This window comes from Durio zibethinus, chromosome 16, assembly GCF_047325235.1.
Source record: "Durio zibethinus cultivar Kanyao isolate XHJ-2024 chromosome 16, ASM4732523v1, whole genome shotgun sequence".
NCBI classification, from domain to species: domain Eukaryota; kingdom Viridiplantae; phylum Streptophyta; class Magnoliopsida; order Malvales; family Malvaceae; genus Durio; species Durio zibethinus.
Window position 1 is genome coordinate 6,386,964 of NC_143177.1, and position 144,179 is coordinate 6,531,142.

At 30.0% G+C, this 144,179-nt stretch overlaps 2 protein-coding genes and 1 pseudogene across 3 annotated transcripts; all 3 read right to left on the minus strand.

The window, feature by feature from the left end:
* Positions 1-14,175: 14,175 nt before the first annotated feature.
* LOC149514249 (uncharacterized) lies at positions 14,176-17,934 on the minus strand. Its single transcript, XM_089745720.1, has 6 exons — positions 17,674-17,934; positions 16,632-17,573; positions 16,545-16,572; positions 16,156-16,244; positions 15,610-15,679; positions 14,176-15,523 (listed from the first exon to the last, which is right to left on the minus strand). The coding sequence occupies exons 1-6, from the start codon at positions 17,932-17,934 to the stop codon at positions 14,535-14,537; spliced, it is 2,379 nt and encodes a 792-aa protein (XP_089601846.1). The 3' UTR covers positions 14,176-14,534.
* A 4,059-nt stretch (positions 17,935-21,993) lies between these two features.
* Positions 21,994-76,020, minus strand: LOC149514250 (binding partner of ACD11 1-like; annotated as a pseudogene). Its single transcript, XR_016328482.1, has 4 exons — positions 75,347-76,020; positions 75,172-75,250; positions 69,596-69,688; positions 21,994-22,546 (listed from the first exon to the last, which is right to left on the minus strand). The product of XR_016328482.1 is annotated as a binding partner of ACD11 1-like (transcript).
* A 14,959-nt stretch (positions 76,021-90,979) lies between these two features.
* On the minus strand, positions 90,980-95,114 carry HAK5 (high affinity K+ transporter 5). Its single transcript, XM_022893183.2, has 9 exons — positions 94,883-95,114; positions 94,540-94,762; positions 93,664-93,912; positions 93,533-93,571; positions 93,190-93,450; positions 93,059-93,111; positions 92,755-92,869; positions 92,429-92,683; positions 90,980-92,220 (listed from the first exon to the last, which is right to left on the minus strand). The coding sequence occupies exons 1-9, from the start codon at positions 95,039-95,041 to the stop codon at positions 91,154-91,156; spliced, it is 2,421 nt and encodes an 806-aa protein (XP_022748918.2). The 5' UTR covers positions 95,042-95,114; the 3' UTR covers positions 90,980-91,153.
* Positions 95,115-144,179: the final 49,065 nt, after the last annotated feature.

Genomic DNA, 144,179 nt, shown 5'->3' on the forward strand with positions numbered 1-144,179 from the left:
TTTAAAACTTTGATAAGCTTAAATCATGTATTGAAACAATCAAATCTATTAAAACATAACAATAAATGTTAATTTCCATATTTACCTTTTGACGGTAGAAAAAGTTCATTCATTGGAATAAGTTAATTATCATAAACTTACAATTTCTTTTTGCTTTCTTGCAAAACTTTTTGATCCACTTGTGTGACTATATTTTTGTTACTTTCTGCTACCAATCCTAATATGTTCTCTTCCCTGTCATAAAAAATAATTGCGTATATGATAGAAATACAAATATTACCAACTGAAACCATCAAACACTTTCATCATTTAATTATATTATACAAAGTTATAAACTAGTACCTTTCCTATTCTTGAGAACCAAAATCTAACCAGTTGTTCATGTTGCCACCAAATCACATTACGGGATAAATTTTGCATAATCTCCTCTATAGTAGTATTTCAATCGAAATACTTATTCTTCAAATTATGCTTATAATCTTTCCATTTCTTTTCCAATGACTTAAGCACAAATGAAGTTGGTATTTGAAGTACAAATCTTGATTGTAATAATACAATAAAAAAAGTTTCAATAAAGTTTAATGCATCGACCTTAACTTTTTCTGGAATATTATGCCATGTTTCATAATGAATAGGCAATTTCATTCAATTACGGGCTAGCATGCCTAGAAATCCAGCCAATAGTTGAGCCTCTTCACCAATTGGTTGCCTATCAGAGTTTACAGACACTACAATACGCTCGTTAGGAGGTAGTGCAAACAATTCCTTCAAAGTTGTCTAGCCTCTGGTCCTCCGTTGACCATTGTTATCAACTGCAACAAATATAAAATATATTTCTAAAATTGCAATACTTTTATCATTATACTTGAATTATAAAATTGGAGTATATCATACCTGCATTCAAAGTTAAAGTATAATCAATTTATGGGGTACTATCTAAACCTGGACCTCCCATATTGCCAGATCCAATATCATTGAAGGGTTAGAAATGACAGAGTTAGATTCGACAATACGTTTATTTACCTCTAAAAGATTCAGTCCATAGCCAACATCTACAGGTGTCGCAGACAGTTTTGAACTAATATCTTTGATATATTTTCCTTTCAACCTACTTCTCCGCATTGTAGCTTACCTACATCATAAAAGCGAATATAGAAAAAATGTTAGTTCAAAAGATATATAAAGACATAAACAATTTAAGAAATCAAAACCTACAATATATAAAGAACATTTTGATTTAATTAAATCAAAATATAGCGTATGATTTAGAAGAAAATAATTATACAATAGCGAATGTGACATTATTTACATACTATTATTTACTACATTATGTCTTAAACACTCGGATTATAGGTGCACGGAATCATGGTTAGTAAATGTCTTCAGTAACACCTTCACGGACCCACTGAGCATAGGTACTAGAGATATTCTCATCCAAGTTTTGTTTAGCAAAAGGATAGCATTCAGTTCCATGTTCAACATCATCTTTGGTATTTAACCCCATATCAAATAAGTTTCTAGGTATGTTTGCAAACAACAAACCAACCTAATTCTTTCGGATCTTCAAAGTAAAATACTTGTTTGACTTGAAATAAAAATGCATAAGGTTTATCGATGAGTTGTTATCTAGTATGAATTAATCAAAAAAAATTCATAAGTGTAAATTCGTACCGATCTTTCTTAAGACCCTTAGCACTTTTCACATATGCCCAATCACACCAAAATAAGATATCTTTTCACTTGCGATAATAATCCAACTCAATGATGTCATTAATCATGCCATAATAGTCAACATTTCCCTCTAAAGGATTTGTGTCCCTAGCACTAGCATAGCTAGTAGTTGATGAAGTTACAACAACTCTTGAATTTTGTGTACTTCTAAATCTCTCACGAGATTTTGTGTGAAATTTAAATCCATTGATAATGAAACCTTTTTATCATTTTACAATCTAGCTCAGACCATGTGAAAGACACTACACCTCTTCACTAACAAGCTTTCCACCCTAAACCTATAAAAGTGGAATAAATATATATATGTTATTAATGTTATAATCACCATAAGCATTCTGTGTAGATAACAAATAATGGGAAGTATGGCATTACTTACAGTTGCTCCTAACCATTCATGAAAGTTTTCAACGAACAACTTATCAACCTCTCGAGGGTTTGATCATCGATAACATATAGAACCTCTCAAATTATTTCTATACTCACTATAAAGCATCATGATAAAGTATTAACACTAAAAACAAACATAATAAATTATGCCTAATGTAATGAATAATTTCCTTGCTAAACAACTTACGTGTGAAATTATTCAATTGAGTCATGATGAATAGAACATATCGATGTGCTTGTGCCCAAGATTTATCATCTAACTCCACCAATTTAGCTTTGCCTATGGGTTGTCCAAAACTGTGAAAAAGATAATTGTAGGCCAAGTCTGTATGCTGCATACCAACATTTCTCGAAGGTCTATTAAATCTCGTTTCAAAATCTTCCAAATAATGAGAACAAAATGTCATACACTTTTGTGCTAAATATCCTTTAGTAATAGAACCTTTCGGATAGCGTTTGTTGTGACAATAAGACTTTAACCTCCCTAAAAACCTATAGCACAAAACATTAGTCATATATTATTTTAAGTAGATTGGCTTGATAATAAAAAAAAATATAATCAATCTATTAATAAATAATACCTTTCAATAGGATACATCTATCGATAATAAATTGGCCCTTCGACATTTGCTTCATATGGAAGGTGGATAACCAAATGCATCACAATAGTGAAGAAGTTTGGAGGAAAAATCTTCTCTAAATGGCATAAAATAATTGTGGCTCAATCTTGAACTTTGTCAAGCTCCTTCAGATTCATACATTTTTGACATAGAGATTTAAATATGTTACTCAATTCAATTACCGCAGAAGTCACTTGCTATGACATTGATGAGCGTAAAGCAATTGAAAGTAAGTCTTGCATCAAAATGTGATAATCATGTGACTTCAATGAAGAAAGTTTTCGCTCCTTCATATTCACATATTGATATATTTGATGCATAGCCATCCGAAACTTTGACATTTTTTAAAACCTTGCAAAACACATCTTTTTCAGCTTTAGAAATCCTAAAACAAGTAGCAGGCAATCGATATTTGTCATTACAAAGCAACATCAGATGAAGGTCTGGACGAATCCCCATATCAACTAGGTCAAGCTAACTCTTTAAGTCATATTTGGATCTTCTATTCATATTGAGAATTGTCCTGATAAAATTTTTGCAAACATTCTTCTCTATGTGTATCAAATCAAGGTTATGGCGTAATAAATTATATTCCCAATAAGGCAACTCAAAAAATATACTTTTTGTTTCACAATTCATACTTATTAGGGTCATCTACTTCATTTTCCTCTTCATCACTTTGAACATCAAGATCACCAACTTTTGTATGACTATCATTGACTTGCGTAATACAAGGCCAGATACCTTCAAAGATTTCCCTCACTCTTTTCTTTGATGGAGTCATTTTTTTCATATATGAAATTGATATCTTTTAACTTTGACAAGATATTAGACCCACTAATGGGTAAAGGCAATCTCTTCAACTCTTTAGTTCCATCAAAGAGATGTTTTTCGAATCTAAATCAATGATTATCATCTAACCATCGATGATGTCCCATATAACAGAACTTCATACCATCACGTAATCACGTTGAACATGTCTGTGTAGCACAACATGGATAAGCATAATGACCTTTTGTACTCCAACCAGATAAATTCATATATGCAAAAAAATCATTGATAGTCCATAATAAAGTAGCACGCATATTGAAGTTCCTTGCTTTTGATGCATCATAGGTCTTAACTCTTTCCTATAATTGCTTTAAATATTTTATAAGAAGTTGTAAGTAGATGTCTATATCATTACCAGGACCTTGTTCTCTCAGGAATTATCATAGACAATATAAATAATTATTGCTTCATAGCAATCCATGGTGGCAAATTATAAGGAATTAATACAACTGACCAAGTACTTTAAGAAGTACTCATTATTTGGAATGGGTTGAATCCATCAGATGCTAGTCCAAGCATAATATTTTAAGGATCAGATATAAAGTCTGGAAACTTAGAATGAAATGACTTTCATGCTAAAAAATCTGTAGGATGCCTCAATGATCTATCATCTGTCCGTTTCTCATGATGCCACCTCATTGAATCTGTAGTTTTAGAAGACATGTAGAGTCGTTAAAGTCTTGGTATTAATGAAAAATAGCATAAAACCTTAACAGGCTTTTTTTTGACACATACCTCATCACCATCATCATTCAACCTTTCATCGAGGTTTTTGTCAACCCAACGAGAAATATCACACAAATGACAAGATTTTTTATTTTTTCTATCCCCCCAATACAACATGCAATCATTGGGACAACTATGAATTTTCTCATATCCGAAACCTAAATCCTTGATCATCTTTTTTGATTCCTTACAAGATTCAGAGATTTTTATAAAAAGAAACATTTCTTTCATAAACTGTAATAATAACGTCAAAAAGTTTTCCATCCATCCACATAAGCATTTCAAGTGAAAAAGATGAACACAGAAAGACAACTTTGAATGCTTCGATCCTTCAAAAAGTTTTTCATTCATCTCTTCAAGCAACCTATAAAACTTAGATGCTTCTCCTCTAGGTTGTTGGTCACGTACACCTATCCCAAGTTTATCAAATTCATGCATTTCAACATTGGACTGATTAAATCTTTCATTTTAGGGAGAAAGATTATGAAAATTTTGGTTATGAATGTTAAAAGTATCTCGCAACATGCCTTCAATGTCATCTGCTATAAAGGGATCATGTTGGTGATGGGGAGTTTTTGATGTTGAAGGAACTGTAGTGAAAGACCTTGAAGGTAAAACTCTCCATGAAAATACCAATTAACATATCCCGATAGAAATCCAATACAAATTAAATGCTCATAAACAACTTTACGCATTTGCCACTCGATATTAGCACATTTCACACATAGGCATAATATCATACTATTTTCACTTGTATTCTCAAATGTAAAATTAAGAAAATTTTCCACTCCATCTCTGTATTCTTGACTTAATCTTAACTTTTGCATCCAACTCTTATCTATTTATTACTTGCTACAATATTAAACCAAATGTATATAAAAAATTAATATGAAAATGAACATGAGAATTGCATAGTTTACTATGTTTTAAACAAAAGATAATAACAAGACCAGTACTTATACAAAATGAAAACTCCTTATTGTGAAGTAATTTATCAATTACCAGATATTATGATTATTAAAACTCTACTACTAATGTAGACAATACCCAATAGTATTTGTACTTAGGGTTGACATAAGACGAAATAAGGTGGGTTTTGTAGAAATTTTTTTTCACCAAAAAGAAAATCGCGAATTGCAAAAGCTGAAGGAATAGTTAAATAAAGTAAAAGCTAAAGTTAATAAGTTATGAATAGTTAAAATAAGGTTCTAAAAGATAATGCTCGAATACTAAAAGCGAAAGGAAAGGGAAAGTAAACTGTACTTGATCTGGAAAGAGAAATAGTATAATAATGAAGATGAAGCTTGAAGTTGATGATTGGTTGCGCTAAGTTTAGGAAGATTTTTATTGGACAAGATTATGAAAGGCATTTACTAACAAAAAATACCAACAATAATTCCCTCATACATATTTTTTGAATATATTATAGGCACCTTGAACATATCACCACACAAATTCTAACACTGTTATTAAAGACGTATATCCAACAAAGATACCTTTAATAATTTATATCACAGTTTGTAGTTAATTACTGAAGGCGATTGCAAAAAATAATGCTTTCAATAATTTCCTTCAAAAATTTTCCTGAATTATTAAAGGTGCCTTTTATTATGACACGCCTTCAATATACCACAATGGTAATGGAAGGCGTTTATTAGAAAAGGCACTTTCAATATACCTTTATACTTAGTAATCCATTAGTGAAGGTGTTTGTTAATAATAGACGCCTTCAAAATTTTTTCACTAAATATTTTGAAAATTATTAAAGGCGTCTTCTACTGTCAAATGCCTTCTATATACTACCACATAAATTTTAACATTGTTATTAAAGACGTACATTTAAGATAAATGCCTTTAATAATTTTTATCACAGTTTGTAGATAATAACTGAAGGCGGTTGCAGAAAACAACACCTTCAATAATTTTCCTCAAAAAATTTCATGGATTTTTAAAGGCGTCTTTTATTATAAACCGCCTTTAATATACCATGATGGTAATGGAAGGCATTTATTAGAAAAAACACCTTCAAAATTTTTTCACTAAATATTTTATGAATTATTAAAGGTGTCTTCTACTGTCAAATACCTTTTATATACCGTCACACAAATTCTAACACTGTTATTAAAGGCGTATATTTAAGATAGATGCCTTTAATAATTTCTATCATAGTTTGTAGATAATAACTAAAGGCAGTTGTAGAAAACAACGCCTTCAATAATTTTTTTCAAAAAATTTTTGTGGATTTTTAAAGGCTTCTTTTATTATAAACCGCCTTCAATATACCACGATGGTAATGGAAGGTGTTTATTAGAAAAGATGCCTTCAATATACCTATAAACTTAGTAATCCATTATTGAAGGCATTTGTTAATAACAGATGTCTTTAAAATTTTTCCACTACATATTTTGGGAATTATTAAAGGCGTCTTCTACTGTAAAATACCTTCTATATACCGCCACACAAATTCTAACACTATTATTGAAGGTGTACATCCATGAAAGACGCCTTTAATAATTTCTATCACAGTTTTATAGATAATAATTGAAGGCGATTGCAAAAAACAACACCTCCAATAATTTTCCTTAAAAAAATTTCGTAGATTATTAAAGACGCCTTTTATTATAAACCGCCTTCAATATACCACGATGGTAATAGAAGGCATTTATTAGAAAAAGAACCTTCAATATACATTTAAACTTAGTAATCCATTACTAAAGGCGTTTGTTAATAACAGACACCTTCAAAATTTTTCCACTAAATATGTTGAGAATTATTAAAGGTATCTTCTATTGTAAAATACCTTCTATATACCGTCACACAAATTCTAACACTGTTATTGAAGGCGTACATCTAAGAAAGATGCCTTTAATAATTCCTATCATAGTTTGTGGATAATAACTGAAGGCGGCTACAGAAAACAACGCCTTCAATAATTTTTCTCAAAAAAATTTCACGGATTATTAAAAGCGTCTTTTATTATAAACTGACTTCAATAAATTGTTATAAGCTTTGGAAATCCATAATTATTAAAGACAGTTTTTTACTGAAAATGCCTTTTATAATTTTTAAGAATTATAAAAGGTTTTTTTTTTATAAAAAATGTCTTTAATAAGTTGGTTGGACAATTTTAAAGGCTTATAATTAAAGGCATATTTTTTTGTAAAAAACGCTTTCAATAATCTCCAATAAAATTTTCAGGTGATTATTGAACGCGTTGTTCCATGGAAATGGCTTTAATAATTAATTTTATATTCATTTCCCTACCTTAAACATAGGAATTTACATAGGCCTAGTACACAGAACGACTAAAAGCTACGTTATTCAACCAAACAACCAAACCCTTAAACACTTTTCTAGCAGACCATTGCTTTCTTTCTCCCATTGCTCGCCACTGACCTTCATAAATCATCACTACAAACCTCTGTTTTAATTGATAAGTCTTTTTTTGTTTATTGTATTATTTACACCTTCAATAGTCAAATTTTTATTTTTTCAGTTCCTTAATATTGACATATGCATTTATATATTTTCATTAACATCACCGTTAGCATAGTCATCCAAGATTCTATTCATATTGCAAGTATACTATTTCTATGTAGTACGTATTAAATATTATGGTTTGTTGAACCTTGTTGACTGATATTGTATTGCTGAATGGTGTTTTATGATATTAGGGGTCTGAATAATATTTCATGTTGAATGGTTTGCTGAACCTTATTCTCTGATATTGTTTTGCTGAATAGGTTTGAATGGGGGTTGAATGATGTTTCTGAGTGGTTTGTTAAAGGGTGTGTATGAGCACATTGTTGAATGGTGTGCTAAATGTCATTTTTGTACATAGTATGGTAGTGGTTGTATTAAATTAAGTACAATGATCAATTTAGAGGGTCATATTATGTAATTCATATAATTATGATCAATATTACAGGTAATATGGACTCCAAACAACATCATTCTCCTTTTAATGAACATGCAGAAGAAAGAAGTGTAGGCCAAAAAAGAAAGGGAAGGGGCCTAAATAAACAAATCAAAATGATAGACACAAAAATTCATGTTGACTTCAATCAAAGTGGGCACCTATGTCAGAAAGAGTTGCCAAGATGGCTACTCATATTAGTGCCATAGTCCATCAAAGGATTTCAATTACGTAAACCGATTGGCGACAAGTTTCTAATGATCTAAAGGATGAGATATGGCAGTTCGTTGTGGTTTGTTTATTTAACTATTTCGTAAAATTGTTATATGATCATTTAATTAAAATTTAATGTGTTAATACTATTTATGTTAACTTATTTCGGAATAGTTCGATGTCTCAATCGAGTGTAAAAAGATTATGTTGCAATCTATTGGGAAAGCTTTTAGAGACTTTAAAACTAGATTGACAACCCAATATATTTTACCACTGGTTGATGAAGGTGATGTTATACCTGTGGCATATGCAGATGTTATAAATGTTGACAACCCAATTAGATTGGTTGTTTCACCTATGGCATATGCAGATGTTATAAGTGTTGAAGATTGGACAAATTTTGTTCAACATCGATTTTCAGAAGATTTCTCGGTACACAAACTCATTACCAAATTAGTCTAAGTTTATAAGTCTTTATGCAATATAGCCTTTGATCTTCATATATGATTGATGTAATTTCTTGATTTTATAGAAAATCAAAGAACAATATCGAGACAATCGGGCCAAATAGTAATATCACCATTGGACAACAAGAAAAGGATATGCAACTATGAAGTATGAGCTTGTATGTATTCGCATAGTTATTTTATACTCATTAATGAATATTTATGAACATTCATTTCATATATTCTGATTCTTTTTTTACGATAATTTAATAGGAATCGATGAGCTTAAACATAAAAGTTTCTAGATAGGATGTCTGAAAACAAGGACATCTACGAAATAATGGATCTTTCGCAGATGAAGTAAACGAGAAAATGGCAAAAAAGATTGTATGTATAACTACTTTTTTGATATAATGTATGATTGGTATTGTGGTTGTATGCATGAGTGTATACTAGCTTGTGTAGATTTGTTCTAACAACCTTGCTTATTATTGTCTTTCAGGATAATTATGCTGCTAAAGTAAAATTTGGTAAACTGGCAACCCAGTACGGTAAAGATCCTTTGTCTTTAGCATTGGGCGCTAAAGGAAGGCTTGGTCAGGTTTGTGGGGTTGGTAAATTTATCTTGGCATTAACGTATTTTGGTAAAAAACCAAAAACCCCACGAATGAGAAATGCACAATATGAAGCAATAATTAAGCAACAACAGCAACAAATTAATGACCAAGAGCAACGCTTCAATGACCAACAGCAAAGACTCGTTACTTTAGAGTCCATGTTTACAGCAATACAGCAGGTTATGCTAGTACCCCAGCCTGATAGCATTATCCCTATACGAGAAGCTTTCGTTGCAAGTAAAGAAGCCATCCCATCATCCATTACCACCCAAGAAGTATGATATTGTTTATAATTTGAATATTAATTTGTTTATTATATTGATTGATTTGGTTTTAATACGTATATTTCATTAAATATTATTGGAAGATGTAAAGACTCAAAGTCTGACCCTTGCCCAGGCTTCCATGGATGAGTTAACGAAATATTCACTAGAGAATTGTACCGGTGAAAACTTCATATCCATTGAGTTTGAGGAAGACTTATTTGATAAACAATCATTTTTTTTCATTGGTGTGGATGAGGTGAAAGAATTTTGTGAAATGAATGAATTATCAGCTGCTGAAATCATTACTTATATGAGGTTAGCTTATAAATACAAATATGCACATTCAATATGTAGTAAGTTAGTATTAGGGTGTAATACTAACTAGCAGTGTTGATTATTATCATGCAACTTCTTGTATTAAAAGCTGAAGGGGAGAAAGTTGATGAACATATTTAGATTCATTGACCCCAACTTCATTAGTGAGTAGAGTGACACAGTCGTGTATCATGCTAATCATGTGATACTAAACATAAAAAGATCGGTTGATTATTATTTACTCCCGTATGTAAGCTATATTCCAACCTTACTTACTCCAACCTACTCCATTCTATGATCTGATGCGTATTCTGAGTATATCATTGTTATTATTTTACAATCGTCATTGGGTGCTTATTGTGATTGACACCAAATCCTTAACGCCATACTTTCTTAATTTAGTTAATCTAACGGTAATGCCTAACCCTAATATTCAAACTTTTATAAAGAGGTATTATAGTACTTTATTATATTATATATGTTATGTTTCTTCATAAGAAATTTTATTTATGTTCTCACTAAACTTTTTTCTTTTCAATTTAGGGTAATATCTACATTCAATAAGAAGATAAAGAAATCGAAATGGGTGTCATTATCGGTAAATGTCAAATTTATTCTTTTAATGCTGAGTTTGTGTAGACAAATATTTTTTAAACTGACTCAATTTAATTTTCAGGTACCTCATCAACCCGATAATACTGAATGTAGATATTATGTCCTTCGTTCTATGCGAGAGATAGTGTTACATGATTTTATGACCACACCATGCAAGGTTAGTATAAATTTCATAAACTCATTATATATTCAAAAAATAAAATGGTACATTATATTCTCATTTTTTAACATTTACTTATGATAATTTTTTTTTAGTAGGAGGGTAAAGAACACGGAAGAGGAGTTGGATGAAGTCCGTAAAGAATGATGTGATTATGTATTGTCATTTATCAATGTTGATAAACCTTCAAGTTAGACATTGTTGATTAAATGTAAATATATATGGAACAAATTATTATAATGATTTTAACATGCCATATTGAATGGAAACTTTAAGTTTGTACATTGGGGGTATTGGTTTAATGTTATTGTTATACTTAATATGAATACACTATGTGTACTTATTAAATTACTGAGTATGATTATTTCAGAAAAGTATATTAATATAGCAGCGTTATCGATTTTAATTTTAGATGTGTGATCAATTTTTTGAAATACAACAATGTTCATTATGCAAATTTCAAAATGTAATTCATAGTATCAGATATATAAACTAAATATTTTTTGGGCATAAATATACAACTGATAACAAACGTTTTTCTGGGCATAAACCTACAACTGACTTCACATATAAATTATCAATTATGTTTTTTTTATGCAATTAATGAAGGCATTTTTAGCAAGAAAACGCCTTTAATCACCCATAACAGAAAACATTGAAGGCATTTTGGGCAAAAAACGCCTTCAATAATACCAACTAAAAATTAATCGAATGGATTATAAAGGGAATTTTCCTATGAGTAATGCCTTCAATAATCCCAACAAAATGTTTATGAAGGCGTTTTGGATATAGCGACCTTCAATAATTCGGCAATTAAAATTTACCGTTGGGAATATTAAAGGCGTTTGGAGCCTAAAATGCCTTCAACCATCCCATCCAAGTTTTGTTTATGGAATATTGAAGGCGTTTCTTATAAAACCGCCTTTAAAATTTTTTTAAAAAAATTATTGATTGGATTATAGAATGCGAGTTTGGCAAAAAACGTCTTCAAGAATTGAGTCCATATTTTTGCTATCGATTATTAAGGGCGTCTCTCCATGAAAAACGCCTTCAATATTCTATGAAATTTTTTTTAAACCAATTGATGAAGGTGTTTTGGCTAAGAAAATGCCTAGACTAATCAATAACAAATAATCTGTGCCTAAACCCAAAAAAAGGCTAAATTAAGGATGGATCGAACCAACAATCTTATGGTAAACATCTGTACGATCCAAACAATATGATAACCTTAATATTGAAGGAATTTTTACAGAAAATAAAAAAAAATTAATAAGCCTGGGAAAATTTTAGTCTAAATATTACAGACATTTCTTGTAGACAACGCCTTCATTAATCTCATACAATTTTTTATGACGTGATTATTGAATACGTTGTCTGCAAAAAATATGCCTTAACTATTCATTGAAACTTTTAATAAAAAATATTCAAGGCATTTTAGTCAAGAAATGCCTCTAATATTAAGTTTTGGGTGGCATTTATAAATAACAATGTCGCTATTTGAATATTTTGTGGTGTTTGGATAATAAATGCCTGAAGTTTTGTAAAAACATAGAAGCTAGCGGCGTTTGTAAGTAAAAGGCCGCTACAAAACTGCCGCTAAAATGCCATTTTGCTGTAGTGAGGAATTAATTAAATTTTACACAAAAAGCATTTTTATCCAAAATTATAAATAGTGCATAATTAATTGATACTAATTTATAGGCGTCGTGGAGTATTAATCCTTCTCCACACGTGACTAACTCTTGAATTCGATATTGTTTTCATAGATAAAAATTATCTTTTTAATAAAGCTTTAAACTCATTTTATCGTTTTATTAAAAAGATAAATTTTTAGGTGACTAATCATATCTTAAAAAATATTAGTGGTGACTTTTCGTATTTTTTATAATTTTTAAACTTTTACGTTTAATAATCGAGTTTTCAAACCGATACGTTATGACAATTCTTTATTGGAAGTATTATCTATACTATCACACCCGTTATTCCCATTTTTATGAGGGACTTCCTCAACACGCACAATGATTTTCTTACCATTTGCTTGATCCTTATTTTTATTACCTTTCTTATTTCTTTTAGCACTTACCACCCCCCCTTTCATGCTGTCCTTAATAAATTATGAACCAGATAATTCTCCTTCACCACGTAAAATTTGCTACTGTTGCATGAATCCCTTATATTATCATGATTTCCTACTTTAATCACGTGACTTTCCATTTTTAGCCTCTTGTTTGTCTTTCTGCTCTCCTCCGCCATAAAGTTTTGATCTGGAATGACATCTTTGTTAGAATCTGCCCTTGGACCATGGCTAGGAATTCTGGAATGTCTGTTAACTGAGGTTGCAGCCAGCACTGATCCCTTTTTGAACGGAAAGGCTTTTAACCAATCACCGAATTGTCTAGCTCTCACCGACCCATCGACTGCTTTCCCATCCTCGTTGCATTCCTCTTCGCTGTGACCAGGCAGCCCGCAAACAAAACAGCATCTTGGTAATCTTTCATATCGTAATCTCCCCATTAATGCATCTCGACCACCAGTTCCAGCTACTGTCACAAATCTTCTTAATGACTTTGTTATATCTATCTCCACCTTTATTATCATGAAGCTTTCGGTACCATGCACCGGAGTCTTTGTGTCTGATCCTTGAAAATATCCAATTGTTTTGTCTTATTTTCTCTGCCATTCCCCGGTTCATCATGTTTAAACTTAAACCATATATCCTCAGCCATAAACTTGCTTTGTTAAAAACAGAATCCACTGTCCTCAGATTTCCATCATAGTTTTGAAGCATCATTAGGTTCTTATTGAATGACCATAGTGAACCTTCCATTATCGTCTGCTTATCCTTTCTGGTTGTAAACTGAAAGAGGAACAGATTTGCATATAAAATTAAGACAAACACTTCCTTAGATGTTTTCCATATCACTTTGAAAGTGTTGATCATTGGGTCTGTGTTAAAGGCTCTGTTCATTAAGAATTGTCCTACCCGAGGATTTAAATAGTGGCGTGGTAGCAGTTTAGCAGCTGCTATTTTACGGTAATGTTGCCATTCGCCACCGCTATTATAGCAAAAATAGATGAGAATGCTGATCACAATGGTCTTGGCTTGTCGCGGATGCGAAAAGCGGTGGTTAATAGCGTCAATAACAATCGATTATTGCTAGGGATTTAAATAGCGATCGCGGTCACGTTTTCGGTCGCGTAGTATTTGTCGCATTTTCGGATATAACGGAGATAATTGCGGTCACTGCGGTCATCACGGTCGTGAAATTTTTTTTTTTGCACAATTTATTATAAAATGTAATAATTATAATTATAATTATAATTATAAAAACTCTTATTCAATGATTTTAAAAATAGTTTATGACACTCTATGTTTTTTATTTTCTAAAAAAATTATTCACAATTTTATTTAGATTATAAAAAGCATTCATATTTGGTTTATCCATAAAATTTTTCTTGGCCAAGTTCATATTCAATATTAATTCTAGACAAATCAAATATTAACAAAACATAATATGTTAAATACCAAGCATTTAATTTAATAAAATTACAAACTTAAAAATATAATAATTTCAAATTCCATCAACTACAATTATTGATACATATTTCAAATTTACCACATGGTAGAATGACGAGGAGGATCAGATTCTCTATCTTCACTTTGAGAGCCAAGTTGACTCCATCTCCATCCCTAAGACCTTTGTTCTTGATACATTTGAGGTGGAGGATATATTTGAGGATGATACATTTGTGGTAGAGGGTACATTTGTGGTAACTGATACATTTGAGGTGGAGGATATATTTGAGGAGGTGGAGGATACATTTGAGGTGGATAATAACCATATGGAGGTGGATAACCATGAGAAGGTTGAAAATTATGTTGTTCTAGTGGATAGTAATGTTTTTGAGTACTAGCAGATGATTCACTATACTCAAAGTTACTAGAATTTGGTCTCTCACCTAAAGATGAAGAACCTCTAAAAATTTCATAGTGGTGCTTCTTTGCTTTTCCTTTTGATCGAGCTGTACGTGCACTTTGACCCTCATTAGATTCAGCAAATGGATTTCCTTCGTATTCTGCCATATTAATAAAAAGTCCACCAGTAGCAGCAAGCCCAAATTCTCCTCCAAGTGGGCTGTAAGATCGATTTGCATCCATATTATCACCAAAATTCGCACCATCACCATCACCATCATCATCTGGACTTAAACCACCACCATCATCACTCTGACTTGGTGTTGGACTTGAACTTGAATGAGACACATTCCTTTCTTGAGATTGACGTGATCGTTCAACATTCATTTCATTATCAGAATTATCTGCAGGCAACCAATCAGAGTTTTGACCATCTATTAGAGGATTTTCTTTCTCTTGCAACCATTCTGTTAGTGGATCATCATCTTCAAAAATATGGTCAAGGCTAATAGGATTAAAACTATTATTTATTTCATCAATGCTCATTCTTTTTTGATGTTTCATCCTCAACCTCATGTTATAATAGGTATATACAAGTTTCTGGAGTCTTGCAAACTTCAATCTGTTTCTTGCTTTGGTGTGAATATAGCTAAATGTGCTCCAATTACGTTCACAATTTGATGCAGATGTTGTTTGACTAAGCACTTTGATTGCTAGTTTTTGTAATTCAGGAACACAAGTGCCATATATCATCCACCACTCAGCTGTATAAAATTATTTAAATTAAATTTCAATGGGCTATACAATTAATTAATATAAATAAATTATAATTATTTAACTTACTATTTACCTGGATTCATTTGCTTCCAAGCTCTTTGTGCTTGTGGACTACCAAATGTTTCATGCTTGTCTCGAAATAATAACAACTACATCGATTGAAAATACAATAATAAATGAATAAATAAAAAACAATTTAATTTTTAATACACAAAACAAATGTTAAAGTTATAAAATGGTATTAAATACTAACCTAATTAATCATTCTGATTTGAGTATCTATCGAAGGTTCTAATATTTCAATAACTGCTTTTATACCTTCTAATGTTTCTTTAAATACATTTGCAGAATGTTCCACTCCAAATTGAAATTGTGGATTTAGATAGTAACCTAAACATAATTTATAACAATATTATATTAAAGTAATAAAAAATAAATATATAAGCAATTTAAGTATAAAAAATAAACATATTTTTTAAATACCATCTATATTCTTAGTTTACTTACCAGCTGAATGCAAGTCAGAGTGCATGAAACTCCATCTATTGTCAATAATTTTTTCATATTCAGTAGAATAATGACAAGTTTGTTGAATTGCTTGTTTAGCTCTATCCACAACCTCGTAAATAAAGCCCATTGTTGGTTTTTCATCACCATCTACAAGGCGTAACACTTTTACTAAAGGCCCATAAACTTTTATTATATCACCTGTTTTTTTCCAAAAATCTTTTCCCAAAATGATTTTTTGACTTTATAAGCAAGTCCTGATTTTTGTTGTCCCCATTTTGAATCTTTATATTCCTATATATTCATCAATAAATTTTTAGAGTAATATATTTTAAATTAATATTTTAAAACAATAATATTATAAAAAGATGCTAGATTTAAATAATTGTACTAATTACTAAGTACTAACCTTTGAATTGAACATCTCTCTCAAACTTTGCTTTTGCCTCATTATTTCTTCTAATTGTATGAAATGAGTGGCAAATCGGGTAAGAGTAGGACAAAGTATTTGCTTCCCTTGTGTATATTTCTTCATCAAATTAACAGTCCAAATGTGATTGTATATAAAACAAGTCACTTTCTTTGCATCATCCAAAACCTTTGCCACATTTTTTTCCTCCCAATATCTTCAAGGCACAAGTCCAAACAATGAGCTGAACATGCTGTCCAATACAAATGTTTTCTCTTCTCCATTAGTCTTTTTCCTGCGGCCTTAAGTGCTGCCTTGTTATCAGTGACTATTTGAACAATGTATTTTTCTCCAATTTCTTCCACAACTTCATCTAATAACCTATAGTAAAAGTTTGTATCTCTACTACGAACACTTGAGACATCTACAGATTTCCAAAAAATAGTCCTTTTACTATAGTAAACAAGAAAATTAATGATATGCATTTGATTCAAACTATTGGTCCAACCATCACACATCAAAGTGACACCCAATTCATTCCAATAAGCTTTTAATTCATTAACCCATTCATGAACTTGTTGATACTCAGACTCTAAATACACATCTGAGACCTCATAAGGTGTTGAAAGTCTTACATGTTGGCCAACTTCTGCTGCCACAGAAATCAAATTATGCAACCATGGGGAATTTGCTAATTGAAAAGGAAGTCGATCATATATAAAAAATTTTGATACTGATTCACCCATTTTTCTTCTTAATGTCTTTAGAAATGAATCATTTACTTTTTGTTGTCTTGAACTTTTACTTCTAACCAATTCAGGAACAGCTCCCCTTAATGAAAATTCAGACTCATTTGGAGTTCTTGTTCTTTTTTCAAAATATTCAGCAACTGAACCATGAGAGCTTCGTCCTTCTTCATATATGTTACTCCAACCACTAGTTCTTTGTCTGAATTCTTGTCTTCTATGCCACTCATGTTGTGATTGGATACTATCTCGCACGGCTTGTCTAGTAGCAATGTCTTCATCAATAAATCCTTCATAATCATCTTCCCCTCTTAATTGTGATAAAAATTCATTTTTTCTTCTTTTGTTGTCAGCCTTTTTTGATTTGCTTTCTTGAAGGAGTTTCATCATACTTTTTCTTACATACCTATTAATAATATAGTTTAAAAAAAAAAGAGAAAATTAGTTGCATATGCTTATGTAATTTTATAATTTTTATTAAAAAATTAACAATAATATTTTCAAAGAAATTAAAAGAACATAACATACCAGTAACGTTGGGGCATGGTGCAACATTGCCAGTTTTATGAGCAATGTGTTCTTTGAAACGTGTTATTCCTCCTTTTACAACTTTACCACAAAGTTTACATGAAACATTTCCTCTTGTATTTGGCACAAGTGTTTCAAAATGCCAACTTATATCATCACTTAGCGCGCCCTCTACTCCTTTACTCGAAAACTCTTCACGTAGTGGCATACTTACTATTTTGTATAAAAACAAAATAAACTTATATTTAGAAATATTAATATTAGTTATTACATCATTAAAAATTGATTTTACGCTAAATTTTTTAATTTTTAGTTTTTAATCTTAAGAATATTATTAAATAACTTAATCTTTTAGATGCATTAATTGATATTAAATTTTTTATCACAAATAACTTCAAATAATTATATAATAAATACAATCTTCAATAATTACACAAAAATAATAAGAGTTAATCTAATATCAAAAGAATTGACAACAATATAAATATCAAAACAACAAAAAAATTATTAAATTTCATATACAAAATTATAAACTAATATCTAACACAATCAAAATATAATATTTAATTTTAATTAATTTTTGTCTAACTTATATAAAAAATTTATCAATAATTTTCATCTACAATCTCTATATATATCATATTAAATTATTAATCTTTTATTTTTTTTAATTATAAATCTTCAATCCCTCTAATTAGATTTTATCTAAAAAAAATTTCAAAAATTAAAAGTTTTCAAACTTATATTTTAATAAAATTTTCAAACCTATATTTTTTATTTTTTAGTTTTTAATCTTAATAAGAGTAATAGATCATAAAATGCTAAATTTGTTAAGTAACTTAATTTTTTTGATACAATAATTGATATAAAAATTTTTTTATCACAAACAACTTTTAATAATTATATAATAAACACAATCTTCAATAATTACACAAAAATAACAAGAATTAATATAATATCAAAAGAATTGACAATAATATAAATATCAAAACAACAAAAAAATTAAAATTCATATACAAAATTATAAATTAATATATAACACAATCAAAATATAATATTTAATTTTAATTATTTTTCATCTAACTTATACAAAAAATTTTATCAAAATTTTCATTTAAAATATCTATATATTATATTAATTATAAATTTTCAAAACCACTAATTAAATTTTATCTAAAAAATTTTTAAAAATTAATTATAGAATTAAATAAAAAAATTCAATCCCACCCTCCATACACCCTACCACACCCAATCCCTCCCCACCTTCCCCCCACGCCCCACCACACCCAATCCTCCCCACCCCATCCAATCTCTCCACGTGCCTAATATATCAAATTGTTTAATTCTTTCTAACAACCCAAGTCGAGACCCTTCTAGAAACATTCCATTCTTATGTTCATCTTTTTCTTCGTCTTACATTTTACTTTCTCTGGCTTTCTAAAATTTTTTTTTTTCATCTCTCATTTTCTCTCACATCCCTTTATCACTATCACTTGCTGACTTACCTAGTATCTACAGATATTTCGTTCGTCTTTCAAACTTTCACAAGACACAACAGATCGATCATTTTACAGAAATTTTACAAAAAAAAAGGTAATTTAACTTTCTTTTTTTACTTGTTTGATCTTGAATGTTGATTGAAAACTTGAGGTTGATTTGAATTTGAAAGCTGAAAATGTCGTTTGAATGGTTGAAACTTGAAACTCTGTTTTCTAGCTCGTTTTAAAATTTCTTTTGATGATAAAGATCTGAGATTGTGAGGCTGTGAGCTTTATTTTTTGATTTGGCTTTTACTTTTACTTTTGCAAGTTTGTTGTTTTATTTTGCAGGCGTAAAATTTTGTTTTTTTGTTAGAACTATTAGATCCGTGAGTAGAAAAACGGAATAGCGACAATAACGGTCCGTTATTACCGCTATTACCCGTTACGCCGTTATTTTGTGGCCGTTACTCTCCGTTTTTGTTGTGAATGAATTTCTCAACCATTTTCTATCTATTAATGGTGACGGAAAGTAACGCTACCGTAATTTTACAACCGCTATTCCGCTATCAATCCGTTTTTTGAATCTCTGATTATTGCCCGTTACTCCAATTTCCATCCAAAAAATATATAGCAAAATGAAAACAAAACCATTATGCCTGAGAAAAATTAAGAGGTTTTCATCTGAGAAAAACTCAAAAAACAAAATAAATACAACCTCCATCAAACTCAAGCATTAAATTAATATAAGCATAACCAACTAATTAAAGGTAAGCATTGCAATTTAACTTAAAATTTCTTTTTTATTTCTGAAAGTTTTGCAAAATCTGTGTTGTAAACTGGTGAGTTATACCGTGAGATCCATCTTGAAAAAATTGAAGCTGGCTGCACTGATACTAGGCCTAAGGTGAGAAGGATGTGACTAGGAGGTTGGAGCCCTCCGTTTCTAGAGCGAGAAAGGGATAGGCGATTGAAGAGTTCAGGTTTCAAGAGAAAAAAAAAAAAGATGAAGGAAAAAGGAGGAGAAGAAAAGAGATTGTGTTTGGAGCTGCGTTAGTAGTGGAGGGAACCTGAAGCCTGGAGCTGGAGTTTCGGGTTTGGAGGGAGGAAGAGAATGGTGCCACTGGTGAGAGAAGAAAGATGAGATGTTTAAGGTATTATGATTTTTTATTCATGAACTAAACGTTAAATTTTGGGATTAAAGGGCAAAAAAAAAAATAAAAATGGAAAGGATTGGATAGATCTTGGCCTTGCATATTAAATTGTGGCCCAATAGTTGTAAAGCTATTTGATTTATTACATGCAAGTTGGTTTTACTATCTTCTCAAGCTGTTTTAAGTGATGCGGTAATAAATAAAAGCAAGGATAAATATTAATAAAAAAAAAAAAGGAAGAAAAAGAAAGTATTTTAAAGGAAAAAAAATATATGTACTCATTGTTTGGACAATTAAAACTAATGAAAAAAAAAATTTAACAATTATTATTTGAATAAAAAATAAAAAAAAGAGAAATGATTTATTATAATAATTTTTTTTAATTATAATATTTTATTATTTATGATTTTAGAATACTCTTGAATATAATAATCTTTTTATAAAAATAAAATTTTTTTAATATTTTTCCTTAACTTTTTATAAAAATTAAGATATTAAAAAAGTAAAAATTACAAGAAAAACTTAAAGTTATTGAATTTCTACTTTTTTTTTCCTCAAATTAAAAGTTTATCTAAACAAAAATTTTTTTTTTTGTTTTCATTACTTTTTTTTATTTTCTTTTTCTTTTCTTCCCTTCTTCTCAATCCAAACATAATGTAAAGGGATTAGCTTTGACCTTAAATTACTTTGCAGGAGCTTGCAGGGACGATTAATATTCATTACTTATCCAAAACTAAAATTCGGATTTATCAATTTTTTAATTTTTAATTTTTAATACAATTATTATAATTTTAACATAAAATGAACAAATAACGTCAATAACCTCAGTTCAACAATATCACTTCATTCTTACTTGGATTAGAACCTATTTGTGCTTATTTTTTAATTCTAATTTATTTGAATTTTTTTGGGAAAAAATTACTTTATTATATGAAAAGTATTTATTTTCATTTAAATTTCATAAAAAATAATAACTTCTTCAGTTCAAGCGCAGGCCCATAAAATAAAAGTTATTTTATGAACTTTTATTGTAGGTTATTGATTATTTAAAATGACAGGTTATATAGATTTTGCAGTTAAAACTATTAAGGACTTCCAGCTAACAATCCACATGAAGTTTTTGTTCTAATTTGTCAGTTATCACAAAGCCCAGAGCAGAGTGCTAGTATCAATAGTCACTGCCTAATTTTTTACAACTTGGGATCCATAATCAAGCTGCATTTGTTCTGGTACTGAAGGAGTAAGGATCCTATGCATTTGCTAATGATTAGGTTGCAGAAAATCGGCTTCCAAGGGAATTATAGTATGTGACTTTTTTTAAGATAGGATGTAGACGAATTAAATATATATATAAATTTTGTTATAAATGCCATTTGTTCATTTAATTAATGAATTTTGAAATGTTGTCTATAATTATTTGTTAAATTTAATAAATAAAAGGAAAAAAAAAAAAAAAAACTTGTCTGTTCATGAAATATTTGCCAAATTTCCGTTTATTTACACCCTTATTGAAGGTTTTTCTTGAAAAGAGGGATCATTTGTCATGGGCCAGTGGCTTTTGAGGAAGGTAAGTGACTCGTATCTGAACTCTAAAGTGCTTGATTGGCAAAACTAACGAGCAGGCAAGGACTTTTAATATCTAAAAACTTCTCTCAAAGTAAAGAGATAGTTTCAAACTCTTGTACCTGGGGGCGCACTAAATTGTTTGCTTTGGTTGGAAAGCATAAAAGAAGCACAATTAACTCTTTATAAACATAGCAAGTACATGGATCTCTGCTGAACATTATGGGAGATTGGTTTATCATCTATCCCTTTCTAATACAGATACAACCTCCAAATTAAGGGTCATATATGGTTCCTAGAGTTGGGATTATAACCCTTCCTAGTGCCAAGCTCTGAGAAAAGCTTGGAGGTTTTCTCGAGCACAACAGACAACCAAGTGGCACCAATTGCAATATAATCAGTGTTCTTTTGCCACGTCTCTTGCTGCCTCCTCAGCTGCAGAAACAGCCTGATTAGCTGCAGAAATTGCTAATCTGGTTTTATTCATCAGCACTCTACTTTTCTCTGATAATTTGTACTTCTGCTCAAGTTCATCTCTTGTATGGTTCAACTTTTCAATGCCTTCTGAAGCCATCACCTGAACTACAGCTTGCACTATAGAAATATTTCCTTGGATCTTGTTGTTCTGCACATAAGCATGCTCATCATGCCTCTCAAAATTTAAGCAATTTACTCGCAAAGAAAACATGCTCATCTATCTCTTGGATGGCAATACTTGATAGATTGCCATAGGCAGTCTGGTCGACTTGTAGCAGGATTTAATACACTCTACTTATCCAAAAAAAAAAAAAAAAACATTTAACTCCCCTTCCCCCAAACTCATTCACACACGTCCGGCCTTATGAATTCTGTTAAGAGTAAATCTGTCATCTAAGTATAAAAGATTTACCAAAACATGAAGCAATTAATTTATATAAAGAATCCAGCACGATTAGAAAGAGTCCTTGAAGCAGTGACTGATCCAAAATTTCTGTCGAAGGTATTTACTTATAATATATAAAACACCATCGACAGATTTATTAATTTTATCTACAAAAAAGGTATCAACAAATTTCTTTTTAAGGTGCTCAACACAAAATTTTCCTTCAAATTTTTTTATTTTTTAATTTTTTGAAATGTCTATGGACACTCCACAGTACCATATAAATTCCCCACTGCCTTGGATTCAACTGATCATCTAACATCCCTCTATGACCAAAAACATATATTCTAGAAATTATGACAAAGCTAAAAGCATTGAATTTCCCAGGAAAACATGGAAACCAATTCCAATTTCCTTGCATGTTAACCAAACTTGGAAACAAATTTATCGGCTTGCATTTGTAATCATTATATTTTTATACATTATATTATCAAAAAATACATTGAAAACACAAATTTAAATTTACAAAAGAGAAAATTGAGTATATTGTCTCATTATTTATATAGAAAATTACTATAATATTGATACAATATTTCATGCCTATGGTCTAATCATTCATGATTAATAGTATAATTTTTTTTTTGTTTCATTTCTTTTTATTTTATATGTATTTTTTACTTCTTATAAGAGCAAAAACTGAAACAAAAGTAAATAGTAATACTGAATAAGTAAAAATATTAAAGATCAAATTTACTAATAGTATATAAAATGCATGATTTATTTTTCATAGAAAATAATTATATTTGAACTAATGTCACATTCTACATTTTAATCAAATATGCTTATTAATCTATGGTCATATTATATTGAAGAAAAAATTTATGGTCATATTTATTATACAAATATAAGACTTTTAAGATATTATTTTTTTAGAATTATACATTGCCCATTATAATTTATTTATTTTGACCAATCTCTTTAGGTTTTTTATTTAATTTTAGTGGGATCCAAAAAAAATTACGAAAAATCTGTACATTTATACATTATATTAAAGTTTTTTTTTTAATTATTTTCAATAAAGTATCAATTAAGGCTCCACTTGACTGCCCTCAATTCTTTTTTTGTTAATTAATCATTTATTTTTAATCTATAGTTAATTCTATGGGGATTATGTGATTGGCTTGTAATTGCTTGACAAGTATCAATCCATCATCGTCTCAAAAAGTGTAATTTTTTTTTCTTTTACTTTTTACTTTATTAAAAGGAAAAAAAATTCAAGGAAAAAAGGAAATGAACGAAAATAATTTTTTTCTAAACTTAAATATTCCTGATTTTTGGACTTATGAGATTAGGTTATACTTTAAAAAATAAAATATTTAATTAATATTAATCACTAATTTTTTTGGCCAATTATATATTAATCATTAATATATGAATGTCATAAATGATTTTAAGACTATTGAATTGGTCTTTGTTAAATATGATAATTTAAAATACGATACGATGACACAACATAAATATGATATAAAGAAAAAGATATGAAAATGACATAATTTAAAATCTTAATAGTAAATATATATGAATAAAACAAACAAAATATATTTTACATTTTTGTATCGACATGAATTATAACATGTAATTTTCATATAAAATATTGTATGAATAAATAAATTTTAATATTTTATATGACATAAATATACGAATCGCTAGATCTAATCTATGTTATATAACTATGTCAATAAAGTTAAATAAATTATGATATAAATTATACTATTTATTAATGATTTGTTTTAATTATTGAATGAATTAAATTTTTAAATGAAATAATTCTATTTGTCATAAAGTCTAGATCCGGGGATCTATTGCTAGACATTGACTTTTAGGAGTCGCCACCAATCTTTTTTATCTAGGTGCGATTGGCCACCTAAAGAATCTGTCCTTTCAGGGGACACCTAAGTTTAAGAGTCCCTAAAAGAATAGGTTCAGGTCTGCTAACCAGAATAAGATTCGAGAGTTCGGTTACGTGTGAGGAAGGTTATAGCACCCTCACAACACCCATCAAAAGATGATACCAACTTAAATTTAAGTTATCCAAAAGCCTTAAAATTTTACCAAGTAATTAATTATTAAAAATTATTCTCAATTGACTCTAATACTTTTAGCAGAAAATTGAGAAAATTTCCTCACCTCAAGAGTATGCAAGAAAAACTACTGTTTCACTTGCAGAGGCTCCGTCATCGGATTATTTAAAGAAAAATCAAAATCAAAATCAAAATAAAAAAGAAGGAAAGAATAATCGTTTTTATGCAGGGAAAATTGATACTTTCAACTTTTCCCCAAAAATCCTTTCTTGAAAATTTATTTTTAAGGAAAATTGATACTTTCAACTTTTCCTCAAAAATTGATTTTTTGAAATTTATTTTTAAAGAAAATTGATACTTTCAACTTTTCCCCAAAAATATATTTTTTTTGAAATTTTGTTTTTTAAGAAAATTGATACTTTCAATTTTTCCCCAAAAACTTTTTTTTTGAAAATTTATTTTTAAGAAAAATTGATACTTTCAACTTTTCCTCAAAAATCCTTTTTTTTTTTTGAAATTTTATTTTTAAGAAAAATTGATACTTTCAACTTTTCCCTAAAAATATTTTTTTTTTGAAATTTTGATTTTCAAAGAAAATTGATACTTTCAATTTTTCCCTAAAAATATTTTTTAGAAATTTTGATTTTCAAGGAAAATTGATATTTTCAAGGAAAATTGATACTTTCAACTTTTCCCTAAAAATATTTTTTTTGGAAACTTTGATTTTCAAGAAAAATTGATACTTTCAACTTTTCCTCAAAAAATTTTTTTTTAAAATTTATTTTCAAGAAAAATTGATACTTTCAACTTTTCCCCAAAAATATTTTTTTATTTTTATTTAAAGAAAATAGAATAATAAAACAAAATAAAAGTGAACATGAATAAAAATAAAAAATAAAGAAAAGTAAAAAATAAAAAATAAAAGTAAAATAAAGATAAAAAGAATATTAAATAAACCTAATCTAATAAATAAAAAAAACAAATAAATAAATAAATAAACAAAAAAAAAATCTGGCTCGGCTCGAAGTACGGCTCGGCTCGGCTCAAGGAAAAGAAACGGCTTGGGGGAGCGGCTTGGAAGCTCGACTCGGCTCGGCTCGGCTCGAAGGTGGACAGACACGCGCGGGTCAGGAAGCGGGTCAACGCTCGGGTCGGGTCGGATCTCTGTAAAACGCGCGGATCCTCTGGATCACTTAAGGCCAAAACGACGTCGTTTTGGGAGGGTATATAAGGCTCTTCCCTCTGTTTTTCGACAGAACGCTCCTCTCTTCTCTCTCTCTTCTTCTTTTTTCCTCTCCCTTCTCTCTAAAAGGCCGAAGAACTCCGGTTGAAGATTCATCGGATTCTGGATTTATCGTCGAAATCTGGGTTTTTTCACCGGAAGTTCACCGGAGGTTAGCCGGAAGTTGGTCGGTTTCTGGGAAAGGTCGTCAAAAACTGGGCAGCTCGTCGAAAACTTCAAAGTTGGTCGAAATTTTTGCCAGAAAATTCAACTTTCGCTGAAAGATTCTCCAGAATCTGGAATTTTCCAAAAATTCTCAGAAAAAAAATCGCCAAAAATCTTCAAAAAAATTCCTACTAACTCCAGAACATTTCTTAGCCTCCTATACTCTTCTATCTCTCAAATCAGTAGCTTTGCTCACTATTTTTTTTGTGTATTGCTTCTGTTCCAGAGGGTCTCTTTTATAGGGATTGATCAGGAGTTTCTGATCAATCCCAATTCCTCTTTGGACGGGGATTCAATCTTTGAATCCAATCTGGACTCTTCTGATTGAATCCCCATTCTCAGCAGGATTCTTTAGCTTTCAATCACAGCCTCAAAAAAAGAAAAATAATAATAATAATAATAATCAGATAAACGAAAAATCAGATAAATGAAAAAAGAAAAAAATTATTAACAGATAATTAAAAATCCGAAAAAAATATTACAAGAAAAAAAATAATACATAAATTATAATATAATAATAAATATATAACTATATAAATAAAATACATATAAATATTAATAAAAAATAAATAAATAAATAAATAAAGATATTAATACATAGTAATAATAAATAAATAAAATACATAAAATACAAAAGAAAAAAAAATAAAATAAAAATAATCCCAAATAAGAACCAAATTGGGCTTATCCATTTAGGCCAAGCCCAATTGATCTGGGCCTGGATCAAATTGGGTGTCTACAGTTGCCCTTCTTTGCACATTTTTTGTGAAACAGAAATTGTGCAAAGACGTAGACACCCAATCAAGACTCAACTCAACTCAACATTTTCATTTTTGTTTTTTTTTTTTTATTATTTTTTGCTTTTGTTTTTTTTTTTTTTGTTTTTACCAAAGCTCCTCTAAACAGAGGCTCAACGACTTTGAACAAAATAAATTGCTCCTCTAAATAGAGGCAACATGACTTTTGAGAAAGTAAATTGCTCCTCTAAACAGAGGCACCATGACTTTGGAAGAGTAAATTGCTCCTCTGAACAGAGGCACCACGACTTTTGAAAAGTAAATTGCTCCTCTGAACAGAGGCACCACGACTTTGAAAAAGTAAATTGCTCCTCTAAACAGAGGCACCACGACTTTTGAAAAGTAAATTGCTCCTCTGAACAGAGGCACCACGACTTTGGAAAAGTAAATTGCTCCTCTAAACAGAGGCACCACGACTTTTGGAAAAAGTAAATTGCTCTTTGACAATCATGTCCAAAGGAGTTGAAAATTGTGTTTGAAGGAATTTCAGGAGATTATGCCCAAAGGTCTTATAAATCAATCATGATACCAAAAGACATCCTATTTCAAGGATTAAGAACTTACCTGACAAGCTTTTTCTTTTTCAATTTTGCAAAATATCTTCATATCTGTCTTCTCTTATGTGGGATGTTAGAACACCCCTGCTTATTGAATTTATACATTATACTTTCTTGAAAGTAGTGTATGCTATACGAATGCATATGAATTTCAATGCATGCTATGCAAATGTTGGCCAATTAATTCCTATTCACTGTATGGTACTCAAGTTTCTCAAGCTTTTTTTTTTCTTGGGCGTCAAGCCTTTTGATTCTTCAAAGATCCAATTACACTGCTCTTATAAGATCGAACAGTGTAGCTCTTAATTGTCTCTTCCACTCACATTCTTCCTGTAACAAAAAATCTCTTCCCAGATTCAATGTCTTAATCAGGAACTGAACATCTCTATTCTGCCTTTATCACTCTTGATTTATTCAATGTAATGTAAAAAATCTTTTCCTATTGTTGTTCATTCATCGATCATTATTTCAAACTCCAAAAGTAAGAATGCATTTGCACATTTCTTCCATGGTGGGGTATTGAGAAGAAAAGAATATGAATGATTGGGAAACAGTCATCAAAAAAAGGCACAAAGAATGAAATAAAACGTTTCTTATTAGCAAAATGTTGGCAAACTTTGGCCAAGAGAGAATTACAAGGATAGGTATGGGGACAAAGCCCAAAATGAACAATCAGATAATCATGATAACACATCTCAAAGTTTTTTCTGAAAACCCAACCCTCTGATGTATTTAACAACTTGGAACTCTTCCAAATTTGCTAGCCTCCATATCAACAGACTTTTAAATTCGATGTTGTATTCTCCTTATCTAATCCGTCTTTTCAGGTTTTTAACTTAGACAAACCCCCTATGACTCAAACCGCCCTTTTAGGGTTTTCGTCTTGAGTCCTCCTTTTTCATTCACTTTTTCTTTTTTCATTTTTCATTTTTTCATTTTTCATTTTTTTATTTTTTATTTTTCATTTTTATTATTTTTTTATTTTTTTTAAGCATAGTATTTCTTTACAGCATCATAATTTATAGGATGGGGTAAATCATTTCCATCCATCTCAGTCAGTATCAGCACTTCACCCGAAAAGGCCCGTCTCACCACATACGATCCTTCCTAATTCGGAGTCTATTTTCCTCTACTATCGTGTTTGATTGGGAGAATTCTTTTCAAGACCAACTCTCCCTCCCGCAAGCAACGGGGCCAAATCTTTTTATCATAAGCCCTCATCATTCTCTTTTGATATAGCTGATCATGGCACAATGCAGTCAATCTCTTCTTTTCTACGAAATTTAACTACTCATAACGTTCTCGAATCCATTCAGCTTCTTTCAACTCGACTTCTTTTAAGACTCTCAAAGAGGGGATCTCTACTTCCACTGGTAGTACAGCTTCCATCCCATAAATCAAAGAAAATGGAGTTGCCCTAGTAGAGGTGCGAACTGACGTTCGATATGCATGCAATGCGATGACAACTTCTCATGCCAATCTTTGTAAGTCTCGATCATTTTCTCCAAAATCCTCTTTATGTTCTTATTGGCTGCCTCAACTGCCCCATTCATTTTCGAACGGTATGGTGTCGAGTTATGATGCTTGATCTTGTACCGAGCACATATTTCTTGCATCATCTTACTATTTTAATTCTTGGCATTATCTGAAATAATTCTCTCCGGTAGTCCATACCTACAGATGATCTCTTTTTTTATGAACTTGTAAACCACGAAACGTGTCACATTTACATACGATGCTACCTCTACCCATTTTGTGAAGTAATCTATCATCACAAATATGAATTTGTGCCTGTTAGAAGCTTTTGGGGTGATTGGACCAATGACATCCATGCCCCACATTAAAAATGGCCATGGTGGTGCCATAACATGTAAAACAGATGACGGAACATGAATCTTATCAGCATATATCTGGCATTTATGGTATTTATGAGCATAATCAATACAATCATTCTCCATCATCAACCAGTAATATTCTGCTCTCATGATCTGTTTTACCATCATATATCCACTAGTATGCACCCCACATATTCCATCGTACACCTCTTTAATGATTTTCTTCGCTTTAGTCTCATTTATGCACCTCAATAATACTTGATCCTTGTTTCTTTTGTACAGGACATCCCCATCCAGGAAAAAGCTCATGGCCAATCTTCGAATGACCCTTTTATCATTTTTTTGTTGCTTGAACTGGATACTGCTGATCCTTGACATACTGTAAGATGTCATAATACCAGGTTTTCCATCTTTTTCTCCCACTACATTAGAATAATAAGCTGGTTTATCTTTAACATCTAACTTGATGGGCTGAATGTCGGTATTATCACTAATTCGAATCATTACAGCCAGAGTAACCAATGCATCAGCAATCAAATTCTCTTTCCGAGGTAAGTGATCAAACTGGACATCTTCAAATTATTTCATCAGCTCTAGAATATACTTATGATATGAAACGAGTTTTGAATCTCTCATCTCCCATTCTCCTTTCAACTGATATATGACTAGAGTTGAGTCTCCAAATACTTTTGGTACTTTTATTCTTCTATCTATAGCAGCTTGCAGGCTCATGACACATGCCTCATACTCAGCAATGTTATTTGTGCAATTGAAATTTAACCTCGCTGTTACAAGATAGTATCGTTCTTCTGGAGAAATCAGAATTACCTCAATTCCATGCCCCAAGGCATTAGCAACTCCATCAAAGTACATTCTCCAACATTTTTCTACATACTCCCCCTCCTCCAGTTGAGAAATAGTCATTAAGTCTTTATCAAGAAATTCTAGCTTCATCGGCTCATACTTTTCAGTAGCATGATCTGTAAGAAATTCTGTTATAGCGCCCTCTTTAATTGCTTTTTGGCTCACGTATATAATATCGTATTTCGAGAGCATTACTTGCCATCTAACGACTCTCCCAGACAAAGAAAGCTTCTCGAAGATATACTTAATGGGATCTAATTTCGCTATGAGTCACGTAATATGATAGAGCATGTACTGTCTGAATCTTTTGGCAGTCCACGTTAATACATAACACATTTTTTTCCAGTGAAGAATACTTGGATTCATATTCCGTGAACTTTTTACTCAGATAATAAATAGTTGTCTCCTTTCGACTAGCCTCGTCTTGTTACCCCAGCACACATCCCATCGAATTTTCACATACAGTTAGGTACAAAATTAAAGGTTTCCCTGGAACAGGTGGAACCAATACTGGAGGGTTCGATAAATATTGCTTAATTTTATCAAACGCCTCTTGACATTCTTCATTCCATTTTCCAGGATTATCTTTACGGAGAAGCTTAAATATGGGATCACATTTGTAAGTAAGCTGAGAGATGAACCGAAAAATGTAGTTCAATCTCCCCAAAAAACCTCGAACTTCTTTTAGTATGCTGGGAGGTGACAGATTTTGAATAGCCCGTATCTTATCGGGATCGACTTCAATTTCTCTTTCACTGACTATGAAGCCTAGTAACTTCTCTGACTTTACCTCAAAGGTGCACTTGGCTGGGTTTAATTTTAGCTGAAATTTTTTCAACCTCTCAAATAACTTTCTGAGGCTGGTGACATGATCTTCATCCTTACAAGACTTTGCAATCATATCGTCTACATACACCTCAATCTCTTTGTGTATCATGTCATGAAAGAGTGTTACCATGGCTCTTTGATAGGTTGCCCTAGCATTCTTTAACCCAAAAGTTATGACTTTGTAACAGAAGGTTCCCCACATGGTCACAAAAGTAGTATTTTTCATATCATCTGCAGTCATCTTTATCTAATTATACCCCGAGAAACTATCCATAAAAGAGAAAATCGAATGCTTAACTGTGTTATCTACCAGTGTGTCAATATGAGGCAAAAAAAAGTTATCCTTTGGGCTGGCCTTATTCAAATCCCAATAGTCCACACACATTCGTACTTTTCTATCTTTCTTAGGAATTGAGACTATATTGGCTACCAATTCTGGATACTTAGCCACTTGTAGAAAACCTGCATCAAATTGTTTATTCACCTCTTTTTTAATTTTTAGTAGCATTTCGGGCTTCATTCGTCTCAGTTTCTGCTGAACTGGCTTATATTCTGACTTTAAGGGTAAGCTGTGCTCCACTATCTTTATGCTCAACCTTGGCATATCCTAGTAAGACCAAGCAAATATATCTATAAATTCTCGAAGTAGTTCTGCCAATCGTTGCCTATCTTCAGATGAAAGTGAAGTGCCCATTCTGACTTCTTTCTTATTTTCTTCATCTCCCAGATTCACTAAGTCCACTACCTCTTGATGAGGCTCCATTGGCTTATTTTCTTGTTCAATCATCCTCATTAGGTTCAGAGGCATAACATATTCTTCAGAATTCTCTTCATTATCAAGTTCATCAGTATTAATTGAATTCTCAAAGCTAACCTCTTGATTGTTATCATGATTATCTTCATGTTCATTTAAAGACCTGAAATTGAATGAAATGGAATGTGTTGGCAAGATGTGCTTGGAAAGATGGAAATAATGAAGGCATAAGAAGAAATGAATGAAAATGCATATTTTTTATTAAAAATAATAAATGATGAATGGCCCAAACAAAAAAAATCACCCCATAACCTTAGGCAAAAGCTATTGAGATGTTACAATTACATTGTATCCAAATCAAAAGTCAAAGGCATTTCGATGGCACTCCAATTGTTCAGCTCATAATCTGATGGACAAAGGCGAACCCATTCCTCTTAATTAAGCTTCACTTCATCTTCAACAGCATTAATGGCTAACTGGGCAAAATCATCTTCCACACTTTTTCTTGCATCTGGGTACATGAATCCTCCAAGTCTGAAGGTTTCATATAAATGTGGGATAAACATCAGTCTTGTTGTCTTTCTTGATGACCTTCTTTTGACTTCCCACTCTGCCATCTCATAGCCTAAGCCCACCCTGTCATTATTGTCTATTATTGTTGGAGGTTCTTTAATTCCTTGCAAGTTTTTACCTAGCCCAAGTCCTGGATACCAGCCCTTGTTGATGACTTGGCTCACCACTATTTTTGAAAAAGGCTGATTTTGAAATCCTTCACATACAGAATTGACCAATTCAAAAGATCGATAGGAGCATTCCAATGCTTCTTCGGTAGCCTCTACGTATGGAATGTTTAATGGTTGGGTCACCAGCATGTCTTCCTCCCTAACTACCACTACCAATTGACCTTCTACATTAAACTTAATCTTTTGGTGCAAAGTGGAAGGCACAGCTCCTGCCATGTGAATCCATGGTCTTCCTAACAGACAGCTGTAGGATGGAGAGATATCCATCACTTGAAATTTTATATTGAAAGTGCATGGCCCAATTTGTAAAGGTATTTCAATATCCCCCAAGACTTTTTTTCTGGTCCCATCAAAGGCTCTCACAATCATCTGACTATCCTTTATATGAGAATAATCAATGGGTAGCCTTGTCAAAGTTGACATAGATATGACGTTGATAGCAGAGCCATTATCGATAAAGACCTTGGCTATAATATGGCTCTTGCACTTGACTGTGATATGTAGAGCCTTGGCATTTCTTTTTTCCTCCAAAGGAATCTCATCATCGCTGAATGAAATGTGATTTGGCATGACTAAATTTCCAGCCAGGTGGTTCACATATTCAACAGATACATTATGTGCCACGTATGCCTGATTCAACACTTTCAGTAAGGCGTTTCGGTGTGGCTCTGAGTTCAGCAATAGTGATAATAATGAGATTCGAGCTGGTATTTTATTCAACTGTTCCACAACTGAATACTCACTATGTTTTACCAGCTTCAGGAATTCACAAACCTCTCTTTCTGATACTGGCTTCGACTGATCTTCTTCAGGTTCTATTTCAGAATTATTTCATTTTTTTCCTTCTTTAGCCTTCTCCCTTCTAGCTTTCTCTAGCATTTCTGGAGTGTAACATCTCCCACTTTGAGTAATGCCTCCTACACCAGTAATGTTGGAAGCATCGACTTTAGAGACCTCTTCTTTTTGTCTCTAAATTACAGTGTCATAGCCATATCTTCAGGGTATAACTTTATCATCTTTGTATGGGAAAGGAGTTGGGACTTTAAAAGTTATCGGCCTGGGGAAGAGTTTGTCTATGACTGACTTTGGTTTGTTCCCACACTGAATTGTCACTGGTTTTGAGAACAACTTTACAGGCTTATCAGTCATGTGCACCTCAGCATTTTTCAGGTCTTCTTTTTCTTCATAGACCTCCATCTGATGTGAATCTAAGAGTTTTTGTACCTCCTGGTGAAACTGCTCACAGGTCTCAATGGAATGGCCCATTACCCCACTATGATACTTACAATTGGTACCAGCTATATATGTTCCATGATAGCTGTGTGGACTTACCAGTTGTATCATGTCTATTTTTCGTAAAACATCAAACAGTTGGTTGAGAGGTGTCTTAATATCTGTCATTTCTTTCTTAACATGGTGTCCCTGTTCTTCACCTATAGCATTCACATTATGATTTGGCAAAGGATTACCACTAACATTCGGCACAGTCATCCCTTCAGTATCAAAGCAAATCATCCCATCTTTGATCAACCGTTGCACTTTGTGTTTCAGGGTAGTGTAATTTTCAGTAAAGTGACCCAGCAATCCCATAATGGTAGTCACAGTGGGTGGTGGGATTATACCACTCGGGGTAACGTGGCTTGAGGGGTTTCAATTTACTTAGAGCAATCAAATGATTGTTGTAGAGCTCCTTATATAATTCCGTATAAGTCATTAGAATTGGGTCAAAAAGAGGTTTCTCACGAGTGGTTCGTTGCTCCCGCGGGCCACCAATAGGGTTAGTTGGGTGATTTTGTGGTCTTGGGGTAGGTTGAATGTTAGGATTGTACATGGTATTTTGGGGTCTATGAGGGGTTTGATATGTTTGGGGCTATAATGGTTGTGTAAATGGTTGGTATGGGTGAAAGGAAGTGTTATTTACAGCGGGGTGATATGGCAAATATTCTGGTGGTGGGTAGGGTGAATAACCTTTAAGTTGCTGTCTATCAAAGCTCACAGCTTGAGCTTCAATTTTTTTTTCTTCAGGACTCTTTTGCTAGATGCTTCATTTCCTTCTAGCTTGCCATTCTTAATAGCACTCTCAATGATTTCTCCCGAGATTACCGTATCAGTAAAATTTTTTATTGCATTTTCTATCATCTTTTCATAATAGAGAGATTTTAAAGTATTAACAAACAGCACTATAGTTTCTTTCTCTGTCAGAAGAGGTTGTACCTGAGAAGCAACATCCCTCCACCTCTGGGCATACTCTTTAAAAGACTCGTTTGCTTTTTTCTCCAAATTCTGTAAAGACAAACGATCAGGGGCCAAATCGATGATATGTCGATATTGACTGATAAAGTCATGTGCCATATCACTCCAAGAGCGAATATGAGTTCTGTCCAGCTGAACATACCATCTGGCTGCAGAGCCAGTAAGATTGTCTTGGAAGACATGCATCAAGAGTTTTTCATCATGTACATGAGCTACCATCTTCCTACAATACATGGTGATGTGGGTTTTGGGGCACTTTGTACCGTCATATTTTTCAAATTTCGATACTTTAAACTTATGGAGAATAACCACATCAAGAACTAGGCAGAGCCCAACAACATCAACTGACCCATAAAAGCTAAATCCTTCCACAGCCCCTAGCCTTTGCTCTAGCATGCTAATCTTGAAACTTTCTTGAACTTCCACTCTCATCTTTTCCTTCTCCTTCTCTTTTAAATCATCTAGATCAGGAATTGGTTCTGCTACTTTTTCAGTGAAGACAGGATTTATATAGCTATTATCTACCTTGGGTTAAAAGCTGATGGCATTCCAGGATATGTTGGATATGCGAAGTATTGTGGCGGGACCTCTTGGGCAGACTGGGCCTGAGGTGGGCTAAAATCTAGAGGGTACAAAGGGTTAGCCACTTCTTATAATGGGAGAATTTGCTGGCTTGTATTTCTTTCAACTCTTTTTCCTTTATTTATGTTATTAAGAGCCTCCAGAATCTTGCTTAGTTCACTTTCAATCTTCTCTTGGGCTTTTTCTATCTTTTCAAATCTATGGAAATTTTTCTGCTCCATTTACCTTGTTCTGGATCTTGTGTTGAACCGATGGGCAGGGTTTTCGTTAGATGAAGCTATCCTGGAACCTTGAGTACCATATCTTAGAATTAGCAAATTTACATGATTATCACATGGTTACTTTGTTAAATGTAATGAATGAGAATGCAATGAATGAAAAATACATGTATGCAGAGAACATTTACCTTAAAACAATATTCAACTAAAAAACTTCATTTATTCCAAAAAACCTTTGATCTACATTGAGTTTATCATCTTAAAATTATAGCCATAAAATTGTTTGATCTGTTCATACTGGGCCTGGCTTCTTCTATGAAGTTTAACAGACGCTATCCATGTTCTCTTACTAGGGCCACCACTTGTCTTAATGCTTCTACCTCTTCCACCATCTCTCTTGCCTTACATACCCCTTTATGGATTTGGGTTGTTAAGTGCTCAATGTATTTCTGCCTTCCTAAGTTCTCTTTTTTACCACACCAGACTTGGTATGATAATTCTTTATGTTCTCTAACCAATGCAGTGATGTGGTCTCCTTGTTCATCCAACATTTGACTTAGGCTGCTCAAATAACTGTTTAGCATGTTAATTTTTGCCTATGCTTCGGTACTTTCTTCTTCCAATTCGGCATACTCTTGCTTCAGTCTTGTATTTTCCTCAGTAAGCTCGACAATGGTTATCTCTTTGGCTCTTTCTCTTACACATAGCCTCTTATGCTCTTGGTGTAACTTTGCTAGATCTTCAATAGCTGTATCACATTCTCTAGCAATCTTGTGAACTTAACTTCATAACTTTCGGCTCTACCTTTCCACTGGGCTTTTTCTTCTTAAAGTTCTTGAATCTCTTTCTTTAACTTGATCTTCTCAAACTCAAATTCTTTTGTTGCCAGCTCTAACTCTGATGGTGTCTCTTCAAGTTTTTCTTCTGTTGGTGGTTGAGAGAATTCATAAGTGAATACCATTTCTTGTCTTCTCTTTGTTCTCCAAACCAAATAACCTGGGGTGACTTTTTCAGTGAATGGTCCAGGACTCACTCTTTGGGGATTTTTTCATGCTTTGATCATCTCATTCATCCTTTGAAATGCTTTAGGCTCACTGTAAGAGAAATCTAATTGGTGAAGCCCATAAGTCATAGGAATGAACTGTTCTCCCCCCAATTGCCTTCTCACTAGGAGTGGTGCATAATTCGTCACTCCCCATAAACTCAGAAGCGGAACCACTGTACTATCCCTACATTGGTATAACATAGGCTCACGATTCATCCATGGGGCCAACCATCTCACCCTGGCACTTTTTAATTTTTGTAAGAAAGTTATCCATTCTTATTTAGACTTACGCTTTGACCACCCACTTTCTCAGAATTCCTTAATTGGAAAATGATTACGGATGTAAAGCTTCGAGAAAGTGCCATTTCCTTATTCAAAATGACTTTTCATCCATAAGTATAATAACTGTATGCATCCTATGAAGTGCCCTTCATTCCGACGACAATAACTCAAAGATCTGATAGTCTCTGCTAATATCACCGTTGAAGGATTACAGCCATTGATCACACTTTTGAAGAAATCAACCACCGCTATCTCAATATGTCCCAAAACCTTTGGAAAGATTACCAGTCCGTATATAGCCAAGGCAAATATGTCTAACCCCCGTTCTTCATTGGCATGTTGCATCAGAAACTCATGAAAGAACTTTCAAGATAGGCAAACCTGTTTCTATTTCTTCTTTGTATGAGAATCCACAACTTCTTTGTCTATCCCCATGAGTTGAGCTAGACTTTTATGAAATCCTGACTTATGTTTTTTGACATATATCTTGTCAGGAGTCTTGAGATGCAAACCTATCGAGACCGAATATTCTTCGATGGTAGGAGTCATATCAGCTTCATTAAAAATGAAATACTTGTATGCAGGATCCCAGAATTATGTTACAGCTCTGATTAGCTGATCATCAACAGCCACTGCTAGAAGGTGTGCTATATGCCTATGTTTCTGGCAAAACTGCTCTTGTCTTGACGGACTCATCTTCTTCCAGATATCAATCAAATCCTCTAAATTGTTCTGTTTGAGGAGGATAGATGTTTCTTGAGATAGAGTAGAATCATACCCAATTGGCAAGCAATCTCTCATCTTCAGTTGAGTCTTTTCTGACTGGGCCCTTACTTCATTGGGTGTCCCACAGGGTGCTAATATTGATGAAGAACAAACTAAGCGTTCATTGGCGTCCATGAAAAAATTTGTTGAAGACCATTTTTCAAGCAAATGTTTTTTATGCAACTTTATGATATGCGTATGAACCAATGCAAAAGAAATAAAAAAGGTTAGTATACCTAGAAAAAGAACAAATAACTAAGTAAATTTAAACATCACACAAAGTAAAAGGGATGAATCCTATGCTTATGGTCAATTCTAAAAGGAAAGAGTGATGGCTCTATCTATAGGTTAGGCACTCTTAAGGTTCACTATATGCGATTTTAAGGTCAAAGTCTAAAGGTTCCCAAATTGCTCCTTACATCTTTGTCCATCACAGACTAGTAAGGCACCCTAATCCTCACCCATTACAGGCTACAAGCGGAAAAGGTTCAATTTGAGTAAGAGTATTTTGCTAGCCACTGCGGAGGTATTAGACCTCACGAAAGCAATAGGTACTTTACTCCCTCCTAGAGGGATGGAGCTCGGGTATAGAGCTCATGTTATGCACATGCACATGAATGACATAATTAATAAAGTAAATAAACATGAATGAATAATAATACATATATACAAAAGGGTTCAATTTTATTAGGCTTTTGGATAACACAAATTATTTGCTAGCCTGACTTTCAAAGTCCCCAGTGGAGTCGCCAAGCTGTTATAACGTCTAGATCCGGGGATCTATCGCTAGACATTGACTTTTAGGAGTCGCCACCAATCTTTTTTATCTAGGTGCGATTGGCCACGTAAGGAATCTGTCCTTTCAAGGGACACCTAAGTTTAAAGGTCCCTAAAAGAATAGGTTCAGGTCTGCTAACCAGAACAGGGTTTTGGAGTTTCGTTACGTGTGAGGAAGGTTATAGCACCCTCACAACGCCCATCAAAAGATGGTACCAGCTTAAATTTGTGTTATCCAAAAGCCTTAAAATTTTACCAAGTAATTAATTATTGAAAATTATTCTCAATTGACTCTAATACTTTCAGCAAAAAATTGAAAAAATTCCCTCACCTCAAGAGTATGCAAGAAAAACTACTGTTTCACTTGTAGAGGCTCCGTCGTCGGATTATTTAAAAAAAATCAAAATCAAAATCAAAATAAAAAAGAAGGAAAGAATAATTGTTTTTGTGCAGGGAAAATTGATACTTTCAACTTTTCCCCAAAAACCCTTTTTTGAAAATTTATTTTTAAGGAAAATTAATACTTTCAACTTTTCCTCAAAAATTGATTTTTTTGAAATTTATTTTTTAAAAAAAATTGATACTTTCAACTTTTCTCCAAAAATATTTTTTTTTTTGAAAATTTGTTTTTAAGGAAAATTGATACTTTCAATTTTTCCCCAAATTTTTTTTTTAAAATTGATACTTTCAAGGAAAATTGATACTTTCAACTTTTTCCTAAAATATTTTTTTTGGAAATTTTGATTTTCAAGGAAAATTGATACTTTCAACTTTTCCTCAAAAATCCTTTTTTTTGAAATTTTATTTTTAAGGAAAATTGATACTTTCAACTTTTCCCTAAAAATATTTTTTTTTTTGAAATTTTGATTTTCAAGAAAATTTGATACTTTCAACTTTTCTTTCAACTTTTCTCTAAAAATATTTTTTGGAAATTTTGATTTTCAAGGAAAATTGATACTTTCAATTTTTCCTCAAAAACCCTTTTTTTGAAATTTTATTTTTAAGGAAAATTGATACTTTCAACTTTTTCCCAAAAATATTTTTTTTGAAAACTTTGATTTTCAAGGAAAATTGATACTTTCAACTTTTGCTCAAAAACCTTTTTTTGAAAATTTATTTTCAAGAAAAATTGATATTTTCAACTTTTCCCCAAAAATATTTTTTTTATTTTTATTTAAAGAAAATAGAATAATAAAACAAAATAAAAGTGAACATGAATAAAAATAAAAAATAAAGAAAAGTAAAAAATAAAAAATAAAAGTAAAATAAAGATAAAAAGAATATTAAATAAACCTAATCTAATAAAAAAAACAAATAAATAAATAAATAAACAAACAAAAAAAACCTGGCTCGGCTCGAAGTACGGCTCGGCTCGGCTCGACTCAAGGAAAAGAAACGGCTAGGGAGAGCGGCTTGGAAGCTCGGCTCGGCTCGAAGGGGGACAGACACGCGCGGGTCAGGAAGTGGGTCGACGCTCGGGTCGGGTCGGATCTCGGTAAACCGCGCGGATGCTCTGGGTCACTTAAGGTCAAAACGACATCGTTTTGGGAGGGTATATAAGGCTCTTCCCCTTGTTTTTTTACAGAACGCTCCTTCCCTCTCTCTCTTCTTCTTTTTTCCTTTCCCTTCTCTCTAAAAGGCCGAAGAACTCCGGTTGAAGATTCACCGGATTCTGGGATTTGTCACCGGAATCTGAGTTTTTTCGTCGGAAGTTCGTCGGAGGTTGGCCGAAAGTTGGTCAATTTCTGGGAAAGGTCACCGAAAACTGGGCAGCTCGTCGAAAACTTCAAAGTTGGCCAGAATTTTTGTCCAAAAATTCAACTTTCGTTGGAAAATTCACCGAAATCTGAAATTTTCCAGAAATTCCCAGAAAAAAAATCACCAAAAATCTTCAAAAAAATTCCTACTAACTCCAGAACACTTTTTAGCCTCCTATACTATTCTATCTCTCAAATCAGTAGCTTTGCTCACTATTTTTTTCTGTGTATTGCTTTTGTTCCAGAGGGTCCCTTTTATAGGGATTGATCAGGAGTTTCTGATCAATCCCAATTCCTCTTTGGACGGAGATTCAATCTTTGAATCCAATCTGGACTTTTCTGATTGAATCTCCATTCTCAGCAGGATTCTTCAGCTTTCAATCACAGCCCCAGAAAAAGAAAAAAAAAATAATAATAATCAGATAAACGAAAAATCAGATAAACGAAAAAAGAAAAAAAATTATTAACAGATAATTAAAAATCTGAAAAAAATATTACAAGAAAAAAAATAATACATAAATTATAATATAATAATAAATATATAACTATATAAATAAAAAACATATAAATATTAATAAATAAATAAATAAATAAATAAAGATATTAAGACATAGTAATAATAAATAAATAAAATACATAAAATACAAAAGAAAAATAAAATAAAATAAAAATAATCCCAAATAAGAACCAAATTAGGCTTATCCATTTGGGCCAAGTCCAATTGATCTGGGCCTGGATTAAATTGGGTGTCTACACTATTTATAATATTATGTTTAGAATGATAATTTTTTTAGAACTTACAATTATAATCAAGTATTACATTTATATAATCAATTGAATAATCAACTATTACTAAAGCTACAAAACTAAAAAAAATGAAAAATCAACTTGAATCGGAAGGTTCGAATTGATTTGATTCAGATTTTAAAAAGTTCAATTCAAATCAGTTCAATTTATTTTAATTAGATTTGAAAAAATTTGATCAATCCCAATTAGAAAAGCTCAAAAATTCTAATTTTAAATTGTTTGACATATGAAGCACAAATCCAAATATACCATTAAATTTTAAATACTTTAAATCAATACCAATTGTTATTTTTTAAAATTAAAAAATAACTAAAATTTATTTTGACATTTGACATTTTAATTTGCCAACATGTCACTTTCACGGTTGACTTTAAAACTTTAGAACCTTTAATGAACTAACGTTACTCATCCTCTTTTACTCTCTTCTCTATCTCTCTTGCCATTTACCACCCTTTTCAATCTCATTGATAGTCTTCAAACTTCTCTACCATTGCTCAACATATGCTTTCTAAGTTTTCTTTGTTTAGTTTAAACTTCATATTGATATTTCATTTTGTCCAGGAGTTTTTCTAGGCTTAAAAATGGGTCTTTGACTGTAAATTGGACCCAATTGAGAAGTTTTTGGTACAATAAGAGAAATTTTTAATTTTAACTTTAATTTGATTTAATTTTTTATTTAATTATACTTTTTTTAAATAAATAAATAAAAAGTCCAAAAGTCCAGAAAAAAATCAAAGGTTAAAAAAGAAAAAGGAAAAATCATAAATGAGGATTGTAAGACCATAGATTCATCAAATTCTAAGAATTATATTATAATCAAATCAAATCACAATAAAATCACATAGTTAAATTGATTTCAAATCTCAAGTTATGTGGAATTTTTTCAAAATTAAAGAGGTTTTGCTCTTTATAAAATAAAAAATAAATCACACGCAAAGAGGAAGAATAGATTGGGTTCTCGATTTTGGAATTGAGTGATTGTAATTTTTAGGTTTGCTCTAGGACTTCGAGGTTAAAAGTTTGGGTTTGTTTTTTGTTCTAAGAATTCACTGTGGGAAAATCTCAATTTTTAGGTTTTGGGATTGAATCCAATTTTTGGAATTTTTGGATTTGTTTAAAACTTTAATTTTTGGGTTATTGGTTTATTAATTTGATTTTTTTGTTTGGAACTAGGTTTTGATCTTTGGATTTGATTTAATCTATTGGAGTATGGGTTTGCTAGAATTTATCTGGTTTGGTTTTTTTTTTGTTTACTAGAAAATTTTTAGGGATTTCTGGATTTTTGTTTAAATGTTTGAATTTCTAGATTTTGTTAAATTTTTCAATTAAACGTTTGGTTTTCTGGCAGCCCTCATGATGGCTGGAAGGGTCTACGGTGACTGGTTTTTGGATTTTATTGATTTTTTGGAGAAGTTTGCAGTTGTCAATGGTCAATTGAATTTCCTAGCATCGAAACTTGGGTTTCTTGGTCGAATTTTGTGTACGGTTGAATTTCCTAATAAGACTTCTAGAGAAAAGTCAGAGAAAGTTTAAACTAGAGAGAGAAAAGAAAAAGGCCTTCTAAAGAAAATACCAAAACTTTCACTTTTATATGTGAGTGAAACGATATCATTTTAGAGAAGCTTTGCCCCATGTGCGATTTGGTTACCCGCAACCTAGATTTGACTCGATTGCAAGTTTTTTCTTTTCTATTTTTTATATTTGTTTTTTTTATTTCCATTTCTTGATTTGTTTGTGTGTTTTATTCTTACTATTATTATATTTTTAATTATTAATTAAATTTAAAAAGAATGAAGAAAAGAAAAAAAGAAACTTGGTAATATTATTTATGATGTGTTTTATTATTATCTTTTTGGTATGATTATTAATTAATTGCATGATATTTTTATTAATTGCATGATATTTTATATATTATATTATTGCATAATTATATTATTTTTGTTTGGCTATATTGTAATTGCATGATATATTATTATTGCATGATAATTTTTGTTTTTTTTTTAAATTAAAAAAAAAGGGTAAAAAATGTTTTTCAGTCTTACCAAACTATAGGAGGACTTAATTAATTTTCTTAAAAAATATTTTTTAAAAATCCTACTAACAGATTGGAAAATAATTTTTGATGGAAAATCTTACAAACATATTAGAAGATATTTCTAAGAATAAATTGTTTTCACAAGTAAAAGTTTTTTTTCAACAAAAAGATTAAATAAATTCGACGACAAAACCTCTTCAAAGTGGAACACTAGTCTCTATAAATACTCCTAAGGTGAAAAAATTATCTTAATTTGCTACTAAACTATTAGAGTAATTTTAAGATCAATTTTTACTAATAAATTATTTGGTAAATTTACAAAAAAAATTTATGACTTGGATAATTTGAAATCAAACTGGTACCATCTTTTAGATAGGTGTTGTGAGGGTGCTATAACTTTCATCATACATAATCGCACTCTTGAACCTAAATCTAGTTTAGTAAGCTAGAATCTACTACTTAAAGATACCTAAGTTAATTGTAAGATTTCTCTTTAAATAGGACAGATTCAATTAGGTGACCAATCATACCTTAACAAAAAATATTGGTGGTGACTCCTAAAGTCTATGTCTAGTGATAGGTCTATAAATCTATACATTATGACAGTTTGGTGACTGCATTAGGAATATCGAGAGTCAGGCTAGTATGTGATTTCTTGTTATCCAAGCCTATCTTAATTTAAGAATTTTTTCCCTTGCTTGTATTTTATTTATTTATTTTTTTCATATTTGTAATTCATATGCACATGTATAACATGAGCTCTATACCCGAGTTCTATCCCTTAAGAGAAAGTAAAGTACCTATGCCTTTATGAGATTTCATGTCTCTACATGAGCTAGCGAAAAACTCCCACTCCAATTAAACCCTTTTCGCTTGTAGCTATAATAAGTGAGGATTGAGGTGCCTTACTAGTTTAGAATGGATAATGATGTAAGAAACAATTTGGGAACCTTTAAATTGTCAAATCTTTGAACCTAGCATGTAAATAAATCCTAAGGGTCCAAGCCTAAGTTAAAGCCATGCTTCCCTTGTGTTAGAAAATCCTAAATAAAACATATGATGGAATGTTTATTTTGCTTGTAAATTTATGTATTGTTTTTTTTTTTTTTTTTTTTGCATACTAATCCTTTATGTTGTTTTTTGTATTAATATATTGTTCTTTATATATATATTATGTGATACTAACCTTTTTCTTTTACTATGCATGCATTTACATCATTAGATTTATCATAATGAGTAATTGTCACAAAATAATTTTAATAAAGAGAGTCTTAGTTACATGCATAAAAAGCCTAGCAAATTCCTTTACTAGCTTGAAAAAAGAGTTCAAAGAGTTGAACTTGCAAACAAAAGGCTAAAAAGGAAAGTTCAAGCACTTGAACAAGAAAATGATGAATGAAAGAGTTTGTTTGCTAACCTTAACACAACACGATCTTCCATAACTCCAGAGCTGGCCTAATTTAAAAAAAAATAAACAATTGGAAGCAAAGCTATAAGAAAAGAAGAAAGCACTCTCTGAAACACAAAAGCACATCCAAATGTTGAATGAAGTGTTAGTTGAAATTGGAACACAAAAAAGGGCTGTGAATAAATAATGTAAGCAAGTAAACGAGGCATATGTGAAAAACATCACTAGTTGGAATCCCTACTTAACCAAATCACTGAGGCTATTTACAAAGCAAAAGATATGGTAGAAAAGGTTGAAAAATGAAAGACAAGGGTGCCATCAGTGGGAGCACATAGCTAAGAATTACTAGATTTCCTTAATGAAGTGCAAAGCCAATATTGATAAATTAAGGATTTCCTTTCTTAATAAATTCTAGACTTTTCATAGATGTAATATTGGATTTGGTTAGAAATAACTTTTAATTCAATAATGATTTTTTTTGTTAACAATTGTTATGTTTTCCTTGTTGCATTCCTGCATTTATTCTCATGCATAATTGGATGGTCTTATGAACATCGTTCTAAACATACACCTTAATTGTGGTAAATCAAGGTTTAAGGATAGCTCGAAAAACTTATCATAAGTATAACACTTGAGCCCATGCCAAAAGAATGGACCAAGATAATGCAAGCCACGTTGAGAAGTTGGATAGGGCTAAGAAGAAATCCAGGAAAATTGAGTAAAATCCTTGAAGCATTGGGTAAGTTGAGTAAAGGAAAGACAGTAGAAAAAAATGCTTAACATGATGTTGCTGATCCTTTATATCCTTCAAATTATGGCCCATATCAGGCCTAATCCACTCAAAGCTTTTCATCATAATAGTTTACATTTTTGACAAACTATATTTACTTAAAAATGCCTCTTACACCTAGCAAAGGAAATGTCCAAAGCTACAACAACCTTGGCCTTATTGAAAAGGCAGCTGAATCGATCCAAGTTCCTAATTTAGACATCTCAAAATAGAAATTAAAAATGGTTGAGGGTTTAGAAAATTCAAAAGCTAATTACAATATGAACATTTTCAAGGAAAGGTTGCAAACAATTGAAGGGATAGACTTTTATGACTTCATGGATGCTGTCAGCCTTTATTTGGTCTTAGATGTTATGATTCCTCTGAAATTTAAAGTTTCGCAGTTCAAGTATAATGGTACGAATGTTCAATAACTTATATCACTATGTATTGTCAAAAAATGGTTGCCTACACTAGTGATAAAAAGCTATTGATACATGTATTCCAAATAACTTTACTGGCTCAACTATAATGTGGTATGTTTAGCTAGATCAAACTTGCATTCGCTTTTGTAATAGGCTCATTCAAGCATTTATCAACCAATATCACCACATCATTGACTTGGCCCCTAATCACTTTGCTTTGTAAAACATGGAAAAGAAGGCAATAGAATCTTTCAAAAGATATGCTTAATGATGGAGGGATATGGCTATTCATGTTCAACTTCCTCTAACTGAGAAAAAAATGATAGTGTTGCTTGTTAGTACCTTGAAAGCACTGTATTATGACAAGATGATAGAAAACGTAACAATAAACTTTGCTGACATGGTAATCTTAGGGGAAATTATTGAAAATGACATCAAGAGTGGTAAACTTAAGGAAAAAGAGGCCAACAATGTCAAAAAAATGGGATAGCTAAGAAGAAAGAAGCTAAAGCCCAAGTGGTGAGTTTTAAGGGGAAAGAATTTAGAAGTTATGCTCTATATCCATCACATATTTATTTTGCTTACTACCCTACCATCAATAATATTGCACAAGTCCCTTACTAACCTCATTACCTAATCATGAATAACATTTATCCAAGCCCTCATCAACCAGCCTTTTAAGCATATATATATGGGCCTAATCTTATCACCACACCAGTTTCAAAGCCTAATAGTCAAATGAATGCTTTGGAAAAATCTAGGGGCAACCAAAAGAGAGCTCATATTGATCCTATCCCTATAACCTATGCTGAGCTATTTTCAAAGTTAGTCAAGAATGACCCAGTGTCCCCAATCCTTTTGGAACCATTGAAGCTACCTTATCTTAAATGGTACAATGTTTATGCCACATATGATTATCATTTATAAAAACTTGCCCTGCTTTCAAGCATAAGGTGCAAAGTTTGATTCAAATAAGCTCGGTGAGCTTCAATGAATCAAAAGAGTTGAATGCTTACAAAAACCCTTTACCCAATCTCCCAATGACATAATTTAAGGAAGGTTGATTGGAACTGCTTATCATTTTAAGAGTTTTTTAGAATATAGATATCTTTTATGTACTTGAATTTTATTTTATTTTATTTTTTATCATTTTAATAAAAGTGGTAGATATGTTGCATTTTCATAACATTTTCTCTTTAATGTGAATCACCATTATATACTTTTACCTTTTCATATCTTTTTTCATATCTATTCTTTGATTCCAAATAATGAATATTCAGATAGTCATGACAATAATTCAAGATTTGATTTTGAAAATATCATTCATGATGATATGATTAATAAATTGAGATTGTTGATTCATTTGGACTACTGAATAAAAAAAGATAAATTTGCTAAAACATTTTGCTTATTGAAAGGTAAAAGTGATGCAATATATAATCTTTACAATTGTTCATTCATAAATTTGTTCATAGTCAATAAATGCTCTTCATTGAGAGTATTCATACTTGAAATAATACATGGCCATCTTTCTTCTATCATTTCACAAAAAGAGTAAAAGTATCATTTGCTACCCTATTTAAGCCTTGTTAGCCTTGAATTGATTAAAAGTTTTGATTTGACAAAATAAAAATTTGCCTAACTTGAATCAAACTCTCATAATATTAAATTGAACATTTTTTTCAGCTTTCTATCTTATCGGAATTCATTTAGGAACTAAAACAAAGCAAATTCTCGAAACAAAATTGATGAAGGCATGTTTTGGATAGAAGGGATCGATCCCCTCCTTTACCTGATCGATCCCTTGGACAAAAAGATCGATCCATTTTTCTTTCAAAAGCTAAACTCATGAAATTTTAGCAAGAACCAATCGATCCTATCCCTGTAGGGATCGATTGGTTGGGGTTTTAAGCCATCTGATTAAGCCTTCCCTTAAAAGAATCGATCTGTTTTTAATACCGAATGCAAAATCGATTGAAAATTCATAAAAAGGATCGATTCCCCCATATAGAGGATCAATCACCTAAGCATAAGATCGATTATTCCCTTAAAAGGATTAATCTATTTTTTATACAAAAAGCTAAATGGGTTTGAAAATCAATAAAAATGATTGATCTTCCCACATAGAGGATCGATCACCTAAGGACTGGATCGATTAGGTATACTACCTGATTGATCGGGTAAGATTTTGATCACATAAAATTGGGCCTTTCTATAACTGACCCATTCGATTCCTTACATGAAGGGATCAATCCCCCGATGCCTATAAAGCCCCAACAACTTTTTTTTGTCTGATATTTTACAAGTTTGAAGCATTAAATGCAAGGCAACGACTATCAACTCCTTCTTACATATAAATAAATGCTTCCACTACAAATTAAGAGCATGCATAGTTAAAAAAACTTATTAGCTTCACCAACCATCTTATTCAAGTATTCAAATCAGCTCAAAAGAGAGAAAAGTTTAAAAAATCCTTATTGTATTAGTTTTTCTCTAAATTCTCTTATCAATATTGCTTTGTACTTTAAGCTAGCAAATACCCAACCTTAGAGAGGTTTTTTAAGCTTGCATAACACTTCAAAAATTTTGTATTATGAGATTGTGAGCTTAAAGGGGAAGATAACCCTTAAGAGTTTGTAGTGTTGATTGTGTAAAGCTTTGAGAAGCTAGGCTGTATTTTTTAACACATAGTGGATTGAACTCTTTAGCAAGTAAGGCTAAGAGAGAGGACATAAGTACCTAAAAAAAAAAAAAAAATCAAACCTCTATAAATCTTGGTGTCTAATTCTCTATATGTATCTCATATTTACTTTCATTTATTGTGCTCATTTGCTTACATAAATTGTTTTACAGAATTTGTGCTTATTAAGTATTGATTTTTGAAAATTTTATTATCAATCAATTACTACTTTTTTAGTTTATTTCAAGTCTTTAAGTTAACAATTAGTATCAAAGCTAGTACTTTTTTTTATAGGTTTAACCACCTAAGAGTGATCTTGAAAATGGCTTAAAGAAATGGTGATTAATGTGAAACAACCATCCTCATGCAACAACAAATACAATGGGTAACAAGAAGTGTGTCTCATGACAAATGAAATAGTTGCTATATCTTTTGAAAGTAAAGGCCATTCAATTATAAGACCCCCTCTCTTTGTTGGTGACAATTACTTCTATTAAAAGACTAGGATGAGGCTATTTATTTAAGCTAATGACTATAAAGTTTAGATAGTTATTGTAAATGATCCTCAAATTCCAATAAAAATGGTGCATGGTAGGGAGGTGATCAAGTAAGAGAGTGAATGGGATATCAATGATATAAAGATAGCTCAACTCAATTCTAAAGCAATGCATGCATTCTTTTGTGTATTGGGACCTAATGAGTGCAATAGAGTTTTTTTGTGTAAAAATACAAAAAAAAATTGAGATAAGTTAGCTATCACTCATGAAGGTACAAATCAAGTGAAAAAGATAAAAATTGGCATGCTTACTCATGATTATGAATTATTTAAGATGAAAATAGATGAAACCATTAGTGAAATGTCAAATTGCTTCATTAAGATCATTAATGGTTTAAAGGCTTTTGGGAAGATTTATTCAAATGTGGAGATGGTGAAAAAAATTCTTAATAGTCTACCAAAAAGCTGAAAAGCTAAAGTGATAGCCATTGAAGAGTCCAAAGATCCTCACACACTCTCTTTAGATGAACTAATGTGTTCTTTCCTTACCTATGAGATGAAGCTCAAAAAAGGATAAGAACTAATAAAGAAAAGTGGCATTGCTTTCAAATCAACCTTTAAATAAAGAAAATCTTGGACAAGAATAAGATGATGAAGATGAAAAGATGGTTATGTTTACAAAAAGATTCAAGAAGTTCATAAGGATAAACAAGTCTTCAAGTAGAAGAAGACCACAAAGGGAAATGATTAAAAGAAAATCAAGTAAAAGAGAAAAGAAGCAGATTATTTTCTATGAATGTAACAAACCGGATCATATTAAATTTGATTGTCTTTTGTGGAAGAAGCAAAACATGACAAAGCCAAAAAAAAAAGTAATGGTTGCAATATGGAGTGATAGTGACTTTTTCGAAGATGAATCAAATAGGGAAAAAGTAACCAATCTATGTCTCATGGCTCTTGATGAGCCCAAGGTAACTTCTAACCTATATGATTTAAATTCATTCATATTTAATGAATAGCAAGATGCTTATGATGAATTAGCCATAGAATTTGAGAACGTAAACAGGAAATATAGGAAAATGATCTCTAAGTTGAAATAAAAAATGAACTCTTGACTAAAGCAAATGATGACTTAGAAAAAAAAATTGAGCTCTTAAAGTTGAATGTTAATGATTTGACTAAGAAAAATGAAAATTCACATAACTCAATTTCCATATTTTATATAGGACATCAAAAGCTTAATGACATGCTTGAAACATAAAGAGCATTCTTTGATAAAGATGGATTAGGCTATAATGGTGGCAACAAAAAGACTCATTTAAAAAAGTTTCTTGTTAAGCCAAATGATTCATCTAGCACATGTACATATTGTCATAAATTGGGTCATTCTATACAATATTATTCCTTAAAGAAAGTCACTTATAAAGGTAAGCTCATTAGGAGAGTGTGGATTCCAAAAGGAGTTAGCACATCTTAAGATAAGATTACTAAAATGATGTGGATTCCAAAAGGCACAAAAATTATTAGTACTAACACTTAAAGACCTAAGAAAGTTTAAGTACCCAAAACAAAAATTTAATTGTGTTTTTGTATGTGGATGAGCATTGCTACAAAACAAATTTAAGCAAGAACAATCTATGGTACCTTGATAGTCGATGCTCAAAACACATGACCGGAGATAAAACTCTTTTTAAGGATTTAAAAGCTAAAAGTAGAGGAGATGTTACATTTGGTGGCAACTCTAAAGGCCAAATTAAAAAGATTAGCTCCATTGGTAACAATTCTTCTACTACTATTGAAATTATTTTATTTGTAAAAGGACTCAAGCATAACTTACTTAGTATTAGTCAATTATGTGACAAAGAACTTAGAGTTTTGTTTGAATCCATATGCTATCAAGTGATTGATATCAAAATTAACAAACTTGTTTTTGTTAGATATTGTCAAGGAAACATTTACGTAGTGCATCTAGATGATCTTTCTTCTAAAAATGTTTGTTTTATGGCTCAAAAATAAAATGAAAGTTGGATTTGGCATAAAAGACTTAGACATGCAAGTATGCATGTAATTTCAAAACTTTTTCAAAATGATTTGGTTGTTGGTTTACCATAATTAAAATATGAAAATGACAAAGTTTGTGATGCATGTGCTCAAGGAAAACATAAAAAAATTTCTTTCAAACTTACAAATTGTATTTCAATTACTAGACCTTTTCAACTACTAGACCTTTTCAACTACTTCATATTGACTTTTTTTGTCTTACTAGGACAATGAGTCATGGTGGAAAACAATATGGGTTTGTTATTGTTGATGACTTTACTAGATTGACATGGGTTTTCTTTTTGCATTCACAGAATGAAGCTTTGGAAAAATTCATCACTTTTAGCAAACAAATACAAAATGAAAAAGGTTATTCAATTTCTAGTATTAGAAGTGATCATGAAAAGAATTTAAAAATCTTGGCTTTAATGTGTTTTGTAGTAAAAATAATATTAGCCATAATTTTTTTGCTCTTAGAACTCCTCAACAAAATGGGATAGTAGAAAGGAGAAATAGGATTTTAAAAGAAATGGCTAGAACCATGCTTTATGAAAATAATTTACCTAGATATTTTTAGACGAAAGTCATAAATACCTCTTATTATATTATAAATAGAGTTATGATTAGGCCAATTTTGAAGAAAACTCCTTATGAACTTTTTAAAGGAAAAAGGCCTAACATAAGTTATATTTATCCTTTTGGTTGCAAATGTTTTATTTTGAACAATGAAAAAGATGATCTTGGAAAATTTGATGTAAAAAGTGATGAAGGGATTTTCCTAGGATATTCTTTGAATTCAAAAGCCTATAGAGTCTTTAATAAAAGAACTTTAGTTGTTGAAGTGTCTATACATGTTATTTTTTATAAATCTAATACACCTCCAAGAAAAGTGCCTATTGATGATGATGATGTAGGTATACTTCAAGAAAGTATCAATGATGCATCACATAACATTGAGGAGAACATACAAAAGGAAGATGATGAGTTTCTAGAGGAACCACAACATATAGAGAAAGAATCAAATCATCATAGAGAAAGGAGATATGTTAAAGATAGTGAGATTATTGGTGATCCAACTCAAGGGGTAAAACTAAATCTTCTTATAATGTGTGTAATTATGTTACTTTTTTATCTCATTTTGAACCTAAGAATATAGATGAAGCTTTAGGAGATAATCATTGGATATTGGCCATGCAAGAGGAATTGAAACAATTTGAAAAAAACCAAGTGTGAAATCTTGTACTTAAGCCTAGTGATCATCATACTATAGGCACCAAATGGGTTTTTAGGAATAAAATGGATGAGCATGGCAATGTTGTTAGAAACAAAGCTAGGTTGGTAGCCTAAGGGTATAGTCAAGAAGAAAGAATTGATTATGATGAAACCTATGCCCCAGTTGCAAGGTTAGAAGTCATTAGAATGCTGCTTGCATTTGCATGTTTCAAAAATTTCAAGCTTTTTCAAATGGATGTCAATAGTGTATTTCTAAATGGTTTTATAGATAAAGAGGTGTATGTAGAATAACCTCTCAGTTTTGAAAATCCTAAATTTCCAAATCATGTTTATAAATTGATAAAAGCTTTATATGGTTTAAAACAAGCTCCTAGCGCTTGGTATGAAAGACTGTCAAAATTTTTAATTGAAAATAGTTTTAATAGAGAAAAAGTTGATACTACACTTTTTATTAAAACAAAAGGAAAGGACATTCTCATAGTGTAAGTTTATGTTGATGATATCATATTTGGTGCTACTAATGAAGTTTTTTATCAAAAATTTGCTAAAACTATGAAAGGTGAATTTGAAATGAGCATGATAAGAAAACTTACATTCTTTTTGGGATTACAAGTAAAGCAAACAAAAGATGGTACCTTCATCAATCAAGCTAAATACATCAAAGATTTGTTCATAAGGTTTGGATTAGAAGAATCAAAGCCTTTCTTAACACCTATGAGTACTTTAATAAAACTTGACAAAGATGAAAGAGATAAATGTGTTGACTCTAAATTATATAAGTTTATGATTGTTTTATTGTTATATCTTACTATAAGTAGATCGGATATAATGTTTAACGTATGTTTGTGTGCTAGATTTCAATCATCACCTAAAGAATCACATTTATCTGCTGTCAAAAAAATTTTTAGATACCTTAAGGACACCTCTAATTTAGGACTATGGTATCCAAAAGGTTCATCATTTGCTTTATATGCCTATTCTGATGCAGATTTTGGTGGTTTCAAAATTGATAGAAAGAGCACTTCTAGTACTTGTCAATTGTTTAAAAATATGCTCATATCATGATTCTCCAAGAAACAAAATAGTGATGCTCAATCCATAATTGAAGTTGAATATATAGCGGTTAGTAGTTGTTATGCTCAAGTTTTGTGGATTAAGCAACAATTGGAAGATTTTGGAATTACCATGGATCATATTCCCATTAAATGTGATAATACTAGTGCCATCAATCTCACCAAAAATCTAATTCAACATTCTAGAACCAAGCATATTGAAATTAGGCACCACTTTATTAAAGATCACGTTAAAAAATGTGATATTGTACTTGAATATGTTGATACCTTGCATCAATTAGCTGATATTTTCATAAAACCTCTTGATAAGGATAGATTTTATGTAATTAGAGGTGAACTTGGTATGATGAATGCTCTTTGAAATGAATTTCTTGATGGTATGATGAATGTTGCTATCTTGATTGATCAAATGTATGTTTAGCTCAATAATTTTTTAATCTTGTGTATGATTGTATGATGCATATTTGATTGTTCATGTTGCATGGTTTTTAAATTATTTTTAAAAAATGCTACAGTTAAAACTGATTGATCCCCTTTAGACTGGATCAATTGGTTATTCTTTCAGTAGCTAAATTAAAGGAAAACATTGAGGAACCGATCGATCTCCCTTGGATCGAATTGATCAGCTGTCCATCCAGTAGCCAAATTGAGTGGAAAATGTGAGAAACTGATCGATACCCTTTCATAACAGTTGATCGATCCATGGGAAATTATACTCGATCGGTCTTTTTTCATAACCGATCAATCAGGTCATGCAAAATTGACACTATACGTACCATTTTGGCTAGTCAAAATTGAGTCCCTTCTCCTTGGCCGATCATTCTAACCCTTTCATCTGTTCTTCTTCTTCCCTAAACACCTTTTTTTCAAACTTTAGGAATTCTTGCTTTATTTTCTCTCAAAATTGATCTCTCTTAACCAAAATCTTTTGCAAATTGCTTTATTTTTACTTAGTTTCTTGCAAAATCATCCTTAAAAATTATCAAATCACATAAAAATCTCCACTCATTCTTCTCACTCTAGAAAATTGATCTTTTTTTTTAAACTATCACATTCACCTATCCTTCTTGCCTCTCTCAAACATATTCTATTACCTATTATCTACAATCACTAATTTTCTCAACAATTTCATATAAGCCTACTTATTTCAATCTCATTATTTTCATGGATCTAAAGACAAAGAGGAATCCTCCAAGAGAGGCTTCTAGTTCATCAATGAGGCATTCATTCAATCAAAATGTTTTCAATCCTGTTGCCAAAGAAAGATATGAGACACTTTACTTATAGAGAAGTCAAGCATAGAAAGGTAATCTCTCTTGAATTCTTACAATTTATAGAGTCCCCTTATTTACGTGCATTTAAGAGATTTGGATAGATGAATTACTTATGCATGGATGGACTTTTGTTTGAGAATCTAGTTAAGGTGTTCTGTAGCAATGCCATTTGTATTGAAATTAAAGGATCACATAGATATTATTCTGATAAATTTAGAACATATGTGATGGGCAAAGAAATTCTAGTTAGCAAGCAATTGTTAGTTGAAGTATTCATGCTAGATGATGAGGGAGACACCAATACTAAGGGCGACATGTTAGAACTAGCTCAAGATATTTTTAAAAATGATAATTTAAGAGTTGCTTCTACTCAAGCCTCTAGATTATCAATGTATGATAAGTTGTTACACCTTATTGTCACTCATGTATTGGCACCTTTGGGCATTGAATGTTCAACCATTAGAAACAAGATTACTGGTGGATGCATAAAATCAAACATTAGGAAAAACCCAATTTGGTGTATTTTATTTTCATTGATATGATGAGGGTAGTGTAAAATAGAGACTACACCTTGGTCTATGGGTTTGTAATCAGTAATCTTTTGAGAAAATTGAGCATTAATACTATAGGAGATAAAAAGATAATGTTCAATGATCCATTTAGCATTCTTGGTGCTCTTACTTTACATAGTATAGGATATATTCAAAATACAGTAGGTTTATGGGTTAGAAAAATTGATATTAGGGTTGTGTAAGAAGAGGGGAAAGAGCATCAAATTTTAGATATTTTTGATGTACCTCAAAGAGAATCTTCTATCCTACCCTTTGATACCCAAAGAGCTTTAAAAATGCTCATGCTTCAGATGAACAGTCTATATTCAGTGGTTGGGATTATGAACTTACGATTGTAAAATATATAAGAGACTGAAAATGAGCTAGTTTATCAAGTTCGTCAAGTTAGAGCTGATATCGAATAAATTCTGTCTGTACAACAGTAAATAGAATAACACTTCCCTCATTTTCCACTTCTTTCTTAATAATCCTTCCTAGTGCCATTCCTCATATGCTTTCCCACATCTTTTGTATGTTGTAAATTTTTTCTTAAAAATACTTTGTATTATGGTTTGTTATCAAACTTTGGTATTTGATGTTTATATTACTGAAATCAATATTTTCTTTTTATTATGATGTTTACTATATTATTTTAAAATTTGGCTTGTGAAATTGTGGCTTGTGATATTGGTATATTGGTTGATAATTGGTATATTGCTTAACATTGAGATTGATATGAACTTAAGCTATCAAATTGAGTTGGTATGGCTTTGAATTGATTGCTATCCCCCCTTTGATTGACTTTATCCTTTTTGCCATGACAAAAAGGGGGAGAGAAAATGGTATGAAAATTTTTTATTTGATTGATGATCTTGGTGATATGGAAAATTTTATTTGATTGGTGACCTTGGTAGTGCAAAATTTCTACTTGATGATATTGACATTGTTCTTAGTTGTTTTAAAATCTCTTAAAATTTTTTTATGCTTAAATTCATGGGGAGCTTGTTTTTCAAATGGAAAAATGTTTTTAAGCAAATTTTTCACTAGGTTTTGTCATATAAAAAATGAGGAGATTGTTAGCCTTGAATTGATTAAAATTTTTTATTTGACATAACAAAATTTTGTCTAACTTGAATCAAACTCTCAAAATCTTAAATTGAACATTTTTCCAGCCTTTTATCTTACTAAAATTCATTTAGGAACTAAAACAAAGCAAATTCTCAAAATAAAATGGATCAAGGCATATTTTGGGTAGAAGGGACTGATCCCCTAAGGGAAGGGATCGATCCCTTCCCTTACCTGATTGATCCCTTGGACAAAAGGATCAATCCATTTTTCTTCCAGAAGCTAAACTCATGGAATTTTAGCAAGAACTAATCGATCCTTACAAGCCCCTCCTTATAAGGATCGATTTGTTGAGGTTTTAAGCCTACCCGATCGATCCCTCCCTTAAAGGAACCGATCTATTTTTCATACAGAATGCAAACTTGATTGAAAATTCATAAAAAGGATTGATCGCCCCACATAGAGGATCGATCACCTAAGCATGAGATCGATCCTTCCCTCAAAGGGATCGATCTATTTTTTTTTATAAATAGCTAAATAGGTTTGAAAATGAACAAAAGAGATCGATCTCTCTACATAAGGGATCGATCACCCAAGGATTGGATCAATTAGGTATACTACCTAATCAATCGGGTAAGGCTTTGATTGCACAAAATTAGGCCTTTCTATAATTGACCCAATTGATCCTTTACATAAGGGGATTGATCCTCTAATGCCCAAAAAGCCCTATCAGCTATTTTTTGTTTGATATTTTACAGATTTGAAGTATTAAATGCAAGGTAATAGCTATCAACTCTTTTCTACATATAAATGAAGGCTTCCACAGCAAATCAATAGCATGCATAGCTAAGAGAACTTATTGCCTTCACCAACCATATTGTTCAAGCATTCAAACCAGCTGAAAAGAGAGAAAAGTACAGAAAATCCTTATTGTATCAATTTTTCTCTAAATTTTCTTGTCAATATTGCTTTGTACTTCAAGTTAGCAAACACCCAATCTTAGAGAGGTTCTTTAAGTTTGCATAACACTTCAAAAATTTTGTATTATAAGATTGTGAGCTTAAGGGGGAGAATAACCCTTAAGAGCTTGTGGTGTTGAATGTGTAAAACTTTGAGAAGCTAGGCTGTATTTTTTAATACATAGTGGATTGAACTCTTTGGTAAGTGAGGCTAAAAAAGAAGAAGTAGGTGCTTAAAGAAAAGATCGAACCTCTATAATCTTGGTGTCTAATTTTCTATCTCTTGTTTACTTTCATTTATTGTGATCATTTGCTTAAATAAATTATTTTGTAAAATTTGTGCTTATTAAGTATTGATTTTTGAAAATTTTGTTATCAAACAATTCAAACCCCCTCTTGGTTTATTTCAAGTCTTTGAGCTAACAAGCCTATTAGAACTTTCTTTCAATGAATCTTAACCAAGGATCACCCTTCAAACTGGGGGGCAAAGTTTGAAAAGCTTGAAAAGTAAAGATCCTTAATAATTTCAAGGGTAAATCCCTTTTGTGTTTAAATATTTTTGAAAAAATGATGAAAAGTGCCAAAAAAAAAGAAAAAAGAAAGAAATAAAAAGAAGAATAAATTGATGGGGTAAAATATCAAGGTGCTTTACATAAACAAAATGATCCTTGGTTTGATTACCCTTCAAATATAATTTGGACTTATTTTATCCATTTATTTCATAACCCCTCACCTTAGCATATGATATGTCCCTTAAAAATCTATTTTGATTGAATGTTAATACTCGAATAAGAGAATCATGAATTGAACTAAGTCAAGTTTGCTATTAGATTATTTAAGATTTTGATCAAGGTGTCAATAATAGATTAAGGGGAAGGAGAAATGAGAAGAAAAAAATGAGAAAAAGATATGCAAAAAAATGAAAAAAATAAAAAATAAAAAATAAAGAAAATGAAAAACTTAAATTGAAAACCTGAAAGGGCAATTTAAGTAAAAAAACAAAGACTTGGGAAAATAGCTTCATTTGAATATCCTTAGGATATGGATTCTGTTTGGTTCAAAGATTGAGAATGTCAATCGAATGAGTTTTTTAGAGAGAATTTGAGTTGGAGTGCAAAATTGTCTGAACAATCATTATTCTGGATGTTGATATCTTATTTAAACAATCACAGTACTTTACTTTTATTCATCTTTAATTTGTTATTAACTAGACTTCCTTTCAATATCCAATTTTTTTATTCTTTACCAAGTGTACATCCCCTAAATGAATTGAGAAAATTTATCATGTTTGCCATAAATCAAAATAATAATAAATAAATGAATGACAATGTTCGTAAAAAATTATTTCATTCTTTTGAAAGAAATCCAAGATGACAAAAGTAAAAGAAGCCTGAGAAAATGATTTGAAAATGGCAAATAAGGTGACCTTGGGATGAATACAATGACGAATTGATCAACATAACCTATGAGTTATGACCAGATAAAGAAAATAACGTGGATCGAATGATGGAATTTGTTTTGAAATCATTAATATTGAGAAGCTGAGAAAGAATATATGAGTTGAAAAAGTCTTGAGAACCTTGTTACCACAATTGGAATTTGATGATATTGATTTAGTGACATCTACATTATATACATTATGTTTGATGAATATTTGAATCCTTGATAATTCCACTTGCATCATGGTTAGGGCATGCATTTGCATCATATAGAGAATAGTTGAATCATAGTATGACATTTGCATTATTGTTTAAAACATGCATTTGCATCATTTAGTGAGAATCTAGATTGTTACATTTGTAGCATATAGAACATATTTGCATTGACATTTATTGCATACAAAATTTGACTTTGATTGGAAAAAATTTTTAATATTTGAATCCTTGATAATTCCACTTGCATCATGACTAAGGCATGCATTTGCATCATATAGAGAACATTTGAATCATAGTATGACATTTGCATTATTGTTTAAAACATGCATTTGCATCATTTAGTGAGAATCTAGATTGTTACATTTGTAGCATATATAAGACATTTGCATTGACATTTAATGCATACAAAATTTGACTTTGATTGGAGAAAATTTTTTGACTTTTGAATCTTCAAATAAGGAAGATCTTTCTTGATGAGCCTTTCTTTGAAAGAGCTTTTCAAATGAGAATTTTTAAAATTTCAGATGTGAAACCCTAAAATTTTTTCAAATGAGAATCTTTTTCTCAAGCCAAGCAGTATTTGAAAAAAGAACCTTTAAAATTTGGATGTGAATTTTTGAAACTTTGGTTGTGAATGTTTAATTTTTTTTAATGTGAATCCTTGAAATTTTTTATGTGGATCTCTAAGTTTTTTGAATAAAAATCTTTAAAATTTTTCAAATGTGAATCTTTTAAATTTTAGATGTGAATCTTTAACTTTTAGGTATGAATTTCTAAAATTTTTTAATGAAAGTATTTGAATTATGGGGTGAGCCTTGAAATCTTTAATGTAAATCTATGAATTTTTTTTTTATGAAACTTTAATATTTGGATGTGAGTCATTAAAAAAAAAAACCCTTTTGAATATGAATTACAATTTGTGAATTTTTACAATGATGAAAATTCTTGCAAACTTGAATCTCTTTCCAATCTTTGAAATTTTTGCAAACCTAAATTTTTGTGAACCTAAATCTCTTGCCAAACTTTAAAGTTCTTACAAATATGAAATTCTTACGAACATGAAATTCTTCCAAAACTGAAACTCTTACAAATCTTTGAGTTCTTGCAAATCTGAAACTCTACAAAACTTGGAACCTTGCAAATCTATAATCTTTGCAAAACCTAGAACCTTTGCAAATCTGGAATCTCTGCAAAACTTGAAATCTCTATGAATCTGAAACCTCCAAGAATCTTGAATCATTTACGAACTTTTGAAATTTTTGCAGTACTTGGAACCTTATGAATATAAAATCTTAGCGAATTCTATGCGAAACTTGAAATTCTTGCAAACCTTTACGAATCTTAACTTTTTATGATTTTTGAAAAATTTAAGAATTTTTTTATGAAACTTGGAGTCTTAGAATCTTTCAATTTCTATTATGGAACCTTGCAAATCTTTGACACAAATCCTTGAAATTTCAAAATTTAAATTTTTGGATTTCAAGCCAAAATTTTGGATTTTTTTTTGCATTGAGCAAAATGATGTCTTTTGACATTTCCTAACTAAAGTTTTTAAAGTTGTTGCTCATTTTTTAATTTAAAGTTGTGGACTAATTTGGGCCCGGACGTAGTGGGTATCTATATCTTTACGTAATTTTTATTTCAAAGAAAATGTACAAACATGGGTAACTGTAGATATTCCATTTTGCTCAAGAGTTTCTTTAAGATTAAAAATGGGCCTTCGACTGTAAATTGAGCCCAATTGCGAAGTTTTGAGCCTAATAGGAGAAAGTTTTAACTTTAATTTGATTTAAATTTTGGTTTATTTATATTTTTTTTTCAAAAATAAATAAATAAATAATGTCCAAAAGTCCAAAAAAAAGTTAGATTAAAAAAAAGGTAAGGAAAAATCATAAATAATGATTAAGGAGACCACAAATTCATCAAATTCCAAGAAGTATAAGCACAATAAAATCACAGAGATAAATTCACGTCAAATCCCAGATTATGTGAAATTTGTCCAAAATTAAAGAGGTTTTAATCTTTATAAAACGAAAAATAAATCACACACAAAGATGACGAACAGATTGGGTTCTTGATTCTGGAATTGAGTGGTTTTAATTTCTAGGTTTTGCTCTAGGAATTTGAGGTTAAAAGTTGAGGTTTATTTTTGGTTCTGGGAATTCACTATAAGGAAATCTCAATTTCTAGGTTCTAGAATTGAATCCAATTTTTGTTATTTTTGGATTTGTTTAAAACTTTAATTTTTAGGTTATTGGTTTGTTAATTTGATTTTTTCTAGAACTGGGTTTTGATCTTTGGGTTTGATTATAATCTATTGAAGCCTGGGTTTGTTGGAATTTATCTGGTTTGGTTTTTTTTTTTTTTTTTTTTTGGAAATTTTTTGGGGATTTCTAGGCTTTAGTTTGAATGTTTCAATTTATGGGTTTTGTTGAATTTTTTGGTTAAATGTTTGGTTTTTTCAATGGTTCTCACAGTGGTCGGAAGGGTCTACAGTGATCGATTTATGGATTTCTGAAAAAGTTTATAGTTTTTTACGATCGGTTGAATTTTCGATGCCAGAACCTAGGTTTTTTGGTCGAATTTTGCATTTGGTTAAATTTTCGAGGAGACTTATAGATAGAAGTTAGTGAAAGTATGAACTAGAGAGAGAAAAGAAAAAGGCCTTTTGAAGAAAAGACCAAAATTTTCTCTTTTATACGCAAGTGAAATGAAGTCGTTTTGGATAAGCTTTCACCCACGTACGACCCGACGACCCATACGTTAACCAGCACCCCAAATCCGATTCGATCGCAAGTTTTTTTGTGTATTTTATTTCATTATTATTATTATTATTATTATTATTATTATTATTATTATTATTATTATTTCTTGATTTTTTATGTGTTTTATTATTATTATTATTATTATTATTAATTATTAGTTATATTTAAAAGGAATGAAGAAAAGAAAAAAGAAATTTGGTAATATTATTTATGATGTGTTTTATTTATATATTTTTGCATAATTATTAATTAATTGCATGATATTTTATATTAATTACATGATAATTTATATATTATATTATTTTTGCATTACTGTGTTATAATTGTATGATATATTATTATTGCATTATATTATTTGCATGATAATTTTTATTTATTTTAATTTTTTTAAAAAATTAAAAAAAAATAGGTCAAATTTTTTTTTAATCTTATCAAACTATTGGAAGATTTAAATCTTAAATTAAGTTTTATCAAACAATTGGATGACTTAATGAATTTTTTTAAAAAATATTTTTTAATAATCGTACTAATAGATTGAAGAATAATTCTTGACGAAAAATCTTATCAACATATTGAAAAATATTTCTGGGAATAAATTATTTTCACAAGTAAAAGTTTTTTTTTACAACAAAAAAATTAAATAAATCCGATGATAGAGCCTCTTTAGAGTGAGATACTAGTCTCCATAAATACTTTTAATGCAAGAAAAGTATCTTAAATTACTACTAAATTATTAGAGTAATTTTAAGATCAATTTTCAATAATTAAATTATTTGGTAAATTTACAAAATAACTTTATGACTTGGATAATTTGAAATCAAACTGATACCATCTTTTAGGTGAGCATTATAAGAGTATTATAATTTTTCTCACGTGTAACCGCACTCATAAATCTAAATCTGATTTAGTAAGCTAAAATCTACTATTTAAAGATAACTAAATTAATCTTAAAATTTCTATTTAAATGGAATAGGTTTAGTTAGGTGATAAGTCATACGTCAATAAAAAAGATTAATGGTGACTCTTAAAATTTATGTATAGTGATAAGTCTATGAATTTATACGTTACGACACTTCAAGTTGTCTTGTCTCCTTAGCTTTCAAGCCTCACCTCATGCATCATAGAGTCACAATTTCTTGAGTATTTATCTACACCAATTTCAAGAATGAGGTTATCTTCGTTGAAAAAGATGCCTATATTTGATAGTTCAGGTGAAATTGCTTAAACTAAAATTTTCAAATAATTGATTTGAATCAATCCTAATTTATGTGGATCGATTTTATTCGAATATTTTTTTATGTTGATCGAATACAAATTAGAAAATAAAAAACTCGCATAGATCAAATCGAATTAAAAAAATTAAAAACCTAAACTAATTCAATATAATATCCCTCTAACTATTACATCATAATCAATCATTAAATAATCAATTAATAAATTAAAATATAATTAAATAATTAAATTTACGTATAATAAAATTTGAACATATGAACTTAAGATTTTAAAACCTTCTTCTCATCAATCAAAACCTCATTAGTAAAATGATACTTTTATTTCGCTGTTATGCGCCTATATGGATTCAGAGAACATGAAAACATGAACATTAATATAAACTAGAAAAGTGGAAAAGGACCAGCGTTATCTCCTCCTCCACATATTTTAATAATCGCAGCTAGAAAGGTTCATTCAATTGCTGCTTGGGAAAGTGTTTAGGCTTTTTAATAATTATTAATATTACACTCCCCCTTTGTTGTGTGATTTTTTTTTAGTTTTTAAATTATATTTTAAATATGTAAAAAAAAATTATTTTAAATTTTAATAGATAAAAATATATAGATAAATATAAGTATATTTATTTTATAATATAAATTATAACTTAGTTATATATAAACATATTTTTTATAAAATTAAAATATAAAATAATATCTTTATTAATATAATTAATATATAAATATAAAAAAATAAATAATAAAATATATTCTTTTATATATCTCAAAAAAGATTTAGGTAAAATATTTCAATTTCAATTTTAACTTAACTCAAATTGTTTAAAAAAGTAAAACTTAACTCAATCCTTATTTTTAAAAAATTGCATGAATTAAATTATGACAAATCAAAATAAATTGGATATAAAATTTTTTTATTCATACATTCATTAACTATTTTTTTTCAAAATTTATATAACAAATAAAATTTTAAGAAACAAAAAATGATAAAAAAAGGCAAATAGGGTGGCAAATGAATTTATTAATTAAAGTATTAAATAATATTTTTAATAAAATATATAAATATAAAATTAATTAAATAATAAAAAAATTTATATACTGATAAATAACATTTAAAACTTTACTTTTATCCAAACTCAATTTAGAAAAAAAAATACTCAACCCAATTGTCTCAAATTAAAAAAAAAAACATATTTAATGAAATAAATCGAAATTCATCAGATACAAATTATTTTATCATTTTTATCTTAATTGATTTTTTTATTACAAAATTGATCTAATAAATGTAAACACATAATTTTATACGAATTATTTCGAGTTTGCTCAATTCTATTTATGCTTAATTTGCATCTATAATTTGAATCATTTGAGAATTTTAATTAAATTTATTTTATAAAGTTATTTGAGCTTTATTTACTTTAGGTTAAATTAAAATTTATCGATGAAATTTAAATATGAATTATTTAATCTTAAAAACACAAGTATGATAACGAAGGCTCAAAAATTAATTTGAATCTAAATTCAAATTTTAAGATCCAATTACTTTGGTCAATACAAAATTTAATTATTTAGATTTAAAATTCAATTTTTAAAGCTCGATTTTAAAAGCTCAAATCTGATAACAATAAAGACCTAAACTTCAATCTTAGGCTCAAGTTAAGTTTGTAAGCCTAATTTCATTCTTATTTTTTATTTTATTTTTTTAAAATTAATTAAATTTATTTATTTATTAAAAAACACAAAAAAAAAAAAAACAAGGGAAACAGGTAAATTGAAGTGACTAGCAGCCACCGTACCTGGGAGCGTCATGCCACAACCAGCCAAGTGCCCATTCTGTATTTTTTTAGTGCATTTCCAGATTGCAATTTTGGTTGAAACATTTAATTCTTGTTGTTTTATGTGATTCTATTCATAGATATAGATGAGCAATTCATAACGAGAAAATACACAGAAAAAAATTGATACAGGAATTCACAAAAAATTTTCTTAGAAGAAATGCTCGAAGTTCTCTCTTCCACCATAGCTAAATTTCCATCACACCCCATCTCCCACAATCTGCCATCCGAAACCAACCCTTGAAACAAAATAGTTCCCCCCTCCCTCAGCCAATCCGTGCCACCTAATCCACCACAGCCAATCCAGTTCAGCCCCTCCCCTGTGCCTACCTGACCAAAACACCCTAAAACCACAACCTCCACCAATATCAACCCTATTTCTACCAATTCACCAAACTAAAAGCCAGCACCTTGCAGCCCCAAAGAAGAGTCGAAACCCAGTCCCAACCGAGCCTCCCACTATAACCCCCATCATACAGCCTCAATCCCCAAAACACACCTTTCGCAACCGCCACGACCCTACAGCCAACCAACACTATCAAAACCCATTCTGCCAAAATCCAAAATTGCATAAAAAAATCAACCAAAAAATAAGAGCAGCAACTAGTTTTGCAAGGAGGCAGTTTCGTGGGTTTAGAGGTGGGTTTGGTTTGGATTTGCAGCAAAAAAAATAAGTCGAACGATAAAAAAAAAGAAAGAAATAAAAGAGTTATTTTCTGGGTTGAGAAAGCCACTAGCAACGGTGGTACATAAGAAGCCAATGGCGGTGATGAGACTTTGGGATGATTGGGAATGGTGGAAGTGGAGAGGAGAACAAAAGCAACAACTTAGTAAAAGCCTAGCCAAATCGGACAATGGAGAACAGCAGAAAAAAGGGGTTGAAGCCGTCAGCTATTACTTCAAATCTAGGATTGTAGGGGCCGATTCTCGAAAATCTGACTCTAGAACATGAACGAGGAATTCAAGGTGAAGCTATGGTGAAAATTTAGGGAGGGTACGACGTTGGACGGTGGTGATACGCGATGGCGGTAATGGAGGAGGCTGGTCGGTTCTGGGTTTTGTTTCTCCGAAGAAGGGAAGACAGAATTGTTTTTTTCTTTAAAGAGGAAGAAATGATTAAAAAAAAGATAAGCTTTATAAAGTTGCAAAAAAAAGGCAGCAGATTTGGATTGACACAGAGACTCGACCTGTGACCCGGAGAGTGACCGAAACCGTGCCATCCAAATCTAGCCCAAGTGCTAAGCTCTTGTTCAAGGTTCACACATGTTTCAGCCCAGCAACTTGGTTTATTGGGCTCAATAGATTTTGGGTCCGCTATTGAACCTTTATTGGGTGTAATTTCATTGCTTTAATTATTTATTACTTGTTTCCTTTTTTTATTATTTATTTTGCATTCATGCCATTGATAAATGATATTTTATGGAATTAAAAATTATGAGTGCTTATGTTAATATTATATTTTTATATATTTTTTGCTAGTGGAATAGTTGTTATTATTGTTTGAAAAATAAAAAATGTAAGATAATATTTCTCAAAAATGAAAAAATAATATTGAAACCCCACTTAGATCTTAGAAGGAATTCAAATTATGTTTTGAAAGATTAATTATTTCGAATTCTACTTAAATATTAGAGAATTAAAGAAAATTATTTTTCTCAAAATAAATAATAATAATAACAATTTCTCTTTCCCTTGTATATATTTGCTTTTTGCATTATCATGCATATGTCATTAATTATATTCATATATTTAATTTGATATTTGCATTTTTAAACCTCTCTAAAAAATCAATAAAAATCTGATTTTTTTTAAAAGGTCATTAAAAGTGAGATTGCTCCAAAAAATTTATCTAGATGTTAGAGATTTTTAGAGAGGTTTAATAAAAAACAAAAAACACTGAAATCCTAAAATCCTAAAATTTAAAATCATTCAAATCCTAAAAACATTGACCTAAGCCCACACCTAAAACCATCCCAAAATTTTAAGAATCTATATAAAAATCTCATATGAAAATAATTTGTTTTTGAATGATGCCTAGAGGATGGGCTATTTAAAAAATTTTGTTTCATTAAGTTTCTCACATGATTCCTTAACAAAAAACAATAATAAGATTACCAAAAAAATAAAAAAAAAAAACAAAAATAAAAATGGGATCTCTGTTGAGCTAAAAGCCTCTAATCCAATCACACTAGCAGAAGCGAAATCAAACAATAAATCAAACACACAAGAAACAATAATTTAACATGATTCGATCCAACTAACATACATCCACGAATAAAAAACAAGATCCACTAGTTGTAGAGAATTACAAACATACATCAAATCATCAACCTCACTCAATAATCAATACTCATAAGACACTCTCAATCTCCTCTAGTCCTATGGAGTATTTTTAACCCAAATAAACACAAACCCAAATCCTTGTCCACCCTTTCAACATAATCAAACACATACTCATATGCTCCCATATATCATACCTATGTGAACCCTCTCATCTCTTCTAGTCCACTCACAAACAAACATACACACCAATAAGACGTAGAGCTCTAATACTCTTATGGGGTGTCTATCTCACAAAATCTTACAACTCTCTTACATCTTTTTCTCATTCCTAACCCTGTAAAGACTTCACCTACTTATAACTATACAAACTTGCCCATTAAGAATCTCTCTCCTCTTAGAATTCTTCTCCTGCAAGTCAAACTTACCTATTAAGAATCTTTTTCTCTTAAAATTCTTCTCTTGCAAGTCAAACTTACCTATTAAGAATCATTTTTCTCTTAGAATTCTTCTTTTGCAAGTTTTCTTGTCCATCAAGCAATATCTGATAAATCTCAAATAAATCTCAAACAAATCCCAAACAAATCTTTTATGAGATTTGAGTCAATATTCCCAACAATCTCAAGTATAAATAATCCATCAAGCAATATCTGACAAATCTCAAATAAATCTCTTATGAGATTTGAGTCAATATTCCCAACAATCTCAAGCATAAATAGTCACACTTAAACTCTATCTAAAGGTTAAAGAGTTTGAATAATCTTTTTATATTTAAGGACTCGATTTCAAAATCACATCTCATCAACATACTTGACACGTATTTGAATATTTTCATTTTTAAATTATTGCTGACATATGTTTCACGCATTTATTATTTGTTATTTAATTGTTACATCACTTTTTTCCTACATAAATAACTTTTTATAGAAAATGTTATTTCAAAAAATAGAATTTAAAATAAAACTAAAATAACATCATGTGAAAAATAATTTTTGGTGCTCTATCTAGATATTTGAGGGTTAAAAACAATTATCATCTACCAATAATGTTATTTTCATTTTAAAATGAATGACATGGTGAATCTTAGGGAAAAAAGTTTGTCTTTAATTCTACTTAGACATTTCAAAAATTTAAAATGATTCTTTAACTTAAAGATTTCTTCAATATTTTAAACAAAAAGTTTGAATAAAATTAATTTTATTTTGAAAAAAAAGTGAAGGGAATGATTATTAAATTTCATATGAAATTCATTTTTATCCAAAACTAAAGATAACGCATGATTAATTGATATTATTTTTAAACGGGTGCTGTAGAAATGCTAATATTTTTTCACATGTAATTGTAATCCTAAGTGTAACTTAATTTTCAAAGATCAAAACATCTTTTGATAAAACTTAAAATTCGTTTTGATTGTTTTATTAAAAAAATAAATTTTTTAAATAAGCAATCACACCTAATAAAAAAAATTAATGGCAACTACCTGTTTTGAAACTTTTAAAAATTTTTGTCTAACAATCCCAAAAATTGTTATAACAATAAAAAAATAAAAAAATAAAAAAAATGAAACCTCAAAATGAAAGGGTTTTCAAAAAAAAAAAAAGAAAATTAAAAAAAAAAAGACAAAGGAAGGAGGTGCTATATGAACACTTGAAACGGGGTGAAACATTTTAAATTTATCTCCAATTTTATCCTATTTTTAAAAAAATCTTGAATTGATCTTTTTTTTTTTTTTTCAAATGCAACTATATTAGACCAATACGCATTAAAACCAATTGAACATGAATTGCTCTGTCATCCCTATTTTTTTTTTTTTTCATAAAATTTATTTAATAAAAAATAAAATTAAAAAATCATATAAATTTAATAAAAAAATAAGTAGAGATAAGTGGAAGGAGAGGTGCCACGTACACGTCCTCCCTTTGCCCCAATCTCTACAAAATTAATAATATAGATTTTATGAGAAAATATTGAATATATTGTTAGTGTAATTTTTTAATTTTATAAAAGAGGTTAATAGGATGACACATGTTTTTTAAGATATATTTAACAAAATAAAAAAACTAATTAAAAATAGAAGTGGAATATGTTTCACTATATTAATTTTGCTTATAAAATTAAAAGACTCCATTTTAGAGAGTATCAAATAATTTCTCTATTTTTATTACACGAATAGTAATTTATGTTTAAATTATAAAACAAAATAAATATTTAAAAGAATTTGAAAATATAGTATCAACTACATTTACAAACAATGGTAATATGTAGTTTTATGAATAATCATTTTTTATATTTAATTTTCTTAATTCCAATTTTATTTTTTATTAAAATTATCATTATAAACAAAAGGCGATTAAAATGATATTATCATATATTAAGATTAGTGAAAATAAATATTTTAAAATATAAAACAAAATTTATCTCGTAGCAAAGCAACCGAAAAAATTCTAGTTATTATTAAACATATGTATAAATTTGGATTTTCTAGTGTTTCTATGTGAAAAAGGCCATATCCCTCTACAAATACAAGCACTGTGACGTGTGTGCTCAAACATATGGAAGCCTGCACGTTAATAGGCAATTTATGCATATATATATATATATATATATATATACACATATAGATACAATTGGAGAGAAAAGGAAAGAGAAACCTCAGTAACATTAGAGAATTTATGCGGGAGTGGAGGATCTGCAACATCCTTCTTTGGCAGAATTCGAATTGGTTGGCCTGCAAATATTGCATTCTGCAAACCAAGTGGCACAAACGTCAATTACATATGAATGGGGAAAATCGTAATTTGAACATTAGAATGAAATGACTAAAAGCAAAAGCAATGATGATTTTTTCTTTTTCTTCTTTTTTTTTTTTAATGAATAAGAATAACTAAAATTTGAATGTGGAACACCATAAAATGGTCAGGAATGGACTAATGGGTGGTCAATATCTGAAACTAGACGCATCACTCATGCAAGCGTTAAACAACATATCATCGAAAACCACTTTTTGCCCCATTGAGTCTTGCAAAATCCGTACACACTTGCAAATAAAAGTTGTGGCTTTTATACATATCGATGCCTAGCATAAAAATTTTCCTTCTTTATAGTATTTTTTTTTTCTTATATTTGAATCATATCCGCATTCGATTAAGTATTGAGAGGGGTAGTTGAGAAACATAACGAATCCCAGTAACATAATGTGCACGCAAGTCGCAACATATGAATATCTTTACATTCACAACCATGAAGAAGTCATATTCTGCATGGAATTAATTGAATGGGGGTAAAATTTATTGTTTCTTATTGATTATGAATGGATTTGACGTAGTAGTCTGATAGTGGAAATGACCCAAAAACTGGGTTGGTTGAAAGAGCAGACAGTCGATGACAACATACTGGAGGAGGAAATATTGACGAGAAAGAGGCTGGATGAATTATTGGAAAAAGAAGAAATCTTTTGAAAGCAAAGGGCACAGGTTGATTGGTTCAAGGGAGGTGACAGGAACACAACATATTTTCATGCACAGGTGAATAACTGCCTAAGGAGAAATTGCATCATGGGACGGGAAAATAGCAATGGAAGTTGGTGTGAGGTGGAAGAGGACGTGAATAATATTGCCAAGAACTATTTTGAGCAGCTCTTTGAATCCCAAGAATCACACAATAAAGAAATCATTCTTGAGATGATGGATCACCAAATCATAGACTAAATGAACCGGCTTCTATTACTAGAGTTCAAACCAGAAGAAATAGTTCAAGCCCTTAAACAGATGCATCCCACTAAATTGTCAGGACTTGATAGTACGCAGGCTATTTTCTACCAAAAATATTGGCATATTATTGGTCATGATGTTATCTCATTTTGTTTAGACGTTTTAAACGGTCACCATTCTGTGCATGTCGTCAACAAAACTTACATTGTCCTTGTCCCGAAAGTTAAAAGTCCTAGAAACTTTGAACAATTTGACTTATCAACTTGTGCAATGTCACTTATAAATTAGTGTCTAAAGTACTAGTGAACAGAATGAAATATGTTCTTCGTAGGTGCATAAGTGAATTTCAGAGTACATATTATGGAGAATAGTGACTCAAATTTTATAACAGATTTATTTGAAATTAATTAGATATTACTTTATAGATACAAAAACTTGTAAAAGAAGAATTTTAAGAGGAAAGTGATTCTTAATAGATAAGTTTGATTTGCAGAAGAAGAATCTTAAAAGAAAAAAGATTCGTAATAGACAAATTTATAAGCGTATAAATAAATGAAATCTCTATAGAGTTAGGCATAAAAAATATATATAAGACAGTTGTAAGGTTTTATGAGATAGATACTCTATAGGACTACTAGGGATTCAAGTCTTATTGGTGTGTATGTTTATATGTTTGTGAGTAGACTAGAAGAGATTGAGATGATCTATATAAGTATGGTGAATTGGTGTACATGAGTATGTGTTTGTTTGGGTTAAGAATACTTTATAAAACTAGAGGAGATTGAGAGGGTCTATGAGTATTGATTGTTGAATGGTTGATATGATTTGATGTATGTAATTCTCTACAACTAGTGGATCTTTTTTCTTATTTGTAGACATAGGTCAATTAGGCGAAACCATGTTAAATTACTATCTCTTGAGTGATTATTTAATTGTTTGATTATACTTCGGCTGGCTTGATTGGATGGGTGTGTGAATGTTTATGTGTGGACTAGAGAAAATTGAGAAGGTCCATATATGTATGGTGGTGTGACTGATTAATTATTTGATTTAACTTTCGCTGGTGTAATTGGATTGGGGCCTTTTGGCCTAACAGTAGTATCAAAGCTGAATGTTCAAGATATGGGAAGAAGCAAGTCCAAAAGAGTTCGACTCAAGGAAAAAGTTTGAGTTTATGTTTTGAAGATTGATTTGTGTGAAGTGTGAAGACATACAGAGAAGATTGTTACGAAATTTTCATTGCAAGTGGAGCCAATCATGTTTAGTATGAAGATAGATAATTTGATGAAATTTGCATCAAGGTAAAAATTGTTAGGAATAATGACTCAAATCCCATAACAGATTTGTTTGAAATTAGTTGGATATTACTTGATAGACAAGAAAACTTGCAAAAAAAAAATTCTAAGAGAAAATTGATGTTTAATAGGTAAGATTGATTTGTAGAAGAAGAATTCTAAAAAGAAAAAGATTCTTAATTGGCAAGTTTGTATACTTATAACTAAGTGAAGTTTCTATAGAGTTAAGCATGAGAAAAAAAATGTAAGAGAGTTATAGAGTTTTATGAGATAAACACCCCATAAAATTATTGGAGATTCACGTCTTATGGATGTGTATGTTTGTGAGTGGACTAGAGGAGATTAACATAGTCACATAAATATGGTGAATTGATGCACATGGGTATGTATTTATTTGGGTTAACAATACTTCATAGAACTAGAAAAGATTGAGAGGGTTTTTAGGTATTGATTGTTGAGTGGTTAATATGATTTGATGTATATTTTTAATTCTCTACTAGTTGATTTTTTTCTCATCTGTGAGCATAGATTGGTTAAGCCGAATTACATTAAATCGTTATCTCTTGTGTGATTATTTAATTATTTGATTATGCTTCTGCTAGTTTGATTGGATAGGCCTGTGAATGTTTGTAAATAGATTAGAAGAGACTAATAAAATCTACTTAGATATATTGGTGTAATTGATTAATTGTTTGATTTTGCTTTCATTGATATAATTGGATTAAGGCCTTTTGGATTAACACATTTATCCCGGGTAGACTTATTATGAACAAAGTTTTAGTTGCCTATATATATAGCTGTTATTGTCCAAGCAGAGGCCTTCAACAGGAGGATCCCTTGCCACCATATTTGTTTTTGTTTTATGCAAATGGATTGTCTGCTCTACTATCGAGGTCTTAAAGGAGTAAAGAAATTCAAGGAGTTAGGGCAAGCAGATTTGGCCCTAGAGTAAATCACTTTTTCTTTGCCGACGACAGCTTGATGCTCGCTAGAGCGAACAGAAGTGAGAAGTGATGGCGAGAAGGTGAAAAGCATGCAAAAGTTATATGAAGAATGATTGGGGTAGAAAATTAACTTTAACAATTTAGCGCTTTTCTTCAGTCATAATGCTACAAGGGACCTGAGAGATACCCTCCAACAGTTGTTTGACATCAACGCAACTGCTAGTTCAGAATAGTACCTGAGGTTACCAACCTTAGTGGGTAGAGGGAAGAAAAAAGCCTTCGGGAGTTTAAAGGAGAAAGTACAGGCTAGGATTCAGCATTGGAGTGGACGACTTTTGTCAATGGCTGGAAAGGAAGTTTTCATCAAAGCAGTGTTGTTAGCCATTCCAGCATACACAATAAATTGATTCCTATTACCGAAGTCATTATGCTAGGAACTTGCAAGCATCCTAAGTAGGTGTTGGTGGAGAAGTCAGACAAGTTGGAAAGGCATGCATTTAATTAATTGGAAAACATTTTGTACGCCAAAAACAAGAAGTGGCATCGGCTTCAGAGACCTAGAGAAATTCAAACGAGCAATGCTAGGCAAGCAAGGTTGGAAGCTTCTACAAGATACAGAGTCACTATGCTACAAGGTACTGAAGGCTAGATACTTCCCCTGAACCAGTTTCAAGGATTCAGAATTGATAGATGTGGAGAATGGCAGCTGGAAAGAAGAGTTGATATGCATGGAATTCAACCAAGCTGAGAAAGAAACGATATGTGCAATCCCATTGAGTAAAACCGGATTGCCTGACAAACTGATCTGGCATCACAATAAGCATGGGGAATACACTGTCAAAAGTGGTTACAGGTTGCAGATAGCGACAGAGATGGAAACGGGAAGCCATTCGTTGATCTGGAGGAAAATCTGGAGAGCTTAATTATCTCCAAAGGTGAAACTATTTGCATGGAGGACCTGCCATGAAATCCTGCCAACGATGGGGGGAGCTAGCTACCAGAATGGCAACAGTTAATCCATGTTGTCCAAGATGTGGAGGAGCGAATAAGACCGTGGTCCATGCATTAAAAGACTATTCCACCCCACGTAAAGTATGGGCTGATTCAGATAGCATGCAGCAGTTGACCCAACTGCAAATCCATAGCTTCAAGGAATGGCTGGAACAGGCATGTCAGTTTTGTCAAATGCAGACTTTGAACAATTCATAATGGTTCTGTGGCTACTGTGGGAAGATAGGAATCTGCATGTCAAGAAAGGACAAAGACAACTGGAGGAGGCCATAAGCCAAAAAGGTCAAATGCTACTGGTAGAGTTTCAAAGTAAAACAGTGATGCAACAAAGACAGAGAAGCATGAATAAAACGAAGTGGGAAGCTCCACCAGAATCTCTCTACAAAGTTAACTTTGATGGTGCTTTAAACCCACAAAGCAGGAAAGGAGGAATAAGCATTATTGTAAGGGACCACTTGGGTCTAGTTGTGGGTGCTGCCTCTGTCAGAGTAAACTGGGTTGTGGAGGCCAGCATCGTTGAGGCCTATTCAGCAGCTAAAGCATTGTAGATTGCATTATAGATGGGCTTGAGGAGAATCATCTTAGAAGGAGACTCGAGAATTGTCATTAAAGGCTTGCAACAGGAATATGAAGGTCTGTCCAGCATTCCTCCACTCTTACATGACAGCAAGGTGAGCATTGGGGAGCTTGACATTTGCCAAATACAACACACGATGAAGGAAATGTTGCAGCTCACACTTTAGCCCAACATTCCTAACTGCTAGAGAATGATTTGTACTGGATAGATGAACTCCCAAGTTTAATAAACTCAGTTTTACTGATGGATATCACGAATTTGAAGCAATGAAAAGAGCTTTTAATTTAAAAAAAAAAAAAAAAAGAGAATGGATTCGACATGAAACAATCCAAATTTGATTGAAAAATAAAATAAAAAAAAATCTCAAAGTTAAAATATTTTGAATCTTAAAATACTCAAATTTATAATAATTTAAATCTGAAATAATTCGATTTAAACAAAATTCAAATTTGATAGAAGTCGAATCCCATAAACCCACCCGTTTGTGACTCTATATAAACTTTTAGAATATATCTGAAATTCTTGATCGAGTGACCGGCGTAAAGATGACAAAAAGCTAATAATTTCACGCACTGTTTTAAAAAACTATTTGAGGAAACGTACAAAGAAATATCCCAATCAACTCGGCTCCACGACCATTAAACACCGTGTCATATATCACCTAAATTATTCAAAGTATTTGTTTCTTACATTTAGGAGAAGAGCTGTTTGATAAGCATATGGATGCCTAAATGTTATCAGAGCTGACTGTGATTGATCTTTATTCGCACTGGTCACAGAAAAGAAAGACAGTAATGATAGAAAAGGTAAATACATAATTGAACAAAAAAAAATGATATGGAGCAAGCTTTAGAGTTGTAATTACCCCCGAAGCAGGATTTTCTCCACATGGCCACAGTAAGAGAAAAATTCAGTGAGCTCTCCGAGAGTCACTCCTGGAGAAAGGTTGAGAACGAGAACAGTTAAATCCGGATTAGCCATTTTCTTTTTTAGTTTCTTCCTACGATTGTTGTGATGTTTACCATCTCTCTCTGCCCACAAAAAACCAAGAATTCAGAGCAGATCATAAAAATGAATAATTTTACTAGTGGGAGAAAGGAGAATAAAGGGTGGTGATATGCACGAATTTATTCCCCTCTCATAAAGTTTAAAGCTTTCGCAATCCCTGTTATTCTGCGGAGGATAAACATCAATAATTAAGATTCGAGCAACCATTACCATGAAACAGTATATTCGCCATATCCATCCATACTATAAATCTTACTCATGTTGACTTTTCATTGACCAATATTCAGCTTATCTACGTGTCATTCAAAGTTTATTTTTTTTTTAATTTTTTTGTTTGAACACTTTTTTTTTCACTCACATCATTTTTTCTTTGTTCACGTAGCACATAACCTTTGATTTGAAAAAGAAACAAGGGGAAGAAGGGGCAGTTATATTCATTCTTTGATTTAAAAAAAAAAAAAGAAAAAATGGGATGAGTAGTTATCAAATCTTGTGTTCATTGATTTAACAAAAGAAAGAATAGGAGAGGGGTAGATAAAAGGTTTTCCCTTTTTTTTTTTTTTCCTGATGTCTCACTTTTCTTTCTTTCTTTTTCTTTTTTTTTTTTTCAATTTTATCCAAACAATTTTTTAAAAGCTTTTCAGCGTCATCCCATTATCACTACCGTGGTCAAAGTTTGAATGGTGGATTATTCCTGGGGATTTCAAAAAAAAATAAAATTTTGAATCTCATTTCTAAGAACTGTCGCAGCGTCTCTTACGCCTCTTACAATGAATCTTCCATGGTACAAACAACTCATTTATTTGTTCGAGGACATTTCTATTAGTTTCATTTCTTTTACTTTCATATTGTTATCATTAGATTAGTTTGTCGATTTCGAGCAGTAATCAGCTAAGCTTTTTATCAATTCTATTCGGAAAAAAAAGTTTGTTTTCCATTTTTTAAAAATTAGAAATGATGGATGGTTCTTCAAGTTTATTTGCAGATTGCAAATTGCAAATTTCAATTTAAGGATTGGACTCAACAACCCCATCCCTCATCTTAAAAGCTATGCACTATGCATAATTGAAAACCAATTAAAAAAACAAATTATGCATAGTGCATAGCTTTTGAGATGAGGGATGGGGTTGTTGTGTCCAATCCTTAAGATGTCTTAGCATGGGGTTTGATTTTGCTTTTAATTGTATTAAGGTATTAGTAAATATTAAGTGTTTACTCTAAAATTTGGTATATGCTTAATGCCCTTCAAAACTTAAAAAAAAAAATGCAAGTCATGTTATTCTCAAGAAACAAAATTCATATTTAGAGATTGAAGGAGCGGAGCCGGTGGTTGATCTGAAGGGGTCCATTTGCTGGAGTTGCTGAGGCTTTCTTTTATATCGAAACTAATCAGGCTGATGGAAAGAAAAATATACACCAAACAAAAGGAAACAATCATTTTATAACGCAAACTACAGCTTTATTTTATTCTCTCTTATTTATTTATTGATCTTTTAATTTATTGCATGATTATTATTTTATTTTTTATTACATATTAAATATATCAATTAAAATAATATACTCGCAGCAAAGCCGGAGCTAACTTTCTAGTATAAATGAAACAAGCTCATTCTGCCCCGATTAACAGCAGAAGTCCCTTTATTTTTGTTTTTTTTTTTTTTTTTCAGAATTTAAATAATTTTTAATATAAACAAAAAAATTAGTAAACAAATCAAATCAATAACTAATAAACCAATATATAACCGGACGAAATTCATTTATTTAATAAGATTTGAACTTGGATCTTAAAGAAAGAGCTTCTTTCTTGCCATTGAAACAAGAAATTATTGTCCCTTCTATAATAAGTTAGTCTTCAAAATTGTGAAGTTGATAAATGTAAAAACCTAATTCTGTTTAGATTAATTCGAATTTATTCAATTTTTATACTTAATTTATATGTTCTTATTTGAGCTAGTTTAAATATTAAATCAAATTGAATTTGTTCAAGCTTGTTTTAGATTAGTTATTTTTAATTTAATTTAATTATTATTAATATTATTATTTAGAATTAATCAAATTAATTGAAAATTTAATTAAAAATTAATTAATTAAAATAAAGTTAAAAAAATGGCAAAAAAACAAAAAACAATAAAAATCAATGGTTGGCAATTCAGGTCATGTGAGGCCAAAATTTTTAGGCTCTGCATAATGCACCAACCACTACCTTGCACACTGCCCAACTACCACTGTACAATTTTTGTCCATTATGAAAATTTAGAAATAATTTCATAAGCACCAAGCACCAGGCCAAAAAAAAGAAAAAACTAACCTCTATTCACATGTCTCCAACAAAAGAACCTAGCAATACCAACCCGGCACCTAACATGAACCAAACACAATCCCTGCTTGTAACCTTAACCCATTGGCACTTAAGCATCATCACCAACCTTGACTTCACCCTCGTTTGTACCCTAACCACCCCTAGAGCACCAACATCCAAAACATACAAAAAAAAAAAAAAAGAACAACCATCCCTTGCCTAAGCGCATGCCCCATAACCCCATTCTCTGAACCACCACACTCATCACCCTCATCAACCTTTAACAGCTCCAAATCGTGCCATACCTAGCTCGACACCAGCACTAAGACCCTCCAAATAGCCCCAACTCTAGTCTTCAGCCAAGACCTAAGCTCCAGCCTTTCCCAAAAAAATCGAAGCACCACAACCCCATAACACCAATGTCAGTCGACCACCTAGTCACCACTCTATACTTATAGCCTTTAAACCCAGCTCCAGCTCGTTTTAGTACCAAAGTCCTAAAATGCACACACACAAAGCCCTATTCAGCCTTCTAGCCACACCTCGCACTTACCGACCGCCTTTCATACCAATACTACTCCCAAGCCTTACATAACCCCTATTCACCGCCCTATCAACCAACAAAACTACCAAGAAAAAATGCTTAAAAACCCACAAGAAACAATCCCATTATGCCAACCAACAAAAAAAAATCCAAAAGAAAAATTCAAAGTCTTCGTCACGAGGAGAAACTACTGACACCAAAGCTATCCTACAAAACAAAAATCAATTTCATTTTTTTAAAAAAATAAAAAAAAATTAGTTTCATTTAAAAAAAATAAAAGAGGAGAAAAAGATGAGTGAAGAGGCCCATCAGAGCTAGGTTCAACAACTATAAGGATGAGGCAAATACAACTAAGAGAAGAGAAAAGAAGAAAGAGAAAAAGAAAAAAAAAGAGGTAGAAAAAAAGAAGACAAAAGAACATCGGGCAATGACGGAAGAGTGGCGAGCTGGTGCTGAAGATTGGGGTATACATCGATTAGAAAGTGAAAAAACTTTAACCATTGTTTTTCTTTGGGAAATGGAGGTTAAAATGATTTTTTAAAAATGTAGCTTTTATAGAAGAGAAAAAAAAAAAAACTTGACGGGTTAGACCTAAAATGAAAGGCCAACCTGACCTATGATTTGTACTGACTCGCATTCTTACTTGCTTTGCTAGTGGCCTACAACCCAAGCCTAACTTAAACTCTGCTTGGATTTGATCCATACTCGTTGGAGTCACCATGTCTTAACCCAGTACAGGTTAGACCCGAACTTCAACTCACTTGTTTTAGGCCCTTTCATTGAAATCGGTTTTGGACCCAACTTGTAGTAAATTTTTTTTTAATTTTATTTAGTTACTTGTTTGTTTTGCATGCATTTTTTATATAAGTATTTATTTATTTATTTTTTAATTGTTGGTAAAGAAAATCTATATATTATTTTTCATTTAAAAAAATTATATATATTAAATGATTAAGATTATAAATTGACCTTATAAAATTTTATTTATAAATGCAATAAGATTAAAATTGAATAAAAATCTTGCAATGATGAAATTTCAAGAAGTCCAAGTAATAATTCTTGAAAATTCTCTAGGTGAGAAAAAACTTTTAAAAATTATCAAAGTATTGAAATATTTAAAAATTATTTTCAATACAAAGATTTTTTATTTCTTCGTTTAATTTAAATCATTTTAAAATATATAAATAAAATATAAACTATTTATAAAAATATACCTTTTTAAGAAAAAAATTCGTTTATAGATAATTGCTTCACAGTATAACCTTTAGGGTGAAATAATAATAATAGTAAAAATTAACAAATAATAAAAAATTCTGATGATGGGATTATGAGAAATTCAAGTAGTGATTCTCAAGAAATCTCTAGATGAAAAAAGATTTTTAAAAATTGCCAAAGTCTTGAAATATTTAAAAACTCTTTTCAATACAAATTCGTTTTATTTTTTTTCTTAATTTGATTTTTCTTTAAGAAATAGAAATATAAAATATTTATAAGAATATGGATTTTTTAGAAAATAAATTTATTTATAGATAATTATATTATAACTTTTAAATATTAATAATCATTAAAAAATAATAAAATTTTTTAGGATGAGATTCTAAAGAAGTTTGAGTTGTGATTTTTTAGGAATCTCTAAGTAAAAAAATTTCTTTAAAATAGTGCCAATGTATTGGAGCATTTAGAATAATTTTTGATAAAAATTTCTCATTTTTTTAATAAATAGAATAAGAAATAAATTTCCCTTTCCAATTCTTTTTCGAAAAAATAATGGTTAGTTATCATGCATATTAAAGTATCATGTTTTCAATAAAAGAAAAATGTTTTAAAAAATTATCTCTTTTCTAAGCCCAAGAGAAATCCTTGCAACCTTCATCTAGCCGTCCTTGAAATATGCCCATTAGTGAAAAATTAAATTGTCAATCACCCCATCCATAAGCATTCCAAATAGCAATCATTAATTTGCAAGAGATTTGAAAGTTACGTGCTTTTAATTTTTCTCATTGATTACGAAAAAACTTTATGTGAGGCAATTTTGTGATTACTTTGAAAAAGTTTGGAAATTTGTTGAGCATTTTGTATAGAATATTAAGATTATTTTTGGTGAAAGTAAACATTAAAATTTTGAACAAAGATCTAGCGAAAAAACAAAAAACAAAATGAGTCTTTACATTTGCATCACTTGCATTTACATATGCATCATGAAAAAGATATTTGATTTGTATGCTGTAAAAACAAAAAAGACATTTGCATTTGCATCACTTGCATTTACACTTTTATGTGCATCATGAGAAAGACATTCGCATTTGCATCTACATCATAAAAAGATATTCACATTTGCATCACTTGTATTCGCATTGACATGTGTATCATAAGAAGGATATTTGATCTACATACTGTAAATAAAAAAAAAAGACATTCGCATTTGCGTCACTTGCATTTGCACTTGCATGTGCATCATGAGAAAGATATTTCCATTCGCATCTACATCATGAAAAAAGCATACATAGTTGCATCATTCACATGTATATAAGGAGAAACATTCGCATTTACATCATTTGTATCATAATCAAGGCATTCCCATATACATCATAAAAGAGACATTCGCATTTGCATTACTGACATTCGCATTCAATTGTGCATAATGAGAAAGACATTTACATTTGCATCTATATCATGAAAAAGACATTTGTAGTTGCATCACTTGCATCTGTATCATGAGAAAGACATTTGCATTTATATCATCTGCATCATAACTAAGGTATTCGCATTTGCATCATAAAAAAGACATTTGCATTTGCATCATGGCATTTGCATCATAGAAAGAGTATTTGTAGAGGCATCTATATGAAAGAAACATTGACATTTGCATTATGAAAAAAATTACTAGTATTTATTTTGAAAAGCAAAAAGAGAGAAATAAGTCTATCATGAAAAGATGAAAAAAAGTGAAAATAGTTTGATAAGAGACCAAAGTGTGAAAAATGTTTGAGGAGATGAAAAAAATGATCTGTAAAAAGCGAAGGGGTTATTGAAAAAATGAGATATGATACAAAATAAGATTTTAAGCCTAATTTAGTTAGCACCTAAATTAAATTAAACCATTAGCTAGCACCCATATGATATTTAAGTTATATTTAGCTGGCAACCAGATGATATTTAATCCTAATTTAACTAGCACTTTAAGCTCAGTTTAGCTGACAAATTAAGCTTAGTTTAGATGGCACCCAGATGATATTTAAGCTTAGTTTAGCTGGTACCTAGATGATATTAAACTCAGTTTAACTGACACAGTTGAGATTTTAAGCCTAGTTTGTTGGCACTTTAAGCCTAGTTTAATTGGCAAATTAATCACAGTTAAGTTAGCACCTAGATTAAACTAAGTCCAGTCAAGTTGGCACCCAGATTTCTAAGATCTCCAGGCAAAAAATTTTAAACTTTTAAAGTTTCAATGCCTCTGATTGGAAGAACATTCAAAGATGTTGAGATTTGTATGACCTCTAGGCATAATCCTTAAGACCTTTGGGTATAATATTTAAGACTTCCGGGTATAACTTGTAAAACTTTTGGGTAAATCTTTCAGACCTTTAGACATAATTAGTAAGACCTCTGGGCAAAACATTTTAAATTTTTAAAGTTTCAATGCCTCTTATTGAAAGAGTATTCAAAGATGTTGAAATTTATAAAAGCTCTGAACATAATCCTTAAATATCTCTTGTTCAATTTTTATATTTAATTTACATATTCTTATTTGAGCTAGTTTAAGCATTAAATTGAATTGAATTTGTTCGAACTTGTTTTGGATTAGTCATTTCTTATTTTGTTTTATTATTATTAATATTATTATTTAAAATTAATCAAATTAATTGAAATTTTAATTAAAAATTAATTAATTAAAACTAAATTACAAAACAAAGGGGTAGAAAAGTAGAAAACAATAAAAATCAATGTCTGGCAATTCAAGCCATGAGAGGCTAAAATTTTTAGGCTTTATATAGTGCACCACCTACTAACTTACACACCGCTCAACCACTACCTTACATAATACCCAGCCACCACCCTATACCACCTTATAATTTTTGTCATTTATGAAAATTTGCAAATAAAATTCACAAACACCAAGACTAAAAAAAAAAGAGCCCTAGTCACATTTCTCCAACAAAAGAACCCAATAATACTAGCCTAGCACCTACCCAAAACCAAAGTCACAATCCCTCCCTGTACCCTTAACCCATTAACACTTAAGCACCATCACCAATCCCGACTTCACCCTCATCTGTACCCTGACTGATGGAGGACCCCTAGAGTACCAACACCCAAAAAATCTAGAAAACAAAACCTAGTCCTTGCCTAAGCACATGCCCAAACACCCCACTCTCTGAACCATCAAACTCAATCACCCTTATCAGCCCCAAATCGTGCCATACCTAACTCGACACTAGTACCAAGACCCTTTAAATAGCCCTAGCTTTAGTCCTCAGCCAAGGCCTAAGCTTTAACTTTTTCTAGAAAAAACAAAGCCTTATAACCTAACAACATCAGCCCCAACCGACCACTCAATCACCATTCTATTCTCATAGCCTCCAAACCCAGCTCTAACCCATTCTAGTACCAAAGTCCCAAAATGCACACATATAAAACCCTATTTAGCCTTCTAGCCACAACTCTCACTGACTAATTGCCGCCCGTACAAACACCACCCACAAGCTTTGCATAACCTCCATACATTGCCCTATTAACCAATAGAACTACCTAAAGAAAATACCCAAAAACCCACCAAAAACAACCCTATCGTGCCAACTAACCAAAAAAACCAATAAAAAAATCCAAAAAAAAAATTCATGGTCCTCTCATTAAGAAGGAACCACCATAACCAAAGCCATCTTACAAACAAAAAAAAATAGAAAAATATCATTTTCATTTTCTTTAAAAAATAAAAAATAATTTCATTTAAAAAAAAAAGAGAAAGAGAAGAATGAAAAGATCCGTCAGAGCCAGGTTCAGTGTCTAAAAGGATAAGGCAAATACAGTTGAGAAAAAGAGAAAAAGAGAAAGAGAAAAAAAAATGACGAGGAAAAAAAAAAGAAGGAGGGAAAAAAGGAAAGAATGAAGGAAGGAAGGAAAAACAAAAGAAGATAAATGGATGTTGACCAATAGTAGAGAAGTAATGGATTGGTGCCGGAGAATGGAGTATATGACAGTTGAAAAGTGAGAGAACTCTAACTTTTTTGGGGGAAAATTAGGGTTAAAATGCTTTTTCTTTTTAAATAGCTTTTATAAAAGAGAAAAAAAACTTAGTGGGTTAGACCCGAACCGAAAGGCCAACCTAACTCGCAATCTATACTGACCTCCATCCTAACTCGCTCAGTGCGTGGCTCGTGACCTAGGTCAAACTCATACTTTGTTTGAATTTGATCCATACTCGTTGGACTAGCCCTATCTCAGCCCCGCACAGATTAGACCCAGACTTCAACCCATTTGTTTTGGGCCCTTTCATTGAAGTGGGTTTTAGACCCAACTTGTGGTAAATTTCTTTTAATTTAATTTAATTACTTGTTTATTTTGCATTCATTTTTTGTATAAGTATTTATTTATTTATTAATTGTTGGTAATCAAAATATATATATTATTTTCATTTTAAAAAATTATTATATATATTAAATGATTAAGATTATAATTTGACCTTATAAAATTATATTTATAAAAACAACAAGATTAAAATTGAATGAAAATCTTTCGAAAATAAGACTCCAAGAAATCTGAGTAGTGATTCTCGAGAATTTTTTAAGTGAGAAAAAGTATTAAAATATTTAGAAATTCTTCTTAATACAAAGATTTTTTATTTCTTCCTTTAATTTGAATAATTTTAAAATATATAAATAAAATATAAACTATTTATAAAAATATAATTTTTTAATAAAAAAATTCGTTTATGAATAGATGCTTCACGGTATAACCTGCAGGGTAAAATAATAATAATAATAATCGTAAAAATTAATAAATAATGAAAAATTTCGATGATAGGAGTCCGAGAGGTCTAAGTAGTGATTCCCAAAAAATTTCTATATGTAAAAAAAATTCTAAAAATTGCCATGAAATTAGAATATTTAGAAATTCTTTTCAATACAAATTCTTTTTATTTTTCCTTAATTTAATTTTTCTTTAAGAAATAAAAATATAAAATATTTATACGAATATGCAATTTTTAGAAAATAAATTTTTTTATAGATAATTATGTTATAACTTTTAAATATTAATAATCATTAAAAATAATAATAATAAAATTTTTGGGGATGAGATCATAAAGAAATTTGAGTAGTGATTCTTTAAAAATTTTTAAATAAAAAATTTTATCTAAAATGCTGCAAATGTATTAATGTATTTATAATTAATTTCGATAAAGATTTCTTATCTTTTTTAATAAATAGAATAAGAAACGAATTTTTAAAAAAATATTATTTGGATTAAATTATAAATATCTTATTTTACAATATGCTTATAAATATGAATATTAAAGATAAGTACGAATCACCGATGATAAAATTCTCGAAAAATCCAAATAGTAATTTTTAATAAGTCCTTAGATGAAAAAATTCCTCTTAATATGATCAGAGTATTGAAATATTTTTAAGGATTATTCAATATATAAGATTTTTATTTATTTTTCAAACAAACAATTAAAAATAAAAATATGTTTTACTATAACGAAGAAAGTTAAGAAAATTAAATTTTAAATATCAAAATTAAGACCTTTTGTCCAAATTAAAAGATAATAAATAATTAATTGAGATTATTTTTTAACGGATATTGTAAGAGTGTTAATTATTTTTCACACGTAATTAATTTTTGAATTTAAACTGTTTCGTAAATCAAAAAAATTATTTTTTTAATAAATTTTAAAATTTTATTAAAAAGATAAATTTTAATAGATAACTAATCAAATTTAGTTAAAAAAATTAATGATGATTTTTTTTTTGTTTTTAAATTACGACGATAAAGTAAACAGAATATTGTTTATTTTCATTTTGAAAAACGGTTCAGGAAAAAAAAAAAAAAGAAAAACTTTTTTGTTTATTGTTGCGGACATGTGAATTTTTTGAGAGGGACGGTGTGGGCTGGTTTGAAGATTATGATTAGGGACGGCTCATCGCTGGATATGTACAAGCACCGCAAAAGCATCGCTGGGGTGGCCTTGGGGCTTGGACCCCGTCATTTGTAGCTGTGTTGGCGACTTCAGTTGAGGACTAGTTTAATATTATTATTGCGAGAAAAAAAAAAGTTATAATTAAAAAAAGTATTATGAATAATTGAAATATAAAATAATATATAAAATAATAAAATATTAAAAATATAATATCATAAAATAATTTTTTTATCCACACATTTTGACATTTTTTCTCTACAAAAGCATATTTTGAGTTTTTTTTTTTTTTTATCTGAGTTAAAAAATTAAGCTTTTAAATTGAAATGTCAAAATTTTTTTATTATTTAACATTACATTTGAGTCAAAAATAACTTTTAAACATAAAAATTATTTCAACAATAATGCTAAACGACCAATAAGACTATAAAAGTCTATTTGTTCTTGAATCTATCTACACAAACAGTTGGGTTGAGCTTCATGTTACTATTCTTCTGCTTTTGTCTAATTCATAATTTAACCTTCTGTATCTTTTTAATCAAAGGTATATTGGTGGTTAAAATATCAAAAAGCCTCTAGATTATTCTTTTTTTAAAAAATAAGCTTTTAAATTTTTATTATACGTAAATAAAATGTTATTTTTTTTGTATTTAAATAAGTTTTTATCTCGAATAAAAGATCAATTTATATTAAAAGTTTATTTAAGTATAAATTAAATGTTAAAGATTTATTTAAATACAAATTAAAAGTTAAGAATTTATTTGGATATAAATTAAAGGGTAGGAACTTATTTAAATATAATAAAAAATATAAGAATTTATCTAAATAAAGTGATAAAATTCATGAGATTTTTTTGTTATTTTACCCTATATTGACTTTAAGGTGCAAACGCTTTTATTTAGATGTAATAAAAGCATAAAAATTAGAGGTAATAACATTTTGAATCGAATAAAATATAATTTGATTTTTTTGATAATATATAAAATTATAAATTTTTTAAATTTGAATCTGAATCAAAATTTTATATTATTCAATTTGAATTAAATTCTAATAATTCTATTTGATTTAGTTCATTAGTTTTTTAAATTTAATTTTTTTTGTATATATTATTTTAATATAATTTTAATAGATATTGAAATAAATTCAAGTATAAAATAATTATTCTTGTTTTATAAAATTTTTTAAAATATATAAAAATTAATAAAAACATATAATTCGATTATATTTTTTTTCGGTTTTTCATTTTATGATCTAAAACTTGATTCGAATTCAATATATATATTTAATATCTAAATTTACTTTAAATCGAATAAGAAAAAATTTGATTTGAATCGAATTGAACATTATTATTTTAAATCAATTTTTTTATTTTTTTTAGTTTTTTTCCCATTTCTAATACGAATTTATTTGAGTAAAGTAATAAAGTTTTAAAACTTTTTTTTTATTATTTTAACCTATTTTGATTTTAACTTCTAAATATTTTTATTTAGACGAAATATAAATATAAAAATTTGTCTAAATAAAGTGATATAATTGGAGGACTTTTGAAGTGAAGTGTGAATTTGGTTGTATGGCCGGCTTTTCGCTGTTTTCTTTGGACCACACAGTTTTCGGTGTGTGAAATTTCGTGGCCAATTTTGTGGTGCTTTCAGTCTTATGTATAATGTACATGAGCGACATTAATATCCTACTATTGTTTTGCGTAGATAAATGAGATGACATTTGTTTGTGTTTAATTCAATGGCACATGTTTTAATTGTGAAATTTTAATTGAATTAAGTTAAATGAATTATAATATATAGATTATATGATTTATAATGAATTAAATTTATAGATATTATTCATTCATATTTTTAATTTTTATTTTAAATTATATAAATTTAATTATTTATAAATTTAATATTCATGATTTCATGTATTTATGAATTTAATTAATTGTGAATAAATGTTTTTCATGTTTAGTGTCATCTAAATTTATATCTAAAATTGAGAAATATAAATAATTATGAATCAAATTTAAATTGAGAGAATCTAATTTTTAGCCATTCATTCATTTATGGTATTTATGAACTTAATTAATTGTGGATGGATGTAGTTAATGATTAATATGACTTAAGTTTAACATATCTATTGAATAATATAAATACCTATAAATCAAATTCATATTGTTAGTTATATTTTAGTTTATTTTTTATTTTTTATTTTTTCATGTTTGAATATGTTGTGAAAGTATAAGTCCTTAGTTCGTATAGTTCGTATATATCATTAGAAATTAAGTTTCAATTTTTTAGGTTACACATTAAAGGAGTTTCGATTGAAATTACGTATTATTTTGTAAATATTTATTATTAATTTTTATTAAATAAAATTATGATCTGAGCGAAGTTGGATAAGTTTTTCTTCTTGAATCTATTTTTAACTTTCTTTTTTATATTTTTATTCTGTTTTGTTATTACAACCTCGAAACGATTGTGCCACGATCACAAGGATATTCTCGGGTGCCACAGATTTTTGTATCTGCCTTCCAATCTGATTAAATAGCTATCGTTTGGAGCACTTATTACACTTCCATATCTTTTCCCCTTGCTTCCTGCAGAAGTGCTTCTTAATGCCAGTCAAGTCATCTAGGGCCCGGATCGTGATGCACAAAATTTGGCTCAGGACATATATAAACCCTTTTCTTATCCTGTGTATTTGTTCTTTGCTTTAGCTTCCAAGGCAAGTTATGTCCTCTCCTATGGAGCTGAAGGTTCTGATCTCTTTGAAATCCTTTATGACATACACATACTTTACATATGTTTACCTGTTGTTAGCCATTAGAGTACTTGGAGATAGTGCTACAACCTCCGTATCAGGATCTGAAAATTTGCCAAAAGGGGAAAGTTGGTGACTTGCAATCTAGCTACATTTTTCTGATTACTATTCCTGAAAGAATCTGAATCAACCTTCTTGCATCTTACTTAAACATAAATTATTGTCATAACCTTTTGCACCTATATAAAGGGATTCGACAGATATGAGAAAAGGATGCCAAAGAATTTTTTAAGCTTCCACCAACAAAATGTTAGCTAATAGTAAGAGCCAATTGGATTGAAAAGAAGACGGTCTTGACTCTTGACTGGCATTCATTGAGCGAATTCTGTTTTATGTAAAAAAAAAAAAAAAAATTGTAACTAGAGAGATTCATAACAGACAGTAGAAAATATTGACAAATACGAAAGCATATATACACTTTCCAGCACTGCCAACAGTCACTGAACCTGTTGGTAGAGTGGTGGACTTCTAATTTCATTGACCAAATTCAAATCATGGCAGCCTCAAATGCCAAAAGAAATACTTTCCAGCACTTTTCTCATGCATTTATGCTCCGTGGCTTATGTTTTCACGTAAAAAATGATCCAACATATTTTACAACAATTTGTTTGAACAAGGGATAAGGTAGGTGTGTTTGCCTGGATTCCCCGGCAGATTTCTTTTCTTCTTTGAACTTTTGGTGCTAGGAGTTGAACCGTCAGCACCATGTTCAACAGAATTGGGACTTTCATTAGAGGACAGTGAGATGACAGTGCTTTAAAGCTGTTTATCTTCAAAATCCTGAACAAAGTTTGACATGTTTAGCAGGCCTTGATACTGATCAATGTTGAGAGGCAGTTGACAACTTGACATTATATGATCAGATAAGGTGGGAGACTTGACTAGCAAACAAAAAGAAGAAGCAATTCCATACCAACCACGAGCGAAGGCCATGGTCCATGCATTGAAAATTAAATTGGAATTAGAATTTTTTGATAGCATCATCTGTGTATCAAACAATATTTGTTAAGATCATCCACCAATAAAATAGACATTGTGAGTTGGGCCTATTTGTCCTGTTTGTGACGCGGTAAGATGAACTTCTTGCAAACGCGCAATGGTTTCATTAGATTATCTGAAGCATTAATAGCTATTGTCTGCATTTTAACCAGACTGTGAGGTCATGGAATTGCACTTTTAATGCTGATAGATCTTCAAAAGCTGTTTGCCGTTTTTGATTTGACATTAAGAATTAGTTGAGCTGGTAACTAATGTGATCAAAAGAATTACAGACAAATTAAAAAGGACAATGTAGAGGATGCCAAAGGAGAGATACGTAAGAAGAGAAAAGTTTTGCCTTCAGTTAAAATTATTTATGATGTTATGTGTGCCTTACCTACTTCCACGATCCACCCGGGATACCCACCACTAGTTGGCCTGCATTTTTGTGTTTGTCATACTTGATTATTGCTTTGCCTGAACATTTGAGTGAGCTGGACTTATTTTTCAGTGTCTTGCCCCCAAAATAATTTGTTAATTGCTTGATAATATCTTTAACCAAATTCCCAGTGTCTGTTTTTGTTGTTTTATGCCTGAAAAGAGGAAACCATGATCACAACATGAAACATATAACGTATTGTTCAAACTTCCAAGTCTTTGCGCTGAGTGTAAGTTAGTTCTTATTCAAATTTCTAAGTTAATTTTTATGCTGTTGTGACGAGTTTCAAATTGTGGACTCCCTTGTCAAGTAGCTCTACCAACGAAATCGTTTTCTGCTACGTCAAGTCATGTATTTAAACCTTTCTGTAACCATTCTATGGAGAGATCCATATCTTATTTCAACTCATGGCTTGTAGAATCCCATCTTAGAGTAGTGATAATGGTACCACCAGACATCCAGACCAAAGGCCAGAGCATCTTAAATTTGTCATTCATCATTGAAAAAATTTTCACTAAAAACAGCCTTACAACGTGTTATGTAATGTGCGGTAACTGTTTGCAGGAGTGAACCTTAATCTTGTAGAAGTTTTATTTGTCTTATTTATGTTATTCACATAACATTTGATTCTGGACACTTGGACAACTAGATACCATAAATTTTAGGATAATATCATAGTGTATATGCTGATGTAAAAAATTGAGAAGAATGAATAGAAAATAGATTGAAAGAAGGCTGCCCTTCATCTCTATGTTCTATTTTTGCTGCTGTGATATCAGAACTGCATTTACTTCATGAATCGTTCATTTCAAGTATTTAACCCGCCAGCACAATGAGTATTTTTTATTGCATATTACTTTGTCACCTTGTGACGTAAATCACGCTTAGAAGCCTAGATTCCAGTGGCGTTCTAACTTCTGAATCTTGAATGTTAAAACGATTTGTTTTATCCAAATTGTTGCAATTATTGCCAATACTATGACATTTCTGGTGTCGTGAATTCCACATGTCTTAAGTAAGCAGGCTACTAATTAAGCTATGCAAGTGGAAGAAAGCTCAGTTGAAATCTTCAGCTGCAAACCTCAGCAGTTGCTCTCCTGCTCTCCTAACAGTTTCAACTTTACCTTATACCTAGAAATTGCATTTCATTTTTGTTTTTTGTTTTTTGTTGCTTTTTTTTGCAAAATGAGATAATTTCATTCATGGAAAAAATAAGGACAAAATCCCTCATAAGAAGGAGAATAAACATTTCTTTGGAAGGCAAGATAATTTTGTTAATAGGAATTAAGCAGATATACATTTTTATTGCGAAAGCTATCAGACTATATATATATATATATATATATATATATATATATATATATATCTGATTTCTTTTTCTTTGTTTGCTAAAAACTAGGTCTCACCTAAGTCATCAAGGCTCACTTTACATATACATCAAGTCCTTTCTTTTCATATCTCGTATGTCATTCCTACCCTTAGAAGTCTAGAGTGTGGTATCACCATTACTTTGTCTCCTTGCCTGAAGTTTTTCCTCAGAAAACTATAAACATAGTCCACAATTATCTTCTTTATGCAGGATGAGTTTGGTTTTGCCACCACTTCAGCTTCTCCCAGTAGGTAAATAACTCCTTCGTCCATTGCTTTCTGCACAAACTGCATCTCCTCTTCAGCTCCCAGGATTGGTGCAGAGATGATTCGGCTGGACGAGTTTGTTGATTTGGCCGCATTGAATGACTGGATGGACGCTGAGGAAACGCGAGGTGGGTTGAGCTGGTTTAGTGATTCCTCAACAAAAATGGCGGATTTACTCGCTACTTTTTCTTTTCCTTGATTTACTACAAGAGTGGTGCTCTGGAGGTTCTCAGGAGCAGTCGCCAGTTCGGTGGCGCCTCCTTCAGCAATGAAGTATTCGTGGCGAATGAATTCCTTCAAGTTCTCAACTAATTGACGCTCAAACTCCTCAGTAGTTCCCATTACATCCTGATACCCGTATCTTACAACACAGCGGAACATTCGATATTCTCTTGGTTCCACCTGTCTGAAGAGAAAACGCTCCTCCAATGCTATTTTGCTAATCGGAAGTTTCTTAATTGAGACAAACACCAGAACTGAATGGATGGAAGGTATGCTAGAAATGAAATGAGGAAATATAGGCGGTATGCCTTGAACGAGCTCCGTGTACAAAAGACCCATTCCCGGCGACCGGTTTATACTTGGATCTTCCACCAGTTGTTTAAGGTATTCATTAGAAACCTTATTCTTGAGCTCAAAATCGTATTTTCTTTGGTGGACATAGTGCCATATTCCCATAATTATCATTAGGGCAAGGGAGAAGGCCAGCGGAAGATAGCCTCCTTGAACAAATTTAAACAAAACTGATGAGAGATATATACCTTCTACGGCGCCAAAGAATACAAAGAAGAGGGCAATCCACAGTATGTTTGTCTTCCATACGACAAGCATGATAAGAGTAACCATACATGTTGTGATCATCATTACCGCTACCACAGCAATTCCTATAAACCCAAGAGAAATGAAGTGTTATCCTTAAAGTTTCACATTTGGAATTTAAAGAGAAGACAGACTATTTGAATTGTGTTTTCATCCTGAGGATTCATTGTTCTATGTGTTGGTGAATTTTGATTTAGTTGGTTGTCATTAGACCTGGATTAAAATAATAAGACCCTGATTATCCTGAGTAGTACTTTCGAGTTGTGAGCTTACCATATGCATTGCCAATCTTTTCTGTGGTTTTGAAGGCAGCAGTGACAATAACACAGGCAATCATGAGCATGTAGTTGATGTCTGGTATATAAACCTGACCCTCATACTTAACGGAGGTGTGAACTACCTTAACTCTTGGAAAACACCCTAGAGATAACGACTGAGAGATGATTGAAAATGCTCCAGATATCATAGCCTGGCTAGCAATAATAGCAGCGGCAACAGCTACCACAAATGTTGGCCAGTACAAAGGACCTACCTCGACATAAAATACCATTAGTAACAAATTTTGTTTTGAAAAGCTTCTTTTAATTGAAGATTTTTACCTGGAATGGATTTGTAGAAAGTGTCCCCAACGTCATTAGGGTATTTGGTGAGGTAGGCTGCTTGGCCACTATATGCAATGAGTAAGGAAGGCAAGACAATGACGGAGAAACTCATCTGCAGTTCCATGCATAAACAATTTGTTGAAGAACCAAAAAAAAAAAAAAAATCAAGAGTTTCCAATTAAGCTTTCCTACTTTGGGCCGATATAGTCTTGCGGAGTCGAAGAGAAGAAAATGTAAATAAAATTTGCCAAAGAAATGAGACTAATTTTCACTGGTTTTATAATTTATTTAGTAAACTTACTTGAATTGCTCGAATATTGAAGTGACCCAGATCAGCAAACATAGCTTCCGACCCTATTTTAAATGTCCATACAGTACTTTAGACAAAAAGGAACATAAAGAGATGATCGAAAAGTAAAAGCTGACACTCACCTGTAATGCAAAGAATTACTCCACCAAGTGACACCCATCCCTTCTTGCCACGTCTTTTGAAGTAATCCACTATATATACAGGATTAAACGCACGTAATACACCCCAACCATATGTGAAGAGGTTGTACAAGCCGATGCCACTGAGGAAGGCAAACCACAGGCAGATAATTGGGGCAAATGAATACCCCACTTTATCAGTTCCAAACCGCTGAGCACAGAAAAGTATGATCAGAATTGCCACGGAAATTCCCACCACAGCGTCTGAAAATTCGGTAAGAAATTAGCTCAAAAATGGTTGCAGAAATAGATTTGTAGTCTTCTGATGAAGGTGAGGATATTCTACCTTTTCCCAAGGATGTTATGCCACTAACTGCAGAAAGAACTGTCAAAAAAATGAATTCAACTAGTGAGAAGAAAAAGGAATAATTTGATCTGATCGTCTTAAGGAATTAACATTAGATATGTAGGGAATACCTGAGATGCATGGAGTCAAAACCCCATCTCCCATAACCATTGAAGTCCCTAGTATAGTGACCATGAAAAGAACAAGTTTGGCACGTTTACTGTTCTCTATCTTTCCTCTTATTTTGTATGCCCGCTTTAACTGGCTGGATGGAGTGTCCAACCGGTAGTTAGACAGCTCTCTATCCTCCGGCTGTTGATTTGGAATTAAGCTCGCTTTTACATGTCGGCATAACAACGAATAGAGCGCAAATGTTCCACCTGGAAATCATTGCCCATTTATTTCGTAAGATGAATAAACGGCAAGGTTGTATTTTTCTCATCTACCCATTTTAAAATTGTGTAAATTAATGAATTGGTTAAGTGCTTTGTTTTCGATTCAAACAATAATCCGATGAATGGTTATTTGTTCATATTCTAATTTTAATATTCCATAAATATTCAATATATTAAACATTTCATAAAAATATGTACCGGACTCCAAAGTAATTTATATCAAGGTAAAAAATTAAAGGTTCAGATCTTGCAAATAAATTTTGATTCAGTCCAGTCTGATCCTTTTCATTCGGGTGTTTGACCCATCCAACATGGATGATAAAAAGAAATCATTGATTCTTGATTCAATCTATTCAATCAATCCGATGTATTAATATTTCATTAAATTGAGCTATAGTCTTAGTTGAAATTCTAAAAGCCTACATGTCTTTTTAGAGAAGAGAACTCTCATGTGCCAACAGCCAACTATAATTAAAAAGAGAGAGAGAGAGAGAGAGAGAGGGAACTCTCATGTATAATTGTATATACTTATGTTAAGATTTAAGGTAATTTAAACATGCAAGATAGAGTTAACCAAGTAGGTAGGGATGAAAACTAGTTGCTTATAATTACCTTCACCATTGTCATTAGCTCTCAAAACGATGAATGCATACTTCACAAAAGGAATGAGAACTATGGTGTAGATGATGAGGGACAGAACCCCAAAAAGGTTTTCTTGGTCGCCAATGCCATCAGGGAAAGTGCTGGAATATACATATAGTGGGGAAGTTCCAATATCTCCGTACACCACTCCAATGCTCTGGAATGCTAAATTCAGCGTCGTCACCCAATTTACCTGTACAAAATTACAAGCCGCATTTACAGTTGCACAAGTGTTCAGGAAAATAAAGAAAAAGATTAATTAAAAAAAAAAAGGGAAACTTTTAGGCGGAGAATAGAGTGTAGAGAGAAGGACCTTAGGCTTGGTGGAAGAGAAAGGAAGTCTACCAGCCTCCAAATTGAGAGAATCCACATGGCGCAGCTTGGCCCATGAGAACTTTCGATCTTTCAGTCGGGTTTTATCACCTTCTACTGTCATCTCTATCTCCTCAACTTTCTCGACTTTGTCTGCCATGCCTGCTTCACGCTCTTCCTTTATGGTGATGAGAAATATGAATTGGAGGTATTACTCCTCGGCATTGTCACTTTATATGCACTCGCGTCAACGCCCCGGGTTCAGAAGAGAAAAAGTTATACGTCAGCCAGTAGTATTCAATCTCTATACTCTGATTGTACGCGTATGACCCTGTTTTGGTGCCACGTACCTCTTTGATTTCTCTTTTAAACAGAATCTCGTGAACTTTATGTGGAGATTTAATTTAAAATTATTTGGTAATAGATGAAATTTGACATGAAATTTCTGTTATCTTCATTTCAATAAAATTCAACCAAAAAGCAAAACTTGGAAATGAGTAGGAGGAGCTTTACTAAACTTTACTAATTAAAGCTTTTTGTTTTTATTTTGAATTTCAAAATTTATAATTTTGTAATAAAATATATTTAATATAATAGTAAATAATAATTTTTGATATTTTAAGCAAAATAATAACCTGTGTTTTAACATAGAGAATTAGCGTATGCAATGCTATTTAGTTTTGTAAACAATAGAAAATAGAAAAGAATGAAAGATCTTTTCTTTAATAGCATAAATTCATAACACAAAAAATGGGGAAAATTGAACCTTAAATTGTTAGAAAATCATGACTTGCTTTATCACGAGCATATTGATGATGACTTTTCACTTGCATTTTCATTGTACTCTTCCTTTACAAGTTTGGTAAAATTTAAGATGAAACCTTCAAAGCATTAAAAAAATTGACTTTGAAGCACGCTTTTAATGCCACTTTTCTTAAATTTTATTTTATTTTTATCAATTATGGTATGCAAAAATGATATAATCGAAATGTCTGTAAAATACAATGAAGTCGTATTTAATTTCACCTTACACTTTTAAAATCAAACTACTAAACATCTTTTCATGAAAACGAAAACATCAACTTTTGAACATTAATTTCTATAAAATTATGTCAAAACAACTGTACTTTATTTGTGAAAGAAATGGAAAAAAGAAATAGAGCTTATGAATTATCAATTTTTGAATATGTCCAAATAAACACTTTCAATCTCTATTTATAGATATTAAATTTTAAAATTGTAACTTTTTTATTGTATTGTTTCGATCAAAAACTACTTCTTTTAATTAGAAAAACATTTTTCTAAATAACTAAAGTTATGTTAGTTCATTTAGATGATCACTCTTTTCATTTCATTAGAAATTATTTTCTATGTGTTTAGAAAATTATAATTTTTCACTAAAGCAATGGACTGTTTCAATAAGGCAATTTACTATTGCTTTGTATTTTTAATCTAGAATACTCCATAAAACATACCAGTTGGCTATTTGCTTAGAGTAGTAAATTTCTCTCGATTTCTTTTATGATTAAGTTTTACTTAATCAAACAATTTTTATATTTTAAAAATATTTTTAACATAAATTTAGACCCTTGATTTTTCATTAAAAGGGAAATATATTATCATTTGATTATTTAGATGGTAGTGCTAAATTAGATGGTTTTAACTGCTTCTAAATAGCACTAATTCCCTTTTTTGCACATGCCCAAGAATTTTCAAACATAGATAAAGATGCTAATATATTTTGTGAAAAAATGAAAATAGTTTATTATTGCATAATATTAGTTTGGCCCCTAAATTAAAAGCCTTGACACTAGATCACATTGGATGTCATATTCGACAAAATTTTGATAAAATTTTTTAAGTGAAATTTGTGAAACTTTTTAAAAATTGATTTAATAAAATTATAAATAAAAATTTAAACCAATAGATTAATAAAGTTAAATGTAAATATTAATAATATATAAAAAATTATTCAAAATATCGTTAATAATTCAAATTTAATGGATATTTATTTATATAATAATTTTGTCTAAATTTTTATTAAATATACTTATTTAAAAATATATTAAAATTTATTTTTTAAAAAAATTTTACATACTTAATCTATATAATAAGAACTTTTAATCTATCAATTTTAATTTTTGATTTTAATTTTTATATAATAATTTTTAATAAAACATTTTATGAATTTTAAGAATTTCACTTAAATAACTTCACTGAAGTCATATATAACTTATTCATTTAATTAATTTTCAACTCAGTGTCTTTTTTTTTTAAAGAAATATATGCCTGTACTAAATATTTCATTTGTAGGCTACATTAAATATACACTACAGGGGAATAAATCTTTAGTAGCATTTTTTTTCATGTTTAACGGTGTTTATAAATGTCACTATATGATTTGCAATGTTTGCCAAAAGTGCCGATAAAAGTGCCACCTATACCTACGTCGAAGAAAATAGTGACATTTTAGAAAAAAAGCCACAAACTTAATGGCATTTTCAGATAAAAATGCCCATAAATTTAGTGGCATTTTTATCTAAAAATGTCGCTAAGTTTGTGGCATTTTTATTTGAAAATGCCACTAAATTTAGTGACGTTTTTCCTAAAACACTACTAGAGGGAAATTTAGTGGTGTTTGTGTCTAGAAACACAGCTAATAATTTAGCGGCATTTCCAGACACAAACGCTACTACATTAGTGGCATTTTTTGACACAAACACTGTTAACTTAGGAAATTTACTTTTTTTTAATATTTACTACTATAATTAAATAAAAAATAGATAAATATTTTGAAATTCATAAACTGAATGTTATAAATATTTAGATATCTAAATACATAGTTTGTTACAGTATACATGTAACACAAAGGTTAATATATTAATAGTTGTAGTTGTTTCAGTACATTAACTATAAATTTAAAATGTATGAAATTAATGAGCACCTAAATTTGGAGCATTGCCATTTGATGAAGTGTTTTTTCCACCACAATCACTAACTTGCCCAAGTACCTTCAAAGTAAAACAAATATTTACACTTAATAACAATCTATTTCTAATATTAAAAAAATATAAATATTTACTAAATATAATACCTAAGATGGTGGACCACATAGATTGTTTCCTAGAAATTGTTGTTGCACAAAATTCAAAAAAGTATTGAATTGATCATGTAACAACTAATGCTTTTCATCCATTTTAGCACACTCCTTAGCTCTTTCTGCTTCCATTTGCTGAACACATTATTACATAGTTTGCAACCCTTATTTCAATATTGAGATTTCTCGAGAAAAATGACTTACTAAGAATGTAAATTGCTATGAGCTATTTCCATAGTAGCTGGATGGTGTTGGACCCAATCCAAGGCCTTGGATCCATCCATGTCTTTCTTTTCCAACAACTTCTGTGAAAATTTGATCTTTCAATTCATGCATGTTGACATAACAATCGAATGCTACTTCAATTTTAATGGTCATTTTCTCTTTCGCTTTCTTTTATAAATTAATCAAATAAAGCTATTAAGTTTAATAATTAATTCATAATATATTTGAAATATTAAATATTTACTTTCTATATAAAATGAATCCAAAAAATTACCACAATTTCTTATGTTTTGATATTTAGGTAAGATCCATTTTTTTTTTTCGTGTGGGTTAATTGAAAAAGTTTCACACATCCAATTTTTTCACCCAACTCAATTTTCTACATTAAAAAATACTATTATTGTTAAACACATATCAACCATAACTTATTTATCTATATCAAGTGTGGCAATAATGACTGGACACATGTAATATCATATAATAGGAGCTATCTAAACTGTTAGAATAGAACAATAATTGTAAATTTGCGTTTTTACTTGTTAACGTTATAAAAAGTCCTAAATAGACATATATCTTAACTTATTCATACATATCAAATTGTGAAAATCAAGTTCAATCATTCGGACAAGTTTAATATCATGTATATAAACTACCTAAACTGTTAAAACATGAATATAACTGTAGAATTGCATTTTTACCTTTAATGGTACAATAAAGTCTAAAAAAGACATAAACGCTACTTTTTCCACATATATCAATCATGAAAAATAAGTTCAATCATTTAGATAAGTTTAATATCATGTCTTGAAGCTAACTAAATTGTAAAAACATACAAATAACTATAAAATTACATTTTTGCCCTTTAACGATGTAACAAGTTCTAAAAAGGCATACACGATAACATTTTCATACATATCTATCGTGAAAACCAAGTTCAATCATTCGAAGAAGTTTAATATCATATATTGAAGCTATCTAAACTGTTAAAACAGAATAATAAACACATATTTGCATTTTGGCCTTTTAGCGGCACAAAAAGTGCTAAATAGACATAAACAATAATTTTTTCACACCTATCAATCTTGGGTACCAAGTTCAATCATTCGAAAAAGTTTAATATCATGTATTTAAGCTATCTAAACTATTAAAACATAAATATACCTATAAAATTATATTCGCACCTTTTAACAACGTAACAAAGTCTTAAAAAGATATATACAATAACATTTTCACATATATCAGTCATGGAAACCAAGTTCAATTATTCAAACAAGTTTAATATCATGTATTAAAGCTATCTAAACTATTAAAACAAAATAATAAACACAATTTTGCATTTTGGTCTTTTAACGGCATAAAAAAGTGTTAAATAGACATAAACAATAACTTTTTCACACGTATCAATTGTGGAAACGAAGTTCAATCATTTGAAAAAGTTTAATATCATATATTTAAGCTATCTAAACTGTTAAAACATAAATATCATTACAAGATTATATTTTTTCCTTTTAACGACATAACAAAGTCCTAAAAAGACATACATGCTAACATTTTCACATATATCAACTATGAAAACCAAGTTCAATTATTCAAACAAGTTTTATATCATGTATTGAAGCTTGTGACAACAAAATAATAAACATAAATTTACATTTTGGCCTTTTAACGGCACAAAAAAATGCTAAACAAACATAAATGGTAACTTTTTCACAATTCTCAATCATGAAAACCAAGTTCAATCATTTGAAGAAGTTTAATATTATGTATTTAAGGCATCTAAACTGTTAAAACATAAATACAACTGCAAATTTATATTTTTACCTTTTAACGGCATAACAAAGTCCTAAAAAGACATACAAAGTAACATTTTCACACATATCAGCCGTGAAAACCAAGTTTAATTATTTGAATAAGTTTAATATCATGTATTGAAGTTATCCAAATTATTAAAATAGAATAATAAATATAAATTTGCATTTTGGCCTTTTAATAGCACAAAAAAGTGCTAAACAGACATAAATGGTAACTTTTTTACACATATCAATTGTGAAAACCAAGTTCAATCATTCTAAAAAGTTTAATATCATATATTTAAGTTATCTAAATTGTAAATAAACATAGCTACAAAATGACATTTTGGCCTTTTAACGGTATAACAAAGTCCTAAAAAAGATATAAACGATAACTTTTTCGCACATATCAATCATGAAAACTAAGTTCAATTATTCAGACAAGTATAATATTATGTATTGAAACTATCTAAATTGGTAAAACAAAATAATAAATGCAAATTTGCATTTTGACCCTTTAACATCACAAAAAATCTTAAATTAACATAAACGATGACTTTATTCACACATATCAGCGGTGCAAACTAAATCCAATCATTCAAACAAGTTTAATATCATTTATTGAAGCTATCTAAATGGTTAAAATGGAATAATAAAATTAAAATTGCATTTTGGCCTTTTAATAGCACAACAAGTGTTATACAGGCATAAATAATAACTTTTTCACACATCAATCATGAAAACTAAGTTCAATCATTCAGGTAGGTTTAATATAATGTATTTAAGCTATTTAAACTATTAAAACAAAAAAAATTGCATATTTACATTTTTGTCATTTATTGACACAAAAAGTGCTAAAACGGATATAAATGATTACTTTCTTATTTGATGCATTACTTACTTTTCTTTTTGCTTTCTTGTAAAGCTTTTTGATCTATTCATGTGGCTATGTTTCTATTGCTTTCTGCTAGCAATCCCAATTTTTTTCTCTTTCTTGTCATAAAAAACAATCACGTATATTGCAAAATTACAAATATTACCAACTAAAAACATAAAACACCTTTTTATTAAAAATAATATTAAAAGTTATAAATTAGTTCCTCTCATTTCCTTGAGAACCAAAATCTAATGAACTGCTCATGTTGCCACCTAATCACACTATGAGGTAGATTATCTATAGTGGCCTTTGTAGGACTATTTCGATCAAATATTTTTTCTTCAAATTATGCTTATAGTCTTTTCATTTCTTTCCTAATGACTTAAGCGCGAATGAAGTAGGTAGTTCAAGTAAAAATCTTGACTGTAATAATACAAAAAGAAAAGTTACAATTTATAGACCAACTTTAAAAGAATTAATATTTCTAATATATAATTAATTATACTAATACCTTAACAAAGTTTAAAGCTTCGGCTTTAACTTCTACTGTAACTTTATGCCATGCAATTTCATGCAATTATGGGTGATCATTTCTAAAAATCCAGCTAGCAATTAACACTCTACACCAATTAGTTGCCTATCAGAGTTTGTAGACACTACAATACACTTGTTCGGATATACTATCCATAATTCCTTCAAAGTTATCTTGTCTCTAGTCCTCCGTTGACCATTATTATCAACTAAAAAAAATAAAAAGTCAATTAGTAAATTACCAAAACTTTAATGATTATAATCAAAATCTAAATATGGGGTTTACGCTACCTATATTCAAATTAGAAGCAGAATCAATTGATAGGATATTATCTAAACCTGGACTTCTCATATTGCCAAGTTCAATATCAATTGAAAGATTAAAAGCGACTAAGTTAGAACTAGCAGTAGACACATTTCCCTCTAAAGAATTTAATCAATGGCCAAGATCAACAGGTGTCGTAAACAGTTTTAAACTAATATCTTTAATATGTACTCTTTTCAATCTATTTTTGATATTGTAAAACAAAATCAATTAAAAATTGAAAAGTTCAAACATTGTATAAATAACCAACTATATATAAAGAACATATCTAAAGAACATATATATACTTTGAGAAGTTAAGAAATCATAACCAACAATATATAAAGAACATATTGATTTAATTAAATTAAAAGATAATGTATAATTTACAAGACAATAAATATACAAAAGTGAATGCCACATAAATTACATAAAAGCATTTATTACATTATGTTTTGAATATTCTAGTTACAAAATATTAATGAACCATCATGGCTCATAAATGTCTTCATCAACATCTTCACAAATCCACTGAGTACGTACTAAAGATATTTTCATCCAAGTTTTGGTTAGCAAAAAGAAAACATTCAGTTTTATGTTTGACATCATCTTTGATAACTAACCCATATCAAATAAGTCCTTAGATGTGTTGTGAATAACAACAAACCAACCAAAATTTTTGGGGTCTTTAGAATAAAAAATTTGTTTAACTTGAGAGGAAAAAAACATAAGGTTCATCGATAAGTTATTGTCTGATGTGAATTAATCGAGAAAAATTCACGATTGTAAATCTAAATTGATCTTTCTTAATACCATGGGTACTATTCACATTAGCCCAATCACATCAAAATAAGACAACCTTCATCTTGCCATAATAATCCAACTCATTGATGTCATTAATTATGTCATAGTAGTCAACATTTTCCTCAAAAGTGTTTGTGTCCCTAGCACTAGCATAGCTAGTAGTTAACGAAGTAACAACAACTATTGAATTTTGTATTCTTCTAAATCTCTCATGAGATTTGGTATGAAATCTAAATCCATTAATGGTGAACCCTTTGTATTGTTTCACAATCCTATTCGAACATTGTGAAAGACACTTCACCTCTTCACTAACAAGCCTTCCACTCCAAACCTATAGTGGTGGAATAAAATATATGTTATAAAGCATTTATTTATACCCTAAGCATTTTATGTACAATTCTCAAAATGGAAAATATGGTATTACTTACAGTTTTTCCTAACCATTCATGAAAATTTTCAATGAAAAATTTATCAAGCTCTCAAATATTTGATCATGGATAATGTGTACGAGCTCTCAAATTATTTTTGTACTCACTACATGTATTAAAATAAAATATTAATAGTAAGAAGCAAAGTTTATAAATTATGGTTAATGGAATGAATGATTTCTTCTAACGAATAACTTACATGCGAAACGATTCAATTAAGTCATAATGAAAAAGAACATATCGATGTACCTGTGCCCAAGCTTTATCATCTAACTCCACCACTTTGGCTTTGCCTATTGGTTGTCCAAAACTTTGAAAAAGATAAGTGTAGGCAAAGTCAATATGTTGCATACAAAGATTTCTTGATTGTTTATTAAATCTAATTTCAAAATCTACCAAATATCGAGAACAAAATGTCATACACTCTTCTATTAAATATTCTTCAGCAATAGAACCTTTCGAATAGCATTTGTTGCGACAATAAGACTTTAACTTCCCTAAAAACCTAAGGCATAAAATATTTGTCATATACCTTTTTAATTAGAATGGTATCATAAACACTAACAATTTATTAATAAATAATACTTTTTAATAGAATACATCAATCGATAATAAACTGGTCCATCAACTTTTGCTTTATATGAAAGGTGGAAAACCATATGTATCATAATTGAAGAAGTTTGAAGGGAAAATCTTTTCTAAATGGCATAAAGTAATCATCGCTCGATCTTAAAATTTGTCAAGCTCTTCCATATTCAGAATTTTTCCACAGAGAGCTTTAAATATGTTACTTAATTTAATTACAACTGAAGTGATTTGCTTTGATATTAATGAATGTTAAGCAAGAAGAAGTAATTCCTGCATCAAGATGTGGTAATCATGTGACTTTAATGAATAAAGTTTTCATTCATTCAAATTCACACATCTCTATAAATTTGACGTATAACCATCAAGTACTTTCATATTTTTTAATATTTTACAAAACACATCTTTCTCCCTTTTAGATATCCCAAAACAAGCAAGACACAATCGGGATTTACTGTTAGAAAGCAACTTCAGATGAAGGTCAGGTGAATCCCTATGTTAATTAGGTCAAGCTAACTCTTTAAGTCATCCTTTGATCTTTTATTCACATTAAGTATTGTCCCAATAAAATTTTTACAAACATTTTTCTCTATGTGCATCACATCAAGGTTATGATGTAATAAATTATATTTTCAACAAGGCAAGTAAAAAAAGATGCTTTTTTTTTCACAATTGAAACTCATTGGGATTATCTTCTTCATCTGTTTTCTCATCACTTTGAATATTAACATTACCAACTTAAGTATCATCATCATCAACTTGAAGAATAAAAGGTCAGATACCTTCAAAGATCTCTCTCACTCTTTTTCTTGATTGAGTTATTTTTTCATAAATGAAATTAATATCTTTTAACTTTGACAAGATATCAGATCCAATATTTGGTAATGGCACTCTCTTCAACTATTCAGTTCTATAAAAAAAGATATTTTTAAAATATAAATCGATGATTATCATCTAATGATCTATGATGTGCTATATAACTAAACTTCCTACTATTATGTAACTACTTCAAACATGTTTGCATAGCACAACAAGGATAAGCATAACGACCTTTGGTGTTCCAACCAAGTAAATTTGCATAAGCAGTTGATATTCTATAATAAGGTAGGACATATATTGACTTTCTTTTAAGGCATTATAAGTCTCAACTCCGTCTCATAACTGCTTTAACTTTTCAATCAAAGGTTGTAAGTAGATGTTTATATCATTTCTCAAACTTTTCTCCCCAAGAATTATCATAGACAAAATCAATGATTGTTGTTTCATGGCAATCCATGGTGGCAAATTGTAAAGAATCAATACAACTGGCCAAGTATTGTAAGAAGTACTCATTACTTTGAATGGATTGAATTCATCAGATGCTAGTCCAAGCATAACATTTTGAGGATCATAAGCAAAGTTTGAAAACTTAGAGTAAAATGATTTTCATGTCAAAGAATTAGCAAGATGCCTTAATGATTCATCATCTATCCACTTATTATGATGCCACCTCATAGAATCTACAGTTTTGAAAGAAATAAAGAGTCAATGAAATCTCGATATTAATGAAAAATACTTTAAAACTTTTATAGTCTTCTTTTTGACATGGAATTTATCGTCATCCTCATTCAAACTTTCTTCAAGATTTATGTCCAACCAACGAGAATTACCACACACATGAAAAGATTATTGATTTTTTCTATTACCCCAATATAACATGCAATCATTAGGACAACTATCAATTTTCTCATATCCAAGACCTAACTCTTTGATCATTTTTTTTTTGAATCATTACAAGATTCAGGGATTTTTGCCAAAGGAAACATTTCTTTTATAAACTCCAATAATAAAGTCCAAAAGTTTTTTGTCCATTTACATAAGCATCTCAAATGAAAGATGAACATAGAAAGACAACCTTGAATCTTTAGATCCCTTATAAAGTTCTTCATTCATATCTTTAAGCAACTTATAAAACTTTGATGCTTCTCCATTAGGTTGTTAGTCATCTACACCTATCCCATGTTTACCAAAATCATTTATTTCAACATTTGACTCATTAAGTCCATCATTTTGAGGAGATGAATAATGAAAATGTTGGTTATGAATGTTGAAAGCATCTACAACATGCCTTTTATGTCATCTTGTTTAATAGGATCATGTTGGTGTTAGGGAGTCGTTGAAGTTGAGAGAATTTTACTCGCTGACCTTGACGGTATAGACTTTCCATGAAAATACCAATTAACATATTTTGAGATAAAATCCAATACAATCTAAAATGCTCTAAAGCAACTTCACGGATTTGCCAATCAATATTAGCACACCTCAAACATGGGCATAATGTCATATTATCTTCACTTGCATTATCAAATGCAAAATTAAGAAAATTTGTCACTTCTTTTAAGTACTCTTGACTTAATCTTGACTTTTGCATCCAATTCTTATCCATTTAGTACTTGCTACATTATCAAACCAAAATTATATAATTAATTTTATGAAAACAAACTCTAACACACTTAATTAGACTAAATATTACACTTAAATTAGTAACAAACTTAGATCTCCTAACAAGTTACTTGAATTAAGCTAGGGTGATTATTTGTTGAAAATAGAAATACCTTCACAAATTCAAAACACTATTGGGCAATGGCACGATTGATAGAAATTGAGCAATTGATGATTCGCAAACCTTAATCTAAAACTGAAAACAAAGAAAAAAAAAAGAAACATATTAGTATTTTTACAGATTAATAAACAAAACAAGAAAACATTGAAAACAAATAGTTAAACATGAGCAAAAAAAATTCGACAAAAAACCATTCGACAAATAACTATTTAAAACACCTTTATCTTTACCATCCTTAATAATAAGGTGAAACGAACCACCTTAACAATATCTTTAAGCCATAGTTGAATTTTTTTCGACTCTTTGGACTGATTGAAAGAGTTAATATTTAAATTTTTAAGGAAGTTACAACATTAATTTTTCAAATATTTGATTATATATATTTAGTAAGGTTGTGTTTAAAACATAAACCTTACAAAATGAGAGTGCTAAGATTTTTATTTTCCTTTTAGTACATAAAAATGCTAAGATTTAATTTTATTAGTATCTAATTAAAACATTGATGCTTGATATATATATATATAGTAGTTTACATATAGTAACAAAATTTTTGAGGTGACAAAGTTTCTAGAGGAATATATTGGGAAAGAAACTGTTTAGGCAGTAAGAGTTGGGCAGTCTAAGAAAGAAAGCTCAATAGCTCAAGCCAAAGTTCAATTTAAAGCCATTGAAGATGTTGAACGAATCTTGCACAAGGTAGCTAACCAAGCTCGTTGGTATAATGATTCTTATTTGAAAGCCTGGACATTAACTGTGGCATTATCCCACAACCAAAGCCATAGTTCTTGCATAGTATAAATGATTTGATGTTGCATTTTGGTTGTTAAGTTTCGAAAGAAAAGTTTTATGTCTTTTGGAAATGGCTTATGTCTCTTTCAAGTTTGGTTAGAAATTGGACAACTTATACTTTTTTTCTATCTTATAATTTTATGAACTACAAGCTTGAACTATTCAATGACAATTTTTGGTAGATTGTGTTATATTATCCACCTAATCAAACAAAGAATAAAACCTATATAAAAAATAAAGCATGAAAGAACCCTAGATCTGTCGCATTAAAGGAAGGAACAAAGACCTGTTTCCTTTGGTGTTATGGGGAATGACCTATTTCTTCTTTTTTCTTAAATAAAAAAATAGTAGTAATGCAAAATGAAAATGACAAAAAAAAGGATGAGAAAGGAGAAGAGATAACCTTAGAATGATTTTTTTACATAAACAAACCAAGCTTTGCCTCAAGCTTTGGTAGTTCTTCAAGCTTTGCAAGCTCTACTTAGAGAAAATTTACGTAGAGAGGAAATCCATGAAAAACAAGAAGACCAAAGCCGTAAATGGAGAGAAAATCCACAAAAAAAAGAAAAAGAAATTAGGCTGAAAATGAAAGGAGTCGACTGCAAAAAATGTAGAACATGGTAGGAGAAATCAAGGAAATTGGCAAAAAAAAAAGGGTTTAGGAAATTCGGGGAATTTTTAGTGGCATTTCTTTTTTAAAAACGCCACTAAATACCCTATTTAGTGGCGTTTTCTTTTAAAAATGCCATTAAAATACACTAAAGATGCCATTTTAATTTTTATGAAGGGATAATTGAAGGTATTTTCTGTCAAAAATACCTTCAATTATCTTTTTTCATTTTTTTGGATTATTCAAGGTATTTTTGGGAAAAAGCACCTTGAGTAACCCCTTAGAAAAAGTTGAATAGGGTTAATCAATGTGTTTTTAACCAAAAACACCTTAAGTAATCCTTTTTAATTTTTATGAGGAGATTATTTAAGATGTTTTTGCTTAAAAAATGCCTGGAATAATTAATGCCTTGAATAATTCTTAAACCCTGAATAATCATCTCATAAAAATTTAAGGGGATTATTCAAGGTATTTTTTTGCTAGAAACGCATTTAATAACCCTATTAAATATTTTGTAAGGAATTATTTAAGGGGTTGCAAAAATACCTTGATTGCAACGCCTTGAATAATTCCTAAATCCTAAACCCTAAACTCATAAGAATTTAAGTGGATTATTCAATGTGTTTTTAGCTAGAAACACCTTCAATAACCCCATTAAATTTTTTATAAGTGATTATTCAAGGCGTTATTTACCAAAAATGCCTTGAATAATCCCTTTATAAAAATTAAAGTAGATTATTAAAGGTATTTTTTGCCAGAAACGTCTTGAATAATCCTATTAAATTTTTTTATAAAAGATTATTCAAGTTATTTTTGGCCAGAATGCTTTGAATAATCCAAAAAAAATGGCAAGGAATTATTCAAGGTATTTTTGGCTAAAATGCCTTGAATAATCCATTACAAAAAATTTAATAGAAGCTATTCAAGGTGTTTCTGCCACCTTCAATAATCGCCTCATAAAAATTTTTATAGATTATTCAAGGTATTTTTGACCAAAAACGCCTTGAAAAACCCCATTTAATTTTTTGTAAGGGATTATTGAAGGTGTTTTCCATGCCAAATGCTATATATAAACTAAATGTTTTACCAGCAAAAACTTACAATTGACTCACATTCATTTTCAGACATGATTTTCAAAATGGTAACTGCTATTTCACAATTTTTTAATAAGGTTAAATTTGAAAATAATGCTACTTTTTCCCCCGGAATCTTAAAATACAGCAATGAGATGTGGGTTTTGGATTCTAAGACTTTGGGTACTGTTGAGAATCTGTCAATTTTTTCAAAAATCAAAATTATCTTGAACTAAACACTAGAATCAAATATCCAAAATAAGATTATGGAGGAAAATGTATGGATTCCCCCAAATCAAATGCCTTTTTTATGTTATTGAAAACAATTTACTGGTGTTTACTACAAAAATGCTGCTAAATCTATAAACATCCTAAAAATTAGTGACGTTTGCTAAAAAAATGTCACTAAAAACTATAGCATACTGCGTTTTTCCTTTTTAAAAAATTATATTTTTGTATTTAATAAAATATTACTATTACATGACAGTGTTTTATTGCAAAACACCATAAAATGAAAGTTTTTTAATGACGTTTTTTTAATGTAAATGTTGCTATATAGATGATTAGTGGTATTTTTTACAAAAACACCACTAGATTTTTAAATCAAACGATTTAGTGGCCGTTTACTTATAAACGCCACAAAAAAGAAAAAGCAACAAAAAGTCCTTTTATATATGTCCCTATTCTTTGGAATAAGAAAAGGAACTAAAATTTAAGTCTATGATGGTGATCTAAACGCCAAGTTATCAACCTAATAAAATAAAACTATCATAAATGAATGCCACTCGCAATTTTCTATTTTTTCCATGTCAAATGTACTTTTCTTGCCTTTAGTTTGTAGTGAAGGAGACACGTTTTCTTTTAATTAATTTCTCTGTTAGTTTGTTTTTCAAATTTTGCTTGTAATGATCCTGTGTTGTATCTTTAGTATGGTCCGTTGACAAATACCCTACCTTTTGTTTTATTTTCAATGCGAAAAAGTCAATGAAAGAGAATTGGAATGAAAAAAAATCATTATATTATCATGCATTATTGCAATAAAATTTGTTTTTTTAATGGGATTGTTGGACAACACAGTTGAACTATTCAATCAGGGATTTTGGGCGGTTGAACCTACTTCTCATTTTGTTTTTTTTTTTATTTTTTTCTTTTTTGTTTTCAATCAATTAAGTTTTTGTCACAAAATGAAAAAAAAAAAAAAAAAAAACCTTTTATTGACTTTGTTTATATTTTTGACGAATGACATTGAGTTTTAAGCATCCACGAAATATTAAGTATAAGGTCAAATTAACAAGCACAAATTGTCGAAAGGAGCTCGCGTGCGTTACCTATGTCATGAATTTTTTTTTATTAATTGGAATAGGATTTAATAAAAAAATATATTTTAAAATTTTTTATTTACCTTTAAATTCTTTTTTGACCTAATAATATTATGCTTATAAATTTTTTTTAAAACTATAATCTCCTAACAATAACTTTAATAATATTTAAATTGATCCAAAAAATAATCTATCGTAAAAATAGAAATCTAAATACGCAAAACCGCACATAACATGTCCAGCAATATTGGGGCCGACCTACATTCAGGACCGTAGCCTTTCACTTTAAAATTTTCAAACGACATGATGTTTACAATAATTTTCAGTCCTATACAATTTCTATGACAGATCATGTCTTTGTCCGACGATGATTCAATGGTTTTGAACAACCTAGTTGAATCTTTTTTTTTTTTTCTTCTCGTCTTTTACTTCTTTTCGATAGAATAAAGCAAATTGATTAAAAGGAGAAAAATCAAGAAGAAGAGGAAAACAAAATGAGGTTTTCAGTTTTAGTAAAAAAACCCAGCTGCATTAGCTGTCAATTACCATTATTCCACCACGCAGTTTCTTTAGCTTAGTCCATTTTTTTTGGTAGTCAAAGGCTCAAAGCTCACATCTCCAACATTGTACTTCGTGATTGGAGTATGATTCGTGGCTTTTTGAATTTTGAGTAAGATTCGAATAAGCATTTTTAAATAAAAAATAGACTAAAAAAATTCAACTATGTGAAATGATACTCCATTAATCCAAATTGGATATAGAAAAATCAATTGACTTCAATAATATATATGATCGTACATCGATTGTTCATTTCAAGCAATATGTTAATAGAGACAGAAAGTATTTTTTTTTTTTAAATTCACACAAAAAGTATTTGCTGCAAAGTACTAATCCAGTTATTTTCGTTATAAAAGATACTTTCCGACCCTATTAAATCTTTAGATTGAAGAGAAGTTCAAGAGAACAAGCAAGAATGCTGTTAGATAAAATGGAGTTTACCATTGGCGGCCAGATTTGACTTTTTGAAGGAATTAATTTTTTACACGAAATTAGAACGGCTACTTGCGTAAGCTCGCGTGCTTACATCAATTTCACGCTATTGTAGGTCGAATGCAAAATTACTTCAGTGTTGTTGGCTAGACTTGCCTAAAGAGTCTAACCGGGCCGGCACAATTCATATAGATGTTAGTCATGTTAATGGATTGGGTTGGCCCAACATCATTTTTTAGTGAGACGATGCCATTCAAATTAAGAATATGATTTAATACGACATGTTCTTTATAATCTTATGGATCATATCAGATTAAATATAACACTCGTTTTCGTGTTGAACCAAATGAAGTACAGTTCATTAATAATTTTTTTATTTAATTTTTAATTATTACCTTAGTTTAAAGTATACTTTAGTATATAAAAAATTGATTAAATTTTGAATGCTAGGGTCAAATTTTTTTGTCTTATAAACTTTAATCCTTTTTATATTATTCAAGTTTATAGATGTATTAAAACAATTAAACTTTTTACCAAAATATCTTAGCTATTTTTACGACTAGATCAAGTGTTAACTTTTTTACCTTAATAAATTATTTTTATGAAGTTTTACTAGTAGCATAGTTTTCATGAATTTTTTATAAAAAAGTGAGATATTATGCATTTTGTATTTAAAATGAAAAAATTATAAATTTATCTATCGGTAATTTAAATATTTCATAAGTAGATTTATTTAATATAATATTTTTAAAACTATTATCAACAAAATACCAAAAAAGAAGTATAATTCCATCACGTAAGAAAAAAATAATATTTAGACTTATGTATCGTATAGTACTAACTCACATGTTACGTGCTAATACTAACCCTTAATATATAACATCATGTTGAACAAACCTAAAATTATTTACTCAACATGATATACATATATGAATTGAGCTTGATTCGATTCAATTATTTAACAACATATTGTATCAAGCAAGATTCATATCGTATTAAACCGTATTATACCATGGATCACTCAACTCATTTGATACCTGTATCATTGGCCTTCCACAAGATTTGTGCTGCCGTTTGTTGTTGTTTTATACATAATGGAGTGGGTTGGTCAATATGAGTTGACAGGTCTTTCTCTTTGCTTTATTTTTCATATTATCCTTTCTTTTGTTGATAATTTTTTTTATACTATTCAATTTATTGTCAACTGAGCATTTAACACAATGATTAGTCTATATATTTAACTCAATCATTTCAGAAAATTATTCTTTGAGGAGGGTTCTAATCCTATTTTTAATGAAACTAACCAGTTTCATTAAAAGCAATGAACCATGTTTGAAAATGTGATTTGTTATTGAATAAGTGTTTCGTTCAGTGATTAGTACATTAATAAAGGTGTTGGACATGTGATTGCTTCACGGATATTAGCCTCATGATTTTTATAATTAGAGTTAGAAAAGTTGACTTGAACGCAAAATGAATGTCTAATTTGAATTTGTTTTAACTCGATTTGATTAGGAAATTCAATGATCAAAACCCATTCAATTCATCTATTTTATCTTTCTAAGTTTTATATAACCTAATGATATTTAATTTTTTAAAAAATATTTTATAATATCAAATATCAAAATAAATTGGAAGTATATCATATGTCCATATGCATATGCCTCAAGTTTACTAAAATGTAATCTTAAATAATTTAGCTATTCAAATTTGATTTTAATAATTTGTCTAAATTTAATCTAATTTGACTTTAAAAGTTAGCAAGTTGAATTCAAATTCATCAAATTCAAATAGTTCAAATTTAAAATAATTTAAATTCAATTTAATGTGTTTTTTTATTTGAATTTGAATTTATTAAAAAATTGTAAAAAATAAATTTTTATAAATTCATTAAATCTCTCGTAAATAGACACACTTAAACTAACTCAAATATATCATATTATATATATTATATATAATTATATAAAAAGTATTTCATAATGTGTTATATGTTGACAGCTGTTTTGTTTTTTGTTTTCTTTTTTAGCTTTACGAGCTGTAAATATGTGGATTATTAGATTTAAATTTTTTTATTATTACTCTTTAGCATTAATATTAATATATTGAGTTTATAACTTTATGTTTCAATTTATTTTTATTGGTGAAAAATAGATAATTCTGTGAATGATAAAGGAAGCTCATAAGTTTTTAAAATTTATGGATAGAATCATCATAAAATAGAATCGTTGCTTTCTATTGCAAATTAGAATCTTAAGTTTGTTCAATTATATATCTATAAGTCTCTTTTGAAATTTTTTTTGTTTGATGTGAGTGTTCTTTGAAAATTAAATTGTATTTTATATTATCAAAACTACGTAGATAACAAAAAATGAAAATCATTGATGAGTTTTTATAATATTAAAAAAAGAAATATCTTTACACAACCATAATTTAGATATTTAATTATCACTTACGAGAAAAAACAATCTCAATGATAATTGCTTTGCTTTAGCTTATGAAATTATAAGATTTGCTTAAATTTATTATCAAATATTTTATTATTTAAATGTCAGATAAAAATATATATTGAACTTTCAGCGAAGCACGAGTACCCTGTTAGTATATATTAAACAAAACCCGCATTCTGTTGCCGCTAAATAAAAAAATAATCCAAACTTAAATTAACCATAATTTCTCGCAACTCCAAATGACATGCCTCGAAACAACTAGACGCGCAATTGCCACCTCTAATTCTTACTTGTTTCTCGAGACTTGGTTTGTTTCTTTTCGTTACTTGTCACGGAAACATCGAGGATAGCATTTAAAGGTTCCTTTCTCTTCTCCAACAGCCGATTATTTCTGATTGTTTTAACTTTTACGTGATTTGCTTCGTTCGTTTTCGTTTTTAGGGTCAGCCACATCATCACCTCCACGGGATCATGGAAGTTGGCAATCACATGCCTTGTTTTACAATTACCTTATAACTTTAATCCTCAACAGTAGCGGAGCTATATTGTTCTAATTAAGAATGGTAATTTCACTCGTACCGATGGGTTATCTCTTCGACTTAAATGAGTGTGGCTATGAGAAAAATTTTGTATTTGATTATGTTAATTAAGTAATCAGATCATTTTAATATATTTGAGTTTGGGTACGAAGGTAATATCTGTCTCTCGGTTCTCCCCATACTTTATATATTATTATGTATGTTTTTTATTTTACTTTTATTCTGATAATTAAGATAAATCTAGTATGAAAATATATAAATTACAAAAATATTTTACAAATAACTTTTTTATATTTTTGAAAAATATTTTAATTAAACTACATTATTGTTTAAAGATCACTTTTATTATTTTTATTTTTCTTTTAATTTACTGTTCTCATTATTATTTAAAGACTACTTTTTTGCTTTTAAGGACTTTTTTTTTTATTTTTGTTACTTAAAAAATGATATTAAATTTTTTTAACAATTTTATTTGATTGTAATTTTGTATGATTTTTTTGAATTATTTTATTATTTTTTAAAATCATAATTGAATATTCGGATCATATTTGAACTATTCATTACTCGTCGGGTAAGGAGATAAATATGCAAAAATATTACCCAATTGGTACAAAGATGAGTATGAGTATTATAATTGGGTACAGGGATGGGAATTGCCATACCTACCTCGATAACGACTCATTGCCATCCTTATGTTTAATGGGGGCTAAGTCCCACATATATAACAAAAAATTTTTTTCTAAAATCATGTGTTTTAAATAAAGTCCAAATATTTTTCAATCATTCAGTTTATTTTGTTGTTGAGATTAGAATTGATTTTACCATTTGTTATTGTCATAGTAGAAAGAAAATTTTCCGTAACAATTATTTTAAAGGTTTGTTTGTATAATTGAATGTTACACGTTGAAAAAGGTGTGTTCAAGTATTTAGCTTTTTGGCTCGATGGTTAAAAAGGCTTACGAAGACATATAAGATGGGAGTTGAACCCCACCATCCCTATCCTGTATTATCTATCCAATTGATAAAAACATATGTTCAAAAGTATTGATATTGAATCTATTGCACAATATATTTAAAACATGAAACAAAGTCAAACAATTGTAAAAATTTTAAAAATTATGATCCGATATGAAAGTTTTAGTGTTTTTTTTTTTTAATATTATTATGTTGTTATTGTTATTTTTATAATTTAATATATTTAAACTAAATCCCACTAAGTGAAATTTCTGACTGTAACACTGCCATCAACCTTTATTTATTTACTTAACTTTGAAAGAACATTACATGCTTAAATCCACTCGAACATGTAACATCAAAGAATCTATTCATCATACATGTCATCTTAGCTATTGATTAATATGCTTTGACAATCCTCTTAATTTTAGATTACAATACATAAAATTAAGTTATGAAACCATATAAAAAATAAATAAAATTGACAAATTTTTTGAGAATGCTGGTTTAAATTTAATTAATAATAGAATGGAACTCATGCGACACCGCGGGGATCTAACGTCAAATGTATGATGATAGTAAAATTTGGGCTTTAACATGTACATTCAACATAAGTTCAATTCAACACCATCACTCATAGGCCTCACATTTATCTTAGAATTTGATTTAAAACACAAAATCGAGCTTCAATACATGTTATTAGGATTTAAGACCCAAAAATTCATGTTTACTAAAATATATGCAATTTGATCATAGATAGTGGAAACATGAAAGGGAAGAGGTTTTAAAGAAAGCAGAATATATTATCCAAGTTATCATCTTCTAGTTTAGATCTATTTCCATCTAGATTCATCTCAAGATCAACTCTATCCTGATCCTACAATAGAAATCAAAATATTATAAGAGTGCAAAACACAGAAATAAATGAAATAAGTTTGAAATTGAATTTGTTTAATTATTTATGCTTTAGCATGTGAAACTACAACCAAATATGATACAATGTTGCATTGTCAAAAAGAAAATATCTTTCTATATATATATATATTATTACCTGAGTCGCTTTAAATAAATTGATTGTTTCTTTCGAATTTTCATTGAAAGGTTTCGGGGTCAATGGCAAGTGAACACTACCAAAAAGGTGAAATATATGAAAAGAAAAAAAAAAAAATACAAAAGTACATCATTCGAGGGAATAACAACAGATATAAAATGAGACAGGAGATTCATGTTTTAAATCTGAGATAAGTAAAATTTTTACTGCAAGTTTTAATGGACGATAAAACATAACTGCACAAATAATAAGAATATTTTAAAAATGCCAAACACAAATCAAAGTAAGACAAATATAAGTTTACAAAATAATAATTTGCTGCAAAATTGCAAATTCAATTGAAAGAATAGGCACCAATTTATGTAAAAATAACTAAAACTATTAATATCTAAACTTCAATCACTCATGAAGATTAAAAAGGTAACACATATCAAATAAGAATGAAAATTTTTACGTAATTTAATTAAAAAATATGAAACAACATAAAAATAAAGATATAAATTAATTTATATGATGAAATTTCTTATCTAATTTGAATAATCACCTTGGATGACATTGAAAAACCTAAATAATATATCAAAGGTTAAAAACAGTAGATTTGTCTGAATGCATCAAATGAAATATATATATATATATATATATATATAAATTGCTATCATTATTCATTTTGAAAGTATCTTTACTAATCACTACTGAGATTAAATCATCAATTGGATATAAATTGTAAAGCAAATGTTATCATGTCCAAACAATAAATTGTAAGAGTTTATTTTTTTTAATTTGATAATCTACAGTGTAAAAATTACGTATAGTGATTCCTTCTTTGACTATGTTTGAATATTGATAGAACAAGGTATTCTATGTAAGAGCAAAGTTAGTAGAATCTTAATATAAAACTGTGTTATAAATAATTCTTCTGTTTACGTTTTCAAGGTGACCAAAAGTGTCCAAAAAGCATGTTGTTCACATTTTGACAACTTGTTTTTTTTTCTTAATGAACTAAGTGGGACAGATTTTGATGACACATTGTTAAGATCATGTAATAATAGCAGAATTTAAAATAGTACGGTAAGTTATAAATGATTTAATAATTTGTTGCAAGATGACAAAAAAAAAAAAAAAAGCAAGAATAGCGAAATGTGATTAACGGTAAATAACCATGGAAATTTCACTAAATATGATGCATAAGCAAGAACAAAAATCAAATGATAGATCATTTATCAAAAGAAATAATAAGATAAACTTTACAAATTTTCAAGTAGTGAGTGTTTCAACCTTTTTATTTGGAATTGCAGCTTTTAAAAAAAAATAAGTATCAACCAATAAAAGACGTATATAAAACAAAAAAGCAAGCATGTAGCATAAAAAATTAGTAATAACCATGAAAATAAACCCAACATTAAAAACAAATTTCCAGTGCATCCTCAATCTTATTATCAATATAATAACCACCACAATACTTAAATTTTCAAAATTTACCTGAATGATAGACTCTTACAACACTAAACTTCCCAATACGCTTTGTCACAAATAAAGTAAAATTCGCTCTACACCCAATTGAAGTTGTTATAATTAAACAAAAAAAAAATCATCCATTGGCTTTTCAAAGAAGTTTGAAATTTACCTCTTCATTGTATGAATCTACAACAATATTCAATTCAATATCATTAAGAGATCTTATCCTTCTCAACTCTTCAAATATTGCCAAAAAGATTAATAACAATCCAAATACAATTGTCTTTTAGTTGAAGTCAGCTTATTTATTTTGACTAACAATAAATCTCTTACATACACGAAAAAAGAGCATCAAATAAAACTGTTAAACAATGAGTTGGATAATGAATTTTAAAACAATGAAAAACAAAGTTTTCAATCTCTTTTTTAATTAAAATGAAGTCAACAAAAAAATACCCTTTTAGCTGAGATATTTTGGTGTTTAATTTCTTGGTGTTCAAGTTGATGTATATTTTATTTAGGAATTGACATCATTAACACAGATACATCCAATTAAACATGAAGATAATCAAAATTTACAAATGTTGCGAGATTAAACATTTCCTGATGAACATTTGACAGCTTTGTGATTTCCTTTCTTCTTTGTCTAGCTGCATGCCACTTAATTTCTTCAATACGTTGCCCGGCTAAAAACTACCCCACATTACAAAATCACATCATACATACAACAAAACATCGAATAAAATAGTAATATCAAAGTGACTGAGTTAAAAGATTTTCCTCTAAGAAAGGAAAAAAAATGAAAAAAAAAATCATATCAATTTAATAGTATAACCATGTAAAGCAGGCAAAAATGAAACACGGCTATCCAACAAAATTGGTTAAATATTATTATTATTATTATGGAATTGTATATACTTAATTATGTATTTGTAACATCCCCAATTCCATATTGAAAGAATGTGTGGATAAGAAATGATGTATATAAGTTGAGATTTAAACCCAAATCTATGAGGTACCTTTTGTAAGATAAAATCGTGAGACTTTTGAGTCAAAGCGAATAATACCTAGCAGTTTGAGTGCAGATTTTTACAAATAGTATCAGAGTAGTCTCCAATCGACGAAAACTAAGTGCTATATCGTGGGAGTCACTAAGTGCTATATGGTGGGGAGTCACCTCTAGAATACCAATATTTGGTGTGATCTTGGTCCTATGGTTAAACTCGGATTGACAGGGACGTCAAGCTTTAAAGGTGGGGAGATTGTAATACCCACAATCCCACATTAGAATAATGTGTAGATAAGGAATGCTATATAAGTTGAGATTTAAACCCAAATCTATGAAGCACCTTTTGCAAGATAAAATTGTGAGATTTTCGGGTCAAAGTGGATAATACCTTATAAGTTGGGGTGGGCCTCAACAGTATTTGTCTAAGAACCCAATTGTTAGACATAAAAGTAAAGAGTCGCCACCAATATATTTTGTTGAGGTGCGACTAGCCATTCGAAAATTTATCTTCCAATAAACCCTAACATTAATTAAGATTTATTTAAAAATCTTTTGGTTTATGAATTAGAGCAGGATTTGAGAGTACGGTTACGTATGAAGAATATTATAGCACCCCTATAACACCAATCTGAAGATGGTACCTATCGATTTTGTGTTATCAATTTATCTTGAAAAAGTTTTTAAAGTTAATATTATAAATTATTCTTAAATTACTCTAATATTTTTACAAAAATTTAAGAGTATTTTCTCATCTTAGTAGTATTTGAGATATCTATTGATACTCTTGAAAGGCCTCAATTGTTGGATTCAAAAATATTTTTATTTTTTATTATGTTCTTATTAAAATCTTTTATATTGGACAATTTTCTAAATATTCTAATATTTTAGTAGTATTTAGAAAATAATATAGTCTCTATGAATTTATGAAGAAATTGCTATTGTAAGTTTATAGTAATTCCATTATTGGAAGATCCAAAAATTTTATTTTAAATTTTTAGAAAAAACTGATATTTTAAAATTTCCTTAACATTGTTTTTAAAATTTATTATAAGGAAAGTTTATATTAACTTTTTTCTTAATTGATTTTGTCTATTTTATTCTATTTTTATTCTTAAAGAATTTTAGGAAAAACAGATATTTTAATTTTTTCTTAAATATTTTCAAATTTTCATTTTAAGGAAAATTTGATATTTCAACTTTTTTCTAAATATTTTCAAATTTTCATTCTAAGGAAAAATTGATATTTCAACTCTTTCTTTAACCCATTTAATTTTTTTTTCATTTTTACTTTCAAAAATTATTTTAGAAAAAATTGATATTTTAACTTTTTCCTTAGCATTTTTCCAAATTTATTTTATTTTTCCTAATAAAGTTCACATAAAAATAAATAAAATATGTAAAAGAATAGAAATAAAAATATAAAAAATTTGAGTTAAAAAATATGAAAAATAAAAAAAATTATGAAAAAAAAACTAAAAATGCCTATGGTCAATGTGATCAATGGTCTAAAGGTAGTCAAGTCAGTTTGGTGCGTTTTAGTCAGTTTGGAGCAGTCTTGAGTGATTCAGCAAGTTTAACATGGTTTAGTGAGGTTCAGAATGACTCAAAGCGATTTGAATCGATTTAGGCTAATTTAAGTCAGTTTAAATTGGTTTGGCTTAAAGAAAATGGGATTTCGAGTTCGGTGTGCCAGTCCTCTTACCAGAAATGATGTTGTTTTCCTTTTTTTTTTGGCTATAAAAGTCAAATTTTTTTCTTTTGCTTCTTTCTTTAAACCTAGCCATCCTAATTGGCTGTTGTGAATCCTAGAATTTAGCACCATGTCATCATACTGACTATCGCTTTCCCTGTTGCTTGCTTCCATCGTTGGTTGCCAAGAAATCCCAAAAAATACTTTTTGATCTCTAAAACTCCCTAAACTCAAATATGGCCTTTATTTAGTAAAAAAAAAAAAAAAAACTCAAACAGTCTAGATCAGGCCTTGAAGTTTCGGCCAAAGTGATTTATTTTGGAATCTTTGTTGTTTATGTGTTTTTACTGTTAGTTCTTTCTGGGGATGTGTTGATATTTTTTATGGTAGGAACCAAAAATACAAGAGGTTTGGGAATGGAATTTTGGTAGCGGGCTTATTTTTTCTAAAAGATTTTTTTTTCTTTTTGCTCAGTAGCGTTCTTCATTGTTTTTCCAAATAGCCTAGATCAGCCTTGAAGTTTCAGCTAAAGTGATTTTTTTTAGAATCTTTGTTGTTTGTATGTTTTTACTGTTGGTTCCCTTTAGGGATATTGTGATATTTTTTATGGTAAAGAATTGAAAATACTAGAGGTTTGGGGAAGGAATTTTGGTAGTGGGCTTTGTTTTTTACAAAAGCTTTGTTTTTGCTCAATAGCATTCCTTACTATTTGTGTTCCATTCTTTGTAGAGTTGGAAGAGTTCAATTTATAAAGCTCATTTGAAAAATCAAATCCCAAATATCTTTTAGGATTGTTTTAGACTTTTAAGGCTGCCTAAAATCTTGTTGTGAAATTTTGGCAATGAAGGTGGGAATTTTTGGTGCATTCAATGCACTATGACTTTGGGGAAAGGAAGAATTTTTTGGTAGCTTGATTTCAATTGTTAAAGTTGAACAAAAATTATGACTTTTTACAATTCTAATTTTATTTTATTATCTTTTTTTAACTTCTATTTTATTTTTCTAATTTATTTTTTTATGATTATATAATATTATCCCTAATAAACGTGACCAAAATGTCTGAATGTAATTCGGATCTATTTTGATCAATCTGAACAAAATTAGGTGTTTACAACTATCTCTCTTAACACATTACTAAAAACCACTGATTGGGAAAAGACCAAAAGATAATAATTTTTTCTAGATGAACATAACCAAAGGATCAAAATGACGATACAGCACAAACACCCTTTTTTTTTTGTTTTAGTTTTTCTAAAAAAAGAAAGAAAACACAAAAGCATACCACACTTTTTTTTTTTACCATTGATCAAAAATAATTTCTAAATTTTTTTTAAAAAAAATTGCTCTAACCATAGGCTTTGCAACTTTAAAATTTGAAGAAACTCTTCGAACTGTAGGCTCTACCACTTTGAATTTAAAATTTTAGAGGTCTTACAGACCTAAGGTTCTGATAAATCAAACTTGATCTTAAAAATTTCTTCTAACTAGAGGCAATGTGACTTTAAAAACCCTCTAACTAGAGGCTATATCACTTTAAAAACTTTTCTAACTAGAGGTTATAACACTTGAAAGAAAAAAAGTTTTCTAGAAGGTCTTGTAGATTATAACCATTGATCTTACAAATCATGCCTAGTTTTGAAATAGTTCTATATTCATATCGTAAATTTAAAAAAAAAAAAATCTTTTAACCAGAAGCTATAATACTTACAAAACTCCCCTAATTAGAGGCTATGGCACTTTAAAAACTCCTTAAACTAGAGACTATAATACTTTAAAAAACTTTTTTTAACTAGAGGCACTGATAATTGAAAATTTTTTCTAACCAGAGGTGATAATATTTGAAAGATTCCACTAACAATAGGCAATAGTATTTGAAAGATTCCTCTAATTAGAGGTCTTATGTTTTTCTTGATTTTGACTTACTTCTTTTTGCTAGTTTTGGATTATCTTAGACTCAGATATTTTATGTCACATGTATGCATGCATGAATGACATTTTCATGCTCTTGCAAAGTCATGCAATGAGTGATGATCATGATGCAAATGAAAAGACTATCTTTTTTCCATTTCATGTCATGTTCCTTGATTCTTTGAAATTTCTCAATGTTTGTTTCCTTTTTTTTGAATCCCATGCATTTCAACATTTGATAAAATTTAGATAAGGTTCTTCTTAACTGGTGACCATGATTTTCTCACATTTGATGTTTATCAACTTTCATGACCTTATATGCCCTTCTTATCATTGACGCTTGCTCCTTACTATTTTGCTTGCCATTTTAAATTTCCTTTAGGGGGCTATTGGTTCATAAAATCTTGGACTCTAGGTAAAAGTGTAATACCCAAAAAAGTTTGATACCTAGGGTTTAGGTTGATTTTTAGGGCATGCCATAATTAGATTCACTAGTTTGGTTGAGGGGAATCTTAGTTTATTAATACATATATAATTACCATAGCATCCTTGATAGTTGTAGGTAACCTTTCATTTTATTTTAATAAAAAAACCCAAACAACAAATGATGCCTTTAGTAGTAAAAGAAAAGAAAGATTTGATTTTTTTAATTAAACAAACCCAATTGTGGTGTTTGCTAGACATCAAGCCATAATTATTGTTTTAAAATATATAAAAAAAATCAATTATGGCATTTGGAAAAGCTGAACGCCTTATTTGTTTTTGAAAATATGTTAGAAAAAGTATCAAATAAGGCATTTGTTCAAAAAAAGCCTTATTTGCTTTTGAAAAGATTTTGGAAGTTCATTTATCAAATAAGATATTTGTAGGAAAAAATGCCTTAATTGATATCAATTTCTAACTAATAAACTCAAAATATAAGTACAATAATGATAGCTTGAAATGTAAAGAGGTAGAGTTAAAGAATCATACATAGGGATTTATAGAGGTTTGTCCTTTTTTCTAGGCACCTACATCCTCTCATTTAGCCTCACTTGTCAAAGAGTTGAATCCATTATCAAAATGTTGAATGTTACAACCTAGCTTCTTCTTAGGCTTGATACAATCAACATAACTTTTTAAAGGTTATCCTCTTTCTTAGGCTTATAGAATAATCAAAGGGTTAACCTCCTCCTTAAGCTTACAAGCTCATAATACAAATGAAAGTATTTTTGCAAATTTGATGGCCTCTCTAAGGTTGGGTGTTTGCAATTTTGAAGTACAAATAAGTTCTAAGAAAGATATCAAAGAGAAAAATGAACACAAGATGAATTTTCTACTTTTTCACACAACAATAAGCTCTTTCATGCTTGAAGAACATGGAGGATGGAAGTAATAAATTTTTTTGACGCTTCATTTCTTGCAATTTGGTGTGAGACCTCATTTTATATGTAAAAAGGTGAAGAGAGCCGTTGGTTTCATTTAATGCTTGGAGCCTTTGCACATTATAAGAACAATGTGACCGTTTAAGCTTGTTAGAGTCGAACCGATCGATCTTGTATTAAAAGAGATCAATTAGTTGTGGCTTTGAAACCTAAAATGTACTGCATTTAAATAAGACCGGATCAATCCTGTCATGTGTGTGATCAATCGATTTTTAAGTTTTTCAAACCTATTATTGCTTTATTTAAAAATTCAATTAATTGGTTTAAAAAAGGGACCGATTGGTTCTATAAAAACCTTGACTCGATTAATCCTCTTTGGTAGGGGATCGACTGGTTTTTGCCATTTTGAAAATTAGAAGTATTTTGTTTAAAAAATGGATCGATCCATAGCAAGAGGGCATTGATTAGGTACTTGAAAGGATTGATCCTATCATTTAAGGGATTGATCATTTCTTTCCTTTTAAGCATAAAAGCATTTCAAACAAAGGAACAAAGATTGTTTTTTATTCATAAGCATTTTCACTTGATAAAAGGCTAGAAAACATTCTATATAAATTCAAAGCAATTTATCTTAATTTAATCAAATATTTTGTTTTGTCATTTCAAAATAATCATTAACTCAAAGCTAATAATCTATCCTTTTTTTGTATAACAAAACCAAAAGATAAATTTGCTTTGAAAACATTTTTCTTTTTGAAAAATAAGCTCTCACTGAATATAAGCATAAATAAAAATAAAGAGCAATTTTTCTTAAAGCTTTCAATAGCAAAAAATTCGTCATATTTGTTTAGAATAAAAGCACATCAAATTTTCATGAGCATTTATAGGCATAAACAATGCAAATATTCGTTAAAGCATAAACCTAATAATTTTCTCCCCATTTATCAAGTATTCTTTCTTTTTATCATTAGCAGCTAAAAGCTCTAATTCATAAATTCAAATTCTCCCATATTAAAGCATTCCCTTTAGAATTAGAAGCATATAAGTATAAACAAAATTTCATAAACACATAAACTTCTTTCTCTTTTGGTCATAGCAAAAAGAAGTCAATATCACCACAAAATCAACTTTCACAATCAATTCAAGGTAACAATAGCAAGTCAATCCCAATCACTTATGAATCATCAACTCAAAATAGCAACTTAACATCGTTCAAATCCAATGTCATAGTCCAAAATAGTGGCATACAATATAAGCAATTCATGAACCATAGCAAGTTTTCTCAATTATGCATAATATCAATCAACCATTTCTCATAAGCAACTTCATAAAATATTCATACCATTAATGAAAATGCAAAGTGCAAATGTCAATACTATAAAACATAAAAATTATAAAAGTCTTTGTTTATATAAAATTTAAAAACATAAAAAAATGAAAATGTAGGAAAATCTGATAAGGCTTAGCATCATAGATTGGTCAAGATGGAGGAGGATAAAGTGAAAAGTGCTAAAAGTGTCACTCCATTACAGTCCTTATTTGTCAAACTTTTTCAACTATGGCATTTTGAGTGAGCTCCACATTTTCAAGCCTAGAATTCATGTCCCCAACCAAAATATATAGGCTATTCATGAGTATTTGTAGAGCTCTTTGAGTATCAAATTATGGACTAGAAGGGCCTTCTTGTGGAACATCTTGAACCTTATGTTATTATCTTTGCTTAACTCTAGTTTCATTATTTCTAAACGACATACCATTATCGTTTTGAATGTATTGCATGCTGTATAGTGTATAAACTTCAAGAATACTACATAGATCATTTGATAAAATCTTTCTAAGACTCCTTATATTGATACCCAATTTCTTCAATAAGTTGCTAATGGCTATCCTATAAACCAAAGTGTAGTCCTTATTTTGCACAACCCTCATCATGTCATTGAAAAAAAAATGCACTAGATTTGGTTTTTCTATGCTTAATTTTTTTCTTCCACTAGTAATTTTGCTTCCTAATGGTGGAGTATTATGTTTCGAAAAGTGCTAAAACATGTGTGACTATAAGATGAAGCAATTTATCATGCCTAGGTAACCTAGAAGCTTAACTTGGAGTAGTCCTCAAATTATCATTCTAAAAAATATCTTAAGCCAATCCAAGCATATCACACCTATTGTTTGTATCTCCATTATCATCTAGCATGAATGCCTCAGCCAATAATTGTTGTTCACAATAATTTTTCTACCTATCACAAAAGTTCTAAAATTATTGGTATAATATCTATTTCTTAGTCTATCAACCTCAATATAATTAACATTACTATAAAACTAGATTCTCAAGGATAGTTCCTTCCTTGCAAAGATAATTATTTCATCCAAATTCCTTAAAAACATGTAAATATAAAAATTCAATATATTGGAAAAATTCAAGGTTAATTACCCTTCCTTGCTTGATTCTTTATGAGAAAAATTGGTCTCATATCTCTTATTTGCTACAAGGTTCTCAAAATTTTTGATTGAATGAAGGGTTGGTTGATAAGCTAGAGGTTTCCCTTGAAGGATTTTTCCTTATTATGAGAAGAGGAGGTCTAGTCTTAGGAGCCATAAAAGAAGTTATAGATTTAAAAAAGAGAAAATAGATAGTGTTTTGTGAAATTGATGATAAAATTGATGGATATATGTGATAGAAATGATTATATATTTGTAAGAAGCAAAATGGTTGAGTGAATGTTGGTGTTTGAAAGGAGGCACAAAAAGGGATCAAAAAGCTTAAAAAAAAAACAAGAGAAAGGTAACTTTGGGAGATTTCAAGTTTTTTGATGAAGAAATATGCAAGAAATCAAGCAAAGATGATGAATTTTACAAAAAATTTTGATTGAAAATGATGATTCTTGATAGAATTTTATGCTTAAAATTCTAGTGAGAGGAAATAGAATGAGAAGAATGAGTGAATAGGGTTGGTTATGTTTAAAGGAAGAAGAAACAGTTTGTAACAATTCAAAACAGTGTGTTTAGTGAAGCTAATCATGAACCAATTGACTGGGTCCTATAGGGGACCGATTGGTTTTTGTTTTTCCTAAGTGAATTTGGCTATTGGTTGAAAACCCAATAAATTAGTCCTATTACAAGATCGATCGGTTCTTCATGTAGCATTTTTTTAAACAAATTTTAAAAGAATTTTATGTAATATGATCATTTTAAAAATGCGTCAAATAGTCACAAACATGATCACAAACATAATCTCATTAACAAGTTAATAAGGATATATCAAAATAAATACACATTTGTTGAAACAAAGCACAAATATATCATTAAGAATCAATAATTGCTTTTTAAGGAGCATTTATTAATCTAAGTTCACCTCTAATTATGCAAAATCTATCTTTATCAAGAAGCTTTGTAAAGATATCAACTAATTGATGTAAAGTGTTAACATATTCAAGCACAATATCACCTTTTTAAACATGATCTCTAATGAAATGATGACTAATTTCAATATACTTGGTTCTTAAGTGTTGAATTGGATTTTTAGTATTAATGGCACCAGTATTATCACATTTAATGGGAATGTGATCCATAGTAATTCCAAAATCTTTCATTGTTTAATCCGTAAAACTTGAGCATAACAACTATTAGCTGCTATATAATTGGTTTCAATTATGGATTGAGCAAGACTATTTTGTTTCTTGGCAAACCATGATATAAGCATATTCCTAAACAATTGACAAGTACTAAAAGTGCTTTTTTTTTTATCAATTTTACAACCACCAAAATTCGCATTGGAATAGGCATGCAAAGCAAAATATGATCTTTTTGGATACCATAATCCTAAATTGGGAGTCTCTTTAAAGTATTTAAAAATTCTTTTAACAGCAAGTAAATGTGACTTTCTAGCTGATGATTGAAATCTAGCAAGTAAAAATGCACTAAACATTATATCCAGTCTACTTGCAATAAGATATAGCAATGAGCCAATCATAGATCTATATAATTTAGTATCAACATATTTACCTCATTTATCCTTGTCAAGCTTTGTTGAAGTGCTCATAAGAATTGAGTATGGCTTTGAATTTTCTATTCCAACCTTTTGAGCAAGCCTTTGATGTATTTAGCTTGTTTGATGAAGGTGTCATCTATTGTTTGCTTTACTTGTAATCCTAAGAAAAATGTAAGCTCTCCCATTATGCTCATCCCAAATTCACCTTGCATAGTCTTAGCAAATTCTTGACAAAAAGATTCACTAGTAGTACCAAAGATAATATCATCAACATATACTTGCACAACCAAAATGTGCTTTCTTTTTATTTTAATAAAAAGTGTAGTATCAACCTTCCTTCTATTAAAACCATTTTTAACGAAAAATTTTGACAATCTTTCACACTAAGATCCAATACTTATTTTAAAGCATACAAAGCTTTTGTCAATTTGTATACTTGATTTGGAAATTGAGGATTTTCAAAACTAAGAGGTTTTTTGACATATACTTCTTCATTTATAAAACCATTTAAAAATGCACTCTTGGCATCCATTTGAAAAAGCTTGAAATCTTTAAAACATGCAAATGCCAACAACATTCTAATGGCCTTTAATCTAGCAACCAGGGTATAAATTTCATCATAGTCAATTCTTTTTTCTTGACAATACTCTTGAGCTACTAACTTAGCTTTGTTAATAACAACATTGCCCTGCTTATCCATTTTATTTCTAAAATCCCATTTTGTACCTATAGTAGAATGATCACTAGGTCTAGGTACAACATTTCACATTTGACTTTTTTGAAATTGGTTCAGCTCTTCTTGCATAACCAAAATCCAATGATCATCTTCTAAGGCTTTATTTATATTCTTGGGTTCAATATAAGAAAGAAAAATAACATAATTACACACATTGTAGGAAGATCTATTTTTTACCCCATTAAGATAGATCACCAATAATCTCATTGTCTTTGACATACCTTCTTTTTCTATGGTAATTAGGTTTATGCTCTATTTGTTGTGGTTTCTTTATGAATTCATTATCTTATTTTCAATTGTTCTTTTCAATGTCATGTGATGCATTATTGATATTTCTTTGAAGCATTCCTACATTATCATCATCATCAGAAGATATCTTTCTCGGAACAAGATTAGATTCATCAAAAATAACATGTATGGACTCTTTAATCACCAATGTTCTTTTATTAAAGATTCTATAAGGTTTTGAATTCAAAGAATATCTTAGGAGAATATCTTCATCACTTTTTGCATCAAATTTCCAAGATTATCTTTTTATTGTTCAAAACAAAACATTTACAACTAAAAGGATGAAAATAGCTTATGTTAAGCATATTTTCTTTAAAATGTTCATAAGGAGTTTCTTCAAAATTAGCCTAATCATAGCTCTATTTATAATATAACAAGAGGTATTTATGGCTTCCACCCAAAAATATCTAGGTAAATTATTTTCACAAGCATGGTTCTAGCCATTTCTTCTAAAGTTCTATTTCTCTTTTCTACTACCTATTTTGTTAAGGAGTCTTGGGAGTAGAAAAATTATGGCTAATATCATTTTCACTACAAAACTCATTAAAGCTAAGGTTTTCAAACTCTTTTCCATGATCACTTTTAATATTAGAGATTGAATATCCTTTTTCAATTTGTATTTGTTTGCCAAAAGTGATGAAAATTTTCAAAGCTTCATTCTTTGAATGCAAAAAAAGAACCTATATATATATCTAGTAAAATAATCAATAATAACAAACCCATATTGTTTACTACCAAGGCCCATTGTCCTAGTAGGACCAAAAAGATCAATATAAAATAGTTAAAGTGGTCTAGTAGTTGAAACAAATTCTTAGGTTTGAAAGATACTTTTCCATGTTTTCCTTAAGCACATGTATAAAAAAACTTTGTTATTTTCAAATTTTAGTTTTGGTAAACCAACAACTAAATCTTTTTGTAAAAGTTTTGAAATTAAATGCATATTTGCATGTCCGAGTCTCATATGCCAGATCCAACTATCATTTTCTTTTTTAGCCATGAAACATACATTTTTAGAAGATAGATCATTCAAATACACAACATAAACATTTTCTTAGCGGTGTCCAATAAAAACTAGTTTGTTAGTCTTGATATCAATCACTTGCCAACACATGGTTTCACAATTGTAAGTCATTTATCACATAATTGGTTAATGTTAAGTAAATTATGCTTGAGTCCTTTCATGAGTAAAACATTTTCAATAGTAGTAGAAAAATTCTTACCAATGGAACGAATTCTTTCAACTTGACCTTTTGAATTGTCTCCAATGTAACATCTCCTCCACTTTTAGCCTTTAAGTCCTTGAATTGAGTCTTTTCTCTGGTCATGTGCTTTGAGCATCTACTATCAAGGTAACATGGATTATTCCTGCTTGAATTTACCTTATAGCAATGCTCATCCTCCTACAAATACATAATCAAAATTTTGTTTGGGTACCCAAATTTTCTTGGGTCTTTAAATGCTAGTACTCACAATTCTTATGCCTTTTCAAATCCACTTCATCCTAGTAATTTTATCTTGAGATGTGCTAACTTCTTTTGGAGTCCACAAACTCCTAATGAGTTTACCTCTATGAATGACTTACTTTAAGGGACAACATTGCTTAAAATGACCCCATTTTTGACAATATGCACATTTACTAGATGAATCATTTGGTTTAACAAGAAAATTCTTCAAATGAGTTTCTTTGTCACTACCATTATAACCTAATCCATTTTCATCAAAGAAACCCTTTTTGAATTTCAAGCATATCGTTTAACTTTTGATGTCCTATATAGAATCTAGAAAAGGAATTTTGTAAATTCACATTTTTATTAGTCAAATCATCAGCATACAATTTCAAAAGCTCAATTTCATTTTCCAAGTCATTCTTTGTCTTAGTCAATAGCTCATCCTCTACTTTTAACTTAGAAATCATTTTTCTATACTTCATGTTAATGCTTTCAAATTCAATAGCTAATTCATCAAAAGCATCTTGCAACTCATCAAATGTGTGTGGATTTAAATAATTGGGATTAGAAATTATCTTGGGCTCATCAAGAGCCATGAGACATAGGTTGGCTACTTTCTTTTTATTTGATTCATCATCGAAGAAGTCACTATCACTCCATGTTACAATCATTGCTTTTGCTTTGGCTTCATTGCATTTTGCTTTTTCTATAAAAGGTAATCAAATTTAATATGACCTGGTTTGTTGCATTCATAGCAAACAACTTGGTCCTTTCTTTTCTACTTGACTCTCCCTTGAGTATTTCCCTTTGTGGTCTTCTTTTATTTGAAAACTTGTTCATTTTTAAGAACTTCTTCAGCCTTTTCACAAACATGGCCATTTTTTCATCCTCATTAACATCATCTTATTTAATTTTTGTCTTTTTTTTCTTGAATGGTTAATTTAAGACCAATTCCACCTTTTTTGATTGGTTCTTGTCCATGCTTAAGCTTAATTTCATAGGTTATAAGAGAACCTATGAGTTCATTTAATAAGAGTGCATGATGGTCTTTGGATTCTTCAATGGTTGTCACTTTAGCTTCTTATCTCTATGGTAGGCTATTTAAAATTTTCTTTACCATCTCCACATTGATTAAGTCTTTCCAATATTCTTTAAACTAGTAATGATATCAGTTAAGTGGTTTGATATCTCACTACTGGTCTCTTTCGATTTCATCTTGAATAACTCATAATCATTAGTAAGCATGCCAATTTTGGTCTTTTTCACTTGATTTGTACCTTCACGAGTAATGGCTAATTTATCTCAAATTTTTTTTCATTTTCACATAAAAAAACTCTATTGTACTTACTAAGCCTCAATGCTCAAAAGAATGTATGCATTACCTTGGCATTGAGTTGTGCTATCTTGATGTCATTAGCATCCCATTTGCTTTCTTGCATAATCACCTCTTTATCTTCAATCCTCTTCATTAGAATTTAAAAACTATTGAAAATAACCCTTTAAACTTCATAATCACTTGCTTGAATAAATAATCTCATTCTTATCTTTCAATATAAGTAGTTATCATCAACAAAGAAAAAATGTCATACAATGGAATGACCTTCACTATCGAGAGACGTAGCAACCATTTTAATTGCATTAAACACACTTCTTGTTGCTCTCCATAATTGTTATAACTTGTGGATGGTTCTTTATTCATCACCATATTTCCTTAAACCATTTAAGATCACTCTTAGGTTATTAGACCTATAAAAAAGAGTACTAGTTCTGACACCAATTGTTAGCTTAAAGACTTGAATAAACTAAGAGAGAGGTGAATTGGTTAATTATAAATTTTAACAATTTTAATGCCAATTAACACAATAATCACAAATATCAATTTCTAAGCTAATAAACACAAAATATAAACATAATAATGATAGCTTGAATTGTTAAGAGGCAGAGTTCAATAATAAAAAATCGAGATTTATAGAGGTTTGGCCATTCCTTTAGACATTTACGCTTATCTTTTAACTTCACTTTTCAAGTAGTCGAATCCATTATCAAATTATTGACTGTTACAACTTGGCTTCTTTTAAGGCTTAATACAATCAACATAATCTTTTAATAGTTATCCTCCTCTTTAAGCTTAGAAGACAACCAAATCTCTTAAGAGTTAACCTTTCCTTTAAGCTTACAAGCACATAAGCTCACAATACAAATGAAAGTGTTTTTGTAAACTTGATTACCTCTCAAAGGTTGGAAATTTGAAATTTTGAAGTACAAATAAGTGCTAAGAAAGATATCAAAGAGAAAATGAATACAAGATGAATTTTCTACTCTTTCACACAGTAATAAGCTCTTTAATGCTTGAAAAAGATAGAGGATGGAAGCAATAAATTTTCTTGACTTTTCATTTCTTACAATCTAGTAGGAAACCTCATTTTAGATGTAGAAAGGTGAAGAGAGCTCTTGGTTTCATTTAATGCTTAAAGCTCAACAAATTATAAGAAAAATGTGACCATTTAAACTTTTCAGGGTTAAACCGATCGATCCTGTATTAAAGGGGATCGATTGGTTTTGGCTTTGAAAGTGAAAAAGTATTGCATTTAAACAAGACCCAATCAATCCTATCATGTGGGTGATTGATCAATTTTTCAAGTTTTTCAAACTCGATTTGCTTCTGTAAAAACCTTGATTCGATTGATCCTTTTTGGTAGGGGATCGATTGGTTTTTTCCATTTTGAAAATTGGGAGCATTTTGTGTAAAAAATGGATCAATTCATAGCAAGATGGGATTGATCAAGTACTCGAGGGGATCAATCCTATCACTTAAGGGATAGATCCCTTTTTTCCTTTTAGGCAAGAAAATGTTTCAAACAAAGGAAATAAGATTATTTTTTATTCATAAACATTTTTCACTTGATAAAAAGGCTAGAAAACATTCTATATAAATTCAAAGCAATTTATCTCAATTTAGTCAAATATTTTGTTTTATCATTTCAAAATAATCATTTACTCAAAGCTAACAATTGTTATTATATTTACGCATATCATGCATATGTTTTCAAAAATGAGTTTTCAAAGAAAAATATTTTTTTAAAAAAAGATTACAACTCAAGTAAAAATAAGCTTTGAGATCTAGCCTAAATATTAGTGGACATTCGATAGTAATCATTTATGCGAGGTATTATCTTGGTTTTATGGGGCTATTTGAAAACCCTTAAATTAGAGATGTTTTAGAGCTCTACCTAGATATAAGAGATTAAAAGAGGTGTCTCGATACTTAAGACATTTTCATCTTGATTCAAAAATAAAATATTTTGTTTCCAAAAGAAAATAATTGATTTGCTTTCAAAAGAAAAGAAAAAAAAATTCAAGTTTTGGGCTAAACAAATGAATTAATTTTTAAACATTAAAAATAGGACCATTATTATCAAAATCTAAGGATAACATGCAATTATTTGGTTGTCTCTGATAGGCGCTGTGGGGGTGCTAATCCTTCTCATGCGTAATCAACTTTTGAATCCAACTTTGATTTCACAAACCATAACTTTTTTTTTTATGAAACTTTAAAACTTTAAACATGTTTTAAATGTTTTATAAAAAAGACTAAAATTTTTGGGTGGCCAATTATAACCTAAAAAAGATTGGTGGCAACTCTTTTTTTTTTTTTTAATTTTATCGAAAATGCTTTTTAGTCCTCCATTTTTACCATTCTTTAAGTCTGGTAGTTGGGTTCTTCAGGCCTTTACATCATGACAGCTTGGCAACTTTATCGGAGATACATTTTTATAGAGTCAAGCCAAAGATTGATTACATGTTATCTTGAATTTTGGTTTAATGGTCCTAATTAGTGTTTAATCTTATTTCATTAATTTTAATTTTCTTGTTTCCTTGAAAGGGTGGAAGTTTTTTAAAAGAATAAAAATTTTGAAAAAAAAATTGAAAAAAAGGTTTCCAAAATTCATATGAAAAGTAAAAGTGTGTGTGTGTATGTGTGTTTTACATTCATGCATGTTTTAATTATGTCATTTATTAAGAATTGTTTTTATTTATTCTGTTTCTAATAATTGTGTGGCATTTAGGATATTGGTATTTTAAGAAAGTATGAAAAGTTTATTTGTTCCTTCGCACATAGTCACATTACATTAGATGCATAAGCTTTATACCCAGGCTTTAACTTTTTTTAGGAAGAAGTAAAATAGCTCTATACACACTCGTAAGATGTAAACCTCTATTATGGCTAGTGGAACACTCCCACTCAGATGGAATCCTTTTCACTTGTAGCTTGTAATGGATGAAGATCGGGGTACCTCATTAGTATGTGATGGACGATAATGTGAGAAACAATTTGAAAACCTTTAGATGCATGAATTCCTAGCCCAACATATAATACACCTTAGGGAGCCAACCTTATGTAGAGCCATGCCACACATTCTTCGTAGAAATTACCCCAAATAAGTGACATGAAAGAACATCCCTTACCCTTCTCATTTAATTTTTTGTTAATTTAATGATATGCTTTCTTGTTTCCAATAATAAAAAAGAAAGAACAATAATCATTAGGAGTAATGATCCTTTGTGCTTTAAAAGAAAAAAACACACAAAAAAATTGAAAAAAAGAAAAACAACAAAAAAATTGAAAAAGATTGCTTGAAAGTGTTAGTTTATCTTGTTGTATTGCATTTGCATTTTTACTAATTTTTCTATGTTTTGTTTTTTCTTTTGTTTGTTTCATGCATCTTTGTTGACATAAAATATCAAAGATATACATTATAGATAATTCATCAGTAGAAGTTTTTATGGCATTCCAAGAATCTCATGTAGGATATTCGATTAACAAATTGTTATGGGAGGTCAGAGATCAGTCAAAAAATAGATAGCAAATAAAGGGAGATTGTTTGATGGATTAGTATGTTGGAAGCCTTCAAAAGGTGGTATACATGGACTTAAAATGGAACAACATAGCAAATTTAAAAGGAATTTGGAGTCATTGAGACCCAAAAGTAAAATCACTTTCACTACCAAGTATAAGGACATTGCCTTTTTGTTGATGGTGAAACCTAATTGAAGGCTACAATAAAGTTCTAGAATCTAGCACATTAATGCTTCATGTTAAAAAAAGAAGATCTGGCACCCACTATAGAGGAATACTTTGCCCTACTATGTTTAGACCTACCTAAATGCCATAGAGTGTATTGGAAAGCATAAAAACCATCAAAGTATAAGAAAAAGTTAGTAAAGATAATTGGGTTAAGGTTCAAATGGTCGATAAGAAGAAATAGATATGTTTGCATTGGCAATCTACAATATGGTGATCCTTTCAAGAGCTTTAACATATATAAAAGCCTTTATGGTTGACTTTTTCATATAATTGGAGTAGAGAATTAACTTTTCACCAACCATTTTAGAAGAAACCATTATATCTTTGAACCATTATTGAAGAAAGAGAGAAGGAAAGATGATCGATTTTAGTCAGCTGCTTTATGTATGGATTCAAAGTCAATTTTGAGGTATCGACCAAACTCTATTGTTTCTTTACGCCAAGTCCTTAGCATTTTTAGCCAAGTTTAATGTGAAAGGCTTAGAAGTCTTTCTAAGGAGCAATGGATGGTATGCTTTTTGAAGCTTAAAGAGGGATGGGGTGACTTAGAATGCGGCATGGAAGCCTCGCTTCTCAATTTTATACAATTGTGGTGATCAGCCTTGGGTTCCATTGCTTAGTATTTAAACTACCACCAACTACGCACCATTGATGATCAAAAGATAGTTTACGTCTTAGTAGTTCATCCCAATGACTCGAGGGTAGATTAGATGGAGTTTGATTATGGTATGAAAGACTATATAGCTAAAGTGTGTGGTATTACAAAACTTAGGGGTAGACATTCAAATTAGAATTGAGAAGATATACATATGATGTAACCTTGTGGCATCTAGTTTGGAAGGCCAAGTGGGTCAATGATTTAGTGCTATCATCAGATCAGGATTCAGTCTACCTAGTTAACCCGTGGGTTAAGCCACCACCATAAAATTTTAGAGATTACTAGATTAGAGTTTAAAGTAGAGATAGAAAAAGTGAAAAAAAAAAAGATCAAAGATTGCAAGAAGAGATAAGTTAACTAAAGTATGAGGAGAGTGCATAAAAGACAAGTTAGAGAAAATGACAAAAGAGAGGGACTTGGCTCAGAGTGATATTAAGGAGTTGCATTTGGAAAACTAAAGACTAAAGGCTTAAGGATAAAGGAAAAGAGAGTAAATGTCAGAAAGAGATGTCGCAACTCAAAGAAGAGGTATGGTTCTAGAAACACAAGGCCCGAGAAAGTGAAGATAAGATTTTTTTGATAGTGCAAGAAAAAAAAGATTGGCATAAGGCTTTTGCTGTAAATAGAAAAAGCTAAAAAAGAGACAAGAAAAGAATAAGGAATTGAAGGAAGAGTTAAGAAGTAAAAAGAAGAGGTGTTTGAATACTTAATAAGAGAAAGATGCACTTAGAATAGAGATTAGAGCTTTGGAACTACAGTTGCAAAAAAACAAAAACTGCATTACCCCTCTACACAAAGAATAGCAGGAAAAGGAGATGAATGGAAATAAGTGTGTAACTATGAGATAGAAACTCAAAAGCAATAGAAGATTGAGAGTCAAAGGAGACATATATATATTTACCACCTTAGTATTCAAATTCGAAAGGTAGTCAAATAGGCCAAGGTAATGATGGAAAAGGCAAAGTCATTAAGGCAAGGAATCATTCCCACCAATAGTCATAGTCAGCTTCTTTTAGATTTCATAAATGAGGCAAAGAGGCAATATAAGCAAGTTTGGCACTTTTATGTCTTTAGCTTTAAGATGGGTCATGATGCATAAATTTTGGAATTTTTTTAGAATGAATGAAAAAACTTCTTTTCATTTGAATTATTGATAAATGAATGTCTCTATTTATACCTTAAAAAGTATGCTTAATGGTGCTTATGAAAAAAGATGATGGTTGTGAATATACTTTCATCAAACTTTTGTAGTGAAAGGAGTATCTTTAAATAATTCAGCTTGAGAATTGAAGGAAGATTTAAGTTCTTTTACAATTTTAATAAAATTTAACTTACATATCATGCATCATTTTGTTTAAACATTGTTTTTCATACTAGCTAAGGACAAGGAATGGTGACTGTAGGTATGCTTTCATCAAACCTTCGAAGCAAATAGATATATTTGGAAGTCTCACCTAAATATTGGAAGATTTTTAAATTATCTCTTAAGACCGATAATAAAGATTCACATCATGCATTTTTATCTTTTAGTAATTAATAAAAGGTTTAATGATAGCACGTCCTAAAAAGCAAGATTAGTTAGTCCCTCACACTTATAATATGGGAGCTCACTCAAGAATCATAGAGAATGAAAATGCCAATTAGATTGATAAGATGGAAATGACATAAGAAGAAATAAGAGAGATGGCCAAGGGGATGCAATAGAATATAGATAAGCAGTTTACCAAATTGAAACAGATACTAGCAGGATTGTCTAAAGGAAAAAAGATTGTTAAAACACAAGATGCAATGGGAGAAATAGTAGTAGAAGAACCAATATATGTAGGATTCACATACCCTTATCCTCATGTTACTTAGATGCCCCAACCTCTCATCAATAATATGCTAATACTATCGTAATGATTTTGGGGACCACTAGACAAATTTGGAAAACAAAGGAAATGGAATCGCCACCAATCTTTTTTGGCTAGGTGTGATTGACCACCTATTAAAACTTACCTTCTTAATAAAATTTTAAAATTAATTCAAATTTATTAAAAAGATAATTTTTAAGTATGTAAAAAATATTTGGGTTTGGCAGTTGGTTATACATGGAGAAAGATTAACACCCCTACAATGCCTGTTTAAAATAGTACCAATTAATTATGTGCTATATTTTAATATTTACAAAAATGGTCTTAATTTTTGGTATTTAAAGATTTAATTTCCTTAATTTTCCTTAAAAACACATTTTTATTTTTTAGCAAGCTTGAAAAACAAACAAGAACCTTATATTGAAAATTTCTTAAAAATATGCCAATACTCTGGCAATATTAAAAAGAACAATCTCATCTAAGGAATTTTTAAGAATCGCTACTCGAAATTTTAAAAAATTATATCCTTGATTGTTTATACTTATTTCCATAAAATATGATATCTATAATTTTAAAAATAAATAGCATTTCCTTAAAAACTTATTTCTATGCCATTTATAAAAGAATGAGAAATCTTTATAAAAAATTCTTACTTAAAGATTCCTAAAGAATCATTACTCGAATTTCTTTAAGATCTCATTATAAAAAATTTTTCATTTATTTTCTATAAAAATGATTAAAAGTCATGTAATAATATAATTATCTACAAATACATTTTTTCCTAAAAACATACTTTTATTTATTAAGAAAAATTATTCAAATAAAAGAAAGTAATTAAGAAATGAAAAAAAAATTTATGTTGAAAAGAAACTTCTAAATATTCCAATGCTTTGACAATTTTTAAAAGACTTATCTCAGCTAAGGAATTCTCGGGAATCATTACTCGGACTTCCTTAAAATCTCATCCTCATAAATTTTATTTTTGCATTTAAAATTATGTAATGTAAACAATCAAGTAGAATATGGATACGAAAAACATATATTACTTATTACATTTTATTATTCATTTTAATTATGCTCACAATTATTAGTAAAAATTCTTGAAAGGAATAAAATAAATAAAATCTTTTATTGAAAATTTTCTAGATACCCCATACTTCGGCAGTATTTAGAAGAATTTTCTGACTTAGGAATTTCTTAAGAATCTCTACTCGACTTATGTAAAATCCCATCCTCGAAAATTTCATTCACTGTTTCCTTTCTTACTTAATTAATTTTATTTTTTATTCTAATTTTTTTCTTTAATTATACCAATTTCATTACTAAAAGAGTCATTACACATTATTATTAAAATCTATCAAAATTTTAGAAAAATAGACAATTGAAACTTTTTGTATTGAATATTTTCCTAAATACTCCATTACTTTGGTAATACTTATAGAAAATATCCTCACCTAGACATTTTTAAGAATCACTACTGAGATTTCTTTAAAATATCATCCTTGAAAATTTTCATTCAATTTATTATTAATAAATTTTTGCATAAATCTAACATACATGAAGAAATAAATTACTCTAAAAATAAATTGGAATATAAAATTTTAAATTGCATAAGAAATTAGGATAAACATACAGACCCATTCACATGAGTTTAAAAAAATAGGAAATTTGCATTGTAAAAAAAAAGTTTGTATAGCTTTGAATGATAAGTCATGTATGAAGAAAGGCATTATGGAGAACCAACAACTTTTGGCATGTAGTGAAACTTTTGTTCATTATTCAAGCAAAATGAAAACTTATGGCTCTCCACCATTTATTCCGAGACCAATGTCATCTTTCCATTCAATGTATTATTTGTTTAAAGATCATGAAATGTGATAAAATGGGACTTTGACAAGTCCTACAACTACAAATCCTAGTGTCTATATTTTGAAGACTTTTCTTCTTTTTTTTTTTTTAGTTATTGGTGGAGTTTTCTAAGGCTATAATCGCCACTGCCTTTCCTTTAACCAGCTTTCTTCTAAGAAACCATCCAAAACACAAACTAACCATAAGCATCAATACATGAAAACAAGCTTGGAACGATATTAGCAATTATATCCACATACAAAGCATCGACTAGAAAAATGGTCATAGTAGTAAAAATGAACACCAATCCACCTAAACTAACAAAATTTGCATCAAACAAACCAACATGCAATGATGGTGAAAGCAACAAACATAAAAGAAAAGGGAGCCTTGTTCATGGGAATGACAACATCCATAAAAAAAAAAGACAAAGAAAGCTACCTTTGCTATCCCTTTTTCTTCTTAAAGAAGTGCTTCTTTTCCCCTTTCTTTTTTTACATTTTTTTCTTTTTTGGCAGTCCTTCCCCCCAGCTATACGGTAAACCCTTTTCCTTTTCTTTTTCTTTTTCATTCCTTCTTCCATCCTCCTCTATTCGATATCTTTTTTTTTCAACCATTTCTTTTCTTCCTTTCTATTTTACATTTTTGGCTCTTTTCCTTACTTTCCAACCTTCTAGCCTTCTTCCCTCTTCTATTCGGTTGTTTTTTCTTTCTTTCTTTTTTATGTGTTTGGCTCATTTCCTCACTTTCTAGCCTTCTAATCTTCTTTCTTCCTATTTGACCGAACCCTTTCTTCCATTTTAATAGTCAACTCCTCAAAAAAATCTCATTCTTGATGAATATAGATCCTTGGATGAGATTTCATCCAAGAGTCAAAGCCTATCTTTTTATTCATTTTAAAGAACCACCTTTGGCTATTGGATCAAGATCAATAAAAAATCTAATGGTCCACATTATTCAATGCAAAGGTTAGATTTTTATATCTTCCAAACACATGAAAAGGCCATTTTACCCTAGTGCAAAATTTTTTATATTTATGCCATTTTCTTACAAATTAATGTTCCCATGCTCATTTTTTAGATTTTAAAACATCAAAAATCATGAAATATTATAATATTGAGATCTAAAAAGTTTCATGAAAATCTGAGCTCGGGAAGATCAAATTATAAAAATACCTTTATATAGGTATTTTGGTAATCTCACACTTCTTATGGTTCTACTATGATTTCAAATACACCAAGAATCATGAAATATTATGTAATTAAGATTTAAAAAGTTTTCATGAAAATTCAAACTCAGGAAGGCTAAATTACAAAAATACCCTTATAAGGGTTTTTTGGTATTTTCACACTTCTTGGGGTACAATTGTGATTTCAAATGCACCAAAAATCATGAAATTTTTTACAATTAAGATCTAGAAAGTTTCATGAAAGTCGAAGCTTAGAAAGGTCAAATTATGAAAATATCCCTTATAGGAGTATCTTGGAAATTTTGTACTTTTCCCAGTGTAATAAAAATTTTTAGTGCTTTAAAAATCACCAAATTTAATTTTAAACCACATTGATTTCAATTAGACTTTGAACATTGAAGATTAACCTCGGTTCTATTCATTTTGACTAAGTTTTGTACAATTTTAACTTGAGTTGACTTTGGGGTTTACTCGTATCATTTATTCTTTATTTTTCATATATCCACGTGGAAAGGTATCATCCATATAAATCCTATGTGAAAGAGTTTGACAATAATCATACCGGTCTCCTTTTTCTTTATTTATTAGGCTTAAATATCGATGCATTTTATTGCCTTTTTAAGGAACCTTTTTAAGGGATTCAAATGGGCTTTGTTCAACCATGTTAAAATGTTTGAAAAAAAATTCAGTATCTACAGCTGCCAGTCATTGCATATTTTTAAGAATAAAAAATAATGCAAAAACATAGATAATAATTTTGTCTAGATGATTATTTGGTGAGAGATTTTTTTTTTTTGAAAATCTTATTTGAAAATTGCTCTCCCTAAATAAAGGCTTTGAAACTTTAAAAATGGCTCCCCTCAAGCAAAGGCTTTGAAATTTTAAAAAAGGCTCCCCCCAAATAGAGGCTTTAAAACCTTAGAAATGGCTCCTCCCAAATAGAGGCTTTGAAACTTTGAAAATGACTCCCCCTAAACAGAGGCTTTGAAACTTTAAAAATGGTTCCCCTCAAATAGAGACTTTGAAACTTTGAAATTTTAAAATATTTTGCCTGGAGGTCTTGGAGATTATACTTGAAGGTCTTAGAGATTATGCTTGAAGGTTTTACAAATCTAAAATATTTTTGAATGCTCATCCTAATTAGGCATTGAAACTTTGAAATTTTAAAATGTTTTGCCTAAAGATCTTACAAATCTCAACATCTTTGAATGCTCCTCCCAATCAGAGGCATTGAAATTTTAAAAAATTAAAATGTTTTGCCTAAAGGTCTTGGAAATATATCTGTGTGCTAGCTTAACTGGACTTAAGTCTTATCTTGTATCATACTTTTTTTTCATTTTTTCAAGAATCCCTCTATTTCTTACAAATCATTTTTATTTCAACTTTTCAAACATTTTTTATACTTTGATCTCCTATCAAATTATTTTGTTCTTCTTCTCATATTTTCATGATAAACTCTTTTTTCTCTCTTTTTTTTTCTTTTTTTTGCCCCTTTTTTCTTTTCTTTTTTTTCTAATATTTACAAAGTTGATAAATGCAATCTAATACAAATGTCTATTCTCATCAAATAATGCTAATGGAAATGTCAATGCAAATGCAAATGCAAGAATGCAAATGCTTGATGCAAATACATTTGACTCTTTCATAATGCAATGACAATGTTCCTTTGATGTAAATGCCCCTACAAATACCTTTTCTTAAGATGCAGATGTCATGATGCAAATGCAAATTTTTTCTTATAGTGCAAATGCAAATGTCTTATACAAGTGCAAATGCAAGTGATGCAAATATGAATGTCTTTTTTGTGATACAGATGCAAACAATGCAAATGCAAATGTCTTTTTTATGATATAGATATGAATGCAAATATCTTTCTCATGATGCACATGCAAGTGCGAATACAAGTGATGCAAATGCAAATGTTCTTTTTTGTGATGTAAATGTGAATGCAAGTACGAATGCCAATTATGCAAATACATATGTCCTTTTTTATAATGTAGAAGCAAATGATGCAAATGATGCAAATGCGAATGTCTTTCTTTGAAATGAACATGTAAATGTAAGTACAAATGTGAGTGATGCAAATGTGAATGTTTTTTTTATGTGATGCAAATGTGAATGCAAGTACGAATGCATGTGACACAAATGCGAATGTCCTTTGATTGTGATATAGATGCAAATTAAATATCTTTTGTAATTGATACAAATGTGAAGGCTTTTTTTTTGTTTTTTTGTGAATTAATAAACTGGGCTTAAAATCTTCATCAAGTGCTAGGTAAACTAGGTTTAAATTTTCACTAAGAGCTAGCTAAGCTAAGCTTTAAAATCTTTATCGAGTGTCAGGTAAATTAAGCTTAAATTTTCACTAAGAGTCAGCTAAACTAGGCTTTAAAATCTTTCTTTGATGCCTAATAAACTATGCATGGAATTTGCATCAAGAACCAGATAAACTGGGCTTAAAATTTTCATTAAGTACCAAGTAAATTGGACTTAAATTTTCATTGGAAGCCAACTAAACTGAGCTTTAAAAATCTTCATCAGGTGCTAGGTAAACTAGGCTTAAAATTTTCTTCAGGGTTTAAATAAATTAGGCTTAAATTTTTTATCAAGTGTCAAGTAATCTGGGTTTAAAATTTTCATCAGGTGTTAGATAAACTGGGCTTAAAATTTCCATCAGATGCTAGGTAAACTAGGCTTAAATTTTTTATTAAGAGCCAGCTAAGTTGGGCTTTAAAATTTTCATTTGGTGCTAGGTAAACTGAGCTTAAATTTTTGTGTAGACATAAATTTTTATGAGGAACTGACAATTCCTATTAGAAATGGAAGAAGTGAACAATTTCTCTCTCAATGGATTGGATGATTGTGCACCCAAAGATACCTGTTGATTCAAAAAGACTTTACCACTTATAGGAGACAAAAGAGGCGTATACTTTTTTAACTACTCTAAACTTATGTACCAGCTAATCTGAGCTTATGTGCCAGGTAATCTAGGCTTAAGACTTCATTGGTGCCAGGTAATCTAGGCTTGCATGCTAGCTACGTTAGGCTTAAATTTCACTAATTCTAGATAATCTAGGCTTAACTTTCCATTAATGCCAGCTAAACTAAGCTTCTATGCCCGAGAATTGGGATTCTCTATCAGAAATGAAAGGTGAAAAATTTCTTTCTAAATGGGTTAAATGGTTCTGTATATGGAGAATTTGGTTTATTCAAAAAGGTTTCAACACTTGCAAAGAATAAAAGTGACATAATTTTCCATGCTAGCTCACAAATGAAACATAAGCTTTTCTAAAAACATGAATTCCTTGAAAACCAAACATATTCAACATTTTCCTTAATCTCCAGATGTTACAATTTGATATATGTCAAGGTTAGCTATAAGGGTTTAAGATTTTGAAAGGTTATTTGGAAATGGACAAAGGTTGAGATTTTTAAAATCAACTCATCTTAGACTTCTGTGACTTTGATATTTCAAATCTTTCAACAAGGTTTGGCTTATCTTGATTCAACATCTACCACCTTTAGCATTAGATGTGGCCTTCAAGGTTTGCTCTAAACTGCCTCTTTTTATGGTTTTCACCTTAGAGCCAAATGTTACAATTAGATATATGTCAAGGTTAGCTATAAGGGATTGAGATTTTAAAAGGTTATTTGGAAATGGACAAAGGTTGAGATTTTTAAAATCAACTCATCTCAAACTTCTATGATTTTGATATTTCAAATCTTTCAATAAGGTTTGGCTTATCTTCGTTCAACATCTTCC

Excerpts from the sequence above, each read along its gene's own strand:
- LOC149514249 (XM_089745720.1), bottom strand. The coding sequence starts at position 17,934 with ATGCCACTACGTGAAGAGTTTTCGAGTAAAGGAGTAGAGGGCGCGCTA. Across the intron at positions 17,574-17,673 it reads TTATTGTTAATTTTTTAATA|CAAGAAAGCAAATCAAAAAA; the intron begins AAAATTATAAAA and ends ATGAAACTCCTT. Across the intron at positions 15,680-16,155 it reads CAATGGGCTTTATTTACGAG|TTATTTCGAGACAAGCATGA; the intron begins GTTGTGGATAGA and ends ATGTAGTTGTTA.
- HAK5 (XM_022893183.2), bottom strand. The coding sequence starts at position 95,041 with ATGGCAGACAAAGTCGAGAAAGTTGAGGAGATAGAGATGACAGTAGAA. Across the intron at positions 94,763-94,882 it reads TCTCTTCCACCAAGCCTAAG|GTAAATTGGGTGACGACGCT; the intron begins GTCCTTCTCTCT and ends AATTTTGTACAG. Across the intron at positions 93,572-93,663 it reads TTTGACTCCATGCATCTCAG|TTCTTTCTGCAGTTAGTGGC; the intron begins GTATTCCCTACA and ends TTTTTTTGACAG.